This window comes from Panicum virgatum, chromosome 2N (genome assembly GCF_016808335.1).
Source record: "Panicum virgatum strain AP13 chromosome 2N, P.virgatum_v5, whole genome shotgun sequence".
NCBI lineage: Eukaryota > Viridiplantae > Streptophyta > Magnoliopsida > Poales > Poaceae > Panicum > Panicum virgatum.
In genome coordinates, this window is record NC_053146.1 from 28382252 (window position 1) to 28526430 (window position 144179).

Sequence of the window (144179 nt, forward strand, 5' to 3'; positions counted from 1 at the left end):
TGATAGTTTATCAATCCATGCTTAGATCGTTCATAAGTTATGCTACGGTCTTGGTTAGGCCAGATGATCCGGGTACGGATAGAGGTTCGTTGTGTTTTCGGGCTTGCTCTAGCGTTTTACTTGTCCATCCGAAGGGTGGGAGACCTGGGGGCACTAGAGTAGTGACTTCATACACGAGCGTGGTGCTCGGGTATGCGGGATCCTTCGAATATGACCGTGCTCCACGGTGTTTCTGGGGTAGACGGTAGGTGGTGACAGCCCTATCCGTCCGGCGTAACAGCGGTGTTGCAATTAGCGTACTCCCCGACGTTCGGGTTCGGTGTAGGAGTTCATGCAAAGAGGTAACGGGACTGGATGTACTCCTGTGCGGGACCTTCTCCCGCTATCCTATTTTTCTAGCACCTGCAGTCCTAACCATGATCTAACATGACCCCAGCTTTGGATAGAAGCACTAGGACACCTAACCTAGCCTAAGCTCCAGCTGACTTGACGTAGGATAGAGTAGTTCTTTATTTTATAGTTTCTGCCCTTTATTCCTTCCTCTTGGAGTGTGGATGTGTGATGTGTCACATTACCCTTGCTTATTCTTTATCTGTACTTACCCCTGTTAGAGTATTGCCTATTGCTTGGGACACAATGTCATGGTTAATGTTGAGTACAATACCTTTGCCGCTGCCGTCCTTTGGGACACAAATAAATGACGATAACCTTACTCTCCGGGTGAAATGCTACAACGGTATATCCGTGCGCTTGCAGATCCATCTGTAATCGTATTGATTATACCACGAGAGTGGCACCCCTTGGGTGCAGTTGCTAGGATGGGTTCGGCGCCCTCATTTCTAGTGATTGCACTAAGGACTGCCAACAGGCATTTCTGGCGCTGTTGCTAAGGATTAACCATTCCTAGTGATTGCGCTAAGAAATGTCAACAGTGTACGGCCAAAAGCAAATCAACGATAACATTAGTACGAAATTCCTTGCTAATGACAAGATTCTAGAATCTATGGCCTTCACAACTAGAGGGATTTAATTCTGTTATTAAAAATCAACTAAGCTTTAATAAAATGATTGAAACCCAAGTAGCTCAGCTTGCATCTTTGTGTCCTAACGTTAATGCGGGAAAACTACTCGGGCAACCGGAAGTACCCTCGAAGGAAAATGTTAGTGCGGTGACCACGCGTGGTGGTAAGACCACGCAAGAGCCACCTTTCCCAAAGGATGCAGGAAAGCAGCGGAAGACCGTAACCGCTAGCAGTACCGAAGTTGAAGATGAAGAGCAGGAGGAGGCCATCGACTCCAACACACCTGCTACTCAGGAAGACCCCGTGGAACCCCCGAGAACTTCACGGGACTATCATGACACAAATGCTTTACCGTTTCTGGAGCGGATAAGGAAGCTAGTGGCCGACGAACAATTCGGCAAATTCATCGAGGTAATCAAGAACTTACATGTGAATATACCACTTCTTGACGCTATGCAGGTACCCACGTATGCCAAGTATATCAAGGATATTCTTGGAAACAAGCGGACACTGCCCACCACTGAGGTCGTGCAGTTAATGGAAGAGTGTAGCGCTGCTATACTCGGTCCTCTCCTGGTGAAGAAGAAAGACCCAGGCTGCCCCATCATCACTTGCTCGATCGGGGCTCAACATTTCTCTAACGCCCTCTGCGACCTGGGAGCAAGCGTCAGTATCATGCCCAAGGTAGTTTATGATAAATCTACCAACATGCACTTGCCCCTACTGCCATGTGTTTGCAGCTAGCGGATCAAACAGTCCGCTATCCCTCGGGAATAGCAAAAAATATCCCGGTGAAAATCTGGAATTTCTTTATTCCCGTTGACTTCGTCGTACTCGACATGAAAGTCAACACCAAGATGCTGCTCATCCTAGGCAGGCCATTCTTGAGCACAACAAACGCCCACATTGATGTCGGGGCCAGACAAATCCAGCTCAACATCAATGGCCAGCAGGAGAAGTTCGCCTTCAAACCGAAGGTTAAACAATGCAACCAAGTTAAAGAGGTCCGTCGCAAGAAGAAACCCGAGAAAGAGACGAAGAAACCGTCGTTTCCGAACATTGAAGCCCTCATCGTATTCGTGGAAAATGTGCGGATCTAGGAGGAGTTAAGAATTCAAGAGGAAGCGAAGCAGATCAAGCTTCACAATCAGAGGATTGCCAAACATCAAATCCAGCATAAGAAATTTCTGAAATCACAGGAAGTGAAGGTCGAAACACAACCCACACCCAAGAAGGTGTGGTGGAAGAAAGTGTCATCCCCCAAGACTCCATCTGGCAACGACAATCGAACTGAAGGAATGGAGAGTCCGGCTCCGGACTCAAAACCCGAGCCCTCGCCATGAGGTACGTGGCACATATCCATCACTTGCATTGCATATAGGATAGTTTACATTTTTCCATGCATAATTTTCTTTCCATCCTGCATAATCATGTTTGAATTTCAACTAACCCATGTTTAAAATTTAAAAGTTAGGCATCAATAGAACTTCACAAAAAATTTCGAAAAAATTTGGCCGAGATCTAGGCCGGCCGGCCCCACCTTTTCTCCTCTCGCAGGGGACAATCAGGAGTGGGATCAAGGAGTAAAGAAGAAGCAATGGGCAAAGGGGGGAGCACGGGAACGTGCAGAGTCACGCCGAGCGGCCTCATCAGGGCCGGCCGGCCTCTGCCATCTACCCATGTCCTATCACCACCGACAGGAATCCATCTACCTGCATGCCAAAGCACTAGGGCCTCGACGTGGATCACTCGGCGCCGCTCAGGGGGCCGAACGGCCTGCCTGGCCTCTGCACTCGACTATAAAAGCCAGCCAGGGCGACGTTCATCGGTGCACCAGACGCTCAGGTACACATGTCCCAGCCCGAGCTCCTTAATCTCTTCTCCCTTTCTTGAGTTTCTTTGCCTAATTAAGCTCTTCCAAGTTGATTAAGAGAAGATCTCAAGTGCCAGCTCGCCTAAAAACAAAATTTGAGTAGTAATGTGTGAAGTTCATAAACTAGAAAACACAAAAATATTTACTTTCTTAATAAATTCATGGCACGCTGAACGTTGAATGTTTGTGGTGGTTTAACGCCCCTCAAGAACGACTAACACTAACCCTCCTCTTAACTTCTTGTTTCCTTCAGGTATTGCTCGTGCTAACCTTTTGCAGGCACCATGATAACTCGAGCAAAAAAGAAGGTCAAGAAGGAATTATCGAGAAGGTCGAAAAGCTTGCGGAGTTCCTCTTCTTCTCGGGATAACATGTCGGTCGACTCCAGTCACCGCTCCCATGCATCCCAGGAAGAAGAAGAAATTCCCACAGTCCCAAGAAGCCGCTTCCGCATCAAGATCTTGACGATGGTCGAGCAGATCATCTACAAGAACAACTACGAGCGGCAAGCACTCGACTTGCTGAAGAGGCAAACCTATGCCCATGCCAAGAGGTTCGAAACCTGCTTCCTCATCACGATGGGACTCCTTCAAGACATGAACCAAGCCTTCACTGCCATCGGATGGGAGAACTTCACCGACATCGTTGTGCCAGGTTCGCATCTCTTGACCATGGAGTTTCTTATGTCTCTTAATATTGAAGAAACCAGCATTGAAACTAAATTTTACTTTCGGTTCTTTAACGAACAATTTGAAATGACTCTCCAACAATTTAGTGTTGCTTTGGGATTTAATAGAAGGTGCATCTTAGACCCCAACACACTTGTTGAGTGTTATCAGTATGACCGTAGCTCTTGGTGGAGTGAAATTTATAATGAACCCGTGAGTAGTATGAACAGCATAGTTTCAATTCATAATCCTACTATGAGGTTTCTCGCCAAGTGGCTCACCATGGTTGTGCATTCTCGCACAAACCTTCGCCTCTGCAGCTTGCCTGAGCTGCAGTGTCTGTACGCTCTGGCAAACAAGATTCGATTTTCGCCCGTCCGGAGCATGCTTGCTCATTGGCAGAAGATGATTACGGCCAAAATCCCCATCGACATAACCCCACTGGTCACCCGTGTGGTGAGGTATGTCAAAGCGATGGAAGGCACCGAAGTCACCTTCTTGCCTGAGACGGAGGCGTACAGATACGAGGTCAGTCTTGAGCATTTTGTGCAAGGGCACATGATGCGGGAAGGGCCAGGAAATTCTATCTTTATGTGTTACCCCGGGTACGATAAGGAGATCGAGCTTCCATGCCCGAGACTCTCTCTCTACTCGGTGAAAAGTCTAACATTGCAGATGGAGAAAAGAGAACCCGCACGACAGAGTGTTGCTGGTCCACAGACGAGGAGCAGGACATAGCGCGGACAAGCCGAAGTAGGTCCTTCACGACGGACACCCCTAGTTCATGCTTCGGCACAGCCGGGACCGTCCACGGAGAACATGAGCTTCGAGGAGGCGTACGGGCATTACAACTATGACCCGTACCAGGCCGGCAGGAGTGGATTCGCCGGTGGACAAGGACCGTACTACCCCGCAGGTATGCATTCGTCTTATGGTCCACAGGTCAGTCCCTCATCGTCAGCACGCTTCAACTATGAGGACCCGATCCTTCGGAGCATCGCGGACCTTTCGAACCGCATCAGCACACTTGGGACACAGCAGCAAGAGATGCAGGACACAATGGCACACAACACCCAGCTCACCCAGGAGAGCTGGGGGTTGACCTCTGCTTTGTATTATGACGTCTCGAACGTCTTCATCCACCTTGGGCTGGACTATCAGCAGTCCCAGCTGTACCAACCGTACCAGCCGCCCGAACAGGAGAACGACGATGACAAGGAGGAGAACAACAATAACGATGAGGAGGACCCCGACAAGGGAGAGCAGGACTCCGATGAGGAGGACTGAGCTTCATCGAAGCTTAGGGGGAGTCACACCGACAGGTAAGTCATTGCACCTATTCTTTCTATTCAGTAGCCATGCCAGAAAAAACAACAACAAAAATAATGATACTAGTAATGAATAAATAATCTCTTAAAAAATATTTACATGCTTTGAATTACATGCTTTGAATAAAATGTATATAAGTGGAAATCCGTGTAAGCTCTCACTTTGGAAATGATGAATAGTTGCTCTGTTTAAACTCTGTATGTGCCTCGTTTACAGCTTTTTACTCTCCTAGTACCTAAACTAGTTGGCACATAGTAGTTCCACTGAAAATTTGGTTGTGTGGAGGCATGAGTTTAATTTCTGAAGTCTAAGTTGTTGCAGGATTCGAGATAGCCCAAACCAGAATTTAAACTGCTTGCTCTAGTAGGGAACCCATCGGAATTCCTTTAAAACTAAAAAAAATTTTGGTGAAGGTTTCCCATGGTTAAAAATGACCCATCCAAGAGCCTTATATTACATAAACCGTTTTGAGCTATCTGAAGTTACTTTGAGCTTTGTCGAATGGTGCATCCACTTCGGGAATGGTACTTTCCACCTACAGGTCTTTTCACCATTTGCTAGCCCAAACATAGCTGGCCTGTCATTCACCCACTCTGGGTATTGACATCCACTCTTGCCAGCTAAGCTTCCCCGCAATCACCATCTCAAAAACCACAGTTCATTCTACAAAGCTTCCATTCAAAACTCCAAAAAAATTCAAGATATTCCAGCAAAGGAGAGTGGAGTTATCTTTCTTTAAAAAAAAGAAAAAGAGAAGCCCACTCTCCATTCCAAGTTGCAAATTATGGAGTTTAAATAAATTCAAATGGGAAGCCATCCACTCCATCCACTTCATACCCTCCAAATACCCCATGTCCCATGAGACCTGAATTTGGCTAAGTACCGACCCTGTCTTGGATTACCCTTCGACTAAGCAATACTGGTTACCAAGGTATGCATACATCTTTCTACCCATAAACTCCACATATCAGCTGTAGAGATAGGAAGAACATGGTCAGACATCTCGACCATAGGTGAGGATCATACACTTTGAGCGACTCGAGAGTACCATTGGGAAACTGTTGACGACCATTATTTCCATTTTGACCGTCAACTTCTCAGGAATAAAATGAGTTTTACATCATGTTCCATACATATTTTGCTTATTTCTAACAAGTGCAACAAGTTTTGGATGAGTTGTGGTCGCAGGAACAAGTGTACCAAAAATCAGAAAAATGGACAAAATACTAGGCCGACTGGCCTGGCACCTCAACATACCATGCCACGAAACTTTTCCAGAGAGATCATGAGCACAAATCCAAGCCAATCCAATTTTGTTTCGTCCAAATTCACAAACAAAGACCGAAAGGCTTGAGCAATGGAAGGTTGGGTCCATTTTCAGGGTCCAAACGCAGTTTCAAGACGTAAACAGCCTTGAGCAAGAATGTGCAACCATTGATTGATGCGTCAGTGGAACGGAGGGCCGAGAGGAGCCAAACCTAGGGCGGCCGGCCTAACAATCACGTGTTTTGAACCCAATCCTCTTCCACCGACTTCTAGAGAGACAATCCAAGCCGTCCACAAAAAGTCAGTGGCCAGATGGTGGGATCCCCACTTTGCAGCGGCTCGTGCTCAACTTTGCGTGGAAGTTACATCAATCGACCTAGTTGCTTACAACACACGCGCCCACCTCGTACCGACCTTGGAGCACTATAAATAGAGAGCAACACCCTCACTCTCAAGACACACACCAAAGGAACTCTCTTCTTTCATTCTTATTTTCTAGAGAAGGTTAGGTAGTCTGGGAGTTAGAGTCGAGTCGATCTTGTCTCGGGATTCCGGAGTCGTCATCGGAAGTCGATATAAGCTCTTGTATCTTTTCCTTTGACATTTATCAATATAAGAAATCTTCTTTATCTTTTTGAGTCAGCTTTACTTTCCGCATTTATTTACCTTTCCAAGTTATCTTACTTGTGTGCGGAAGTAGTTCTCTAGCTTAGGCTTTGTACCTATCTTGTTTATCGGAATCTTATCTTACGGGTTTTCTCGCCCGGACTAGGGAGGCTCAAGTTAGTTCCCTAGGTTGAGGGGGATTTCTCTTGAACACGTCAAGAGAAATCCTAACACCGAGTACGGACGTGGTGTCTGGGCTTAGTGTTAGCTAGAGAGTGTGTTCCACCCCACGGAACCGTTGTGGTAGTCGGTAGGTGGTGACAGCCATATCTGTCCTTTGTAGTCCACCACGTTCGGGTGTTTTCATAGCAGTAGTTGCAGGTTGCCGTTGGACTCCCCTCTCATCCCTTTCTGAAGTTCTTCCTCTTCCAGCCGCCGAAGTAAGATCTAGGTTCCCGATAACTAGTTAGAAGCAAGGTTTAGTCTAGAGAGGCTAGCTCGATAGTTTAGAAGTGTTTTAGGAGTCTTTCGCTCATTGTCTTCCCAGCTGCTTAGCTCTCTAAGGATTAGAGTCTCCTGTGTCAGAAGGTCATCGTGTTCATTATCTTATCTATCATATCAGGCTTACCCCCACTAAGTTAGTCCGTTGATATCATTAGTAAAGTTTGTCATTCGATTCTTCGATACTCTTTATCCATAGTACTTCCCTGAGGAAATATACGATACCCTGGAATACTTCAAGGTGAAGTGCTACAGCGGTGATTCTGTGCACTTGCGGAATCCATATTCTATTGAGTGTAAGAAACGCCAACAAGCATTTCTGGCGCCGTTGCCGGGGAAGCAATTGGCTAAAGGTTTCGTTGAATAGTTTGATAAAATTTACTAGTTTGTCACCGCTAATTTTAGCGGCATTACCATTGCTCCCGGTATCTTTGTGATTTCTGCAGAGTAGTGCAGGACCATATTCGATCTACCATATCACTTCAACTCAGATCCAGAAAGAATTGGGTGAAATTTTTTCTACCAGAAGAAATTTTCTTAGGATCAAGGTTTGACAACACCAACTTCAATACCCATGGCTCAGAAGACACTCCGTCAATTCTCAGCCCCGTCCAATAGCCATATCCCTACTGGACTGAACAATTACCAAGGCACTGATGGATTTGAGATAAAGGCTGGGCTTGTCAACATGGTTCAAACAAGTCCCTTTTGCGGAAAGGCATCAGAGGATGCCCACGCTCATCTACAGAATTTTCTTGAAGTGAGCAGCTTAATCAAGCCAAGAGGCACTACAATGGATAATGTCCATCTTCGACTGTTCCCATTCTCTTTGCTTGGGAAAGCAAAGACGTAGTTCTACACCTACAAGGAAGCATTCGACACTTGAGATGCGTGTTCCAATGCTTTTCTGGTCAAGTACTTTCCGGTGGGCAAAACCAATGCCCTTCGGAACAGGATTTTTAGTTTTGAACAACTCCAGGACGAGACAGTCCCGGAAGCCTGGGAACGTCTTCAGGAATGCATTGCCGCATGCCCACACCACAGCATGGAAGAATGGCTTATCATTCAGAACTTCTTCCATGGCCTAAACCAGCGATCGCAAAATCACATGGATGCGGCAGCGGGAGGAGCGTTCCTCTCTCTCGATGTTGCAGGAGCTAAAGTGCTCATCGACAAGATTGCTTCCAACCAGAGTTGGAAGGAAGATAGGCAGCCAGCCCATGCAAAAGGAATACATGAAATCGACAGTGTCAATATGCTGGCAGCCAAGATGGATCTTCTCATGAAAAAGCTGCAATCTCCACACCAGGAGGTTAACCAGAATACGGAGTCTCAGATGATATGTGAGAAATGTGGCAATACTGGACACTCGGGCAAATCTTGCCCATTCACTCAAGAGGACGAAAACTCCACTGGGAACAACACTCCCAATGAATCAGGCTGCTGTCCTCAGCAAGGTTGGAATTCTCAGCCCGACCTCCCCTTCAGCCAATAGCAAGGTATCAATTTTAATAATAGTTTTCAGCCCTCGCTTAAAGACTTCATGAATGGCCAAAAACAAATGAATGACAACATTGTTGACGGGCGTCATTGTTTCACTCCCAATGAAGCGTCCGTGCTACGCCAAGTTCATGGCAATCCCCAACTACACCTACCTCAAGATGAAGATGCCGGGTCCGAAGGGCGTCATTGTTGATGGCCATAAATTCACATTCTATGTCGTCAACTTCTCGGAAATAACATGAGTTTTACACTATATTCCATTAATATTCTATTTATTTCTAATGAGTTCCACAAGTTTTGGATGAGTTCTGATTGCAGGAACAGGTGTACCAAAAATGAGCATAAATGGGCAAAATCCCAGGCCGACCGGCCTCTCCTAGGCCGGCCGGCCTAGCACCTTCAGAAGCACGGCCCCGGCTCTGGTTCAATTGGATACACCGAAAGACTTCAACATTCATCCAAAGATCCACAAGACAGCCCAAGATCAAATATATTTCGACAACCCACTTCCCTGGAGAAGGCACAAGAGCAGAGCAGAGCAGAGTCTCGGCAAACCTAGAGGCCGAGATGGGCCACAGGAGGCCGGCCGGCCTCCCCTAGGCCAGCCGGCCTGGCACATGCAACTGCCAACCGACTCCAGGAGATAATCAGAGCCACTGTCCGAAAGGCATTGGACACGTGGTGGCATCCCCAGGCCGGCCGGCCTAGGGGAGGCCGGCCGGCCCCACATGGAAGCCTCTCAAGCTGAGGTTTGGCGTGGAAGTTAAGCACAACGGTATTACCTGCTTTCAACCGACACTACTGTTGACGGTCCTTACAATTTTCGACCGTCAACTCTTGCAATTTTTTACCGGAAATAATCACCAAACGTAGATATAGGGCTTACAACTAACCATTTCCACGAGTTTTGGTGAATTGTCATCTGCAGGCATCCACATCTGTAAAAGAGGGAAAACACAAGTGAACATGAGGAGAAATGCACAAAAGATCCACACTGAAACGTGTCACTTACAAGGAGGGCCCACATGTCAGAGCAAACGGGGGAACCAAGGCAAATGCACCACGGGACCTTGACATGGGCCCATAGATCAGACTCCCCGAGGAAGATAAGGACGAGAGGCGACAAGGTGGGGCCGACCGATCCCCTGGGTTGGCCGAACCTAGCCGGCCTACCGTCCAGATGCACTTCAACGTGGCGTGCCCCTACTCCTCCTAATCACCTTCCATATATGCTTTTGGCGGGAACCGACCCTGAAGACTATAAAAGGGGGCTCCCTCCACCTCTCACACACACACCATTTCATATGTGAAAGGAGAAGAGTAGAGAGGCTCCACCTCATTGTATCATTAGCCTAGGAAGTGTGTGAGGAAGGAGTTTGGAGAAGAGCCGGACTTGTCGGCGTCTCTTCGGCTTTGTACCTCTACGGATACGGTACATTTGGAGTACATATTCGGGTTCTTCTATTTGGTGAGTTCTAGTAAAGTTATTCTTTTGTTCTCATTCGTTCACGGGTTCATCGTCCGTTCTCGTAGCGGATACTCTAGAAGAGGGCCCCTGATAAAGACGGGATAACCCTACGCAACTCTAGAGTAGTAGTCGAAGGCATAGGCATGGTGTCTAGGCCTTAGATTACCTTTGTTTGTCTTGTACTCAGCTAGTATTGTGGGGTAGACGGCAGGTGGTGACAGCCCTGTCCGTCCGCTATGGAGACAGTCTGCGTGGTTAGTGGCACTCCCCCCCCCCCCGCCTGGGTACGACATAGAGCGATACTGGAGGTCCCTGGCAGACCAGGGTCAGACTGGTGCCTGAAGTGAGCGAGTGAAAACAATAGTGTATCTTCCCTTGAACCCATCCTTAGATCAGAACCACACTACCCTAAGGTCTCTCTATCTCTTATCCTCTTCGGGGTAATCTAGTTAGAAGACAATTACACACCCGTTCCTCGTGGAAAATACGACACCCTGAATACTCCCGGGGTGAAGTGCTACAACGGTATTTCCGTGCGCTTGCGGACTTCTCTGTAAGAGTTAAGAAATACCAACAAGCATTTCTGACGCTGTTACCGGGGAACGGTTGCCGTAGTTGTCTTCGAACCTAGTTGCTCGTGTGTCTTTTCTTTCATCCTTTCTAAAATGGTTGCCCCTGATGTACTCTTCTGCAAAGGATTGCCATCAATGAAGAAAGTGATAATGACCATTCAGCCAGACTTACTTCAGTCGGCTTTCAAATGAAGACAAGCTTCTGCAATTGTTGCCCCCTGAGTCTTAACCAAGAAAAGGAAGGTGATCACGAGGCGCGTTATCAAGATACCAGCACCAGCTTCCCCGAGTCCATCAGAGTCCAACACCAACCAGGTAATTCATCTTTCTAAAACTTCTTCTTTATTGCATACGCACATACTCTGGTTGACTGTAATTCTATTTTCAGGACGCAACTGAAGACATCCTTGAAAATGACACTTCAAATGCTCTGACAGATGTACATGATGAACAGGCTAACACAGTCGAAGCCCCTGTTGTCACCTCCAATCCAACCGGATCAGCTACACCAGAGCCGATCATCACTTCCTGTTCAGAACAGGTAACATCACAAGAACCAATTCTGAACCAACCGATAGCTTCATAAATGCATCTTGCTATTAACTTCAGATATGTCCACAGGGCTTTGACATTTCAAGTTTGCTTTCCTTTGACCCGATATCAATGGGTCTGACTGCCCCTAGAGCAAAAACACCACCTTTGCAGCAATCGGCTAATTTGGTACATCAGCTTCATCTCATCAAGGATCTACTATCTGCTCCACTCACTGCTCTAGTCGGTGATTCCAGCGAGATAAAGAACATTTTCGAGCAAATAGAATCCCAACTCCCAGAGCCATTGCAAATCAAGCTTTGGCCAGCCAGCAATCTTCCATTCTTCCGGGTAGAAGTGAATAAAGCACAATAAAGAATAGAAGCACGTTGCTCTCAAGCTTCTCTGAAAACTGACATTGCTCAAAAGTGCATGGCCCTCAACCAGAAGAAGGCAACTCTAGATATCAAAGCTGACGTGTCTGCCAACATGAACCGACTCGACCTCCTGAAGAAAGAACTAGTGGAGCTCGAAGAAAAGGTCCGCACCACCAAGAAACTCATCCAGGCCGAGGAAACTTCCATTGCAAACTCCAAACAAGAAACCCGGGAAATAACCGACCAAATACAAGCAGAGTTTGCAGAGATAAGCACCTTGAGTCGGCAGATAGTAACAGGCGATGACAAGGATGACGAAGCAATCATAGCACGAGTAGACGCCGCCCGCACAAAAGCCATCCACGCCATAGAAGAATTCCTGAACCAATAGATAGGCTCCAGAAACAATTAGTACTGCCTGTTAATCCTTGAAACTTGTAACTATTTAAAACATCTTAAGTCGATGGTCGCACATCGGCTGTCTCACTTATATTATCTCTTTTTTTTACTGGCCAACTCAACGTGTTGGCCTTTAGTTTTTTTTACCGGCCAACTCAACGTGTTGGCCTTTCTATTTATTTTTTTATATTTACTGACCAACTCAACGTGTTGGCCTTTTGTTTTTTTTACCGGCCAACTCAATGTGTTGGCCTTTCATCATCATTTTTTTTACCGGCCAACTCAACGTGTTGGCCCTTTCTTTACAGCCAGATGGGTCTCATCGGCTCTTGTTACTCGCTTTCAGTTAGATGGGTCTCATCGGCTCTTGTTACTCGCTTTCCCACATGCTCGGGAAATACTTCTTGAGGTGTTGACCATTGACAGCAACAGGAAACTTGACACCGTCCAGGTCCTCAAGCATGTATGCATTCCCAGACAAAACCTGATCAACCTTGTACGGCCCGTGCCAAGTTGGAGACCACTTGCCATAATTTTTCTCTTTAGTTCCCAATGGCAATACTGCCTCCGAAACCAAATCTCCAACCTGGAAATTCTTTGGCTTGACCCTCTTGTTGTACGCATGAGCAACTTTAGCCTTATTTTCCTTGATCTTCTCCAGCGACCAAAGCCTTAGCTCTGTCAGATCCTCCACATTATCGTTCATCAAGGCTGCATACTGTTCAGTAGAAAGATCATTCTGAAACTCAACACGCCTTGATCCGGCCGTGATTTCCCATGGTAACACAGCATCTTGGCCGTAGACTAAATGGTACGGCGATGTCTTTGGTGGACCCATGACATGAAATACGATACGCCCACAAAGCTTCTGACAACACCTCATGCCAGCGCCTAGGATATTCATCGATCTTTCTCTTTATGAGCTTGATGAGGCTCTGGTTGGATGCTTTAGCCTGTCCATTAGCTTGGGCATAATATGGAGATGATCTGATCAGCTTAATCCCCATGTCATCGGCAAACTTCCTGAATTCCTCTGATATAAAGACCGATCCTCCATCGGTCGTAATGGTCTGAGGGATCCCAAATCTGTGAATGATGTGCTATTTGACAAAGCTGATCACATCTCTTGACGCTACTGATCTCATGGGCACTGCTTCTACCCACTTTGTGAAATAATCTATAGCAGCTAAGACCCATTGGTGACCCTTGCTAGACGACGGGTTGATCTGACCAATCATGTCCATGGCCCAACCTCTGAATGGCCATGGTTTGATGATAGGATTCATTACTGATGCTGGCACTATTTGAATTTTGCCAAACCTCTAACATGCCTGACATCCTTTGTAATATTTGAAGCAATCTTCAAGCATAGTGGGCCAGTAATAACCCGATCGCCTAATCAACCACTTCATCTTATGAGCCGATTGATGAGTACCGAAGCTCCTTCATGAATCTCATGCAAGAGCCGATTTGACTCTGAAGGTCCCAGACATTTAAGCAGTAGTCCTTCCAAGGTCCTGTAGAACATGTCATCCCCTATCAGAACATACTTCATGGCCTTGAGTCTTATCCTTCTGGGTGCCCCCCGAGCCGAATCCTTCAAGTAATTGAAGATATCGGCTCTCCAGTCTCCGGGTTCTAGAAACTGAACCTCTACACCGACTCCATCGGCTGTTTCCTTGTACCCAGAAGCCATCTGTGCTAAATCATTAGCTTCATTGTTCAGAGTTTTTCGTATCCAGTGGAAATTTATGTACCTGAATCATGACATCAACTCACGGCACTGCATCCATATCGGAAAAAGAGCCTCGCTCTCACATCTATATTCCTCCGTGAGCTGAGAAATCACCAGCTTCGAATCTCCAAATATTTCCACCGCTTCTGCACCAGCTTCGAGGAGTAGTTCCATCCCTTTGTGAACGGCTTCATATTCCACCAAATTATTGGTGCATGGGGCAGTCATTCTGATGGAAAAAAGAGTAAGTCACCCCTCGAGGTGACACCAACAGAATTCCCACACCGCATCCATCATCACAAGCCGATCCATCAAAAAACATAGCCCAAGCACAAATAAATAGTGCAGTAATATCAGTGCTGATCCTGTCTGCAACAAGATCCGCCAGTGCCTGTCCTTTGACTGCTTTCGCAGGCTGGTATCGAATATCGAACTCCGACAATGCAAACATCCATTTTCCAAGCCGGCCTTTCAGGACAGGAGCCGACAGCATATGCTTTATGACATCCGATTTGCATATGACAATTGTTTCCACCGAGAGCAAAATATGACGAAGATTTGTACACGTAAAGAATAAGCAAAGGCAAACCTTCTCGATTTCAGGGTACCTGGTCTCGCCGTCTAACATGTGCCTGCTGAGGTAGAAAACCACCCTCTCCTGGCCGTCGTGCTTCTGGATTAACACCGAAGCAATGGAAGTGTCACCCACGAATAGGTACACATAGAACGGCCTATCTTGCTGAGGAGGAACCAACACCGGAGGCTTTGATAAATATTCTTTAATTTCATCGAAAGCTTGCTGCTGTTCTGCCCCCCAGCGAAACTCATCATCATATTTGATCTTCACTAAACCCATGAACGGTTCGATGCGCTCAGACAGATTAGAAATAAATCGTCTAACAAAGTTAATTTTACCGATGAGCTTCTGCAACTCTTTCTTTGTGGTAGGTGGCTTCATCGTCTTCACAGCTTCTTGACTCTTCAGGCCGATCTCGATTCCCCGTTCATGCACCAGGAATCCCAAAAATTGACCAGCCGATATGCCAAAAGCACACTTCTTCGGGTTCATTTTGAGCCCAAACCTTCGAGTCCGCTCCAAAACTTGACGCAGATCTCTTAGATGCCCCCCAGCTGATTTGGACTTGACCACAACATCATCGATATAAATTTCTACCAGTATAAATTTCTACCAGTTTGCCGATGAGATCATGAAAAATGTAATTCATGGCATGTTGGTACGTTGCACCGGCATTTTTCAGTCCAAAGGTCATAAACAAATATTCGAACAAGCCGACTGCGCCTGGTACTCTGAACGCGGTCTTGTTCACATCTTCCGGGGCCATGAAGATCTGGTTGTAGCTGGCATTACCGTCCATAAAACTCATCATTTTGTGGCCGGCAGCTGCATTGATCAATGTCTCTGCAACAGGCATCGGGTATTCGTCCTTTGGCGTCGCCCTGTTGAGATCTCTAAAATCGACGCAGACACGCCATCGGCCATCCTTCTTTTGCACCGGTACCATGCTGGAGATCCATTCTGCATACCGGCATGGCCTGATGAACCCGGCATCCAACATCTTCTCCACCCCTTTCTTGACTTCTTCTAGGACTTCGGCCGTCATCTGACGTGCTCGTTGCTGAAACGGCCGAAACCCTTTCTTGAGCGGGAGCCGATGCTCGACGATGCTTCTGTCTAGATCGGGCATCTCAGTGTAGTCCCATGCAAAACAATCCCGGTACTCTTTGAGCAGTGCAATCATCTCCTTACGCAAGACTGGATCCAACTTCTTGCTGATAAATGTCGGCCGTGGCTTATACCCAAGACCGATGTCAACCTCTTCCAAATCATCAGCTGACATGAACCCGTATCCTAGCTTGCCGTCATCTGAAAAACCAGCTGCGAACGCAGGTGAGTCCTCGTTATCCTCAAGATCAGCGGCAAACACAGGGAGATGACAAGAAAATTTATTTGGCCAACCGCATGGGCTGGCCGTTTCTATACTCCCATCATCATTCAAAACCAAATAGTCAATGAGTGGCCAACTGCTGGAGCAGGCCATCGTATGTACATGATGTAACAATTCCGACCCCAAACAGGATTTTTCTATTTTTTGGGGCCGATCGCTGGGACCGGCCTCTCTATCTCTATTACACCCCATAGCATGCCAGGATGCGTTTACTCTGTGAGGCCAGTGGATAAGACCAGCCTCAGTCTGTTTTTTGTCGCTTCGATCTGATCACAATCTTTCAGGGCGATCCCTGAGATCGGCTCTTGTCCTTCTGCGTCCTAGGCATTCATATCTGCAAGCGAGACTTCACTGGAGTCCTCCGCAGGGACCACTTCCACTTCATCGCCATCCCATTGGACGAGATACTGATGCATTGTGTAAGGGATACAATAGTTGGCGTGAATCCAATCCCTCCCAAGCAGTACCGTTGTAACACCCGGTTTATAAAAGGACATAAACCGAGCAATCATATACGTGCCAGGATCAAGTCACATGTATATACAATAGAATGAATAGTATATCACAGCACATATCACGTAAAAGATATAATAAAGTGAATACGAATGTTATTTATTACATTAATGACAAAAATGTCTGATACAGCGGGAGCGAAGTACAAATACGATAAAACTCTCCGAAGCTGAGCAGGGCGCCACAGGGACGTCGACTGGGAGACAAAATGCCTAGAAGTCCTCGTAGTCCTGGTAGCGCTGAACGAACTCCCTCGTGTCGGCAGGAACTGAGCAGCAGTAGCGTATCCAAGAGGAAAAAGTATAGAAGAGGCAAGAGTGAGTACACAACTTGTACTCAACAAGTATAACACAAACTATGAGGCTCTAAGTTTGGCTGACTCAACTGCATAAGCTTTTAAGTGTTGACAAAGTTTTATTAAGACTAATTACTACAAGTTGATGAATTACCATTAACCCAGTTACATAGTAATTAGTCAAATTTAATCATGATACTACTGAGAACCAAACCGAACCAAGCCACCCGGGGAAACCTGCCTCGTCAGAGGAAGATAACCCCACTAATCAAAAGGAGGATCTGGGCTACTCATGACCGTGAGCACGGCTAGTATACCAGTTTTACACTCTGCAGAGGTTGCACATCTTTACCCACAAGTCGTGAGCTACGCCAATTGTTCATCACACTTCCTTAGGTGAGATGACTAGCAAACTCACTACAAGGCCTTTACAAAGAATCTCGTTGGTAGGGAGTAACCGCGAGGGTGGATCGGCGACTATGGAGCAGGTCTAGTGGGCGTCAAGACACGAAGCACAGACGAGGCCACTCAGCACGAAGGCCATAGAAGCTTACCGCCCCTGCCCAGTAGGTAAGTTACTCCAAACCAAAAAGACCTAATTATTACGCCAAGACCGTCCCATTCTAGTCTTGTGGTAGCGCTGTTGTCCCAGGTTGTCGCTCTATGAACCGGTCCTTATGGAGAGTGGCCAACCAAGCACTAAGCACCGTGCTGGCCCCCTAATCCAAGTTTCTAACAAAACATATTTTAACGAGACGTGAGCCACCCAAGCACGAAGCACAGAGGGCCACTCCCAGAATTAAGTTGCATATACCATTAATCAAATTAATTAAAAAGGACCATTATGTGTTATAGCGCGGCACCTATCACAACTAACCAAAATGCAACCCAAGGATATATATAAAGGATATAAAGTGGCTAGGAAATCCTTATAGGCATACAGTATTAAAATGCAGTATGAAATTGTATTTAAAAGTGATAGGTTGTTCATGTTACACTTGCCTTCCTCGTACTGCTCCTGCTGCTGCTCAAAGTGGTCAGAAGACGGCTGCTCCGGGTACTGGTACTGGGGCTCCTCAACTGGATCAGCGTCTACTCATGAACACATGGCCAAAACAATGCACAACAATAAGCATACAAGCAAGCACCAACAAAAGCTAAGAAACAGTACATCAATATATAAAAACAGCACACTAAACTAGTCTAAAACTATTCTACGCGTTACAATGATCGCGTGGACATAAAGAACGCTTAAAACGGAGTTAAAACGCATAATCTAGGCTAAAAACAAGTTCCAGGGGCTTATCTGCGAGAAAAACTAAGTTCCAGGGGGTTTTCTGCAAAAACCGAGGGCCTAAACATAATTAATAGTTAAATCTAAGGGCTAGCGTGCAAAAACACAGGGCCTGGACTGCGGGTACTATTTCTAAAGAGCTCAGGGGGTTATGTGTTAAAAATAGGCCTAAACTGTAATTAGTTTTGTATACAGATGGATCGCAGGTTAATTTCAAGAAAGCCGAGGGGCTCTTTAGCAAAACGTGCAAGGCTACCCGGTATCTTTAGATCGGGATCGTCGGATCTCAATCCGATGGCTCAGGGCGGCTCGGTCCCAGTTCTAATCTGGGCCGCGTGTCTCGGATCGAACGGTCAGGGAGGTTTGGGCACTCGGGACGCGGCGGAGCCGTCGCCGGAGCTCTGCTCCGCGGCGGAGGGTCGCCAGGATTAGCGAAACCGGCGTTCCAGGGGCGGATTAGAGCGGGGCTGGGGTATAGGGGCATCTAGGAGGCATGCGCAAGCCACCTGAGGGGTTAACGGGGTTCGGGGAGGGCCGGAGCGGCGGGTTCGACTTTGGCGGCGGGTCTGTGCGGCGGCGCTCGCCGGCGTGCGGCGTGCAGGCCATTCTGAGGCTCAGATTTGGCACGAAGAGATCACGCGGGACACGGGTAAACTAATTAGGAACTTGGCGTGAGGCTTCTGCATGGAGAAAAGGGGTACACCACAACGTGGCGGACTGGCGGCGCTCCGGAGAACCGTCTAGGACGGCACCGCGGGGTATAGCGGCCTACACGCGCCCAAAACTAGCGCATAAGGAAGAGGGGGACACGACGAAGCTCACCAGGGGCTCGGGATGGACGGTGGTGTGGCGCAGCGGCGGAATTCCGGCGGCGCAGGCGCGGCTCGACGGAGCTTGTGCCCGGGATTCCTTGTGCGCGCGGGGCTGACGTCGTGGAAGGAGGGCTCGACGAAGGTCCCGGACCCGAGGCGGAGCGGCGGCGTCGGTTCGCAGTGGCGGAGATGCTGTGGAACGGCCGGACCGCGGCGGCGCAGAGGCTCTGCGAGGCAGAGCTGTGCAGGCGAGGCGAGCTAGGGTTGGTGGCGGCGACTGCAGAATGGGGGAGGAGCCGGGGATCGCGGGCGCGGTTGGGGAAAGGAATCCCCGGTGGTTTCGCCGGAGATCTCGGCGGGTCGTTCCGCGGGGAAGACGACCCTGCCAGGCGGGCCCGGCTGGTCAGCGAGACGGGGAGAGGGTCGCGGGCGAGCGCGCTGTCGCGGCAGCGGGTGCTGACGTGCGGGGCCGCGGCGTCAGCGAGAGGAGAGCGGACTGGCGTGCGGGGCCGATGCGTCTCTGGGCTGAGCGGGACTGGCACTGAGCACAGGGAGAAGCTGGGCCGGGCGCGGGGGAAAGGCTGCTGGGCTGCCGGTTTGAGAACGGGCCGCGGGGGGGGGGGGGGGGGGGGGGGAGGAGCAGACCGGGCTGGGTAGGCTGTTGGGCTGGGTTTTGGGTTTCCTTCTATTTCTCCTTTTCAATTCTCTATTCTATTTCTAATTCAAACCACTCAAAATTCTAATTGAATTCAAATTCCAATTTGAATTCAAACCTAGCACTCAAACAAAAATAACAATGCACCAGCATGAATGCAACAACAAATTTTTAAACTTAGACAAATTTTAATTGCTGGTGAAACAAAATTAGATTAAATGCAAGGCTAAACATAATAAACCTTAGAAAATTAAATAAAGCCAATTAAATTTATTATTAAAAGCTGGAATTTAAATTAGGGTGTTACAACCGTGTATGTACTCTTGCTGTTGACGATGAAGAACGAAGTTGGGATCATCTTGCGACCCACTGTCAGCTCCACATTAAGAACCCCCATTGCCTCTGATGGTTGTCCGTTGAAGTCATTGAGAATCACATTGGTCTTGATTAGGTCGGCAGAAGAACGCTCCAACCGGCGCAGCACTGAATATGGCATCAGGTTGACTGCAGCACCGGTGTCAACCAACATCCTATTAACGGGTTTACCGTTGATGAAGCCCTTGAGATACAGCCCCTTCAAATGTTTGTAGCTTTTTTCCTTTGGCTTCTCAAAGATGATCGGCTGGGGGCCAAGATCCAACTGTGCAATAGGCAAATCCTCCGGCTGGGGTGCCCGGAACTCTAATGGGAGCACGAACACCATGTTCACATCAGCCGATGGCTTCTCATCGGCTTTTGTTTGCTTGGGGCGCCACTCTTTTCTTGGAGGGCGCCTTTCCACCCTCCTCGGGTGTTTGACTTGTTCCGCGAGATCCGGACGTGCCTTCCTCAGCACGTCAAGGTACTTTGCTTTTGCTTCTTCTAGATTGTGCAAGCGCTGCACTCTGCGCTTCTGTGAGCGATTAAGCCCGTCAGGACACCACCTTGGGCGATGGTACCTATCTTCTTCTTCTGGCTCGGAATCACCCTTGGTCGGCCGCTCAACATGATCATCGTGACGCACTTTGGGACCCAAGCACCGGAACACCAAAGTATTGCCTGACTGGCGTGTCTGAGGCCTGCACTCCAGACAATCATCTATAGTGGGAAATCGGCTCATGCTGGAATTCCAACAGTACCTGAAGAACAGGCAATGCCAGTGGTCGCGTACAGCCTGGCGCCTTCCCAGCGTCCTGCCTGTGCGGTACTCGTACTCCTCTTCTTCCGATTGATATCGGCGACGCAGCTTGTGCTAATATTCATACTTTTCTAGAAGTCGATCGGAAGCAGGAAGCTGATTACGAATGTGACGCACTTGCTCTTCAGTAATATGCTGTCGCCCTGGCTCATTTTGATCTTGGTGCCGTTTGCCAGAAATGGCCTCCCTCCTTTGCTCGTCAGGACGACGTACAGGCCTCGCCATGTTGATCTGGAATGAAAAATTCTGGCCCGTAGGAGTGAAGTCTGACAACTCTACCACGTTGGCTTGCGGGAAGGGCTTCGTGTCAACCTTCATCGTGTGTTGAGCCAATATTATTCGGCCTTGCTCGATAGCTGATTGAATCTGACGACGGAGCTCCTTGCATTCACCCATGGCATGAGTGAACGAATGATGCCATTTACAGTATAGCCTCCCCTGCAGCTCTTGTGTGGTTGGCAGCTTGTGATTCTCTGGGAGCTTCAGCTGTTTTTCTTTGAGCAACAGATCAAATATTTGTTCTGCTTTGGTTACGTCGAAGTCAAAGCCCTTCATGAGCCCTTGTTGTTTGATCCATTTGCACGGGACGGGGTTTGCCCCCCCCCCCGAGTCCACTCTGCCATGGCCACTTCTTGTTCCTCGCCAGAGTCATCAGATTCATCTCCTTGGGCCATGTTCACATGGCGCTTGAACTTGTCCTGGTACAGCTCAGGATGATAAAGCTCATATGCCGTAAGCTTCTGCACCAGGTGCGCCAGAGATGTGAATTCCAACTGAAAAGCCAGATCCTTGATCGGCTTAGCGAGTCCTAGAACAGCCAAATCGACTGCCTCCTTCTCTGTGATGCGCGATGAGTAGCATCAGTTCTTCACTTCTCTGAAGCGCTGTTTGTATTCTGACACAGTCTCTCCTCGCTTCTACCTGACTTGGGCGAGGTCGGCAATCCCAGCTTCAGTAGCCTCTGAGTGATACTGGGTATGGAACTGGTCTTCCAGCTGCCTCCAAGTCCGAATCGAATCTGGAGCCAATGACGCGTACCATCCAAAAGCTGGGCCTGTAAAAGACTGGCCGAAGAACCGGATCCTCAACGGATCCGATACTGAGATCATCCCAAGCTGCGTTAAGTATCGGCTTACATGCTCAATGGAGCTGGCTCCTTCTGACCCGTTGAACTTGGTGAACTCAGGGAGCCGATACTTGGGTGGCAATGGGATCAAGTCGTAGTCACTCAAATACGGGTTGGAATAGCCGATCGCTTTTCTCTTGGGTAGGATGCCAAACTTGTCTCTCAGTATTGCACTGACCTGCTCCACACTAAGAACTCCTGGGGCCGATGGCTCAGCAGTCGGCCTAGTAGCGTACTTTGCCAGCCACGCTTGTTTCTCTGCGTCTGCTCCAGAAGCTCCTTGGTTCACCAACTGTACGGAGCGTGTTGGATTGACGCTGTCTGGGATGTATGCGCACGTGTAGCCGTGCGGGATCTCCTTGGGTGGCTCGGTGAGGAACTGGCCTTCTCCAGGATCACCGCCGATCTTGTGGACGACGTAGATCGGCGAATTCTGCTGTATTGCTGCCGCGAGCGAGTAGGACACTGGCGGCTTGGTTTGCAATGCAGCTTCACCTCTATGACTTCCCAGAGTTGGTCCCGATGGGGAGTACTGGTTCTTGATTACCTACTGGACAACACGATGTGCCACGCGCTCAAGCTCGTTCACCAGGCTTTCTGAGTGCCGATGGAGCGTGTGAGCCACCATGTAGTTCATCTCCTAGCGTAGAGCCCTGGTACGCTCCTCTGACGGCACAGACAGAGCAACGTTGTCGAGAGCGCCTTCTGGTGAGAACCCCTTCCACCTGATGCCATGGTTGCGGGTCCTCTCAAAAGAGTCGATGAGATCGGCTTCGAACAGAGCTTTGACCTCATCATACTTTAGCTTGTGTTCTGGAGTCAACTCTTCATACGTGATGGGCTTGGGAGCGGGTTCTTGATCTTGAGCTCCTGCCATCTCTGCGGTGGGCGTTGTTGTTGATGAATGTCCCACCGGGTGTGCCAGAATGTGTTGTCGGTCGAAACCCACCGGCGAGCAGCGACAGGAAACACGAAGAGCCGGGAGGTTGCCGGGGCGCTGGCAGGCACTGCTCCCTCGTCGACGGCCCGCAATGCCAGCACACGCCGCGGCTTGTGAAGACGCAGGGCGTGCCACCTGACCTATACCCGATCAGGAAGGTGCGAACGTGCTTGCAATGATTTGCCTGCATACACAAACACGTGGAAACATAAGTCCGAGCCGTGGTCGGCTCCCCGGGACGACTCTTGCATCGGCTTTAAAGAGCCGATCGAGTCCCGGTATCAGATTGGATCTGCATCTATCCGGATATCGATAAATAAAGCAAATGAGTGTAAAGCTGCTTCAATTAAATGTAATTAATCTAATCCATGACGGTAAAAGCTTCACGGCTAGATCGGAACATCCTACACGTGCTTGGACCTAATAAACGTAACAGATAACTAAACCATAACCAAAACAGAGGCCTAAGAACTAGCAAGAGCCGATTCTCGGATCAATTCCCTGTTAAGACTAGAGCAAAGCATCTAACACGCCACCGGATCATCCAACCCGTTTGCAAGGCCTAACCTAGCAGATATTACGCCAACTCTTAAGAAAAAAAGCAAACCATAACAGATTAGATCTCCAGACGTAAAAGAAGCAGGGTGTTGCCTTTACGCAGCTAACTCTATGCAACAAGAGCTAGTATAAGATGATGACATGATTGCATAAAGGTAACATGATGTTCGTAGATGATAAGCAACAAAGCACAATAGATCTATTAAAAGCCATGCTACGGACATCAAGATAACTAGTACTACTCGCCATAAAAAACGCTTCAGTACGAGTAATACCAAGGTAAAGGTAAGAACAACGCTGCCCTGATCGCGAGAAGCGATCAGGGCAGCATGGCGCTTACTTGGATGAAACCCTAAGATTAGGGATGGCGATGCGCCGAGAGTTGTTGTTTGTGAGACGTCATGATGTTCCTTCCTTCCTGAATAACAAAGGGTACATATTTATAGTCCGGAGACTTGGGAAACAATCTAAACTAATCTTGTCCCGATCAGACTCTATCTCTAATCTTGAACTAAATCTAAAGATACATGGCCCATGTAGCCCAAACACTCACGCAGGAGCCGATTTACAAGCCTTCTTCAATCTCCTGCTTCAAGCCCATCTTGCTTTCGGCCCATAAATTAATCCTATTAATTTATGGCGATAACAGTAAAGAAATCCTCGACTTTCGTCAGGATGAGAAGGAGACCCTTGGGACAGCCTGGGCTAGATTCTCACAACTCACACATGCCGGCCCAGACTTGTCCATTCCCGACCATGTGCTGCTTCAGCACTTCTGGTTGGGGCTGAACAATGACACAGTCCAACAGCTTGATATCACCGTTGGGGGATCTTTCGCCTATAAAACCACTTCCTAAGGGGTGAAACTCTTGGATCGTATTCTGGAGAACACCTCCTTCACAGAACTCCTCCTAGTAATAAAAATTTCAAGCTAAGAGGAAGTTTCGATAGCCGAGCCCGTTCACTCCTTAGTAACCCATGACGAATCGCCGGCCGAGCCTTCCCCTGAACCAGAAGACCCGGAGGAGGAAGAAATCCTACCTCCAGAATTCCCGTTTAATATTGAGAAGGATATATTCTATGACTATGGAAATACCACATTATATCCCTTCCAAAAAAGGCCTCCAGTCCCTTTAGACCCTCCAAGCAGTCTCAATAAGGCTTCCCTTAAAGAGAACGTAAAAAGGGTAGCTGCTATCATGAATAGCGAATGGATACAAGAAGGGGAGACATCAATTGAAATAATTCAATTTCATGCCCCCTCCTTGACCATTCTATGCTTCGTAAAAGGGGCTGCAGTCACAGCCTTTTATAATCCCACAGTTGGAGTAAACATCATTTCAGCCTCGTTCGCTTCCGATTACTCGGGCGAAAAGCACGTTACTCCAACCACAAAGTCCCTTAGAATTGGACTGAACTCCATTATAAAAGGGATTGGGATTATGCAAGATGTGCCAGTCTGGCACATGAAAGCGGAGATCACTCTAGACTTTTATATCTTCGAAGTCCAAGACTTCGACATCTTGATAGGGCATCCCGTAGAAAAACTTTTCCTAGATGTTTCTACTCTAGGAAGGTTAGACGTGTCTCTTGGGGGAAAAGCCTACTCCTTACCTATCGACCCAGCCAAGATCTCCATGGCTGAATCTATTCCCCAAGAAGAACCAATTAAGGAAGTGTTGGCAGTCATGCCAGAAGATGACTCTAAGCCCTCCTCAGAACGAGATGCTGAACTCTTCATCCAAGAAGACGACGACTTAGAGGAAAAACTCGAACTGCCCATTCATGAGAAGCCGACACAACCTCCAATAGAACTGAAAGTTCTTCCCGACGGTCTCCGCTATGCTTTCCTCAGTGGTGACACAAAAACTCCAGTCATCAATAGTAGTCACCTTTCCGATGAGGAGGCGGCTAAACTCTTAGCTGTATTAGAAAAGCATAGATCCGTCTTTGGCTATTCACTCGAGGACCTAAAAGGGATCAATCCTACCCTCTGCACTCATCGTATCCCTATTGACTCTACCTGCACACCTTCTAGAGAGCCTCAGCGTAGGCTAAACAACACGATGAGAGATGTCGTTAAGAAAGAGGTCCTTAAGCTCTTGCACACCGGGATCATTTATCACGTGCCACATAGCGAGTGGGTAAGCCCGGTACAAGTTGTACCAAAGAAGGGAGGTATGATGATCATTCAGAACAGCAAGAACGAACTCATACCTCAAAGACCTGTCACGGGGTGGAGGATGCGCATAGACTATCGGAAACTTAACTCGGCCACGAAGAAAGATCACTTTCCGCTGCCCTTCATTAACGAAATGTTAGAGCGGTTGGCCAAGCATTCTTTCTTCTGTTTCCTTGATGGGTATTCCGGTTATCACCAAATTCCCATCCACCCTGATGATCAAAGTAAGACCACGTTTACTTGCCCATACGGAACCTATGCTTATCGCAGGATGTCTTTCGGGCTTTGTAATTATGGCAGAACCACCTGAATTATTACGGCTCAAGTGCGCTGGCCATCACCATAAAGGCAACACCGGCTCGAACACACTTCAAACGGAACAATTCTTGGTCTGTCGGGTAACGTCCCGATACAACCACCAGATCTCAGATCGAACAAGCATACCCCGCACGAAAGCGAGTCCAGAGATATTACAACCATATATTTTACAACACAGGCATAGTAGTTATTACAACAAGTTCAAAGTATTATTACAGGTCCAAACTCAGCAAAATGTTATACAAGACATAAGTTTAAAGTTCAGAGTTAAAGCAGCGGAAAGATAACACGACGGCTACAACACATCGCAAAAGGATACCCAGCTAGCCCAAGCAAGGTATTACTCATCGGGGTCATTGCCGGCCGGGGACGGATCCCACTCCACGGACCAGCCAGGAGGCAAAGAGCAGGGCCAAGTCAGACTAGTGGTCTGGTCCTCAAAACTCATACCTGAAACAGGATTCAACAACAAGACTGAGTATACTAATACTCAGCAAGACTTAACCGTCAACAGATATACTTAGTCCACTTAACTAGACTATGAAGGGTTCTGTAAGGCTCTGGTTTTCCCTTTTGCTGAAAAGCAACAAAGAGTAGGTCCTTAATTTCACATTTTAGCTATCAATATTCTAGTTGATTAACCATTCTATGTAAGCAACTAATTCTAATCAACCATGGTAGAACTTTAGACAAACATCAAGATTGATCTTAATAACATTACTCTTATTACTCTGTGTGGCAAAGGGAACAAGTAGTCTCAATATCCGTGAGAAACGGACAATTCGAATCGGATTTCCAACCTTGCAAGGTAAACCTAACACACACGTTTGGAACACCGTCGGGTCATTCCTAAACAACCATTGACCTTTCATTTAGGCTTGTGGATAGGGTCACTCTCCCCGACTACAGGGCACCAACTTCCTCCCTGCACCCGTGGTGTTGCGCAACATAACCATAAATAAAAACCTATCTCTAAGAGAGAGTGAAAGGTATATCCACTCACCGGGCCGATCAGCTACTAAGCTTACCGCGTATCATATTTACGGCATGTGGCTAGTATGTTCAAACACTTAACCACCGCTACCACACACTGCGGCCTTATCAAGTTCATCAACACAGACGGACTTCAACAAATCCGCCCATGATACTTATAGTGATTGCAGGAAGTAAACAATCAACTCCTATAAGCTCGCGAGTGACAGGCAATCACTCGACTTTTACCGGTCCTATTAGCATAACATCTAACTCGGACTCAAATCTAGTGTTCAATCAGTAGGAACCTAGAATTATGCAACTAGGGTTTTCAATCAATTCCAATAACTTAAATGCACAAGTAAATAATAACGATAAGTTGTATAATTTGAAATACTGGGTTTATGTCCAGGGCTTGAATTCGCGGTAGTCACTAGCTAATTCAGCATTGGGCTCTTCCGGTCTTTGGCCCGTGTCTTCAGTCAGTGTAGCGGCGTTCACCTGGGCTTCTTGATCACCTCCTTCGGACTCCGGAATCAGCTCGTACGTCTCGTCAGCTAGAACAGTCGTATCTATATGTGATGCAAGAAGCAGTATTACAATCATACACACTTCGCGATAAAGTTGTAGTCTAAAAATTAGCAAACATAAATTATCATATGGGAAATTGTTTATAGAGTAGTTCTAATCTTAATTTTACCTCATAAAATGAACTGGGTGGCAGTTTTTAAAAGCGAATTAAAATGCATGAAGTAATTTGACTATTTTAATTCATAAAGTTCTATAGTGTTTCTGGATCTCAAATTTTACAGACATGAATATATGACCAAAATATAGTTCCACAAATATTCTCAGATTTTTCTAAGCAAGGAAACTATTTACCATAATTAAAGCCTACTTAACAAGCATTAAATCAAAGATATAGTTAAACAGATCTAAAATTTACCAAACTTTCGCAATAGCAAGCTTTTAGTGACATGCATGCTTGGAAAAAGTTTCAAACACATAACTTTAATATTTCTACCAGCATAAATACATTAGCAAAACTAGTAGATCTAGGAATCTTGAAACTTTGACCTAGTTAATCATGTCAAAAGGTGTTCAAATTTTTATCATGTACTAGTAACACTGCAAGACATATTCTAGCCAAAAATCACATGAAGTTACTGACTACAACTCCTAGAACAATTTCTCTCCATTTATTCTTTCATTTATCCTAGAGAATAAAATATCCAGAATTTGTCCAAGGTCTGTGGACAAACTTGTAGATCCTATCACAAGGATTCCAAAACATTTTGATTTATATTTTCTATGAAGTTTTAGGTATTTTTGAAGTTCACTGGTTTGAATGCTATTGTTCATGTACATTTTTCGATCTAGCCCCTAGAACTTTCTTTTCTTTTCAATGGAGGTCCCTGCCCGGAGCAGGGGAGGCACGGCGCTGCTAATCCCAGCAAGGATGGTCGTCGGAGGTGGGGGCTAGGTAGGGGAATAGCTAGAGGACGTCGACGCGCACCTTTTGGTGCCTGAGATTGAAGCCGGGGTGGTCGGGAAGGTGGTCTCCGTCGTGGATTGCGGCGGTTCGGCGTAGGTCGTTGGCGGTGAGGTTGGTCCGGCGATCGGGGGTGGGAGAGGAGTGGCCGGTGAGCTGTGTGAGAGCGAGGTGGAGCTGGGGGTGGGGTCTGCGCAGATGAAACAGTCGTGGAGGAGCGGGGCGACGGTGAGCTCAAGCTCGCCGGCGTTCGCGCAGCCGGTGGTGGCGTTCTAGAGGTTCGGGGCGGGGAACTTGCGAGGGAATGAGGGTAAAGGGATGTGGGGTTCCCCTGGTGCTGAAGAGCACGAGAGGAAGGGAGCCGGAGCTCTTGCCCGAGCTTGCCACAGCGGCAGCGATGTGGCGGCCGCGCAGACGGCCGGGGCAGCGTGGCGAGGGAAAGAGGGCTCCAGCGCGGGTGGGAGTGGGGGCAGGGGGTTGCGGGGGTGCTGCGTGTGGTGGTGGAGCAGTAGGAGATGGCCTCTCGGCCTTCCTGAGTGGCGGCGGCGCCATTCTGCGCCGGCGACAGAGGAAACAGAGAGAAAGAGAGGAGGAAGACGACAGGCTGGACTTTTTTGCAAATTCAAAAAAGTTTAGGGGTCCTACTGTAAAACAAAAATAACTCCTAAACTAGGGCTCAAATGAAAAAGTGCCCAACATGAAAGTTGTTTATCTTTTCAAGATCTACAACTTTGATGTTGTGCAAAACTTTATTTGACCAAAGGTTGAAAAGTTATTTTGAAAACATAGAAAGGATTTTGAATTTAATGGACTTTCATCTTTTCCAAAACGAATTCATCTTAATTTTAGACTGAAAAGTAAAATTTCCGGCCATGTAATGATTACACTGAATTTTACAAAGAAACCCTCCACAAAAGCAACATTCACCCATCTTATTCAAATTAAATTATAGGAAGGACCTTGCATCAAATCATATTTACACAATTAACCTTATATTTTTAAAATAAGACCCTTGTTCAAGTAATTTAAGCACATGATGTATAAAATAATTACAGTTCTACTGTGCAGACACCTAGGGTGTCACAGCCTTCCCGCTAAAAGGAATCTCGCCCTGAGATTACAGGAAGAATAAGGACGGAAAGATTTGGTACCTGGATTGGTTCCAAGAAAGTCAGAAAAATTTCTTTGGAGATAAGTTTCAGTCTCCCAAGTGGCTTCTTCCTCAGTATGGTGATTCCACTGGTTTTTGTACATCTTAACCTTCTCCCTTCTGGTACTTCTTTCTTTGGTGTCAAGAACTCTAATTGGATACTCAGCATAAGATAGATCGGGTTCAATTTCGATATCTTGTGGTTTAATGATCTCAGTGGGCACTTTGATGCACTTCTTGAGTTGAGAGATATAGAAGACATCATGAATGACGGCCAACTGAGAAGGAAGACGTATTCGGTAGGCAACTAGACCACAAGCTTTGATGATTTCAAATGGTCCAACATATCGGGGTGCTAATTTCCCTTTTATGCCGGAGCGTTGCACACCTCTAGTAGGAGATACTCGCAGATATACGAAATCCCCTACATTGAACTGTAAAGGCTTTCCTCTTTTGTCTGCATAACTTTTCTGTCTTGATTGGGCTGCTTTAAGATTAGTCCAGATAACTTTGACTTTCTCTTCTGCCTCAGTGACTAGATCTGGCCCAAAGACTTTGCATTCTCCAGTTTGTGACCAACTCAAAGGAGTTCGACACCTACGACCGTATAACGCTTCAAATGGTGCCATTTGCAAGATGGATTGATAACTGTTATTATATGAGAACTCTGCCAGTGCTAGGCACTTGTCCCAGTTCTTGCCATATTGAATAGCACATGCCCTCAACATATCTTCAAGGATTTGATTGATTCGTTTGGTTTGCCCATCTGTTTGTGGATGATAAGCTGAACTACGAATCAATTTGGTTCCAAGGGATTCTTGCAAATTGCTCCCAGAAACGTGCAATGAACTGCGCCCCACAATCAGAAATGATCCACAAGGAAACACTTGTATTTTGCTTCTCTCTGGGATAGCTTTTCCTTGATGATTTTGATACCTTCATCATATAATTGTGCCATGATGATGCTATCATGAAGTGTAGGTTCGACAGCTATATGGTTCAGACTTCCTTGAGGTACCATTTCTAGGTTTAGTTTCATCATTTCCTGGCATAAAGTTTCATTGAATGGATCTACAGATAGACAATGGCATTGTGACTTGCGGCTGAGTGCATCCGCCACCACATTAGCCTTTCCTGGATGATAATGCACTTCTAGATCATAGTCCTTTATCAATTCTAGCCAGCGTCTCTGTCTCATATTGAGATCAGCTTGGGTGAAGATATACTTGAGGCTCTTATGGTCATTGTAAAATATTACAATGAGTTCCCATAAGATGATGTCTCCAGAGCTTAAAGCAAGTATGACAGCTGCTAACTCCAGATCATGTGTTGGATAATTCTTCTCATGATTCCGGAGAGCTCTTGATGCATAAGCGATCACCCGGTTGTCTTGCATAAGTACACAACCAAGTCCCGTACTAGAAGCATCACAATAGACATCAAAAGGTTTGGTACTGTCCGGTGTAGCCAGCACTGGAGCAGTAGTCAGTCGCGCTTTGAGAGTTTGAAAGGCCTCTTCACATTTATCATCCCAAACAAATTTTACTCCTTTCTTTAATAACTCCATCATAGGCTTGGCTATTCTGGAGAAATCAGAAATGAATTGACGATAGTATCCAGCTAAACCGAGAAAACTGTGAATCTGATGGACTGAAGTAGGAGGTTTCCAATCCATCACTTCTTGCACTTTAGCTGGATCAATAGATATACCTTCACTGGAGATAGTATGGCCCAAAAATTTCACACTATCTAGCCGGAATTCACACTTAGAGAATTTGGCATAAAGGTGATGATCTCGTAATCGCTGAAGAACGATGCGTAAATATTGAGCATGATCTTCTTCATTCTTGGAGTAGATCAAAATGTCGTCGATGAACACCACGATGAATTTATCAAGCTCCGGCATGAAGACTGAATTCATCAGGTACATAAAGTATGCCGGGGCATTGGTAAGACCAAAAGACATAACCAGATACTCATAGAGTCCATATCTGGTCGAGAAAGCTGTTTTCGGAATTTCACAGGGCTTGATCTTTATTTGATGATAGCCAGAATGAAGATCGATCTTAGAGAAAACCTTGGCTCCAGTTAACTGATCAAACATGATATCAATGCGGGGAAGAGGATACTTGTTTTTAATAGTGACCGCATTGAGTGGTCGATAGTCAACACATAGCCTTAAACTGTTGTCCTTCTTCTTCACAAACAGGGTTGGGCATCCCCATGGTGAAGCACTTGGGCGAATAAAACCCTTGTCAAGAAGATCTTGAAGTTGGATTTTCAATTCTGCCAATTCATTTGGAGGCATTCGGTACGGCCTCTTAGAAATAGGGGCGGTACCGGGTTGAAGCTCGATAATGAATTCGATATCTCTATCAGGGGGCATTCCAGGCAAGTCATCTGGAAATACATCCGCATACTCACACACAATAGGAATATCTTCAATTTTAATTTCTTTTATGGCATAAGCGCAAGAGTTGAAGCACTCTCGTTGTGGCAGATAGAGTATGGTGGCTTCTTGATAAGGTGAATCTATCTCAATAGCTCGGGAAGAGATATCTAATAGTACTTTATGTCTAGTCATCCAATCCATGCCCAAAATAACATCCATGCCTTCTACGTTCAACAATATCAAATCTGTCTTTATCAATTTGCTACCCAACTTAATTGGCACATGTCTAATGATTTGATTGGAAGCTATCTTCCCACCAGGGGTTGCTATCATGTAAGATCTCTTGGTATGACAAAAATCCAATCCTACCCTTGCTCCAAACTTGGCACTTATAAAACTATGAGTTGCACCAGAATCAAATAATATGACTGCGGGTTTATTGTGGATAGAGAAAGTACCCGACATGACTGGTGCTCCTTCGGGAAGCTTTGCAAGAGTAGTGAAATTAACTCGCCCCTGTCGGACTTGCACCATTTGTTTCTTGCCCTTGCCCTTGTTGTTTTGGTTGGAGTTCTGCCCGGGATAAGATTTCTTGTGTTGCGGGCAATTCTTGGCGAAATGGGAAGTACTGCCGCAATTGAAATATCGATTGTCGCTGTTCCCGCGATTGAACTATGGGGCATTTGGCCTTGGGCCAAACTGCTGCTACTGCTGAATGTAGATGCACCGCCTAAATTAAACCGGCTTAAATGCACTAACCATCATCTTAATACTTAATCAAGTTACAGTGCACTTAAAATGGTGTAATCTGACAGGCTGTCGGGTAAATCCCGATTAAACTACTGTACTCCAGGATCACAATTGCACTAGTAGACCTGTACGAAGATGAGCACAGGTGATACAAGCATACAAAAATACTCAAATAATTTACAATACAGGTTTTACCTAAAAGGTTTGGAAACAAACTATAGAGTTTAAATACACAGCGGAAGTTTTAAAAAAAATTGAGTTCGAAATACACTACGATAACCACGACGACGATACAAGGTGAGCGCCACATCCTGCCCACCGATGTGATGCCGATCTACCCGACCTTCACGGAGAAGATAGGACCCACTTGACAGTCCACCCAGGAGGAAGTGGTTGTCCAACCCAGGACGCACAGACCTCCTAGAAGTCAGCGGAGACACAACCTGATCAAAGGGGTTACAACAACAACCCTGAGTATACAAATACTCAGCAAGTCTTACCTGACTATGGTATATACTTAGCTGACTCCTAGACATTCAAAGCTGTTTGGCTCTGGAGTTATTTTGCTGAAAAGCTACTAATAGTGGATCCTTACTTTTAGTATTTTAGCTCAAGTTTATTATACAAATACCGACTAGATTTGCCTGTACATCTAGAGCACGCATGGTTAATCACATTATCTTTTCAGAGTACCACAGCCATACCTCATAATCTCAACTTTCCATTTCCAATTCCATCATTTACTACGATGTGACAAAGAGATCAAGGTTCTCATATCCGTGAGTCACGGCGAATCAATTCGATTTAACCTTGCAAGGTAGACCTAACCAACACGACACATGTACACCCCATCGGGCCACACGCATCAACTGTTTCAATCGTTACCATGACATTTGAATCGCGCCTGCTAAAACCCAGGTGTTGGGCCCCTCACGGCAAACTCCCAAAGAACCTGAAGGTGGCATCCATCCAACACCCGCCAACTCCCACGCCCAGCGTAGCAGGTAGGGATTCAAAGTATCGTTGTAAAGCGGTACACAGCTTACCGGTTTCGACTACCTCCTATTTCTGGCATGTGGTTAGTACTGTTCAATCCTCGATCAGTAGTGCCAACAATGGTACGGTCCTCAATCGACACAGGCGGAGATTCACTTTCCACCTTCCATATCCATAACCAAATTCATCTCCGCCCGGTCTCCATTTTTCCTTTCTTTCCTAAAGATTCATTCTTTAGCAACCCTTTCATAAGTAACAAGGACCTATATCTCGCGAGTGACAGGAATCACTCGACTTCTACCGAATCCTGATTAAGCATTGCAGTACTAACGACCTGTACACTAGTAGAGACTCATAGGTACCTAGGGAGAGACATGCATACAAGGGTTTCATTCAATTCCTAGAAAACCTAATGCACAATACTTAAATAATAACATTGAATACTGAAAGTAGGGGTTATGCTCCGGGGCTTGCCTTGCAGGTCAGCAGGATTAGTGACTTCTTCGGGATCTTGATCAACGACTTCTCCTGGTTGCGGTTCTCCTGCGTAAGGCTCCTGGACTGGCTCGGCAATCAGCTCGTAGGCGACTTCGGTTTCAGCGTCTATACGAATAAAAATATGCCATGCATGAGACTCATGAAATGATACAATGCACTACACACAATGAAAGGCATGGACCAAACTCCAAAAGCGTCTACGGAGCAACCTCACAACTAGGGTTACGACGGAAATGGTTTAGAACTGAGGTACAGGCTTTGGTTCTAATGCCTTTTAGCCTGAAGTGTTTCCTATCAAGCAAAAGTTACTAAACTCGCTTCAAAGGATTAACTACAACCCTAGAACAACATGGATCAAATTAACCAAGGGTTTGTTTTGTTGCAAAAACACATGCATGAAAGAATTAAATACAACAAATATAAAAGAAAAGAGCCTAGCTAGGAACAAATTAAAAGCAAGTACCCAACTTGCAGATATGATCAAGCCACATGAATTTATCAGAAAAACATGATTTTGATAAAGCATGCCACACAATTTTTCCAACATTTATTGCTGACCGAAAACATTTATTTTAACTCTAGCAAGTTAAACTAAACATAAATAGATTTACCCAAAAGTGCACAGCACCAGCACATGAAATTTTTACAGTGGATTACACATACAAAGATTAGGCTACTGCATAAATTTCATGATTTTTAGAACAACGAAACAGCAGGAATAAATTAATTAAGATTAGACACAAGGCAATTTATAGCACAAATACAACTGATGTAGCACAAGCAAGGATAATTTTCCTCTGAAGTTTGGAATTTACCTAAGCCAACAAAATTGAGTTTGCATTTTTAGCATTTTTTTACACTTTTCTACGATTTTTGGAAGATTTCAGCCGAAATAAACAATAAAGAAAAACATTAAAAAGGGGGGAGGCTGACAGCCGGGCCCCACATGCCAGTGGGCGCCGGCCCAGCTCCCGTTTCCCTCCCCTCCCCTGTTTTCGCACGTGCCAGGGCCATGGCCGTGGCCACGGCGGCGGCGGCCGACCGGCAGCTCTCCGGCGGCGCGGCCTGGCCCACCCGCAGCCGGGACAGCCCGGCGGGGCCGGCAAAGGGCGGAGCAGGGGCGGTCGCGGGGAGGCGCAGAGAGGGGTGGGGAGCGCGCGGCGGCCCACAGCGGTGCAAGGCAGGGCGCACGGCGGCCCGCAGCATTCCGGCCCGGCCACGGCCGGCCGGCGGCGAAGGCATGGTGCACCGCGGCCAGGGGGCCCAGGCCGCCCTGGGGCAGCGCGTTCCCGGTGGCGGTGGCGCAAGAAAAAGAGGAGGAAGGGATCGGGGATGATGAGTAGGGTATAGAGAAGCTCGTAGCTACCTTCAATCGGCTCGAGGAGAGGCGGAGGTGGTTCGTCGGCGAGAGGGCGAAGCTCCGGCGGTCGGCTTTTGGGTGGTCTGCGGCGGCAGCTTCGATTCCGGCCGAGTAACGGCCCAATCGAGGTTGGGGCGGTGCTGTAGGGGTGCGGGGTGAGGTGGAGTGGCTCGAGGGTACGAAGGACGGCGGCGTGATAGGAGAGGATGGCCAGTGTAGAGGGTAACGGGGCTAGTGTTCGCTCGGTCCGCTTGCAGCGCGAGGAAGGGGAAGGGAATGAGGAGGAATGGAGGATGGGCGTCGCGAATGGATAAGGAGGCATCTACGCGGCGTGCGAGGATTGCCAACGACCGACGCGTGGAGGAGGCGCCGACGGCCACAGTCGCCGTCATGGGCGCCAGGCGACACCGTGGCGAACACAGGAGCAAATAGTGTTTGATTTTGACCATTTTTGACTCGTGTTTGACCATCCAAAACTCAAATTTTGATATAGGAACTTGAAATTTGGCCAAAATAAAAGTTGTAGAGCAAAAGAAGAGCTACAACTTTCATTTTGGGCGAAAGTTGATTTGAGACTCGGATCAAGGAGAAAAACACAGTCGAACACGGCTAAAACGAAAGTTACTATGCGAACTCGATTAGCACTAATGACAGTGATTAACCTTAATTGGCGATTAAGCACGCTATTAGCGTTAAAATTAACACCGGGGTGTTACATCCTTCCCTCCTTAAAAGAATCTCGTACCGAGATTCAGGCACGAGAGAATACAAATAGGTGAGAAGGTTCAAAGATGAAGTACCTGGATGAGCGTTTAAAAAGTCCGGATACTTGGATTTCAGAAATTCCTCTTTCTCCCAAGTAGCTTCATCTTTGGAGTGATTGCTCCATTGCACTTTGTACAATCGGTTGGTTGTGCGACGAGTAACTCGATCCTTGCAATCAATAATCTTGATAGGATGCTCAGGATAAGTGAGATCAGACTCGAGTTGAATTGAGTCGCTTTCAATAGCTTCAGTCGGAACTCTAAGGCACTTTCGGAGTTGTGATACATGAAAGATGTCATGAATTGCAGAAAGATTCGCTGGCAGATCCAAGCGGTAAGCCACAGGACCGCATTTTTCCACAATTGGATATGGACCAATGTAGCGGGGAGCTAACTTTCCTTTTATTCCAAACCTTTGCACGCCTTTCCAAGGTGATACTTTTAAATAGACATGGTCACCGGCTTCAAAGGCGAGTGGACTACTCCTTTTATCCGCGTAGCTCTTCTGCCGAGACTGCGCGATCTTCAAGTTCTCTTGGATAAGACGGACTTGTTCTTCGGCTTCTTGAACTATGTCAGGTCCAAAGATAGTTCTTTCACCCGCTTCAGACCAATTCAGAGGTGTTCGACATCGACGACCATATAGTGCTTCAAATGGTGCCATTTTGATGCTTTCTTGATAACTATTGTTATAAGAAAATTCAGCTGATGGCAAGCATTCATCCCATTTCTGTGGGTATGCTAAGACACAGGCACGGAGCATATCTTCTACAATCTGATTTACTCTCTCCGTTTGGCCATCTGTTTGAGGATGATAGGCTGAACTGCGAATAAGATGGGTCCCCAAACAAGCATGCAGTTGCTCCCAAAAGTGAGCAATGAACTGGGTCCCTCGATCTGATATGATGGTCTTTGGCACACCATGTAAACACAGTATGCGATCCATGTACAACTCAGCATACTTCTTTGCTTGATAGATAGTTTTAACTGGAAGAAAATGTGCTGATTTGGTAAGGCAGTCTACTATGACCCAGATCGAATCATAACCCTTTTGAGTTCGAGGTAAACCGAATATGAAATCCATGCTGATATCTTCCCATTTCCATTCACGTATACTTAAAGGCTGTAGAGTTCCAGCCGGCCTGAGATGACTAGCTTTGACTCTCCGGCATATGTCGCATTCAAACACATATTTGGCTATTTCCCTTTTCATCCGGGTCCACCAAAATTGTTGCTTCAGGTCTTGATACATTTTGTTGCTACCAGGATGGATGGATAGTCGTGAGGTATGAGCTTCATCAAGAATCTGCTTTTTGAGCTCAAAATCTTTAGGCACCACTAATCGGCTCTTAAACCATAGTACATTCTCACTATCTTGGTGGAAACAATTTACCTTCGGATCTCCTTCTGAAATTCTTCTCTGAATTTCCTTTACTCCTTTATCTTTCTTTTGTGCTTCGATGATCAGATCATGAAGAGTAGGAGTGAGTTCTAGATGGGCCAATGTGCCATGTGGTACAATGCTCAAGTGCAACTTTTCCATTTCAAAACAGAGAGACTCACTTAATGGTATAGCCGAAAGACAATGACAGTGAGCCTTGCGACTTAGTGCATCCGCAACTACATTTGCCTTGCCAGGATGATAATGTACTTCGAGTTCATAATCTTTAATCAACTCTAGCCATCGTCTTTGACGCATGTTCAGGTCTGCTTGAGTGAAAAGATATTTGAGGCTCTTGTGATCTGTATAGATATTGCAGAGTGTACCGATAAGATAATGTCGCCAGATCTTCAGAGCATGGACTACAGCTGCTAATTCAAGATCATGTGTAGGATAATTTTCTTCATGACGCTTGAGTGATCTAGAAGCATAAGCAATCACCCAATTTTCCTGCATCAGAACACAGCCAAGTCCTGTGCCTGAGGCATCACAGTAGACATCAAATGTCTTGGCAGTATCAGGTTGGGCCAAGATTGGAGCCGAAGTGAGAAGTGTTTTCAATTTCTGAAAGGCTTACTCACATTGATTACTCCAATTGAACTTGACACCCTTTTTCAGAAGCTCAGTCATAGGTTTAGCTATTCTGGAGAATTCCAGAATGAACCAAAGATAATAACTAGCTAAACCCAGGAAACTGCGGATTTGAGGAACTGAAGTTGGAGCTTCCCAATCCAGTACATCTTGTACTTTGCTGGGATCAATAGAAATACCTTCAGCGGATATGACATGACCTAGAAATGGAACTTCTTTCAGCCAAAAATCACACTTGCTGAATTTGGCATATAGCTGATGCTCTCTGAGATGCTGAAGTACAATATGAAGGTGTTGAGCATGTTCTTCCTCATTCTTGGAGTAGATTAAAATATCATCAATGAATACCACGACGAACTTGTCTAACTCCGGCACGAATACCGAATTCATGAGGTACATGAAGTAAGCTGGAGCATTGGTTAATCCAAAAGACATAACCAAATACTCATATAGACCATAACGAGTGGAGAAAGCTGTTTTTGGTATATCTGCCAGTCTAATTTTGATTTGATGATAGCCAGATCGGAGATCTATTTTTGAGAATACTTTAGCTCCAGCTAACTGATCAAAGAGAAGGTCAATACGGGGGAGTGGGTATTTGTTCTTGATGGTGACCGCATTCAGGGGTCGATAATCCATACATTACCTCAACCCTTGGTCCTTCTTCTTGACGAATAGAGCTGGGCATCCCCAAGGTGATGTACTCGGTCGAATGAAACCTTTATTGAGTAAATCTTGTAACTGAAACTTTAATTCAGCTAACTCACTCTGAGTCATTCCGTAGGGCCTTCGAGATATTGGTGCGGTACTAGGTTGTAATTCAATAACGAACTCAACATCTCGATCTGGAGGCATGCCTGGCAATTCTGTGGCAGAACCACCTGAATTATCCCGGCTCAAGTGCGCAGGCCATCACCATAAAGGCAACACCGGCTCAAACGCACTTCAAACGGAACAATCCTTGGTCTGTCGGGTAACGTCCCGATACAACCACCGGTTCTCGGATCGAACAAGCATACCCCGCACGAAGGCGAGTCCAGAGATATTACAACCACAAGTTTTACATCACAGGTATAAAAGTTATTACAAACCAGTTCTAAAGTATTATTACAAGACCAACCTTAGTAAACAGTTATACAAGCCATAACTTAAATTCAGAGTTTAGACAGCGGAAGATAAAACACGACGGCTACAACACGTCGCAAAAGGATACCAGGCTAGCCCAAGCATGGTATCACTCGCCATAGTCATTGCCGGTCGAAGACGTGTCCCACTCTACGGACCAGCCAGGAGGCAACGAGCAAGGGTAGGTCAAGCTAGCGATTTGCTCCTCAAAACTCATACCTGAAAAGGTTTTCAACAGCAAGACTGAGTATTCTAATACTCAGCAAGACTTAACCGTCAACGGGCCTAAGTAGCCCACTATAGCTAGACTATGCAGGGTTTGTGAGGCTCTGGTTTTCCTTTTTGCTGAAAAGCAATAAAGAGTAGGTCCTTACTTTCAAGTTTTAGCTTTCAAGATTCTAGTTGGTTTAACCATTCTATGTAAGCAACTACTATCCAAACATGGTAGAAAACTAAGCAAACAACAAGATTGATAAATAATATTGTTGCTCTTATTACTCTGTGTGCCAAAGGGATCAAGCAGTCTCATATCATCGTGAGAGGCGGACGATTCTGAATCGAAATTCAACCTTGCAAGGATAAACCTAGCACACACGTCTGGAACACCATCGGGTCGTTCCCAAACAACCGTTGACCTTTCTTTCTGGCTTGTGGATAGTGCCACTCTCCCCGACTACAGGGCTCCAAGGTCCACCCTTCTACGAGGTCCACCCTTGTCCCTTGAAGTCGCAGTGTTGCGCAACATAAACATAAAACCTATCCCTAAGAGAGAGTGGGAGGTATATCCACTCCCCGGTCCAATCGGCTACTAGGCTTGCCGCGTACCATATTTACGGCATGTGGCTAGTACTTTCAAAAACTTAACCACCACTACCACACACCGCGACCTTAACAAGTTCATCAATACAGACGGGGTCTCACCAAAGGTCATGATATCGAACACGACCCCGTCCGTCGTCCTTATATTGATAACAGAAAGTAAACAAGTAATTCCTATAAAGCCCGCGAGTGACAGGCAATCACTCGACTTTTACCGGTCCTATAAGCTTAGCAAGTAGTCGAACTCAAGTCTAGTGTTCAGTACATAGGTTCCTAGGATCATGCATCTAGGGTTTCAATTCAAATCCTAAGAACTGTAAATGCACAAGTAAGTAATACAGTAAATGATATTAATTTGAAGTATAGGTTATGTCCGGGGCTTGCCTTCTCGGTAGTCGCTAGCTAACACAGCCTGGGGTTCTTCCGAACTTTGGTTCGGGGCTTCAGTTAGTTCAGCTACGTTCACCTGGACTTCTGGATCACCTCCGTCAGACTCCGGGATCAACTCGTACGTCCCGTCTGTCAACGTAGTCGTATCTATATGAAATGCAAAAGGTGACATAATTAAGAACATACCCCTGTCATGGTAAAGTTGTAGGCTAACAACTGGCAAACAAGCATAACACATGGGCAATCATTTATAGAGTAGTTAACTAACAAACCTAACTACACAAGGCATCATGATCAACCATACAAATGATGTTGACTACTCCATAAACAAGTGGGGGTGGTTTTCTATAACAAACAAAACATGGTTTGCTAATAAACTAAACACTCAGAGCATAACCAGTAATAAATTCTACCAAAATTTCACTAAACAGAACATGAACAAATTAATCTACCCTGTAAAAATGATGCCATAACATCTAACCATTTAATCAGAACAAATCAATCATTCAGACAGCACATAGAACAAACTTGAATTATACAGGTCAACCTAGAACAAAGAAGAAGCTCAAAATTTAACAGGAGATCTACACAGAAATGAACTAGCTACTGTGAATTTTTCATGATTTTATCTACACAAAAATAATTATGAGAAAATAAACAAAACAGAACAACAGATTAGCAAGATTCATTTTTAGATCCTGTTCTTGTCATGAACTGAGGCTCAAACTTCCTGCACAAGCTAAGCTACTCTAGAATAACATGCAGAAATATTTTCATGATTTATTACGAAAAGAAACTATTTACCATAATTAAAGTCTATTAAACAAGGATTAAATCAAATAAATAGCTATACATGAGAACTGAGCACGAAATTTTTATAGCAACACTATATACATATGAGTAAATCACCATAACAATTTCATTGCAAGATCAGGCTTCAAACAGTAGATAAGAAAAAGATAAAAACAACTAATATATATGCACTAGTAACACAAATCAAAATTTTCAGCAAAAACTTGCAACTAAAGCCTAACATATTATGGTTCTACTTCATAGAGCTCTTCAAGAGGATTCCAAAACATCTAGATTTTCTATTTTATGAATTTTCCACGAATTGATATTGAATTTCAAAGTTCACTGAAAATCATCACAAAGAAGTCCCTAGAGCACTATTCATCTGTGTCTTGAGCTATTCAAATAACCCCCTGGCCTTTCTCGAATTTAAACCCGAGGGTCCTTGGCTGAGTCAGAGAGGGGAGGCGACGGTTGACCGGCCAAATCCCGGCGAGGGGCTCACCGGCGGCGAGGGGTAGGTTGGGGAAAACGGAGAGGAAGTCGAGGCGATTCTCTGGATGCCCTTGGGTCGCGAAATGAGGGCGGGAGGAGGTCGGTCCACGGTGAGCGGCGGCTAGTGGAGCTCGGAGCACGGCAGCGGGGTGGCTCCGGTGGGGTTCGGGCGAGGGGAAGTGGCCTGGGAGTTGCGCGAGGACGAGGCAGTGCTTGCTAGGTGGTCAGAGCGGGCGGAGGAGCGGCGGTGAGGCGGCTCCGCGGCGGGGGTGAGCTCGTCGGAGTTCAAGCGGGGCGGCGGCGCTGTTCTGGGGCGTGGGAGCATGGAGAAGGCAAAAGGAGGAGAGGAATAGGATGCTGGGGTATTTGTAGTGCCTGTGCGCACGTGAAGAGAGGGCGGCGGCCTCAGCCTTGGCCGGGCCACGGCGACGGCGAGGTGGCGACCATGCGGCGGCTCTGGGCGGCATGGCAAGGCAAGGGAAGCTCCAGCGCGCAGCCAAGGGCGGTGGAGGAGCAGCAGCTCGACGCGTGGGCGCCAGCGCAATGCAGAACGTGGCCGGGCAGGCTCTCCCCTGCGCCGGCGACGACGCTGCACAGCGGCGGCGGGGGAAAAACAGAGCAGGGAGCGGGAGGTGGAAGAAAGGGTTGTTTTGCAATTTCCAAAAATTCCAGGGACCCCACTGTAAAACCGCGATAACTTTTAAAATTAGGCTCAAATGAAAAAGTGCCCAACATGAAAGTTGTTCAGTTTTTCAAGATCTACAACTTTGATGTTGTGCAAAAATTTATTTGATCAAAGGATAGAGAGCTAAATTTGAAAACATAGAAGGGAATTTGAATTTAAAGGAATTTGTCTTTTTCAATGAAATTTCATTTCAATCTTGGGCTGATTTGAAAAGTTCCCTGCCATGTAATGATTACACCACATTTTGCAAAAACACCCTCCACAAAAGTTATAATTGCACACCCAATTCAAATATAACTGCAGAAAGTACCTTGCATAAAATCATAATTACACATATACCCTTTTATAATTACAAAAAGATCCCTTTTCAAGTAAACTAAGCACAAGATGCATACAATGAGTGCAATTTGATTGTGCAAACACCTAGGGTGTTACAGCCTTCCCCCCTAAAAAGGAATCTCGCCCCGAGATTACAGGAAGACTAAGAATGGAAAGGTTTGATACCTGGATTTGTTCTAAGAAAGTCGGGAAAGTTTCTTTGGAGAAAATTTTCAGTCTCCCAAGTAGCTTCTTCCTCGGTATGATGATTCCACTGAATCTTGTACATTTTAACTTTCTCCCTTCTAGTACTTCTTTCTTTGGTGTCAAGAATCTTGATTGGATACTCCGTATAAGATAGATCGGATTCAATCTCGATATCTTGTGGTTCAAGGATCTCAGTAGGTACCCTGGTGCACTTCCGGAGTTGTGATACATGGAAGACATCATGAATGACGGCCAACTGAGAAGGAAGACGAAGTCGGTAGGCAACTGGTCCACAAGTTTCGATAATTTCAAATGGTCCGTTGTATCGGGGTGCTAGTTTCCCTTTTACGCCAAAGCGTTGAACACCTCTAGTAGGAGACACTCGCAAATATACGAAATCCCCTACCTCGAATTGTAAAGGATCTCTTCTTTTGTCTGCATAACTTTTCTGTCTTGATTGGGCTGCTTTGAGATTAGTCTGGATAACTTTGACTTTCTCCTCTGCCTCAGAGACTAGATCTGGCCCAAAGATTTTGCGTTCTCCAGCTTGTGACCAACTCAAAGGAGTTCGACACCTTCGTCCGTATAACGCTTCAAATGGTGCCATTTGCAAGCTGGATTGATAACTGTTATTATACGAGAATTCTGCCAGTTCTAGGCATTTGTCCCTGTTCTTGCCATATTGAATAGCACATGCCCTCAACATGTCTTCAAGGATTTGATTGATTCGCTCCGTTTTCCCATCAGTTTGTGGATGATAAGCTGAACTACGAATCAATTTTGTTCCAAGAGATTCTTGCAATTGCTCCCAGAAACGTGCAATAAACTGAGCCCCACGATCAGAAATGATCGTCTTTGGAACTCCATGCAAACGAACAATTTGATTGAGATAAATCTCTGCATACCTCTTGGCAGAATAAGTTGTATGCACTGGAATAAAATGAGCGGTCTTGGTGAGTCTATCAACGACTACCCAAATAGAATCATGCTTCTGAGAAGTGTTGGGTAAACCGACAATAAAATCCATACTAATGTCCTCCCATTTCCAAGATGGAATGGGTAAAGGTTGGAGAGTACCAGCTACTTTCAAGTGACTAGCCTTAACTCTTTGACAGACATCACACTCAAAAACATATCTGGCGATCTCTCTTTTCATTCGAGTCCACCAGAAATTTTGTTTAAGGTCTTGGTACATCTTTGTACTACCCGGATGAATCGAAAACTTCGATAGATGAGCTTCGTCAAGAATTTGCTTTCTAAGTTGATGATCCTTGGGTACAACAAGTCGAGATTCAAACCATAAAACTCCTCGATGATCCACTCGGAAACATTTGTACTTTGCTTCACCTTGGGATAACTTTTCTTTGATAACCTTGATACCCTCATCATGTAATTGTGCCATGATGATGCTATCATGAAGTGTAGGCTGAATAGATATATGGTTCAAACTTCCTTGAGGTACCATTTCTAGGTTCAACTTCATCATTTCTTGGCATAGAGTTTCATTGAATGGCTCTACAGATAGACAATGGCATTGTGACTTGCAGGCTGAGTGCATCCGCAACCACATTAGCTTTTCCTGGATGATAGTGCACTTCTAGATCATAATCCTTTATCAACTCTAGCCAACGCCTCTGTCTCATGTTGAGATCAGCTCGGGTGAAGATATATTTGAGACTCTTATGGTCAGTGTAAATATTACAATGAGTTCCCATAAGATGATGTCTCCAAAGCTTGAGGGCGTGTATAACAGCTGCTAACTCTAGATCATGTGTTGGATAATTCTCCTCATGATTCCGGAGAGCTCTTGATGCATAAGCAATAACTCGGTTTTCTTGCATAAGCACACAACCAAGTCCCGTACCAGAAGCATCGCAATAGACATCAAAAGGTTTGGTACTGTCCCGTGTAGCCAATACTGGAGCAGTAGTGAGTCGAGCTTTGAGAGTTTGAAAGGCTTCTTCACATTTGTCACTCCAAACAAACTTCACTCCCTTCTTAAATAACTCCGTCATAGGCTTGGCTATTCTGGAGAAATCAGGGATGAATCGACGATAGTATCCAGCTAAACCTAGAAAACTGCGAATTTGATGAACTGAAGTTGGAGATTCCCAATCCATCACTTCTTGTACTTTAGTTGAATCAACAGATATACCATCACTGGAGATAGTGTGGCCTAAGAATTTCACACTGTCCAACCAAAATTCACACTTGGAGAATTTGGCATAAAGATGATGATCTCGTAATCGTTGAAGAACGATACGCAAATGCTCAGCATGATCTTCTTCGTTCTTGGAGTAGATCAAAATATCGTCAATGAATACTACGACGAATTTATCCAGCTCCGGCATAAAGACTGAATTCATCAAGTACATGAAATATGCTGGGGCGTTGGTAAGACCAAAAGACATAACCAGATATTCATAAAGTCCATATCTGGTCGAGAAAGCAGTCTTTGGAATATCACAAGGCCTGATCTTTATTTGGTGGTAGCCAGAACGAAGATCGATCTTAGAGAAAACCTTGGCTCCAGCTAACTGATCAAATAGGATATCAATGCGGGGAAGAGGATACTTATTTTTAATAGTGACCGCATTGAGTGGTCGATAATCAACGCATAGCCTCAAGCTGTTGTCTTTCTTCTTCACAAATAGGGCTGGACATCCCCAGGGTGAAGAACTTGGACGTATAAAGCCCTTGTCAAGAAGGTCTTGGAGTTGGACTTTCAATTCTGCTAACTCATTTGGAGGCATTCGATACGACCTCTTAGAAATAGGGGCGGTACCGGGTTGAAGTTCAATAACAAACTCGATATCCCTATCAGGAGGCATTCCAGGCAAATCATCTGGAAATACATCCGCATACTCCCACACAACAAGGATATCTTCAAGTTTAATTTCTTTTGTAGCATAAGCACAAGAGTTGAAGCACTCTCGTTGTGGTAGATAGAGTATGGTGGCTCCTTGATGTGGTGAATCTATCTCGACAGCTCGGGAAGAGATATCTAACAGTACTTTATGTGTAGTCATCCAATTCATGCCTAAAATAACATCCATGCCTTCTAAGTTCAACATGATCAAATCTGTCTTTATCAATTTGCTTCCCAGCTTAATTGGCACATATCTAGTGATTTGATTGGAAGCTATCTTTCCACCAGGGGTTGTTATCATAAAAGACCCCTTAGTATGACAAAAATCCAATTCTAATCTTGCTCCAAATTTGGCACTTATAAAACTATGCGTTGCACCAGAATCAAATAATATGACTGCGGGTTTATTGTGGATAGAGAAAGTACCCGTCATAACTGGTGCTCCTTCTGGAAGGTCTGCGAGAGTGGTGAAATTAACTCGCCCTTGTCGAACTTGCACCATTTGCCTCTTGCCCTTGCCCTTATTGTTGTTCTGGTTGGAGTTTTGCCCTGGATTATTCCTTCTGGGTTGCGGACAATTCTTGGCAAAGTGAGATGTACTGCCGCAGTTGAAGCATCGATTATTACCATTCCCACTATTGAACTGTGGGGCATTCGGCCTTGGGCTAGATTGTTGCTGCTGCTACTGTTGCTGTTGCTGCTGCTGAGGCACTGGAGGTCTGAATCCTCCCTGCTGTTGGGGCGGCCTAAAGACAAGCCTGCCCACTGGGGCATTTCCCTGTGGAGGTCTGGGTGGAGTATTTTGCACCAGACGATACCTCGGTGGCTGGGCACTCGAGGGTCCTATGGGTGCCTTCCGCTTCTTCTCAGCACGATGGGCAGTGATGCAGTCCTCTTGAGTAATTGATAGGTTGACCAGCTCATTATAGGTGTTGGGCTGAACAAGGTTCAGGCGTTCCTTGAGCTTGGTAGTGAGGCCACGACTAAAACGATCACGTTTCTTGGCATCCGTATCAGCATGATGGCCCGCATATTGGCACAGATGATTGAAGGTCTGTGCATATTGTAGAACAGTGCGGGTTCCTTGATTTAGAGCCAAGAACTCATTCAGCTTTCTCTCTATCAGTCCTTCAGGAATATGATGTGATCTGAAGGCAGTTCGGAATTCCTCCCAAGAGATGACATGTTCAGCAGGCTGCATCTCACAATAATGATCCCACCATATGCGTGCAGGACCACGAAGTTGTTGGGCGGCAAAGTGGGCCTTGTTGGCATCAGCACACGGTACCGCTAACAGAGCAAACTTGGAATTGATAGTACGAAGCCAAGCATCAGCATCTAGTGGGTCATCAGCTCGGCTGAAGAGTGGAGGTTGGGTACCAAAGAACTCATGGTAACCCGCGGGTTGAGCATCCCGACCTCCATGATATTGGCGGGGCTGATTTTGTTGCCCTTGGACCAATTGACGAAGCAGCTCAGTCTGCATGGCCATCAACTCATGCAGATTCGACGGTGGTGGCGGTGGCTGCTGAGATCCACTGCCACTTCTCACGGCCGAAGCCTTCAGGCGTTCCACGAGTTTGACCAACCATCTGTAATTATGGAAGACATCCATTAGATACATTTCTCTTGCTCCCAAAATCAATGGTAAATGCAGTGATCAAACATTGGATATCAAAATAGAATCAGCAGAATTTAACTAAATGCGGTGTAGCATAATATGCACAACACATATTTGTACAACCCATAAAACTCAGAATTGGTCAACTGTTAGATGGCTTCATGCTCCATCGTATTGATACTCAATGCTGAGAGTAAAAGGGTAAAGAAGCTAATCCAGCAATTCATTCTTCGCCGTTCTGCGCTACGCGGCTAACCAACGGAGATCATAGAAGTGATTGGACTAAACTATAGTCTCATAGATTCCTAGGCTAAAATTTGATGAGCACACATGCCACAAAATTTGCAACATCTTAGTATTCATCAAACAGCGTGGAAATGCACAAATGAAGAGATTTGGCAAGTAGGAAGATCATGATTTTCAAACTGGTAGTCGCTACTTATATTACATCCAAAGTAGCCTTTCTCATACAACCTAGCATCATACATCCTTACCACATATAATACAACAAGTGGTACTCCTCCCTAGGGCTATTATACATCATCTTCTCTATGTACAAATGCTACAATAAGAGAAAACACAACTATCTAGGACAAGTCTAAGACGCCTAGAAGTCATCGAGGTTGCCCACAGAAGAGGCACTGCCGGAAGAAGAGTCGTCCGGCTGAGGGTTAGGCTCAGCAAGTGCGTGCTCCGAATCCAAGTCAGAAACTCCCTCAATCTCCTCTGGGTCCTCTTCTGCTGCTGCAGGCTCGGCTAGGAACATCTAGTTGCTCCTGGAGCGCACCAATATGGGCTAAAGCGTCAGCCCAATCTGCTTGAAGCTCATTCACCTGCCCCTGAAGAAAACCAATAACCGTGTTGCGCTGCTCTATCTCAGCACCATGTTCTAAAGCCTGATGCTCAAACTGTGCAATGGCCTGATCCCTACCAGCAACGGCATCCTGAAGTCCCTGGATCTGAGTATCTCTCAAACGAAGACCTCGCTGGAAGGACTGGGCTAGTCTAGCACCTGCTCCATATGTCACTGCTGAAGTATCTGGTAGTGAGACTGCGCATTCATATATCTGACTACTGCCTGAATAGTCTCCACAGCTACATCTCCAATTAAGTGCCCAAAGTGTGTGGCCCTAAAGAGCCACTCTGCATTACCAGCACTGACCGCTCGAAACAAACCAATCGGATACGCAGCTACCTCCTCAGGATGGTGCTCACAAAAAGTAGTAATAGCTCTGAGGGCTGCCGTCTCAAAAGCATCAACCAAACGATATCCCACCACCTCAATATCAATAGGTGGCCAATCCAAGGTGGGGTGCTGAGGAATGGTCATGGTAACTCTGTTCTTCTGAATCCCATCCTCAGAAAACTGGCGTCCCGTGTACTGGGGTGGATCTGGGTAGTGAAAGATACAAAGTGAATCCCAAAGAATCCTCGGAAAACCCTCCTAGTACAGACAGTCGGTATGAGCATTTCCCTCCTCATCCCAACACATCTAGGGACAAGCTGCCATCTGAATCAAAAAGGATTCAAATGTGAGTAATGTGATTATCTCAAGACTTCTCAAATAAAGCTTTAAGAAGACTGTGGAAAAGCAAATATGATTCTAAATCAAAAGATAATATGGTTCCAAACTCAGAAAATAATAAACCACAATCGGTACTGGTTCATCATTTGAGATTCTAAGGTATGAAAAGATCCTTATAACAACAAGATGGGGCTTAGGATGAAGGCATGACTCAAAACCCTATTTTTCATCCAAGGAAACCTAAGCATTTAACAAGCATGCTACTAAAATCAAAATTCAACTCACTCATGATTTAAGCACACTAACACTTATCTATGAGAATTCATACTAGAAATTCCTTACAAAGCTTAGGTAACAACTTCAAACACTAAGAACCAATTCAAACATCAACTAGATATGCATGCACGTCCTGACCGTCCTCACAAGATAAACAATTGCCAACTATCGTTGGGCTTACGTGGTTAGCACGGTGGCATACATAAATACGGCTCTCCCTATATAGCTAGTCGATACATTCTAACCGTTCTTAACTTATCGAATCGCGGTTAGTGTACCTGCAGAAGATTGACAGAACAAATATATATATCCAATGAACCTTTCATGCCAGCACTCATGAAAGCATCCCCAAACATTACCGCTCACTATAGAAGCGGCAGCCATACAATTTCCACCGTATGGCCAACGTTAACATACGCTACTCAGAAGCGCATTCACAAGTTCCTTTACTCCCAATATAGTCGACCAAGATCGATATATTGGCAGCAGCTCAAGTAGGCCACTGCTTGAGCGCAGCGTTCGGTTCGCATCGCCGACGGGAAGGTCAGACTCCCTCAGCTGACTGAGCACATTTTACTTCCAATATAGTCAACTATTAGTCGGTATATTGGAAGCACCTCAAGTAAGCCACTGCTTGAGGGCAGCGTTCGGCTCGCATCACCGACGGGAAGGTCAGACTCCCTCAGCTGACTGAGGATCCTTACCTTCTTACCTCAACGTAGGTGCGTCGTTACAAGAATTAAGAGTTGCTTGTGAGTATGGTTTGACAAAATGTAAAGTGCTGGAAGTCAGATACATAAACCATACATAAATAACCACCTAGTAATTCCCGTAAATTCCCTAGGACTTTACGTTCTATGCACAACCCTTAACGAATCCAACGTAGCTTTCCGAAATTCTTTGTTGTTCCAATTTTATACGGAAAACGATTTTTAAGGTTCCAACACCTCTGGTGTACACTTGTAGCTCGGATACCAGCTGTGGCAGAACCACCTGAATTATCCCGGCTCAGGTGCGCAGGCTATCACCATAAAGGAAACACCGGCTCAAACGCACTTCAAACGGAACAATCCTTGGTATGTCGGGTAACGTCCCGATACAACCACCGGTTCTCGGATCGAACAAGCATACCCTGCACGAAGGCGAGTCCAGAGATATTACAACCACAAGTTTTACATCACAGGCATAAAAGTTATTACAAACCAGTTCTAAAGTATTATTACAAGACCAACCTTAGTAAACAGTTATACAAGCCATAACTTAAATTCAGAGTTTAGACAGCGGAAGATAAAACACGACGGCTACAACACGTCGCAAAAGGATACCAGGCTAGCCCAAGCATGGTATCACTCGCCATAGTCATTGCCGGTCGAAGATGTGTCCCACTCTACGGACCAGCCAGGAGGACAACGAGCAAGGGTAGGTCAAGCTAGCGATTTGCTCCTCAAAACTCATACCTGAAAAGGTTTTCAACAGCAAGACTGAGTATTCTAATACTCAGCAAGACTTAACCGTCAACGGGCCTAAGTAGCCCACTATAGCTAGACTATGCAGGGTTTGTGAGGCTCTGGTTTTCCTTTTTGCTGAAAAGCAATAAAGAGTAGGTCCTTACTTTCAAGTTTTAGCTTTCAAGATTCTAGTTGGTTTAACCATTCTATGTAAGCAACTACTATCCAAACATGGTAGAAAACTAAGCAAACAACAAGATTGATAAATAATATTGTTGCTCTTATTACTCTGTGTGCCAAAGGGATCAAGCAGTCTCATATCATCGTGAGAGGCGGATGATTCTGAATCGAAATTCAACCTTGCAAGGATAAACCTAGCACACACGTCTGGAACACCGTCGGTTCGTTCCCAAACAACCGTTGACCTTTCTTTCCGGCTTGTGGATAGTGCCACTCTCCCCGACTACAGGGCTCCAAGGTCCACCCTTCTACGAGGTCCACCCTTGTCCCTTGAAGTCGCAGTGTTGCGCAACATAAACATAAAACCTATCCCTAAGAGGGAGTGGGAGGTATATCCACTCCCTGGTCCAATCGGCTATTAGGCTTGCCGCGTACCATATTTACGGCATGTGGCTAGTACTTTCAAAAACTTTACCACCGCTACCACACACCGCGACCTTAACAAGTTCATCAATACAGACGGGGTCTCACCAAAGGTCATGATATCGAACACGACCCCGTCCGTCGTCCTTATATTGATAACAGAAAGTAAACAAGTAATTCCTATAAAGCTCGCGAGTGACAGGCAATCACTCGACTTTTACCGGTCCTATAAGCTTAGCAAGTAGTCGAACTCAAAGTAGAAGCTCAAAATTTAACAGGAGATCTACACAGAAATGAACTAGCTACTGTGAATTTTTCATGATTTTATCTACACAGAAATAATTATGAGAAAATAAACAAAACAGAACAATAGATTAGCAAGATTCATTTTTAGATCCTGTTCTATTCATGATCTGAGGCTCAAACTTCCTGGACAAGCTAAGCTACTCAAGAAGAACATGTAGAAATATTTTTATGATTTATTACGAAAAGAAACTATTTACCATAATTAAAGTCTATTAAACAAGGATTAAATCAAATAAATAGCTATACATGAGAACTGAGCACGAATTGTTTATAGAAACACTATATACATATGAGTAAATCACCATAAAAATTTCATTGCAAGATCAGGCTTCAAACAGTAGATAAGAAAAAGATAAAAACAACTAATATATATGCACTAGTAACACAAATCAAATTTTTCAGCAAAAACTTGCAACTAAAGCCTAACATATTATGGTTCTACTTCATAGAGCTCTTCAAGAGGATTCCAAAACATCTAGATTTTCTATTTTACGAATTTTCCACGAATTGATATTGAATTTCAAAGTTCACTGAAAATCATCACAAAGAAGTCCCTAGAGCACTATTCATCTGTGTCTTGAGCTATTCAAATAACCCCCTGGCCTTTCTCGAATTTAAACCCGAGGGTCCTTGGCTGAGTCAGAGAGGGGAGGCGACGGTTGACCGGCCAAATCCCGGCGAGGGGCTCACCGGCGGCGAGGGGTAGGTTGGGGAAAACGGAGAGGAAGTCGAGGCGATTCTCTGGATGCCCTTGGGTCGCGAAATGAGGGCGGGAGGAGGTCGGTCCACGGTGAGCGGCGGCCGGTGGAGCTCAGAGCACGGCGGCGGGGTGGCTCCGGTGGGGTTCGGGCGAGGGGAAGTGGCCTGGGAGTTGCGCGAGGGCGAGGCAGTGCTTGCTAGGTGGTCAGAGCGGGCGGAGGAGCGGCGGTGAGGCGGCTCCGTGGCGGGGGTGAGCTCGTCGGAGTTCAAGCGGGGCGGCGGCGCTGTTCTGGGGCGTGGGAGCACGGAGAAGGCAAAAGGAGGAGAGGAATAGGATGCTGGGGTATTTGTAGTGCCTGTGCGCACGTGAAGAGAGGGCGGCGGCCTCAGCCTTGGCCGGGCCACGGCGACGGCGAGGTGGCGACCATGCGGCGGCTCTGGGCGGCGTGGCAAGGCAAGGGAAGCTCCAGCGCGCAGCCAAGGGCGGTGGAGGAGCAGCAGCTCGACGCGTGGGCACCAGCGCAACGCAGAACGTGGCCGGGCAGGCTCTCCCCTGCGCCGGCGACGGCGCTGCACAGCGGCGGCGGGGGAAAAACAGAGCAGGGAGCTGGAGGTGGAAGAAAGGGTTGTTTTGCAATTTCCAAAAATTCCAGGGACCTCACTGTAAAACAGCGATAACTTTTAAAAAGGCTCAAATGAAAAAATGCCCAACATGAAAGTTGTTCAGTTTTTCAAGATCTACAACTTTGATGTTGTGCAAAAATTTATTTGATCAAAGGATAGAGAGCTAAATTTGAAAACATAGAAGGGAATTTGAATTTAAAGGAATTTGTCTTTTTCAATGAAATTTCATTTCAATCTTGGGCTGATTTGAAAAGTTCCCTGCCATGTAATGATTACACTACATTTTGCAAAAACACCCTCCACAAAAGTTATAATTGCACACCCAATTCAAATATAACTGCAGAAAGTACCTTGCCTAAAATCATAATTACACATATACCCTTTTATAATTACAAAAAGATCCCTTTTCAAGTAAACTAAGCACAAGATGCATACAATGAGTGCAATTTGATTGTGCAAACACCTAGGGTGTTACAAATTCCTCCGGAAACACATCGGAGTATTCACAAACCACAAGAATTCCTTCTAAATGTTTCCCTTCCACATGATAGACTGTACTTTCTGGGATCTCGTGACGAGAAAGATGAACATCCATAGGACCATATGTCGAAGGGTTTAACTGAATGACGCGAGAAATGGTATTAATGATAGCAGCGTGCTTTTTCATCCAACTCATTCCAAGTATGACATCTATCCCTTGACTTGGAAGGACAATGGGAGTGATCGGGAAATTTTTCCCACCCAAGTTAAGAGTCACATTCCGAACTACCCTGCCGGTAGTTAACCGTGTGCCCGGTGTCTGAATAATGTAGGGTCTTTCTAAGTATGTTACTCGTAATTGATGTCGAGCAACACATGCTTCACTGATAAAGGTATGGGACGCTCTAGAATCAAATAACACAGTAGCAGGGCAGTGATCAATGGAAAACATAGCCGCCATCACTTGAGTACCCTCAGGAACATCCTCCAGTGTTGTAACACCCTGATTTAATTTTCAGATTTTAATAATAAATTTAATTGACTTTATTTAATTTTCTAGGATTTTATTTGCTCAGTCTTGCATTTAATCTAATTTTGTTCCTCAAGTAATTAAAATTTTGTCTAAGGTTAAATTTTGTTGTTGCATTCATGCTGGTGCATGGTTTTATTTTTGCTTGATTGCATAGGAGTTTGAATTCAAATTCATTTGAATTCAAATAGATTTGTTTTGTTTGGAAATAGAATAGAAAAGGGGAAGAGAATAGGAAAACCCAAAACCCAGTAAACCCACTACCTCTTTCCCTGCGGCCCGTTTTCCTTTTTTTTTCCCGGCCCAAGCTGGGCCAGCCCAGTCCATCGACCCCTCTTCCCTTCTCCCGCAGCTCAGCGGCCTGCGTTTCTTCCGCGCGGACGCGCAGCGCCGTTCCCGCACCTGGGCCCGCACACCAGCGAGCATGCGCTCGCCCCGCTGACGCCTGCTTCACGGCCCAGCACCGGCCCGCTTCCACCCGCGTCGCCCCGTCGCTCTGCGACTGACACTCCGGGCCCAGCTGTCGGTTTCGTCTCCCCCGCGCCACGCGTTCGCAACCGAACGCCGCGATCCCCGCCCGAGATGCTCGCCGGCCTTCCTTATCGGGCGCGCACACCGAGATCTCGGCGCCCCCTCTTTAAACCACCCCGCTGCCCCCTCTGGAAACCCACCTCGCCACCACATCAAACCCCGAACCCTAGCCGCCTTTGCTCCGCCACGCACAGCCCCAGCGCCGCCGTGGACTAATCACTCCACCCCGCCACAGCCCCGGAAAGACCCCGTCGAAGCTCCGCCTCAGCACCAGGGAGCTCCCCGAAGCCACCATCCCCGAGCTCTACCCGCACAACGCCGGAATCGTGCCGGATTTCAAGTCAGGTGAGAACGGGCCGCCGTCGAATTTTTCTCGCCACTAGTGGTCCTCGGCCCTCCTTGACCCCTTGCTCGACTTCGCAGCGCAACCACTCGTCGACCCGTGCAGCCCAGGAGCCCGGAGGAGCCAGCACCACCCGGACCGCGAGCTCCGCCCCATCGCCGCCGCCCGACCTCGACGTGGATCATCGTGCGCCGCACCTCCGTCCGTTGCCAAGCCTTGGTGAGCACCGCTGGAACCTCCCCGTCCTCTTGCTCTAGTTATTTTAGGCCGTGGCGCACCCCAACTGCCCAGACACCCCACGCCGGCGTCACACCGTCGTGCGCGCCGTGGATCCGCCATGGCGGACCCGCTGCAGAGCACCCCAGCCTTGCGCGACCCTTGTTTTGGGTTCGCGTTAACACCACACACACTCACGGACCCCTTTCACTCGGATTCAAGCCCAGCATAGTGCAAACGTGCCCACGCCGGCGGGCGCCGCCGCGCAGGTCCGCCTCTTGCCGTGGCGAGCCCCGTCCGAGCCCCGAACCGCCTCCCTGTTGCCACAAGTGCGTTACGCATGCTGTGTGGATGTTCCCCAGCCAAACCGCGGCTCGAATAACCCCCTGGAACACCGATTTGGCCTTCTCCGGCGAGTCACTGCCGCGGCAGCGCAGAGCCGCCGCTCGCCGTCGCGTCAGCGCCGCCGCCCGCATGCCCAAATACTCTGAGCCACCCGATCAGAACCCAACGGGCTAGATTAGATCAGATCCGGATTTAATCTGGACCGTCAGATCCAAAACCGTCTGCGCAGATTAGAAGATACCCCTTCGCGTTGCCACTTTTGCTAAAGAGCCCCCGAACTCTTTTGAAATCAACCCGCAGTCCACCTCTAGTCAAAAGTATTCGCAGTTTAGTCCAGAAATTAGCGCCCAGCCCCCTGAACTCTTTAGAATTTGAACCCGCTGTCCTTGGCTGCTGTTTTTGCAAGTTAGACCCCAGAGTTGTTGTTTAATTATGTTTTAGTCCTCGGTTTTGCCCAGAAAACCCCTGGAACTCCAGTTTTCTTAAAAATAGGTCCCTGGATCTTGTTTTTGGCCTAGATTTTGCGTTTTAGCTCAATTTTAGGCATTCTTTATATCGACAGGATCGTTGTGATGCGTAGAATTGTTTTAGACTAGTTTAGTGTGCTGTTTTTATGTATTGATGTACTGTTTCTTAGCTTTTGTTAGTGTTTGCTTGTATGCTTATTGTTGTACATTGTTTTTGGCCATGTGTTCGTGAGTAGACGTTGATCCATCTGAGGAGCCCCAGTACCAGTACCCAGAGCAGCCATCTTCCGACCAGTTTGAGCAGCAGCAGGAGCAGTATGAGAAAGGCAAGTATAACATGAACAACCTATCACTTTTAAATACATTTTCATACTGCATTTTAATACTGTATGCCTATAAGGATTTCCTAGTCACTTTATATATATCCCTTGGGTTGCATTTTGGTTAGTTGTGCTAGGTGCCACGCTATAACACACTTGGTCCTTTTTAATTAATTTGATTAATGGTTTATGCAACTTAATTCTGGGAGTGGCCCTCTGTGCTTCGTGCTTGGGTGGCTCACGTCTCGTTAAAATATGTTTTGTTAGAAACTTGGTTTAGGGGGCCAGCACAGTGCTTGGTTGGCCACTCTCCATAAGGACCGGTTCATAGAGCGACAACCTGGGACAACAGCGCTACCACAAGACTGGAATGGGACGGTCTTGGCGTAATAATTAGGTCTTTTTGGTTTGGAGTAACTTACCTGCGGGGCAGGGGCGGTAAGCTTCTATGGCCTCGTGCTGAGTGGCCTCGTCTGTGCTTCGTGTCTTGATGCCCACTAGACCTGCTCCATAGTCGCCGATCCACCCTCGCGGTTACTCCTTACCAACGAGATTCTTTGTAAAGGCCTCATAGTGAGTTTGCTAGTCATCTCACCTAAGGAAGTGTGATGAACAACTAGCGTAGCTCATGACTTGTGGGTAAAAATGTGCAACCTCTGCAGAGTGTAAAACTGGTATACTAGCCGTGCTCACGGTCATGAGCGGCCCAGATCCTCATTTTGATTAGTGGGGTTATCTTCCTTTGATGAGGCAGGTTTTGTAACACCCTAATTTAAATTCCAGCTTTTATAATAAATTTAATTGGCTTTATTTAATTTTCTAGGATTTATTTTGCTTAGTCTGGCATTTAATCTAATTTTTGGTTTCACAAGTAATTAAAAAATTTATCTAAATTTAAATTTTGGTGTTGCATTCATGCTGGTGCATACTTTTAATTGATTGAGTGTGGTTTGAAATCAAATTGGTATTTGAATTCAACCTTTGTTTGAATTAGAATTGAAATGAGAGAGTAAATAGAAATAGAAAAGGAAAAACCCAAAGGAAACCCAGCCCAGCTTGAAACCCGGCCCGACCCAGCGCTTCACCTTTTCCCACGCGGGCCCAGCCCGCGATCCACCCAGCTCTCCCTCTCTTTCCCTCAGCCCGGCCCAGTGCGGTCCACTCCCTTCCTTCCCTGGCGGCTCAGCCCAGCGCCCTCTCCCCGCTCGGCCCTTGACGCGTGCCGAAGCCCAGCGTGCACCCGCCGCGTCGCGCTCGCCTCTCCTACCGCTTGGCGCATGGACCCCGACCGTTCTTGGCCCACCTGGCAGCCGCAGTGAGCTGCCCTCCCGCACAGCGCGCTGGCCTGCGCCCCCCTCTCTCCCTGCACCCCCGGGCCCATCGGTCGGCGCTGCTCGCCCACACAGCGTTCGCCTGCTCCGCCACTGACCGAGCGGCCCCACCCGTCAGCGCCCCTTCCTCCACCTTCCTTCTTCCACCTCGCGCCCGAGTCCCTCTGCTCCGCGTTGCTCGCTGCCCGTGGCCCCGCTCCGCCTGTGCGCGCGCCCGAGGCCCACTGGCCGGCCATCCAGAGCTCCTCCTCCTTCTAGAAGCCTCGCCCCTAGAATCGGATCAGGCCAAGCCATTGGGGCGATCCGCTTTCCCCGCAGAGCAACGCCCGGCCGCAATCACCGCGGCGTCCCCGCCGGGCACGCCTTCCCAAGATCCCCGCGGGTCTTTAATTAGCATCCCACGGCCCCCTGCGCCTCCCATTCCGCAGCCGAGATCTAGAGAAGCCCGCGCCGCTCACCCCCGCCGTGCCGCGCCTCTGCCCCGCCACACCGAGCCCCTGCGCCGCCGTAGGCTAGCCACCTCGGTGCCTCCTAGCCCCGGCCCAGGACCTCAGCATCTCTGCTTTGGGCTCCGGAAGCTCCTCGAGTCCTCTGCCCCCGACTCCGGACCTCGCCATCGACGAATCGCGTTCCATCCACCCGCAAGTGAGCAAGCACCGCCGCCAAATTTCCTCGCCGCCGGCGACTCTGGAGCCCCCCTGACCCCCGTAGTCTTTCCACAGGGCCGCGTCGACCTTCCCCGAGGGTCAGAAGTACCGGAGCACTACCTGCAGCGCCATCTCCCCGCGCTCCGCACCATCGCCGCCGCCTACCTCACCAGTGACTCCCCTCGGTGCCACATCCCCGGCTGTTTCCAAGCCCGGTGAGCATCGCCTGGACCTCCTCTCTCTTGTGATCTTGTTGTCTTGGATCCTAGGCGGTAGCACCCCTTTAGGTGGCTGCGCACTCCACGCCGGCGACCAGGGCCGCCTCTCTTCACGGCGAGCCACAACTGAGCCTCGGTTAGCCACCAGTGCACTCTAGTGGATTACTCATGTCGTGCTCCTCCTTTTGCACCAAACCGCAGGCCAAAAGACCCTCGGTAGCACCCAATCCCCCTACTCCGGCGAGCCTTCGCGCAACGCCGCCGCGCGCCGCCGGTTGCATCGCCGCCCAGCGCGCCCAATCCCCTCGATCCGTTCGATCCAGGACGAACGGCCCTGATTAGAACGGTGCCCCCTTTGATCCTAGCCACCAAATCTGGATCTGACGGTCCAGATCTGAACGTACCGCTTCGCCCTGGCCACTTTGTTAAAGAGACCCTCGGTTTATTAGATTTCAACCCGCGGTCCACCTGAGTTCAAAAATAATTAGATTTAAGTCCTGGTTTTAACGCGTAGCCCCCTGAGCTTCTTTAAAATTGAACCCGCCGTCCAGGACATGATCTTTTGCACGCTAGCCCTTAGATTTAATGGTTAATTATGTCTAGGCCCTCGGTTTTAGCAGAAAAGTCCCTGAGACCCTGTTTTTATTACAAATAAGCCCCTGAACCTTGTTTTTAGCCTAGAATATGCGTTTTAGCTCCGTTTTAGGCGTTCTTTATGTCCACGCGATCGTTGAAATGTGTAGAACAGTTTAGGCTTAGTTTTCTTGCTGTTTTTATGTATTGATGTACTATTCCTTAGTTTTTGTTAGTGTCTGCTTGTATGCTTATTATTGTGCTTTGTTTTGGCCATGTGTTCGTGAGTAGACGCTGATCCATCTGAGGAGCCCCAGTACCAGTACCAGGAGCAGCCATCTTCCGAGCACTTTGAGCAGCAGCAGGAGCAGTACGAGGAAGGCAAGTGTAACATGAACAACCTATCACTTTAAATACACTTTCATACTGCATTTTAATATTGTATGCCTATAAGGACTTTCCTAGCCACTTCATATCCTTTACATATATCCTTTGGGTTGCATTTTGGTTAGTTGTGCTAGGTGCCGCGCTATAACACATAATGGTCCTTTTTAAATTAACTTGATTAATGGTTTACTTAAATTTAATTCTGAGAGTGGCCCTCTGTGCTTCGTGCTTGGGTGGCTCATGTCTCGTTAAAATATGGTTTTTTGTAGAAACATGGTTTAGGGGGCCAGCACGGTGCTTAGTGCTTGGTTGGCCACTCTCCATAAGGACCGGTTCATAGAGCGACAACCTGGGACAACAGTGCTACCACAAGGCTAGAATGGGATAGACTTGGCGTAATAATTAGATCTTTTTGGTTTGGAGTAACTTACCTGCGGGGCAGGGGCGGTAAGCTTCTATGGCCCTCGTGCTGAGTGGCCTCATCTATGCTTCGTGTCTTGACGCCCACTAGACCTGCTCCATAGTCGCCGATCCACCCTCGCGGTTACTCCCTACCAACGAGATTCTTTGTAAAGGCCTCGTAGTGAGTCGCTAGTCATCTCACCTAAGGAAGTGTGATGAACCTCTAGCGTAGCTCACGACTTGTGGGTAAAGATGTGCAACCTCTGCAGAGTGTAAAACTGGTATACTGGCCATGCTCACGGTCATGAGCGGCCCAGATCCTCCTTTTGATTAGTGGGGTTGTCTCCTTCCGACGAGGGAGGTGCCTCTCGGGGTTACCTTGGTTTGGTTTGGTATGGTTCTCAGTAGTATCATGATTAAATTTGACTAATTACTATGTAACTGGGTTAATGGTAATTCATCAACTTGTAGTAAATAGCTTTAATAAAATTTTGCCAAGATTAAAAGCTAATGCAGTTGAGTCAGCCAACCTTAGAGCCTCATAGTTTGTGTTATACTTGTTGAGTACAAGTTGTGTACTCACTCTTGCCTCTTCTCTACTTTTTCCTCTTGGCTACGCTACTGCTGCTCAGTTCCTGCCGACATGAGGGAGTTCGCTCAGCGCTACCAGGACTACGAGGACTTCTAGGTGTTTGTCTCCCAGTCGACGTCCCTGTGGCGCCCTGTTCAGCTTCGGAGAGTTCTTTTATCGTATTTGTACTTCGCTTCCGCTGTATCAGACATTTTTGTCATTAATGTAATAAATAACATTCGTATTTCGATTTATTATGTCTTATTCGTGATATGTGCTGTGATATACTATTCATTCTGTTGTATATACGTGTGACTTGATCCTGGCACGTATATGATTGCTCGGTTTATGTCCTTTTATAAACCGGGTGTTACAGGTTTCCCCGGGTGGCTTGGTTCGGTTTGGTTCTCAGTAGTTCTTAAATAATTTTGATTAATTACTATGTAACTGGGTTTATGGTAATTCATCAACTTGTAGTAATTAGCTTTAATAAAATTTTGCCAAGACTTAAAAGCTAATGCAGTTGAGTCAACCAGCCTTAGAGCCTTATAGTTTGTGTTATACTTGTTGAGTACAAGTTGTGTACTCACTCTTGCCTACTCTACTCTTTTTCCTCTTGGGGACACTCTACTGATGCTCAGTTCCTGCCGACGCGAGGGAGTTCGCTCAGCGCTACCAGGAGTACGAGGACTTCTAGGCGTTCGTCTCCCAGTCGACGTCCCTGTGGCGCCCTGCTCAGCATCCGACGAGAGTTATCGTTTATGTATTACGCTTCCGCATACTCTGTACCAGACTTTTGTCATTATTGTAATAAATAACATTCGTACTCGCTTTATTATATCTTTTTATGTGATATACTGTTCATTCTGTTGTATATACGTGTGACTTGGTCCTGGCACGTATATGATTGCTCGGTTTATGTCCTTTTATAAACCGGGTGTTACAAGTGTGGTGTAGTTCACACGTCCGGTTTTAGTAGGTACGATCTTTTTCTTATGATTTTGTTGACTGGAACCTTGACCCAATGCGGAAGTCTTGTAGTTATTCTGCCTAGGTGGCATAGGGCAATCACGTGCGAAGTGCTCCAGATTACCACAGTTGTAACAGGGGTAGTTGTTGGGGCATGTAACTTGTGGCACTAGAGGCCGCTGCCCTGCTGCGGTGGTAGAAGACGTGGTGCCCACTGCTGCTATTGCTGTGGTGGCCTAACGACCCAGTGATCTTGCTGCGGAGGGCAGTTTGGAGCCTGCTGAATCCCTATCTGAACTAGCTTGTACCTCTGGGGTGCATTGCTAGAGGACCCCACAGGTGCTTTTCTTTTCTTGTCAGCCTTGTGTGCTAGCATGGCATCTTCCTGAATGATGGCCTTATTAACTAGTTCAGTAAAATTGTCACAAGTAGTGAGAGCTAGCTTATCCTGAAATTTTGTATTAAGTCCCCTCCTGAAGCAATCTTGCTTCTTTTCATCAGTATCCACATGATAACCTCCATATTGAGCTAACTGATTGAAAGTTTGGGCGTATTGAAGAACAGTTTGACTTCCCTACTTCAGTGCTAGGAATTATGCCATCTTTCTTCTAATCAAGCTAGTAGGGATATGGTGGGCTTTAAAAGCTGCCACGAACTCATTCCAGGTGAGACGCGTACCAGCGGGAAGTAGAGCCTGGTGATTAACCCACCATATCTTCGCTGGGCCTCTCAGTTGTTGCGCTGCAAAGGCGGCCTTGTCTACTTCTGTGCAGTTGAGGATACTAAACTTGTCCTCAATGGTACGAATCCAGACATCGGCTTAAAGGGGATCATCTACCTTGTGGAACAGAGGTGGTTGGGTGGCTAGAAAACCGACGTAGTCAGTTTCTGCTGGTGGTGCTTGTCGGCCTCTGTCAGCATTGCTTTGCACCAGTCGCCTCAACAATTCGGTATGCTCATTGCGGTCGGTGATAAGGGCCGCAATAGCCTGAGCCAAGGAGGGAGGTGGCGGTGGCTGTGCTCCTTGACCCCCATTTCCACGGTTAGCAGCGTTGTTATTGCCCATCTGCAAAAGCACCATCTCTTGGTTAGCCATTCCGCTATCGGGACTAATCCATGCAAATAAAGAATGTGCATAATTAATATGAACACACAGCATGAATCGTTCCCTTCGCGATATGGTTCACCAAAAGAACAAAATGGCTTGCTCCAATTGGAAACCGTATCTATTCGGATTTGAACAGCAGGTTGGTAACTCAGCTAGCCACAAAGTTATAGTCCTAAGGTTGCACAACCATTAACTATGAAGCGACCAACCAACTCAAATATGCAAGATGCATGCACGTTCTATCGTTCCTCACCCAAACAAGTACCAAAATATGGTATATGAGGACAATCGGTGGCAAAATTACGTACTCTCCCTATATAAACTAGTCGTTCCTACGATCAAGGATTTCATAACGCTCTTAACATGGTTAGTTACCTGCACAGGAACACAGAGTATAAATAACCACTTCTGGACTCACGAACGGCCCCCATGTGTCCTACGCCACACGGGTAACGCATATGCAGTTTCCCACATATTCACACATACATTACCATCCACTACAGAGATGGCACCCAAATGTTCGACGCTGATTGGGCAGCGCTGCATACATCATAATAACGTATTCACTTCCCGTACACTCGCCTTACGGGACATCCAAGGGTAGACGTGTCCCAAGGGTCACGGTCATGGCCAACCGCATGACAGGTTTACATCTCGTAACATTGCCTTACGAGATGGCCGTGATCCCAATCACACGGTAGGAAATCCGCACTCCATATCAGGTGGCAGATAGCGACAGGCTCGTTTGAATTGAGCCTTATCACCTCCTCGTATGCTCATCATACGGGACCCGCGCACGTATGAAACACGTGGGCTATTTTAAGGACTACCAGAATGCTTACCTTGCTTACCTCAGCGTAGGTGCGTCGTTACAGAATAGTAGTTGTGCACAAAAGTAAGGTTTAACGGAAAGTAATGCTGGAAGTGCTGGAATAAAATAGATACTTAGATGCCACCTAACTTGTAACACATAATTAGGGCATACGAACTATCTATCCTATTCCTTAGCGCATCTAGCGTCAACTTTTCGATAAACCCGAAAGTTTTGCAAAACAAGAGTTGCTTAATTTAATTAAGCACGCAAGTAATCACCCCCAGTGCAATTTAGCTCTGATGCTAGCTGTAGCAGCACCGCCTAAATTAAACTGTCTTAAATGCACTAACCATCATCTTAATACTTAATCAAGTTACAATGCACATAAAACGGTGTAATCTGACAAGCTGTCGGGTAAATCCTGATTAAACTACTGTACTCCAGGATCACAATTGCACTAGTAGACCCGTACGAAGATGAGCACAGGTGATACAAGCATACAGAAATACTCAAATAATTTACAATACAGGTTTTACCTAAAAGGTTTGAAAACAAACTACAGAGTTTAAATACACAGCGGAAGTTTAAAAAAAAACTAAGTTCGAAATACATTACGATAACCACCACGACGATACAAGGTGAGCGCCACATGCTGCCCACCGATGTGATGCCGATCTGCCCGACCTTCACGGAGAAGACGGGACCCACTCGACAGTCCACCCAGGAGGAAGTGGTTGTCCAACCCAGGACGCACAGACCTCCTCGAAGTCAGCAGAGACACAACATGCTCAAAGGGGTTACAACAACAACCCTGAGTATACTAATACTCAGCAAGTCTTACCCGACTATAGTATATACTTAGCCGACTCCTAGACATGCAAAGCTGTTTGGCTCTGGAGTTATTTTGCTGAAAAGCTACTAATAGTGGATCCTTACTTTCAGTATTTTAGCTCAAGTTTATTATACAAATACCGACTAGATTTGCCTGTACATCTAGAGCACGCATGGTTAATCACATTATCTTTTCAGAGTACCACATCCATACCTCATAATCTCAACTTTCCATTTCCAATTCCATCATTTACTACGATGTGACAGAGAGATCAAGGTTCTCATATCCGTGAGTCATGGCGAATCGATTCGATTTAACCTTGCAAGGTAGACCTAACCAACACGACACATGTACACCCCGTCAGGCCACACGCATCAACTGTTTCCATCATTACCACGACATCTGAATTGCGCCTGCTAAAACCTAGGTGTTGGGCCCCTCACGGCGAACTCCTAGAGAACCCGAAGGTGGCATCCATCCAACACCCGCCAACTCCCACGCCCAGCGTAGCAGGTAGGGATTCAAAGTATCGTTGTAAAGCGGTACACAGCTTACCGGTTTCGACTACCTCCTACTTCCGGCATGTGGTTAGTACTGTTCAATCCTCGATCAGTAGTGCCAACAACGGTACGGTCCTCAATTGACACATGCGGAGATTCACTTTCCACCTTACATATCCATAACCAAATTCATCTCCGCCCAGTCTCCATTTTTCCTTTCTTTCCCAAAGATTCATTCTTTAGCAACCCTTTCATAAGTAACAAGGACCTATATCTCGCGAGTGACAGGAATCACTCGACTTCTACCGAATCCTGATTAAGCATTGCAGTACTAACGACCTGTACACTAGTAGAGACTCATAGGTACCTAGGGAGAGACATGCATACTAGGGTTTCATTCAATTCCTAGAAAACCTAATGCACAATACTTAAATAATAACATTGAATACTGAAAGTAGGGGTTATGCTCCGGGGCTTGCCTTGCAGGTCAGCAGGGTTAGTGACTGCTTCGGGAGCTTGATCAACGACTTCTCCTGGCTGTGGTTCTCTTGCGGAAGGCTCCTGGACCGGCTCGGCAATCAGCTCGTAGGTGACTTCGGTTTAAGCGTCTATACGAATAAGAATATGCCATGCATGAGACTCATGAAATGATACAATGCACTACACACAATGAAAGGCATGGACCAAACTCCAAAAGCGTCTACGGAGCAACCTCACAACTAGGGTTACGACGGAAATGGTTTAGAACTGAGGTACAGGCTTTGGTTCTAATGCCTTTTAGCCTGAAGTGTTTCCTATCAAGCAAAAGTTACTAAACTCGCTTCAAAGGATTCACTACAACCCTATAACAACATGGATCAAATTAACCAAGGGCTTGTTTTGTTGCAAAAACACATGCATGAAAGAATTAAATACAACAAATATAAAAGAAAAGAGCCTAGCTAGGAACAAATTAAAAGCAAGTACCCAACTTGCAGATATGATCAAGCCACAAGAATTTATCAGAAAAACACGATTTTGATAAAGCATGCCACACAATTTTTCCAACATTTATTGCTGATCGAAAACATTTATTTTAACTCTAGCAAGTTAAACTAAACATAAATAGATTTACCAAAAAGTGCACAGCACCAGCACATGAAATTTTTACAGTGGATTACACATACAAAGATTAGGCTACTGCATAAATTTCATGATTTTTAGAACAACGAAACAGTAGGAATAAATTAATTAAGATTAAACACAAGGCAATTTATAGCACAAATACAACTGATGTATCACAAGCAAGGATAATTTTCCTCTGAAGTTTGGAATTTAACTAAGCCAACAAAATTGAGGTTGCATTTTTAGCATTTTTCTACACTTTTCTACGATTTTTGGAATATTTCAGCCAAAATAAACAATAAAGAAAAACATTAAAATGGGGGGAGGTGTTGTCGGTCGAAACCCACCGGCGAGCAGCGACAGGCAACACGAAGAGCCGGGAGGTTGCCGGGGCGCTGGCAGGCACTGCTCCCTCGTCGACGGCCCACAATTCTAGCACACGCCGCGGCTTGTGAAGACGCAGGGCGTGCCACCTGACCTATACCCGATCAGGAAGTTGCGAACGTGCTTGCAATGATTTGCCTGCATACACAAACACGTGGAAACATAAGTCCTGAGCCGTGGTCGGCTCCCCGGGACGACTCTTGCATCGGCTTTAAAGAGCCGATCGAGTCCCGGTGTCAGATGGGATCTGTTTGCATCCGGATATTGATGATTAAATCGAATAACTGTAAAGCTACTTTAATTTAATCTAATTAATCTAATCCATGACAGTAAAAGCTTCACCGCTAAATCAGAACATCCTACACATGATTGGGCCTAATAAACATAACAGATAACTAAACCATAACCCAAAACAGAGGCCTAAGAACAAGCGAGAGCCGATTCCCGGAACAATCCCTATTAAGGCTAAGATAGAGCATCTAGTACACCACCGGATCATCCAACCCATTTGCAAGGCCTAATCTAGCAGATATTACGCCAACTCTTAAGAATAAGAGCAAACCATAACAGATCAGATCTACTAGACATAAAAGAAGCAGGGTGTTGCCTTTACACGACTAACTCTATGCAACAAGAGCTAGTATAAGATGATGACATGATCGTGTAAAGACAACATGATATTCGTAGATGATAAGCAACAAAGCACAACAGATCTACTAAAAGCCATGCTATGAACATCAGGATAACTAGCATTACTCGCCATCAAAAATGCTTCATTACGAGTAATACCAAGGTAAAAGTAAGAACAACACTGCCCTGATCGCGAGAAGCGATCAGGGCAGCATAGCGCTTACTTGGATGAAACCCTAGGATTAGGGGTGGCGATGCGCCGAGATTGTTGTTTGTGAGACGTGATGACATTCTTTTTTCATGAATAACATAGGGTACATATTTATAGTCCGGAGACTTGGGAAACAATCTAAACTAATCTTGTCCCAATCGGACTCTATCTCTAATCTTGAACTAAATCTAAAGATACATGGCCCATGTGGCCCAAACGCTCACGCAGGAGCCGATTTATAAGCCTTCTTCAATCTCCTGCTTCAAGCCCATCTTGCTTTCGGCCCATAAATTAATCCTGTTAATTTATGGCGATAACACATGCCCCCCGGTTTTGGCAATGATAGTTGCAAAACCACTCCATCGCTTCATCTTCCTGTTAATGCTCATTAAACACACTGCAACCACCAAGGAAGACGCAACGTCTCTGCAACTGGCTCTTCGTAGGATGTGAAACTGTCGATCCATCTTCTATCTTTTTACTATTTAACCTCACCCCGAATCGGCTTTTCTTCACAGCAAACTCCTTCTTTCCAGAGCCAAATAGCGTAGATAACCCCACTCCTCTGCCAGCCATGGCGATCTCTTCTTCCTCTGGCTCCAACTCCTTCGGAGATTCCTCTTCCTCCTCTTCTCCCTCTTCTTCTTCTTCCCTTTCCGCCTCCTCCATCGACTCCATCCCAGAGAGTCGGGAGCCGACGCCGGAGTGGGACCCAACTGCAGCGTATGAAGCACTGGCTCCTCTGCACTGGGATGTAGAAGAGTTCGACTTCGGGACCGTCTCCGAGGAGGATGAGCCCAAGACTGAGGGAGAAGACCTCCGGCTCCTGTTCCAGGAGGAGTCGGAGAACAGCGACGAGGAAGACCCCTCTTCGGACGGAGTCGACTCCTCCTCGAAAGAGAAGATCGACTCCTCCTCCGACGACGATGATGAGCCGATGGGCGGAAAGCCCTTTCGGTTCCTCGGGTCCTCCGAGGAGGACAGCGAGGAAGAGAACAGCGATGGCGGCGATGGCTGGAGCGACTTCGGGTCCGAGGGCGACAGCAGCGCCTTTGGCAGCGACGACGACGACGACGGCAGCGGGAACGCGCTGGCCCGAAGCCCCAAGCGCCGTAGGTACTAGGTACCTATGAGCCGTAGAAGTAGTACTGTAGCATCGTAGGGGTAGGATCACAAAGACGAAAGGATTAATTCCTTTGTAACAATCGGCTTTTCCTTGTAATGACCTTTCCATTAATGAAATCGATTTCCTTCAATTCTGTGTGTCTGATGATTACTTTCCAAAAAGCCGATGGCAATGTATCAGGCTTCTATAAATATCCAAAAGCTGACGAAATTCAAACTAGAAGCAACCCGCATAAGAGTAGAGTATCACTTCCACCTTGAACCAAACTTGAAACAAGCTCTCAAATCCGAGCGTAATTCGAAAACCCAGCTCTACAAATTCGAGCAAGAACTCTCCAAGCATCTGGAATTCAAATCAGAGCCCACAGCAACCAAACCCCAAGTCAACGGATCTAAGCCATGGTAGACTCTGCAGCTCGGACAACAAATCCTACTGTTGATGATGCAACCGGTGATGCGGCAATCTGCGGCCTAAAGGTAATATTCGGCCTAATCCTTTAGTTTCCCTCAACTTATTAAGCCTCTAAAACACTAAACTCTGAAACATGACACCATATGCATACTTCTGAATTTCTGAACTTCAGGTGTCAGACATCCTTCTGCCGCATCGCTCCAATCCAAAATCTTTATGTCTTGGCCCACGAACCAATGAAAATCCCATAGATTTGATCTCTTGTGAAGTAAATAGGATCCCTTTCGTGAGTCAAAACATCGATTTGAACCTCTGGGCCGACTGCTTAAAAGCCTGGCCCAACCCTCCTGAGAGCTGGATTACATGGTACAATAGAGTAGCAAATGCTTATTTGCCCTTGTGGCAGGATTTGAACATAGCCGATGCACTTAGCTTATCATTATCACCCCTTGGCAAAGATGAAAATCTTCTGAAAACCATCGGCTATTTCTGGTCCGATGCTCTGAACTGTTTCTTCTTTGGTCATGGACCCATGACTCCCACTCTGCTAGATGTCACCATGATCACTGGCCTAGACATTGGATCTCCTAATCCAGCTGCCCACAAAATGGCAGAAGTCCCCTTCAAACTTTCTTCCAAGGCAAACTGCACAAACTGGGGCACTTACATGAATCAGCACATGAAAACAAAAGGCCCAGTGACTGAGAAGGAACACACAGCCTTCTTAAATCTTTGGCTAGATCACTTCATCTTCTGTGGCCCTTCTTTAGCTCCAACTAAAAACTATCTTCCCTTGGCCTATCACCTGGCCCATGGCAATCACATCGGCCTAGGCAAACTTTTTCTTGGAGAAACCTACAGATATCTCCATTTGATGACATCTAACCTGCTTAACCAAAAGAAACTGAGAACTGGAGGCCCTTGGTGGTTTATTCAGTTGTGGGCACAACTATACTTTCAGCACCAGATTCCGAACTTCTAAGGCCTAACCAAGAACTCTTTTCCTGATGAGAGTGGCAAACCAATTAGATGTACTAGCTACGACCAAGCTTTATTTAGTCTTCCTAGCAGTAAACTGGATTCAGCAGATGCAGCAAACTGGTTCAAAATCTTCTATAAAGGCTTAGAGAATCCCCTTCACTTCCCATTCCCCTTCCTTTGAGAACCCAACTGCCTTTAGACTAGATAATTTTGCCGATGACGACAGCACTCAGCATCTATACTCTTTAATGATCCGACCTGGTTTCGTTCCTGTTGGCATTAGCATCTCTAATAGAATTATCAAGCCAGGTTATGAATCTTACCAACCAGTCATAGCAGCTCGGCAATTTGGCCTAGGACAGGTCTCTCCCCACTTCCATATTCACCACTTGGTGGAGAGTAGAGCCGATCTGCCTGATGGTCTCACCAGCTCAAGATGCTACAGCATGTTCGATGACCTCCACATTCTAATACCAGCCGATCTATCCTTTGATCCTTCATCGATCGATTTTAGCACATGGTGGGGAATGTGGAAAACACATGTATTCAGGAAAGCTCTAGGTCCTCGACTGCAGCAAATTGATCCTGAATATGTAATCCCCGAGGAAGAGGTACCGAATCTATGCACTTTTTAAGTCCTTCATTCCTTTACTTGACTAATCCTGCTCACCCTGTTTGCAGCAACAAGATGGTCCAGAACCTATGACTAGCAACGGGGAGCCATTCCACTTTCTTCCAACTGCCCCTGATGTACTCTTCTGCAAAGGATTGCCATCAATGAAGAAAGTGATAATGACCATTCAGCCAGACTTACTTCAGTCGGCTTCCAAACGAAGACAAGCTTCTGCAATTGTTGCCCCCCGAGTCTTAACCAAGAAAAGGAAGATGATCACGAGGCGCGTTATCAAGAAACCAGCACCAGCTTCCCCGAGTCCATCAGAGTCCAACACCAACCAGGCAACTCATCTTTCTAAAACTTCTTCTTTATTGCATACACACATACTCTGGTTGACTGTAATTCTATTTTCAGGACGCAACTGAAGACATCCTTGAAACTGACACTTCAAATGCTCTGACGGATGTACATGACGAACAGGCTAACACAGTCAAAGCCTCTGTTGCCACCTCCAATCCATCCGGATCAGCTACACCAGAGCCGATCATCACTTCCTGTTCAGAACAGGTAACATTACAAGAACCAATTCTGAACCAGCCGATAGCTCCATAAATGCATATTGCTATTAACTTCAGATATGTCCACAGGGCTTTGACATTTCAAGTTTGCTTTCCTTTGCAGCAAAAACACCATGTTTGCAGCAATCGGCTAATTTGGCACATCAGCTTCATCTCATCAAGGATCTACTATTTTCTCCACTCACTGCTCTAGTTGGCGATTCCAGTGAAATAAAGAACATCTTCGAGCAAATAGAATCCCAACTCCTGGAGCCATTGCAAATCAAGCTTTGGCCAGCCAGCAATCTTCCATTCTTCCGAGTAGAAGTGAATAAAGCACAACAAAAAATAGAAGCACGTCGCTTTCAAGCTTCTCTAAAAGCTGATATCACTCAAAAGTGCAAGGCCCTCAACCAGAAGAAGGCAACTCTAGATATCAAAGCTGACGTGTCTGCCAACATGAATTGACTCGACCTCCTGAAGAAAGAACTGGTGGAGCTCGAAGAAAAGGTCCGCACCACCAAGAAACTCATCCAGGCCGAGGAAGCTTCCATTGCAAACTCCAAACAAGAAACCCAGGAAATAGCCGAGCAGATACAAGCAGAGTTTGTAGAGATAAGCACCTTGAGTCGGCAGATAGTAACAGGCGATGACAAGGATGATGAAGCAATCATAGCACAAACAGAAGCCATCCACGCCATAGAAGAATTCCTGAACCAATAGATAGGCTCCAGAAACAATTAGTACTGCATGTTAATCCTTGAAACTTGTAACTATTTAAAACATCTTAAGTCGATGGTCGCACATCGGCTGTCTCACTTCTCATATATTATCTCTCTTTTTTTACTGGCCAACTCAACGTGTTGGCCTCTTTTTTTACCGGCCAACTCAACGTGTTGGCCCTTTTTTTTTACCGGCCAACTCAACGTGTTGGCCCTTTACGCTACAGCCAGATGGGTCTCATCGGCTCTTGTTACTCGCTTTCCCACATGCTCGGGAAATACTTCTTGAGGTGTTGACCATTGACAGCAACAGGAAACTTGACACCGTCCAGCTCCTCAAGTATGTATGCATTCCCAGACAAAACCTGATCAACCTTGTACGGCCCGTGCCAAGTTGGCGACCACTTGCCATACTTTTTCTCTTTAGTTCCCAATGGTAATACTGCCTCCGAAACCAAATATCCAACCTGGAAATTCTTTGGCTTGACCTTCTTGTTGTACGCACGAGCAACTTTAGCCTTATTTTCCTTAATCTTCTCCAGCGACCAAAGCCTTAGCTCTGTCAGGTCCTCCACATTATCGTTCATCAAGGCTGCATACTGTTCAGCAGATAGATCATTCTGAAACTCAACACGCCTTGATCCGGCCGTGATTTCCCATGGTAACACAGCGTCTTGGCCATAGACTAAATGGTACGGCGATGTCTTGGTGGACCCGTGACATGAAATACGATACGCCCACAGAGCTTCCGACAACACCTCATGCCAGTGCCTAGGATATTCATCGATCTTTCTCTTTATGAGCTTGATGAGGCTCTGGTTGGATGCTTCAGCCTATCCATTAGCTTAGGCATAATATGGAGATGATCTGACCAGCTTAATCCCCATGTCATCGGCAAACTTCCTGAATTCCTCTGATATAAAGACCGATCCTCCATCGGTCGTAATGGTCTGAGGGATCCCAAATCTGTGAAACATGTGCTCTTTGACAAAGCTGATCACATCTCTTGACGCTACTGATCTCATGGGCACTGCTTCTACCCACTTTGTGAAATAATCTGTAGCAGCTAAGACCCATTGGTGACCCTTGCTAGACGACGGGTTGATCTGACCAATCATGTCCATGGCCCAACCTCTGAATGGCCACAGTTTGATGATAGGATTCATTACTGATGCTGGCACTATCTGAATTTTGCCAAACCTCTGACATGCCTGACAGCCTTTGTAATATTTGAAGCAATCTTCAAGCATAGTGGGGCCAGTAATAACCCGATCGCCTAATCCGCCACTTCATCTTATGAGCCGATTGATGAGTACCGTAGGCTCCTTCATGAACCTCATGCAAGAGCCGATTTGACTCTGAAGGTCCCAGACATTTAAGCAGTAGTCCTTCCAAGGTCCTGTAGAACATGTCATCCCTAATCAGAACATACTTCATGGCCTTAAGTCTTATCCTTCTGGGTGCCCCCCGAGCCGAATCCTTCAAGTAATTGAAGATATCGGCTCTCCAGTCTCCGGGTTCTAGAAACTGAACTTCTACATCGACTCCATCGGCTGTTTCCTTGTACCCAGAAGCCATCTGTGCTAAATCATTAGCTTCATTGTTCAGAGTTTTTCGTATCCAGTGGAAATTGATGTACCTGAATCGTGACATCAACTCACGGCACAGCATCCATATCGGAAAAAGAGCCTCGCTCTCACATCTATATTCTTTCGTGAGCTGAGAAATCACCAGCTTCGAATCTCCAAATATTTCCACCGCTTCTGCACCAGCTTCGAGGAGTAGTTCCATCCCTTTGCGAATGGCTTCATATTCCACCAAATTATTGGTGCATGGGGCAGTCATCCTGATGAAAAAAGAGTAAGTCGCACCTCGAGGCGACACCAACAGAATTCCCACACCGCACCCATCATCACAAGCCGATCCGTCAAAAAACATAGCCCAAGCACGAATAAATAGTGCAGCAATATCAGTGCTGATACTGTCAGCAACAAGATCCGCCAGTGCCTATCCTTTGACTGCCTTCGCAGGTTAATATCGGATATCGAACTCTGACAATGCAAACATCCACTTTCCAAGCCGGCCTTTCAGAACAGGAGCCGACAGCATATGCTTTATGACATCCGATTTGCATATGACAATTGTTTCCGCCGAGAGCAAAATATGACGGAGCTTTGTACATGTAAAGAATAAGCAAAGGCAAAGCTTCTCGATTTCAGGGTACCTGGTTTCAGCGTCTAACATGCGCCTGCTAGGTAGAAAACCACCCTGTCCTGGCCGTCGTGCTTCTGGATTAATACCGAAGCAATGGAAGTGTCACCCATAGATAGGTACACATAGAACGGCCTATCTTGCTGAGGAGGAACCAACACTGGAGGCTTTGATAAATATTCTTTAATTTCATCGAAAGCTTGCTGTTGTTCTGCCCCACAGCGAAACTCATCATCGGTTTTAATCTTCACTAAACCCATGAACGGTTCGATGCGCCCAGACAGATTAGAAATAAATCGTCTGACAAAGTTAATTTTACCAATGAGCTTTTGCAACTCTTTCTTTGTGGTAGGTGGCTTCATCGTCTTCACAGCTTCTTGACTCTTCAGGCCGATCTCGATTCCTCGTTCATGCACCAGGAAACCCAAAAATTGACCGGCCGATACTCCAAAGGCACATTTCTTTGGGTTCATTTTGAGCTCAAACCTTCGAGCCTGCTCCAAGACTTGACGCAGATCTTCTAGGTGCCCCCCAGCTGATTTGGACTTGACCACAACATCATCAATATAAATTTCTACCAGTTTGCCGATGAGATCATGAAAAATGTAATTCATGGCACGCTGGTACGTTGCACCGGCATTTTTCAGTCCAAATGTCATAACCAAGTACTCGAACAAGCCGACCGCATGGGAGATGAGCGGCTAGCCATATTTTTCAGTCCAATGGTACGCAGGCGAGTCCTCATTATCCACAAGATCAGCGGCAAACACAGGGAGATGACAAGAAAAATTATTTGGCCAACTGCATGGGCTGGCCGTTTCTATTCTCCCATCATCATTCAAAACCAAATAGTCAATGAGTGGCCAACTGCTGGAGCAGGCCATCGTATGTACATGATGTAACAATTCCGACCCCAAATAGGATTTTTCTATTTTTCGAGGCCGGTCGCTGGGACCACCCTCTCTATCTCTATTACACCCTGTAGCATGCCAGGATGCGTTTACTCTGTAAGGCCAGTGGATAAGACCAGCCTCAGTCCGTTTTTTGTCGCTTCGATCCGATCACAATCTTCCAGGGCGATCCCTGAGATCGGCTCTTGTCCTTCTGCGTCCCAGGCATTCATATCTGCAAGTGAGACTTCGCTGGAATCGTCCGCAGGGACCTCTTCCACTTCATCGCCATGCCATTGGACTAGGTACTGATGCATTGTGGAAGGGATACAACAGTTGGCGTGAATCCAATCCCTCCCAAGCAGTACCGTGTATGTACTCTTGCTGTTGACGATGAAGAACGAAGTCAGGATCGTCTTGCGACCCACTGTCAGCTCCACATTAAGAACCGCCATTGCGTCTGATGGTTGTCCGTTGAAGTCATTGAGCATCACATTGGTCTTGATTAGGTCGGCAGAAGAATGCCCCAACCGGCGCAGCACTAAATATGGCATCAGGTTGACTGCAGCACCGGTGTCAACCAGCATCCTGTTAACGGGTTTACCGTTGATGGGGCCCTTGAGATACAGCCCCTTCAAATGTTTGTAGCTTTTTAACTTTGGCTTCTCAAAGATGATCGGCTGGGGACCAAGATCCAACTATGCAATCGGCAAATCCTCCGGCTGGGGTGCCCGGAACTCTGATGGGAGCACGAACACCATGTTCACATCAACCGATGGCTTCTCATCGGCTTTTGCCTGCTTGAGGCGCCACTCTTTCCTTGGAGGGTGCCTTTCCACCCTTCGCGGGTGCCTGACCTGTTCCACGAGATCCGGACGTGCCTTCCTCAGCATGTCGAGGTACCTTGCTTCTGCCTCTTCTAGATTATGCAAGCGCTGCACTCTACGCTTCTGCGAGCGATTAAGCCCGTTAGGGCACCACCGTGGGCGATGGTACCTGTATTCTTCTTCTGGCTCTGAATCACCCTTGGTCGGCCGCTCAACATGATCGTCGTGACGCACTTTGGGACCCAAGCACCGGAACACCGAAGTATCGCCTGACTGGCGTGTCCGAGGCCTGCACTCCAAACAATCATCTATAGTGGGCAATCGGCTCATGCCAGAATTCCAGCAGTACCTGAAGAACGGGCAATGCCAGTGGTCGCGTACAGCCTGGCGCCTTCCCAGCGTCCTCCCTGTGCGGTACTCGTACTCCTCTTCTTCCGATTGATATCGGCGACGCAGCTTGTGCTGATATTCATACTTTTCCAGAAGCCGATCGGAAGTAGGAAGCTAATTATGGATGTGACGCACTTGCTCTTCAGTAATATGCTGTCGCCCTGGCTCATTTTGATCTTGGGGCCGTTTGCCAGAAACAGCCTCTCTCCTTTGCTCGTCACGACGACGTACAGGCCCCGCCATGTTGATCTGGAATGAAAAATTCTGGCTCGTAGGAGTGAAGTCTGACAACTATACCACGTTGGCTTGTGGGAAGGGCTTCGTGTTGACCTTCATCGTATGTTGAGCCAGAATTAATCGGCCTTGCTCGATAGTTGATTGGATCTGACGACGCAGCTCCTTGCATTCACCCATGGCATGAGTGAACAAATGATGCCATTTACAGTATAGCCTCCCCTGCAGCTCTTGTGCGGTTGGCATCTTGTGATTCTCTGGGAGCTTCAGCAATTTTTCTTTGAGCAGCAGATCAAATATATGCTCTGCTTTGGCTACGTCGAAGTCGAAGCCCTTCACAAGCCCCTGCTGTTTGATCCATTTGCATGGGACGGGGTTTGCCCCCCCCCCCCGAGTCCACTCTGCCACGGCCACTTCTTGCTCCTCGCCAGAGTCATCAGATTCATCTGCCTGGGCCATGTTTACATGGCGCTTGAAATTGTCCTGGTATAGCTTAGGATGGTAAAGCTCATATGCCGTAAGCTTCTGCACCATGTGTGCTAGAGAAGTGAATTCCAACTGAAAAGCCAGATCCCTGATCGGCTTAGCGAGTCCCAGAACTGCCAGATCGACTGCCTCCTTCTCTGTGATGCATGATGATTAGCATCGATTCTTGACCTCTCTAAAGCGATGTTTGTATTCCGACACAGTCTCTCCTCGCTTCTGCCTGACTTGGGCGAGGTCGGCAATCCCAGCTTCAGCAGCCTCTGAGTGATACTGGGTATGGAACTAATCCTCCAGCTGCCTCCAAGTTCGAATAGAATCTGGAGCCAATGACGCGTACCATCCAAAAGCTGGGCCTGTGAGGGATTGACCGAAGAACCGGACCCTCAACGGATCTGATACTGAGATCATCCCAAGCTGCGTTAAGTATCAGCTCACATGCTCAATGGAGCTGGCTCCTTCCGACCCATTGAACTTAGTGAACTCAGGGAGCCGATACTTGGGTGGCAATGGGATCAAGTCGTAGTCACTTGGATACGGCTTGGAATAGCCGATCGCTTTTCTCTTGGGCAGGATGCCAAAGTGATCTCTCAGTATTGCACTGGCCTGCTCCACACTAAGAACTCCTAGGGCCGATGGCTCAGCACTCAGCCCGGTAGCGTACTTTGCCAGCCACGCTTGTTTCTCCGCGTCTGCTCCAGAAGCTCCTGGGTTTACCAACTGCACCGAGCATGTTGGATTGACGCTGTCAGGGATGTATGCGCATGGGTAGCCGTGCGGGATCTCCTTGGGTGGCTCAGTCAAGAACTAGCCTTCTCCAGGATCATCACCGATCTTGTGGATGATGTAGATCGGCGAATTCTGCTGTATTACTACCGCGAGCGAGTAGGACACTGGTAGCTTGGTTTGCAATGCAGCTTCCCCCCTGTGACTCCCCAGAGTTGGTCCCGATGGGGAGTACTGGTTCTTGATTACCTCCTGGACAACGGGATGTGCCACGCGCTCAAGCTCGTTCACCAGGCTTTCTGAGTGCTGATGGAGCGTGTGAGCCACCATGTAGTTCATCTCCTGGCGTAGGGCCCTGGTGCATTCCTCTGAAGGCACGGACAGATCAACGTTGTCGAGAGCGCCTTCTGTTGAGAACCCCTTCCACCTGATGCCATGGTTGCGGGTCCTCTCAAAAGAGCCGATGAGGTCGGCTTCGAATTGAGCTTTGATCTCATCATATTTTAGCTTGTGTTCTGGAGTCAGCTCTTCATACGTGATGGGCTTGGGAGCGGGTTCTTGATCTTGAGCTCCTGCCATCTCTACGGTGGGCGTTGTTGACGAAGGTCTCACCGGGCATGCCAGAATGTGTTGTCGGTCGAAACCCACCGGCGAGCAGCGACAGGCAACACGAAGAGTCGGGAGGTTGCCGGGGCACTGGCAGGCACTGCTCCCTCGTCGACGGCCCGCAATTCTAGCACATGCCGCGGCTTGTGAAGACGCAGGGCGTGCCACCTGACCTATACCCGATCAGGAAGGTGCGGACGTGCTTGTAATGATTTGCCTGCATACACAAACACGTGGAAACATAAGTCCGAGCCGTGGTCGTCTCCCCGGGACGACTCTTGCATCGGCTTTAAAGAGCCGATCGAGTCCCGGTGTCAGATGGGATCTGTTTGCATCCGAATATTGATGATTAAAGCGAATAACTGTAAAGCTGCTTTAATTAAATCTAATTAATCTAATCCATGACGGTAAAAGCTTCACCGCTAAATCGGAACATCCTACACATGATTGGGCCTAATAAACGTAACAGATAACTAAACCATAACCCAAAACAGAGGCCTAAGAACAAGCAAGAGCCGATTCCCGGAACAATCCCTATTAAGGCTAAGATAGAGCATCTAGTACACCACCGGATCATCCAACCCATTTGCAAGGCCTAATCTAGCAGATATTACTGCCAACTCTTAAGAATAAGAGCAAACCATAACAGATCAGATCTACTAGACATAAAAGAAGCAGGGTGTTGCCTTTACACGACTAACTCTATGCAACAAGAGCTAGTATAAGATGATGACATGATCATGTAAAGACAACATGATATTCGTAGATGATAAGCAACAAAGCACAACAGATCTACTAAAAGCCATGCTACGAACATCAGGATAACTAGCATTACTCGCCATAAAAAACGCTTCAGTACGAGTAATACCAAGGTAAAAGCAAGAACAACGCTGCCCTGATCGCGAGAAGCGATCAGGGCAGCATAGCGCTTACTTGGATGAAACCCTAGGATTAGGGGTGGCGATGCGCCGAGATTGTTGTTTGTGAGACGTGATGACGTTCTTTTTTTCATGAATAACATAGGGTACATATTTATAGTCCGGAGACTTGGGAAACAATCTAAACTAATCTTGTCCTGATTGGACTCTATCTCTAATCTTGAACTAAATCTAAAGATACATGGCCCATTTGGCCCAAACGCTCACGCAGGAGCCGATTTACAAGCCTTCTTCAATCTTCTGATTCAAGCCCATCTTGCTTTCGGCCCATAAATTAATCCTGTTAATTTATGGCGATAACAGGAGGCTGACAGCCGGGCCCACATGCCAGTGGGCGCCGGCCCATCTCCCGTTTCCCTCCCCTCCCCTGTTTTCGCCCGTGCCGGGGCCATGGCCGTGGTCACGGCGGCGGCGGCTCGCCGGTGGCGCGGCCTGGCCCACCTACAGCCGGGGCAGCCCGGCGGGGCCGGCAAAGGGTGGAATAGGGGCGGTCATGGGGAGGAGCAGAGATGGGGGGCGCGGCAGCCCGCGGCGGCTCAAGGCAGTGCGCGCGGTGGCCCGCGGCGTTCCGGCCCGGCCATGGCCGGCGGAGGAGGCGTGGTGCACCGCGGCCAGGGGGCCCAGGTGGCCCTGGGGCGTGCGACGGTGCAGCTGGAGCCCACGCGGAGGCAGCCCGCGGCGGGCGCAGCAGCGACGCACGGGCGTCCGCGGCGGCGTAGCACGTTCCCGGCGGCGGTGGCACAAGAAAAAGAGGAGGAAGGACTCGGGGATGACGAGTAGGGTATAGGGAAGCTCGTAGCTACCTTCAATCGGCTCGAGGAGAGGCGGAGGTGGTTCGTCGGCGAGAGGGCGAAGCTCCGGCGGTCGGCTTTCGGGTGGTATGTGGCGGCGGCTTTGATTCCGGCCGTGTAACGGCCCAATCAAGGTCGGGGCGGTGCTGTAGGGGTGCGCGGTGAGGTGGAGTGGCTCGAGGGTACGAAGGACGGCGGTGTGACAGCGAAGGATGGCCAGCGCAGAGGGTAATGGGGCTAGGGTTCGCTCGGTCCGCTCGCGGTACGAGGAAGGGGAAGGGAATGAGGAGGAATGGATGATGGGCGTCGCGAACGGATAAGGAGGCGTCCGCGTAGCGTGCGAGGATCGCCGACGGCCGACGCGTGGAGGAGGCGCCGACGGCCACAGTCGCCGGCATGGGCGCCGGGTGACACCGTGGCGAGCACAGGAGCAAACAGTGTTTGATTTTGACCATTTTTGTCTCGTGTTTGACCATCCAAAACTCAAATTTTGATATAGGAACTTGAAATTTGGCCAAAATAAAAGTTGTAGAGCAAAAGAAGAGCTACAACTTTCGTTTTGGGCGAAAGTTGATTCGAGACTCGGATCAAGGAGAAAAACACAGTCGAACACGGCTAAAACGAAAGTTACTATGCAAACTCGATTAGCGCTAATGACGGTGATTAACCTTAATTTGCGATTAAGCATGCTATTAGCATTAAAATTAACACCGGGGTATTACACTGAAGGACTGGGGGTCTGAATCCTCCCTGTTGCTGAGGCGGCTAAAAAACAAACCTGCCCGTTGGGGCATTTCTTTATGGAGCTCTTGGGGGAGTATTCTGCACCAGACGATACCTCGGTGGCTAAGCACTCGAGGGTCCCGTTGGTGCCTTTCGCTTCTTCTCGGCGCGGTGCGCGGCGATGCAATCTTCTTGAGTAATGGCCATGTTGACCAGCTCATTATAAGTATCTGCCTGAACAAGGTTCAGGCGTTCTTTGAGTTTGGTGTTGAGGCCACGAAGAAAACTGTAACACCCGGTTTATAAAAGGACATAAACCGAGCAATCATATACGTGCCAGGATCAAGTCACACATATATACAACAGAATGAACAGTATATCACAGCACATATCACGTAAAAGATATAATAAAGTGAATACGAAAGTTATTTATTACATTAATGACAAAAGTCTGGTATAGAGTATGCGGAAACGTAATACATAAATGATAACTCTCGTCGGAAGCTGAGCAGGGTGCCACAGGGACGTCGACTGGGAGACGAACGCCTAGAAGTCCTCGTAGTCCTGGTAGCGCTGAGCGAACTCCCTCGCGTCGGCAGGAATTGAGCAGCAGTAGAGTATCCCCAAGAGGAAAAAGAGTAGAGTAGGCAAGAGTGAGTACACAACTTGTACTCAACAAGTATAACACAAACTATGAGGCTCTAAGGTTGGCTGACTAACTGCATTAGCTTTTAAGTCTTGGCAAAATTTTATTAAAGCTATTTACTACAAGTTGATGAATTACCATAAACCCAGTTACATAGTAATTAATCAAATTTAAACATGTTACTACTGAGAACCAAACCACAACCAAGGCAAGGTAACCCCGAGAGGCACCCCCCTCGTCGGAAGGAGGTAACCCCACTAATCAAAAGGAGGATCTAGGCCGCTCATGACCGTGAGTACGGCTAGTATACCAGTTTTTACACTCTGCAGAGGTTGCACATCTTTACCCACAAGTCATGAGCTACGCTAGTTGTTCATCACACTTCCTTAGGTGAGATGACTAGCAAACTCACTACGAGGCCATTACAAAGGACACGTTGGTAAGGTGTAACCGCTAAGGAATCAGGCTCTGCAACGATGGTAACCACCTCGAGGGGTACGCAGACCAAGCCTAGTAGCCTGGCCACCATTGAAGCTCACCACCCCCCATGCCCCGTCGGTAAGTTACTCCCGAACCAAAATGACCTAGTTAGTAAGCCAAGACCGTCCCATTCCAGTCTTGTGGTAGCGCTGTTGTCCCAGGTTGTCGCTCTATGAACCGGTCCTTATGGAGAGTGGCCAACCAGGCAGTAAGCACCGTGCTGGCCCCCCTAAACCATGTTTCTAACAAAACCAATTTTAACGAGACGTGAGCCACTCAAGCCACACAGAGGGCCACTCTCAGAATTAAGTTGCATATACCATTAATCAAATTAATTAAAAAGGACCATTATGTGTTATAGCGCGGCACCTAGCACAACTAACCAAAATGCAACCCAAGGATATATATAAGGGATATAAAGTGGCTAGGAAAGTCCTTATAGGCATACAATATTAAAATGCAGTTTGAAAATGTATTTAAAAGTGATAGGTTGTTCATGTTATACTTGCCTTCCTCGTACTGCTCCTGCTGCTGCTCAAACTGGTTGGAAGACGGCTACTCCGGGTACGGTACTGGGGCTCCTCAGATGGATCAACGTCTACTCACGAACACATGGCCAAAAACAATACACAACATAAACATACATGCAAACAATAGCAAAAACTAAGAAACAGTACATCAATACATAAAAACAGCACACTAAACTAGTCTAAAACTATTGTACGTGTTACAACAATCGCGTGGGCATAAAGAACGCCTAAAACGGAGCTAAAACGCAAAATCTTGGCCTAAAACAAGTTCCAGGGGCTTATTTGTAAGAAAACTAGAGTTTCAGGGGGTTTCTGGGCAAAACCGAGGACTAAAAAGTAATTAACGGGTAGCTCTAGGGTCTAACTCGCAAAACTGCAGGGCTTGGACCTCGGGTTCTAAAACTGGAAAGCGCGGGGGTCTAAATGTTAAAAACAGGGTCAAACTGTAATTATTTTTGACCTGGCTGGGACGGAGGGTTGATATTGCAAAAGCCCGAGGGCTTTTTCGCAAAGTGGCCAGGGCAAAGTGGTATGGGTGACTCTCGGCCGTTGGATCGTGATCTGAGGGCTCCGAATCGATGGGATCTAAATCTAATCTTGTGCATCCATTGTGCATCGGGTGGCCAGGACCTATTTGGGCGTGAGATCGGCGGCGCTGGTCGTCGGAAGCAGGGCTCCGCGGCGAGACCTCACCGGAGGCTCGCCGGAGTTCACGTTTCTGGCGCTCCGGGGGCTAAAACAACTCGTGTTTGGATCTAGAGGGTACTACGCATCACGCGTAATCCACCAGAGGGTTGAGCCAGGTTCGATGAGGCTCGGAGCGGTGGGTTCGACGGCGGTGGCGGCTTTGCGCGGTGGCGCTCGCCGGAGCGCACGTGCTTGGCGGTTTTGGGGCTCAAATCCGGGTGCTGGGGGTTCCGCGTGTGTGCGCAGAGCCAAAGCACACCTAGGCAGGGTTCGTGCATGGCTGGGCTGCACTGCAGAGGGCTCGCCACGGCGAGGGGTGGCGCTGGGAGGTGGTGCTCGCCAGCGTGCGGGTCCGGGCACCTAGGGTGCGCTATGGGCGAAGATAACTGGTGCAGACGTGACAGGGCGGTGCAAGCGGTGCTCACTGAGGTTCGAATCGAGCAGCGCCGGCGTGACGCGTAGAGTCGTCGACGGCGAGGTCCGGCGGCGGCACACAGGCGGAGCTCGTGGAGGTAGGTGCTGCAGCGACGCTCCAGGCTTCTGGATCCCACGGCTCGGCGCGCAGGTGAGCTGTGAACGAGGATCTGGGATCAGGGAGGCTCGGAGATGGCCAGCGGTGAGAAATTTCACGGGCGGAGCACTCACCGGTGGCGGCGTTCGGGTGGAACTCCGATGGCGGACGCGCGGCTAGGATTAGGGCTGGGGGCTGTGGTGGATCCAGGGGTTTAGGGGGTGTGCAAACTGCGCTCAAATAGGGCCGGGAGCGATCCTCGGCGTGCGGGCCAGCGGAAATTACGGCACGGCCGTTGCGCGCGTGATTTTGTCCCGCTCTTGATCCGAAATCAGCGCGGAGCCGCTCGGAGTCCAGGATGCGCACGCGAGGAGCAGTGAGGGGGGTCCTGCAGGTGGGCTCGTGGCGGTCGGGCTCGGGCGGGATGGCCCACAGCGCGGCGAGGCGCTAGAGCGGAGCGAAACAGAGAGGAAAAGGTGAGCGGGAGGAAAGGGAAGGCGCGGACGCGCGGGCCCCGTGTGGTAGAGAAATAGAGGGAGGGAGCGCGGGCGTGGGCTGGAGCAGGCCAGGGAGGGAGCCGGGCCGCGCGCTGAGCGGGGAGTGTGAAGTGCTGGCCTATGCGGGAAAACGGGAGGTGGGCCGGACGTGTGGGAGCGGCCCAGGGAAAAGAGGACACGCGCCCGAGTGTGCTCAGAGAGCCGCTGACAAGTGGGCCCGGGGTGAGCGCGGGAGGAGGGCGTGGAGGCATTTGTGACATGCGCAACTGCGATTGGGCTCTATGCCGGCTGACGGGTGGGCCAGCCCTATCAGCCGCACTAGCATGTGAGGCGGGCCGCGCTGCTGACTGCGGATTGGGAGCAGACCGTGCGCGGGAAAAGGGAAACGGGCGAGCGGGCCGGGAAGGAGGAAGCGGTGGGCTGCTGGGTTGGGCTGGTAACCGGGTTTTGGGTTTCTGGTTTCCTTCTCCTATTTCTTTTCTCTTTTCCTTTTCCCTCTCAACTTAAAACTATTTGTATTCAAATTCAAATTTGAATTCAAAACCCTAGCACTCAACCAAATAAAACAATGCACCAGCATGAATGCACATACAAGTTACACCTAAAATAAATTTTAATTACTTATGGAACAAAAATTAGATTAAAAGCAAGACTAAACAAATTAAAAGCCAATTAAAATTATTATTAAAAACTGAAATTTGAATTAGGGTGTTACAAAAACGGTCACGCTTCTTGGCGTCAGTATCCGCATGATGGCCCGCGTACTGGCACAGGTGATTGAAGGCCTGTGTATACTGAAGAACAGTGCAGGTCCCTTGATTCAAAGCCAAGAATTCATTCAACTTCCTCTCAATCAGTCCCTCGGGGATATGATGTGTCCTAAAGGCATTCCGGAATTCCTCCCAAGAGATAACATTTCCAGCAGGCTGCATAGCACAATAGTTATCCCACCAAATGCAAGCGGTTCCACGAAGCTGCTGGGCGGCGAACTGAGCCTTGTTCGCATCAGCACAAGGTACTGCTAGCAAGGCAAACTTGTACTCAATAGTACGGAGCCAAGCATCAGCGTCCAATGGTTCATCAGTCCGGCTAAACAGCGGGGGATGGGTACCAAAGAATTCCCGGTAACCCGCTGGTTGCTCATCACGTCCTCCACACTTCTGCTGGTGTGGCGGATTCTGATGCCCTTGCACCAGCTGACGAAGCAATTCGATTTGCATGGCCATTAGCTCGGCCAGATTCGGCGGTGGTGGCGGTGGCTGCTGAGATCCACTGCCAATTTCACGGCCAAAGCCTTCAGGCAATCCACGGGTATGACCAACCATCTGTAATTATGGAAGACATCCATTAGATACATTATCCTTGCTCCCAAAGTCAGTGGTATGTGCAATGATCATACATTGGACAGCAAAACAAAATCAGCAGAATTCAACAAAATGCGGTGTAACACAATATGCATAACACACATTTTGCTCAACCAACACAACTCGAAGTTTGTTAGTTGCTAACATATTTCAATCTTTAGCAAAACAAAATGCTGTTGATTACAAAAACATGCATATCTCACATTCTGTTCAACCAAAATAGCTCAAAATTGGTCAGCTGTTAGATAACTTCATGCTCTACCATTTCGGTATTCAACACCAGAAGCAAAACATTAAGGAAGGTAACCTAAAAATTCACTTTTTGTCGTTCTGTGCTATGCTGCTTTTCAACAAGAATCATGGTAGTGTTTTGACTATAAATATAGCTACACAGATCCAAATAGGCTAAAATTTGTTGAGCACCCAGTTTACAAAATTTGCAACAACTTTGGTATTTATCAAACAGCCTAAAAATGCACAGATGAAGAGATAAAAAAATTCGGCAAACAGAAAGGTCGTGATTTCCAAACTGGTAGTCACTACTTATATTACATCCAAGGTAGTCTTTATATTACAAACCTAGCATCACACTTCCTTACCACATATGCTACAACAAGTGGTACTCCTTCCTAGGGCTATTTTACAACATTTCATTTTCCTATTTACATATACTACAACAAGGAAGATCACATGCTATCTAGGACAATCCTAAGATGCCTAGAAGTCATCGAGATTGCCCACAAAGGAAGCACTGCCGGAGGAAGAGTCATCCGGCTGAGGGTTAGGCTTAGCAGGCACGTGCTCGGAATCTATCTCTGAGACTCCCTCAATCTCCTCTGGGTCTTCTTCTGCTGCAGGCTCGGCTGGGACAGCTGGGGGCATTGGCTGCTCATGGAGAAAACCAATATGCTCTATAGCATCACCCAGCTCCATTTGGATCTCGTGAACCTGCTCCTGAAGAAAAGCAATCACCGTGCTGGGGGCATTGGCTGCTCATGGAGCATACCAATATGCTCTATAGCATCACCCAGCTCCATTTGGAGCTCGTGAACCTGCTCCTGAAGAAAAGCAATCACCGTGTTGTGCTGCACTATTTCAGTACCATGCTCTAGAACCTGAAGCTCGTACTGTGCAATGGCGTTGTCTCTCCCAGCAACAGCCTCATTAAGCCCCTGAATCTGAGTGTCTCTCAGGCTAAGACTTCGCTGAAAGGTTTGGGCCAAGTCCATCACCTGATTCATGTGCCTCTACTGAAGGGCCTGATAGCGGTACTGGGCATTCATGTACCTAATCACCGCTTGGATAGTCTCATCAGCCACATCTCCAGATAAGTGACCAAAGTGGGTGGTCCTGAAGAGCCACTCTGCGTGCCAGCATTGACTGCCGGAAACAAGCCAATAGGATAAGCGGCCACTTCATTCGGATGGTGCTCACAGAAGGTGGTAATAGCTTTGAGGGCTGCTGTCTCGAAAGCGTCCACAAGGCAATATCCAACTACCTCAATCTCAATAGGCGGCCAAGCCAAAGTGGGGTGCTGAGGAATGGTCATGGTGGCACTGCACTTCTGAACTCCATCCTCAGAAAACTGTCATCCCTTGTACCGAGGTGGTTCTGGGTAGTGGAAAATATGAAGCGTATCCCACAAAATCCTAGGAAAGCCCTCCCAGTACAGGCAATCAGTATGAGCATATCCATCATCATCCCAGAAGATACTCGGAAGGTCCGCCATCTGAATCAAAAGGATTCAAATGTGAGTTATATGATTATCTCAAGACTTCTCAAATAAAGCTTTTAAGAAGACTGCGGAAAAATGTGATTCTGATTCAAAAGATTATATGGTTTCACAAGACTCAGGAAGTAAACAAACCACAATTGGTACTAGTTCATTTGTGGAGATTCTATGGAACGAAAAGATCATTATGACACCAAGATGGGGCTAAGGATGAAGGCATGACTCAATTCCATCTGTTACATCCAAGAAAGTCTAAGTGTTTCAACATACATGCTCATAATATCAAGTTTTAATTCAACTTATTATTTAATCATACTAAGACATATTCATGATGATCCACGCTAGAAATTCCTTAAAAAGACTCATGTAACAAATTCAAATCCTAGGAATCAAATCAAACATCATCAAACTATGCATGCACGTTCTATTCGCCCTCACAAGATAAACAATTACCAACTATTGTTGGGCTTACGCAGTTAGTACGGTGGCATAACATAGATACGTCTCTCCCTATAATATCTAGTCGATAAATTCTAACCGTTCTTAACTTATCGAATCGTGGTTAGTGTACCTACAGAAGTTTGACATAACATATATATGCATTGAACCTTTCATGCCAGCACTCATGAAAGCGCTCCCATACATTACCGCTCACTATAGAAGCGGCATCTATGCGTCCAACACTGCATGGACAGTGCTCATACGCTACCGAGGCAACGTATTTACGGGGTAATTTTACTCCCAATATAATCGACCGATGGTCGGTATATTGGCAGCAGCTCAAGTAGGCCACTGCTTGAGCGCAGCGTTCGGTTCGCATCACCGACGGGAAGGTCAGACTCCCTCAGCTGACTGAGTACTTTACTCCCAATATAGTCAACTAATAGTTGGTATATTGGCAGCTCCTCAAGTAAGCCACTGCTTGAGGGCAGCGTTTGGCTCGCATCACCGACGGGAAGGTCAAGCACTCTCAGATGACTGAGGATTCTTACCATCTTACCTTCGCATAGGTGCGTCATTAAAGAATGTAAATTACTGAAAGAAAAGTGCTGGAAGTCAGTTATAAATAAACCATAAGTTAGATAGCCACCTAGTAACTCCCATAAATTTCCCTAGGGCTTTACATTCTAAGCACAATCCTTAACGAAACCAATGTAGTTTTATAAATACTTTTGTTGGTCCAATTTTATACGAAAATCAATTTTTAAGGTTCCAACACCTCTGGTGTACACTTGCAGCTCTGATACCAGCTGTGGTAGAACCACCTAAATTATTCTGGCTCAAGTGCGCTGGCCATCACTATAAAGGCAACACCGGCTCGAACGCACTTCAAACGGAACAATTCTTGGTCTGTCGGGTAACGTCCCGATACAACCACCAGATCTCGGATCGAACAAGCATACCCCGCACAAAGGCGAGTCCAAAGATATTACAACCATATATTTTACAACACAGGCATAGTAGTTATTACAACAAGTTCAAAGTATTATTACAGGTCCAAACTCAGCAAAACATTATACAAGACATAAGTTTAAAGTTCAGAGTTAAAGCAGCGGAAAGATAACACGACGGCTACAACACGTCGCAAAAGGATACCCAGCTAGCCCAAGCAAGGTATCACTCGTCGGGGTCATTGTCGGCCGGGGACGGATCCCACTCCACGGACCAGCTAGGAGGCAAAGAGCAGGGCCAAGTCAGACTAGCGGTCTGCTCCTCAAAACTCATACCTGAAACAGGATTCAACAGCAAGACTGAGTATACTAATACTCAGCAAGACTTAACCATCAACAGATATACTTAGTCCACTTAACTAGACTATGAAGGGTTCTGTAAGGCTCTGGTTTTCCCTTTTGCTGAAAAGCAACAAAGAGTAGGTCCTTAATTTCACATTTTAGCTATCAATATTCTAGTTGATTAACCATTCTATGTAAGCAACTAATTCTAATCAACCATGGTAGAACTTTAGTCAAACATCAAGATTGATCATAATAACATTACTCTTATTACTCTGTGTGGCAAAGGGATCAAGTAGTCTCAATATCCGTGAGAAACGGACGATTCGAATCGGATTTCCATCCTTGCAAGGTAAACCTAACACACACGTTTGGAACACTGTCGGGTCGTTCCCAAACAACCATTGACCTTTCATTCAGGCTTGTGGATAGGGTCACTCTCCCCGACTACAGGGCACCAACTTCCTCCCTGCATCCGTGGTGTTGCGCAACATAACCATAAATAAAAACCTATCTATAAGAGAGAGTGAAAGGTATATCCACTCACCGGGCCGATCAGCTGCTAGGCTTACCGCGTACCATATTTACGGCATGTGGCTAGTACGTTCAAACACTTAACCACCGCTACCACACACTGCGGCCTTATCAAGTTCATCAACACAGACGGACTTCAACAAATCCGCCCATGATCCTTATAGTGATTGCAGGAAGTAAACAATCAACTCCTATAAGCTCGCGAGTGACAGGTAATCACTCGACTTTTACCGGTCCTATTAGCATAACATCTAACTCGGACTCAAATCTAGTGTTCAATCAGTAGGAACCTAGAATTATGCAACTAGGGTTTTCAATCAAATCCAATAACTTAAATGCACAAGTAAATAATAACGATAAGTTGCATAATTTTAAATACTGGGTTTATGTCCAGGGCTTGCCTTCGCGGTAGTCACTAGCTAATTCAGCCTTGGGCTCTTCCGGTCTTTGGCCCGGGTCTTCAGTCAGTGTAGCGGCGTTCACCTGGGCTTCTTGATTACCTCCTTCAAACTCCGGAATCAGCTCGTACGTCCGTCAGCTAGAACAGTCGTATCTATATGTGATGCAAGAAACGGTATTACAATCATACACACTTCACGGTAAAGTTGTAGTCTAAAAATTAGCAAACATAAATTATCATATGGGTAATTGTTTATAGAGTAGTTCTAATCTTAACTTTACTTCATAAAATGAACTGGGTGGCAGTTTTAAAAAGCGAATTAAAATGCATGAAGTAATTTGACTATTTTAATTCATAAAGTTCTATAGTGTTTCTGGATCTCAAATTTTACAGACATGAATATATGACCAAAATATAGTTCCACAAATATTCTCAGATTTTTCTAAGCAAGGAAACTATTTACCATAATTAAAGCCTACTTAACAAGCATTAATTCAAATATATAGTTAAACAGATCTAAAATTTACCAAACTTTCACAATAGCAAGGATTTAGTGACATGCATGCATGAAAAAAGTTTCAAACACATAACTTTAATATTTCTTCCAGCATAAATACATTAGCAAAACCAGTAGATCTAGGAATCTTGAAACTTTGACCTAGTTAATCGTGTCAAAAGGTGTTCAAATTTTTATCATGTACTAGTAACACTGCAAGATATATTCTAGCCAAAAATCACATGAAGTTACTGAGTACAACTCCTAGAACAATTTCTCTCCATTTATTCTTCCATTTATCCTAGAGAATAAAATATCCAGAATTTGTCCAGGGGTCTGTGGACAAATTTGTAGATCTTTCCACAAGGATTCCAAAACATTTTGATTTAAATTTTTCTGATTTTTCTACGATTTTTAGGTATTTTTGAAGTTCACTGGTTTGAATGCTATTGTTCATGTACATTTTTCGATCTAGCCCCTGGAACTTTCTTTTCATTTCAATGGAGGTCCTTGGCCGGAGCAGGGGAGGCACAACGCTGCTAATCCCGGCGAGGATGGTCATCGGAGGTGGGGGCTAGGTAGGGGAATTGCTAGAGGACGTCGACGCGCACCTTTTGGTGCCCGAGATTGAAGCCAGGGTGGTCGGGAAGGTGGTCGCCGGCGTGGATTGTGGCGGTTCGGCCTAGGTCGTCGGCGGCGAGGTTGGTCCTGCGATTGGCGGTGGGAGAGGAGTGGCCGGTGAGCTGCGCGAGAGCGAGGTGGAGCTGAGGGTGGGGTCTGTGCGGGCAGAGCGGTCGTGGAGGAGCGGGGAGACGGTGAGCTCAAGCTCGCCGGCGTTCGGGCAGGCTGTGGTGGCATTCTGGATGTTCGGGGCCGGGAACTGGCGAGGGAATGAGGGGAAAGGGATGTGGGGGTTCCCCTGGTGCTGAAGCGCATGAGAGGAAGGGAGCCGGGGCTCTTCCCCGAGCTTGCCACGGCGGTGGCGATGTGGCGGCCGCGTAGACGGCCGGTGCAGCGTGGCGAGGGAAAGAGGGCTCCAGCGCGGGTGGGAGTGGGGCCAGGGGGTTGCGGGGGTGCTGCGTGTGGTGGTGGAGCAGCAGGAGGTGGCCTCCTGGCCTTCCTGAGCGGCGGAGGCGCCGCTCTGCGCCAGCGATAGAGGATACAGAGAGAAAGAGAGGAGGAAGAAGACAGGCTGGACTTGTTTGCAAATTCAAAAAAGTTTAGGGGTCCTACTGTAAAACAAAAATAACTCCTAAACTAGGGCTCAAATGAAAAAAGTTCCCGACATGAATGTTGTTCAACTTTTCAAGATCTACAACTTTGATTTTGTGCAAAACTTGATTTGACCAAAGGTTGAAAAGTTATTTTGAAAACATAGAAAGTATTTTGAATTTAATGTACTTTCATCTTTTCCAAAACGAATTCACCTTAATTTTAGACTGAAAAGTAAAATTTCCTGCCATGTATTGATTACACGGAATTTTACAAAGAAACCCTCCACAAAAGCAACATTCACCCATCTTATTCAAATTAAATTATACGAAGAACCTTGCATCAAATCATATTTACACAATTAACCTTATATTTTTAAAATAAGACCCTTTTTCAAGCAATTTAAGCACATGATGTATAAAATAATTGTAGTTCTACTGTGCAGACACCTAGGGTGTCACAATTACGCTCCCGCATCATTTCAGCGATGCATGATGTCTATCTTTTCAGATATGATCGAGGAAATCATGGAAGTTTTCATGGACGACTTCTCCGTCTATGGGAAAACTTTTGATCGTTGTCTTGAAAATTTAGATAGGGTCTTGCAGTGATGCCAAGAAAAGGACCTGGTGTTGAATTGGGAAAAATGTCATTTCATGGTCCGCGAAGGCATCGTCCTTGGACACCTTGTGTCCGAGAGGGGAATTGAGGTGGACAAAGCAAAAATCGACATTATAGAATGTCTCCCACCTCCAGTTAACGTCAAGGGGATTCGTAGCTTCCTAGGTCATGCGGGGTTCTATCGCCGTTTTATTAAAGACTTGTCTCAGATCGCTAGACCCCTTACAAACCTCTTAGCTAAGGATGCGCCATTCGAATTCACGGATGAGTGCCTTCGCGCCTTTGAAATCCTAAAAAAGGCACTCATCTCGGCTCCAATCATCCAACCCCCAGATTGGAGCCTCCCGTTCGAAATAATGTGTGTTGCTAGCGACTATGCTGTTGGTGCAGTCTTAGGCCAAACCAAAGATAAGAAGCATCATGCAATTGCCTATGCTAGCAAAACTTTGATAGGAGCGCAATTAAATTATGCCACTACTAAAAAAGAGCTCCTTGCAGTTGTTTTTGCTATTGATAAGTTTAGATCTTACTTGGTTGGAGCAAAAGTTATTGTTTATACTGACCATGCAGCTTTGAAATATTTGCTCACCAAGAAAGGTGCTAAGCCCCATTTGATTCGGTGGATTCTCTTAGTCCAAGAATTTGACCTTGAAATAAAAGATAAAAAGGGAGTAGAAAATACTGTAGTCGATCATTTGTCGTGTATGCAAGTTACTAACCTGCAAGAACCACCAATCAATGACTTCCTACGCGACGACATGCTGCTCAAGGTGACGGACTCCAACCCATGGTACGCAAGCATTGTGAATTTCGTGGTTGCAGGTTATGTACCATCTGGGTAAACAAGAAAAAACTAATCTTCGAGAGCAGACGTCACCTTTGGGATCCACCGTACCTGTATAGGGTGTGTACGGATGGAATATTGAGGAGATGTGTCCCTACAGCAGAAGGGGTACAGATCATAGAGAAATGCCATACTGCAGCGTATGGAGGCCACGTTGGAGCTTTCAGAACACAAGCAAAAATTTGGCAAAGTGGTTTCTTCTGGCCCACAATGTATGAAGACACCAGAGAATTTATTCGAAGGTGCCGAAGATGCCAGTTGCAGGGAGGCATCACTGCTCGCAATGCAATGCCCCTCACATACAATCTCCAAGTCGAACTGTTCGATGTCTGGGGTATTGACTTCATGGGGCCATTCCTAAAGTCCCATGATTGTGTGTACATCCTGGTTGCTGTGGACTACGTCTCCAAATGGGTGGTTGCATTACCCTGTCAAGCTGTAGATGCCAAGCATGCGAGGAAGATGTTTCATGAAATGATCTTCCCTCATTTCGGAACACCAAGGATGGTTATAAGTGATGGGTCCCATTTCGTTGACAAGACCTTCCGACGCTTCCTAAAAGAACTCGGCGCAAGACACAACATCGCTACACCCTACCACCCTCAGACCAGTGGACAGGCAGAAACTTCTAACAAGCAAATTAAGAGTATTCTGCAGAAAACAGTGAATGAGATGGGTAAAGGATGGAAGAATATGCTACCTGATGCTCTTTGGGCATACAGAACAACATATAAGACCCCCATCGGCAGGTCACCATATCAACTAGTCTACGGGAAGACGTGTCATCTCCCAGTTGAGCTTGAGCACAGGGCCCACTGGGCCATTAAGAAATGGAATATGGACTACAAACTCGCTGGGAGGAATAGACAAATGCAGCTGGCAGAGCTAGAGAAATGGAGAGAGAAGGCGTACCATAGTGCTAAGATATACAAGGACTATACCAAAAGATGGCACGACAAGAGGATCAAGACCAAGGAGTTCAAGCCAGGTGACAAGGTATTAATGTTTAATTCCATTGTAAAACTCTTTGGAGAAGGAAAACTTCGCAGCAAATGGAAGGGCCCGTACACCTTCGTCAACACATCTTCTCACAGGGCAATCACACTACATGATGATGACGGTGAGTACTTCAAGGTAAATGGCCATCGGCTTAAACTTTTCCATGAACCCTTTCGGCTCGGTGAAGTTTTCGATGAAATTAAGTTAGTAGATTTCGATTCTACACATCTTCTCCATAGAAAAAAGCCCATGCACACCCTGATCACCTAGCCCATGACCTTAGAAGCCCACACAAAGAAACTAAGGCCCAGTTGAGCCCAGAGGGGGTGGCCGAACCTAGGGGTCGGTCGGCCCCACCTCGTGGCCGTTGGTGCTGAATCTTTGAATTTGAACTCTCCAACGTCCCTTTTCGTGTTTCCTTGTGTGGAGACCCCAAACTTTGGAAGGTTTGGCACCATTTTGATCCTTTCTTCCCTTTAAATTCATCTCCTCTCCTCTCCTTCTCCTCAATCACCCAAGATCCAAGCACTCCACCTTTCCTCAGCCTCTTCCCACCTGCAAAGCACCATCTCCATTGTCGGAAAGTCGATCGTCCCGTTCGTTGGGTCCGAGTCCACGTACGGACTCAACGGCACGCAGTCTCCCGCCAACCAAGCTTTAGCGAACCCTGCAGTGGAAGAAGAGGCAATGCACATTGCCACGACACCGCTGGCGATCATGTCAGCATCTGGGAGGAAGATAACGCCGAGGGCCCCGAGGAGGGGGCGGCCGACCCCCTGGTTTGTCCGAACAAGGGAGGAGGGCACTCGGCCTCCCCTTCGGCATGGCGCATCGTCAAGAGGGCTACTGCCCAGAGGGGCAGGGGAAGGTGCCCAGGGACTACGCCGAGGCCAACGACAGGCGAACTTCGACCAAAGGATGTCGTCGTTCACCTCTTCGCTGACCCAATGCCTCCGATGCCCATGGAAGAGGGAATGCAACATGCTTACACCGTGAGGAACAAAAGCGGCGACATAGTTAGCCACCATTACACCACCTCTCTCACCCCCGTTAGCGACAATTCTCCAAAGCGTTTTAGAGTCGTAGGAGTCCGGACTCCCGGAGGAGGGTACGATAAGGGCCTCTTTCCCGCGCTCTCCCCCAAGGAGAATGGAGAGGCAGAATCTATTGCGTCCACCCCTAAAAAGGTGAAGAGGCACCTAACTCCTCCTCGCATCACACGTCCTGGGGGGCAGTATGAGAGTGAGGATGAGAAGGTCCTAAAGGGGGCCCAAGGTCGTCCAGCTTCTGAGGACTATAGTTGCGTTAAAGAAGGAGAATCAGAAGTAGGGCGACCAACTGGCGGAGTTGTCCTTAGAGCTGAAATCGGTCAAAGACGACCTCGATACCCTCTGCCGTGGCCTCAGCTCCAGGATGTCATGCCTGGAGAAGGGTAAGGACATCGCTTAGGTGTGCGCCTCCACCAAGCGACAGGGCGCATTTACTTTTCATGTTTTGTTCTTGAGTTTTCCTTTGCATCATGTAATAAGCGCCCTTTCCATTTCAATATAATAAAGTTTGAGCTCCCCGGATTCCAATCCGGCAGAGTTCCATTTTTATTTGTCCATATTTTGTCTTGAGATTTTGTACAGGCACAGAAATAAGTGTGGGGGGGGGGATGCACCTCACAAAAATGCGACACAAAACTAACACGACTAGCATGCAAAAGTGGAGGGCGAGAGGGCCTACCTCAGGGGCGGCCGAACCCATGGGTTGGCCGGCCCCTGGTGAAGCCCACTCGACTCCATCCAGCTCCAGATCGTTGGTTTGCGTCCCCAAAACCTTAAACCTCCCTACATTCATTTAAATTCAATGAATTTCTTCGCAGAAAAGTTAAAAAAAACTCCTTACGCTTCCAAAGAATAAAACTTTGCATGCATTTTATTCTTAGCTTTCTTTTTAACTTTGTGAATAAATTCCTATAGGGGCCCCATGCGTTCTAAGTAATTGACCATTGAGATATGACTTGGTTTGATGGCGCTATGCTCTTCCTTGCAAAAGCACTTGCTTTCCTTTAAAAAAAATAAAAATAAAATAAATATAGCTTGACTCCTCAAATTATCATAAATTCCTACCAAAGCCAAAGACAAGTTTTCATGCCCAACTTTCAAATGTTGTTTACCTCTGCTTTGAGCTTTGTCAAATTCTTCGACCCTTGTTAGAAACTTGTCATGCTCTCTTGATCAAGATCACGTACACATACTATACTTCCACACTCGGAGATAGTCGTCACATCCATCCACAAAAATAAGAACTCTATGACCTTGCTCTCCAAAACGACTTGGGCTATGCAAAAAGAAAATAAAAGATGTCTACCCAAAGAAGGTAGACCACATGCTCAATGAGTATGTTAAAAAAAAGAGAAAGAAAGAAAAGATGCATACCCAAAGAAGGTATGCCACATGCTTGCAAAGGCATGTCAAAAAAAAGTTGATAGCCCGTATTGGAAATAACAAAAGAAAGAGAGTCATGCAAAAGAGTTCATCCTCAAATCACCAGAAATAGTCCAAACACTTGCACATCTTGATCAAACTGTATGACTCGTTTATGCTCAGATCTTGTTTTTGACTCAGCAATACAAGCAAGGCAAACATGCCCCTCCATTCCTACCCTGAGCCCCACATAAGCCTGAATAAATGGTAGGAGAAGGATGGCAGCTTCTTTGCCTTGGTGAGGATATAAAACAAAAAGAGTGATCCAGAGAATAATTTGAGGAGCAAGGCTATCTCTTTGTTTTAAAGTAAAACATCCAGGTGCTAAGCAGGAAGAGTCAGGAGCCTGAATTCTGAGTCGTTCCTTTGTTCAATCACCCAAGACTACATGGTAGCAAGACAAAAATTCACAAGGGTGAGAAGAAGCTTGGAATAACTTGTATGCAGGTTGAATTCAAGGAGTAGCATCCACCTTGGTCCTTCAAACTTTACTCGAGGACGAGCAAAGGACTAAGTGTGGGGGTGTTGTTGACGGTCCTTAAGTGTCATTTTCGACCGTCAACTCTTGCAGTTTTTTACCGAAAATAATCACCAAACGTAGATATAGGGCTTACAACTAACCATTTCCATGAGTTTTGGTGAATTGTCATCTGCAGGCACCCACATCTGTAAAAGAGGGAAAACACAATTGAACACGAGGAAAATGCACAAAAGATCCACACTGAAACGTGTCACTTACAAGGAGGGCCCACATGTCAGAGCAAACGGGGGAACCAAGGCAAATGCACCATGGGATCTTGACATGGGCCCACAGATCAGACTCCCCAAAGGAAGATAAGGACGAGAAGCGACCAGGTGGGGCCGGCCGACCTCCCGTCTAGGTGCATTCGACGTGGAGGGCCCCTACTCCTCCTGATCACCTTCCATATAAGCTTTTGGCGGGAACCGACCTTGAAGACTATAAAAGGGGGCTCCCTCCACCTCTCACACACACACACACCATTTCATATGTGAAGGAGAAGAGAAGAGAGGCTCCACCTCTTTGTATCATTAGCCTAGGAAGTGTGTGAGGAAGGAGCTCCGAGAAGAGCCGGACTTGTCGGCGTCTCTTCGGCTTTGTACCTCTACGAATACGGTACATTTGGAGTATATATCCGGGTTCTTCTATTCGGTGAGTTCTAGTAAAGTTATTCTTTTGTTCTCATTCGTTTGTGGGTTCATCATCCGTTCTCGTAGCAGATACTCTAGAAGATGGCCCCTGATAAAGACGGGATAACCCTGCGCAACTCTAGAGTAGTAGTCGAAGGCATAGGCGTGGTGTCTGGGCCTTAGATTACCTTTGTTTGTCTTGTACTCAGCTGGTATTGTGGGGTAGACGGCAGGTGGTGACAGCCCTGTCCGTCCGCTACGGAGACAGTCTGGGTGGTTAGTTCACTCCCCCCTGCCTGGGTATGACATAGAGCGATACTGGAGGTCCCTGGCAGACCAGGGTCAGACCGGTGCCTGAAGTGAGCGAGTGAAAACATTAGTGTATTTTCCCTTGAACCCATCCTTAGATCAGAACCACACTACCCTAAGGTCTCTCTATCTCTTATCCTCTTCGGGGTAATCTAGTTAGAAGACAGTTACACACCCTTCCTCGTGGAAAATACGATACCTGAATACTCTCGGGTGAAGTGCTATAACAGTATTTTCGTGCGTTTGCAGACTTCTCTGTAAGAGTTAAGAAATACCAACAGCTACCTGCAGTAACCGCCAGAACCGATCTTGGGAGGGCTATAAATAGAGGCACCATCCATCACTCAACACACACCATTGGAGCTCTTCTCTTCTACTTGTACTTTCTAGAGTAGGTTAGTAGCTTGGGAGTTAGAGTCGGGTCGAGCTTGCTCGGGACTCCAGAGTCGTTGGAAGTCTGGTATAGCTCTTGTATCTTTCTTTTGACTTTATTAATATAAGTTATCTTCTTTACTTTTCTGAGTCAGCTCTACTTTCCATAGTCTTTCATTTACTCAAGTCTGAGTTTCAGCTTGAGCACGAAAGTTTTCCTTTGGCTTAGGCTAAATTATCTCTCTTAGTGATCGGGAACTTATCTTACGGGTTTTCTCGCCCTGACTAGAGTATCTCAAGTTAGTGCGCTAGGTTGAGGGGGATTTCTCTCGAAGGCCTCGAGAGAGATCCTAACACCGAGTGCAGATGTGGTGTCTGACCTTAGTGTTAGCTAGAAAGTGTGTTCCACCCCACGGAACCGTTGTGGTAGTTGGTAGGTGGTGACAGCCCTATCGGTCCTTTGTAGTCCACCACGTTCGGGTGTTTTCATAGCAGTAGTGCAGGTTGCCGTCGGACTCCCCTCTCATCCCTTTCTAAAGTCCTTCCTCTTCCAGCCGCCGAAGTAAGCTCTATTTTCTCGAGAACTAGTTAGGTGTTTAGTCTAATCTAGAGAGGCTAGCTCGATAGTTCAGAAGTGTATCAGGTGTCTTTTCTCGCTCATTGTCCTCCCAGCTGCTACCTCTCTAAGGACTAGAATCTCTGTGTGTCACTCGGTCATTGCCTGGCCACTTATCTTATCTCACTACCTATCTGGCTTACCCCCGTCTAGTCAGTCGGTTGATCAAGCTAGTACGGATATCATTCGATTTACGATACTCTTTTACCATAGTGCTTCCATGAGGAAAAATACGATACCCTGGAATACTCCAAGGTGAAGTGCTACAGCAGTGATTCTATGCGCTTGCAGAATATCTATTCTAATCAGGCATAAGAAATGCAAACAGTCATCACCGTCAGTCCCTTGGTCGAGCACGCCTACGAGTGCGACGTCGAGTGCGTCGAGCATAACGAGGCTCTGGCTGTGGACAAGGCCCTTGCTGCTGGCTTAGAGAAGATGGCGAACGAGGCCATGGACTCCACACAATGATAAGAGGGCAGCTTCGAGCCTGCCAAGGGTGCCAAGGACATACCCCTCAATCCGAACTCCCCCGACGGCAAGGTGCTGAAGATCAGCGCTACCCTCGTTAGCAAATAGGAAGTGGTGCTCGTCGACTTTCTCCGTGCCAACGCAGACATCTTCATGTGGAGCCCCCCAGACATGCCTAGCATACTGAGGGAGGTCGTCGAGCACTCCCTTGACATCCAGCCCAACTCCAAGCCGGTGAAACAGCGCCTGCGACTCTTCGATGAGCTCAAGCACCGGCTGATCGGCGAGGAGGTGCACATGCTTTTGGTGGCCAGATTCATCAAGGAGGTATTCCATCCCGAATGGCTAGCTAATCCTATATTAGTTAAGAAAAAGAATGGGAAATGGAGGATGTATGTAGATTATACTAGTTTAAATAAAGCATGTCTGAAAGTTCCCTTTCCTTTGCCACGTATTGATCAAATAGTTGATTCAACTGTGGGATGCGAACTTTTATCCTTTCTTGATGCTTATTCCGGTTACCATCAAATAAAGATGAAATAGTCCGACCAGCTCGCGACTTCTTTTATCACTCCTTTTGGCATGTACTACTACGTCATGATGCCCTTTGGCCTTAGAAATGCCGGAGCTACATACCAGCGATGTATGCTCCATGTGTTTAGAGACCATATTGGGTGAACCGTAGAGGCATATGTCGACGATATCGTTGTGAAATCCAGGAAGGCTGACGACCTGGTAACCGATCTCAGGATCGCGTTCGATTGCCTTAGGGCCAAGGGGGTAAGGCTTATCTTGAGAAGTGTGTGTTCGGTGTGCCTCTAGGCATTGTCTTGGGCATCATCATCTCCCAGCGAGGCATTGAACCCAACACTGAGAAATTCTCGGCCATCACTCGGATGGGACCGATCCGAGACCTAAAGGTGGTATAGAAGGTCATGGGTTGCCTGGCAGCCCTCAGCCGCATCATCTCATGCCTCGGTGAGAAAGGCTTACCTCTGTATCGGCTCTTGATGAAAACCGTCCGCTTGTCGTGGACCCCCGAGGCTCAGGAAGCCCTTGACAAGCTCAAGGCATCGCTCACTCATGCACCAATAGACAACGAGCCCCTCTACCTATACGTAGCAGCAACAACCCAGGTGGTCAACGTAGCTATCATTGTGGAAAGACAAGAGGAGGGACATGCTTTGCCCGTACAGAGGCTGGGGTACTTCATCAGTGAAGTACTATCTGAAACCAAGACACGATACCCATAGATCCAGAAGCTACTTTACGCAGTGGTCCTGGGTCGGCGCAAGCTACGCCACTACTTCGAGGCTCACCCCATAACTGTGGTCTCGTCCTTCCCTTTGGAGGAGATAGTCCACAACCGGGAAGTCACGGGTAGGATAGCCAAGTGGTCCGTGGAACTGATGGGAGAAGCTCTTACTTATGCGCCTCGTAAGGCGATCAAATCCCAAGTCTTGGCGGATTTCATTGTTGAGTGGACTGACACTCAGCTGCCCCCACCCCAGATCCAAGCAAAATGTTGGATCATGTACTTCGATGGGTCGGTGATGAAGACTGGTGCAGGCACGGGCCTTCTTTTCTTCTCACCCCTTGGAGTACACATGCGCTAGGTGGTGCGCCTGCACTTCCTGACGTCCAACAACATGGCGGAGTACGAGGCCCTCCTCAGCGGCCTTCGTATTGCCATCGAGCTAGGCATCAAGCGCCTCAACGTCCGGGGAGACTGTCAACTCATCATCGACTAGGTGATGAAGGAGTCCAGCTGCCACGACGCAAAGTTGGAGGCATACTACAACACCGTACGTCGCATGGAAAACAAGTTCGACGGGCTCGAGCTTAACCACATCACGCGCAAGTACAACGTGGAAGCAGACGAACTGGCCAAGATCGCGTTTGGGCGGACCACTATTCCCCCGAACGTCTTCGCCCGTGAACTCGCTATGCCATCCATCGATTTGAAGAATCCAGCGGAAGCCACCGATGCAACCCCAGAACCCTCGGGGGCAGCAACTGCTGAGCCCTCAGCCGAAAACCCCTCGGTGGAGGAGTCCGAGGCCATGGAAACAGAAACCGAGATCTCCTCGGCGGACGAGGCTGAAGCGATGCAGATTGATGAGGCCCCACCTTTGCGAGACTGGCGCGCCCAGTACCTCGACTGGATGAACCGAGGGGTCATACCCTCAGATCGCGTGCAGGCACGGCGCATCGTCAGGTGGGCCAAGTCTTTCGTCTTGATCGACAACGAGCTGTACAAGCGCAGCCCCTCGGGAGTCATGCAGCGCTGCAACCCCATTCCCGAGGGAAGGGAGCTACTCTGGGACATCCACATCGGAATCTGTGGTCACCACACGGCACCGCGCACCCTCGTGGGCAATGCGTTCATGCAGGGCTTTTACTGGCACACGGCAGTTGCCGATGCCACCGAGATCGTGCGGACCTGTGAGGGTGGCCAATTCTACACCCGTAAGACACACCTTCCGACTCACGCCCTGCAAACTATCCCCATCACATGGCCTTTCGCCGTGTCGGGATTGGATCTCGTCGGGCCATTGCAGAAAGCGCCCAGGGGCTTCACCCACCTGTTGGTAGCGATCGACAAGTTCTCCAAGTGGATCGAGGCTCGACCCATCGACAAGATCAAATCCGAGCAAGCCGTACTGTTCTTCACCGACATAGTCTACATGTTTGGGGTCCTGAACTCGATCATCACCGACAATGGCACCCAGATCACAGGCAAGAAGTTCTTGGCATTCTGCGACGAATACCACATACACGTGGACTGGTCAGCTATGTCGAGAATCTTCAACAAGCTGAACAAGTTTGGCCGAAGGTGGTGTTGGTATTTTGTAACATCACGAATAAAATCCGCAAGCGCACGGATACAGCTGTAGCTTTCACCCAAGAGTATTCCAGGGTATCGTATCCACTAGGGAACGTGAGTACACTACCTATGGGTTTAGACTGTCCAAGGACACACACACTGGTGTAGGAGGATAGAAAAGAGAGGACTTTCTAAGATCTAGAATCTATGCTTAGAAGAAGAGATCACGTCACCGTTATACTCCGAGCTAAAGGTATCGACCGGCTTATACAAGCCGATAGTTCCAATATGTGCTCTATTTCATATCTGAACGTGGATGATTACTAAAAGGCTCGAACAGGGTTGTCACCACCTGCCGGCTACCTCAACAAACCATGGGACTATCAGACAACTGAGTGGTATAGTCCAGCGTAGACACCACGTCTACGCCTTTCCCTACTAACTCTAGAGGCGTACAGGGTTATTCTTTTCTATCCGGAGTCCAACTCTAGAGTCAAATGCTACTCGCTGGCATACACATCAACTAATATAAGGCAGAGATGATAACTTGCAATCTAAACTCTAATTCTAAATAAGCAAGGAAAGTCTCGAACACTTATAACCGAATAAGCATCCGTCGAGGTACAAGCGGAGAAGAGCGCCGACAAGCCCGGCACATCCCCCGACTATCTCCCTCACTCTCGTAGAGGTACAATTTGGAGAAGAGCGTCGTTGCCGGCGCCTCTCCTGAGTACCTCTACTCCTAAACTCCCTAAGACAACTCTCACTCAAGTGAGAACTCAAGAGAAGAGATGGTGTGGTGTGTGGTGTGTTGTGTTCTCACCCCCTCCCCTTGTATTTATAGGAGGGAGCCACCAGCCTCTTGCCCGAGAAATGAGCCAAACCGCCATTGGGGACCGACCACACCTTGCCACGTGTCATCTGAGAGGCGGTGAGGCCCGTGGGCCGTCACCACTGGGCTGGCCGACCTAGCAGGTCGGCCGACCGTGGGCTGGCTCCGTTTGCCCCGGTCTTTTGTCAGAATACTATTAGGTGGGCCCCCATGTCATGTATATGGGTAAGGGCCTGTCTTGAGTCAGTTTTGGTGCTCTGGTGGGCCCGTAGATTTGTCAAGAAGTTGTTGCCTCAGATCCATGACGTGTCACCTTGCTCATGGGCTGCATTCTCTTCTCATTTCCAAGCATAAGCAACCTGCACATAAATATACACCAACACTCTATGGAATTTGTTAGTAATAACTCCTACCACTAGTGTTGACGCTCGTCCTTTATACGCTCATGCAGGAGCTTATAGCCTGCTCTGATGGGCGGGTTTGTATTTTGACGCTTGAAGCCTGTTTTACCTGCATTTCTGGCCAAATTCCAATGTAGCAATATTTCTAAGAGGAAACGTGGAATTGGCTCTTTCTGGATAACATATGTAGGTATGAGACTTTATTCTCATGATTTCAGGCTCCAAGTGAACCCTGAAATGAGATGTTAGTGAGCATCAACAGGTGGCTCACAGAGCTACCCTCGGTCATCTGGAGCCTAAGGACGACCTCGAGCAGAGCCACGGGCTTCAGCCCATTCTTCCTTGTCTACGGCATCGAGGCCATCCTCCCCACTGACTTGGAGTATGGGTCGCCGAGGCTCAAGGCTTACCAAGAGCAGGAGAACCAGCAAGCCCGTGAAGACTCTCTGGATCAGGTGGACGAGGCTCGAGACGTGGCACTTCTACACTCAGCATGGTACCAGCAATCCCTACGACGATATCAAGCACAAAGGGTATGACGCCGAGACCTCAACAAGGGGGACTTGGTGCTGAGGCTTCGGTAAGACAACCGAGGGCGCCACAAGCTCACACCACCATGGGAAGGCCTGTACATCGTTGCGGAATTCCTCAAGCCTGGCACGTACAAGCTAGCAAACGAGAAGGGTGAAGTCTTCACCAATGCATGGAACATTCAGCAGCTACATCACTTCTATCCTTGAAATTCCAAGCTCTTTGTACTTGTATTTCAAACTTCCCGAGATAATAAAGAGTATGCTTTACTTACAATTTTTCGGGAATTATCTGAATCCTCGGGGACTCAGACGCGCACGTAACACTGAGGTAGCCTCAGTTTTGCCCTCGTCAAAGCCAAGCCTCCCTCGGAGGCTATAATAGGGGGGGACCCCCCAAACATCCCCAAAACACCACTGTTTTTTCGAAAAATTTTTGTATCTAAGTTTCTTGTATACTTAGAAAAATGGACGTAAGGCGTAAGCAACTACGGGATAGGGCTGGCCGAGCCGCGGGACCGCCTACACCTTCGGGATATGGCATCCCCACTCACCTCCCTACGCCTAAGTTGCTTATGAGCGCTAAATTCCTCACAGAAATTTATCTAAGTTGCATACGAGAACACGAAAACTTAGTAAAGAAAATGATGGCACAAATTCACAAGGCCTCGAGCGGCCACACCGTTAAGATTACATTCTTGTTTTCCTTACACAAAAGGATAGTCAAAACAAAATGCTAATCCATTTACATGGGCTCCACGGCCCAAGCTTTCTACATATTACTCTCCCCGTTGCGTGGACCCCCGGCGGTGTCGTCTTCAGCATCGGGGAAGAGGTCGCCCTCGAAGAGCACGGACAAAAGATGGAGGTGGCACCTCGGCAACTGCATTGGCCTGCTCCATAACAACGATCACGGCATCTTCATCGTCGGCGGCAATGACGTAGCCTGTGGCCAGATGCTGGAAGTTGATGATGTAGTGCGTCGAGATGACGCAGAGCGCCTTCTGGATACCAAGGTGGAGAGCACCCTTGAGACGCTCGGTCACCCGGCCGCCCAAGGACTGCAGGCGACTGGCCACCGATCTCCCAGATGGGCTGCCCTCCCCCTCGTGTTCTTGGCACGTGGCCACGGCGGCTCCCTCCAGGTCTTCGAAATCCTTTTGCGCTGATGTGTACGGAATCTGGAGGGCGTCCTTCGCCGTTGTCTCGTCCGCCACTGCCTTCCGCAGCGCTAAGCAAGAAAACGAAGATAAGATCTGGCAAATTAAAACAACTTAAGCGAATTATGTATTTGGCACTTACCCTCGGTACGCTCCCTCTCCTTCTCCAGCCGTGCCCGCGCGGCATCCACCTGCTGCTATAGCACGGACAGAGCGGCCCCCTGCGTCTCGAGGGTGACGTCCTTCTGCACCAGGTCTTCAGTGAGCGTCATAATGGCCGTCTCCTTGAGCCGGAGCTCGGCCGCCCTCGCCTCGAACGCCTCGTCTTTCTGCTGCAGCGTGGAAGTTTGCAGCTCAACCTCCTAGGCCTTTTGCTCAGCCACGGCTCTCTGTGCATCACGATCACCGTGGGCTCGGGCCAGCTCCTCCTCCAGCGCATGGTTCCGCGCCCCAGGTCGGACACTAGGGTGTTGGCATTGCCCAGCCGCGCGACCAAGCTAGCATTGTACCTCTCGAGCCAGTGCACCCTGGAGTATTGCTGGGCTAGCTCGACGCTCTTGTCACGCGACATTTGCATCAGCTGCTGCGAACACAAAAGCGTGAGCGGATACCATATAAATGTGATCAGAAGTGGATGAGTCACGAGACAGGCACTTACATTGCTGATGTTGAAGTTCCTCCCCCTGTGAAGCTACAAGACACGAGTGATGTCGGCCTCGATCTGAGCGCCGACATCGTACGGTGCCTGCTAGACGTCATCTTCCTCCCGCTCATTGCGGGCAAAGTCCGAAGGGACACTAGGCTGGATGATCGCCCATTCGACCCCGTAATCGGGCCCCTCGGACGGTCCGGCACCGAGGCCACCCTCGGAGGTGGAGGCGATGTCGGCGAACGCGCCGACAGCACCGGGTGCAATGTTTGGGGCGACCTCCCTTAGGTCCTCGAGCCACCTTGACGCCCCCATCTTCGGTATCTCCTTGTCCGGCACCAGATACGCCGACACTATCTACGCCGCCGCCGCCGCGGCCTCCTCGTCCCCAGCCCTAGTAGGCTCTAGGGCGATGACCTCTCCTTCCACCTGGCCGGCAGGGAGCTCTGATGCATCCCCGCCGGTCTCCCCACCTTCTTCGGTGCCCGGCCGGGCAGCATCCTCCGTGCCGCCCCGGCCGGCGTCGTCTCCGGCATCCGGCCAGGAGGCATGCTCTGCACCTCCCTGGCCGGCATCTTCTCCGACAGCCGGCCGGGCAGCATCCTCTATGCTGCCTCGGGCGGCCTCTCCCCCGGCACCCAGCCGAGCAGCGGTCTCTGTGATGCTCCGAACGGTGTCGCCTGCGTCCACCTGCGCCCGGGCCCTCTCGGCTCCCCAGGCCATCGCCTCCCGATACCGCGCGATGGTCTCCTTTGCCGTTTGAGACCCTCCAGTCGGGGACTGCGCCACTGTGTGCGGCGTGGAGCTTGCCCCGACTTGAGGGCCTTGATTGGCGCCAGCGGAGGAGCAGCCGGGGCAACCCTTCGGCTGAATCAAGCGGGGGAGAGAATCGGGGTCAGCAAGGACTAGGGAATCGAACAAAAAGCGCAAAGAATGAACCGAGAATTACTTACCCTGAGATATTGCTCATCTTGCGCTTCTTCATCAAGCTCCTCGGGGCTCGCGCCACCCCTCCTGCTCCCGCCAATAGGCCGAGGTGCGGCGCCCTGTTGACGGTCATTAACGACCAATTTTGACCGTCAACACCTGCACAAAAGGGATCCACAAAGTGGAATAAATGCTAGCATAGGGTTTATTTATTAACAAATTCCACATATGGTCCTTGAGAATGTGTGCAGGTGGTTTTGAACTAATTTCGCAGGTTTCAAGTACACTTTGGCCCGACATAAATCGCAGAAATTATCAGAGCACCGATTTAGGCTCAAATGGACCAAGAGTAGCCCAAGAACCCAGTTCAGACCAAGCCCAACTGGGTTAAGACAAGGAGGCCCAGGACAGCCTGCAGGACGAACCTGGGGGTGGTTGGCCCCTGGCAGGCCGACCGACCTACTGGTCGGCCGACCAGGCCCATGGGCCCCACCACCTCAGCTTCGACACGTGGCGCCTCCCTGCTGGTTGCTTAAGTCAGTTCCAGGTGCTTCAGCCCGTGGCTCCCTCCTATAAATACAAGGGGAGGGGGTAGAGGAATGGACACACACACACACATCACGCCCTGTCAACTCACCTTTCTCCCTTGGAGCTTGAGGCCTTCATCCTAGATGCTTAGGTAGACCAGGAGGTGTAGAACAAGAGGAGGACAGTGAGGAGGAGTCGGGGGAAGTGCCGGGACTGTCGGCACTCTTCTCCGCTTGTACCTCGACCGGTGCTTATTCGGTTGTAAGTGTTCGAGACTTTCTTTGTTTGTTTATTTGGAATTAGAGTTTAGATTGCAAGTTATCATCTCTGCCTTATATTAGCTGATATGTATACTAGCGAGTAGCATTTGATCTTAGCTTAAGACCCCGGATAGAAAAGGGTAGTCTTGGCTAGGGCTAAGGTTAGTAGGGAAAGGCGTAGACGTGGTGTCTAGGCTGGACTATACCACTCAGTTGTCTGATAGTCCCATGGTTTGTAGAGGTACCCGGCAGGTGGTGACAGCCCTGTTCGAGCCTTTTAGTAATCCTCCATGTTCGGATATCAGATAGAGCACATATTGGAACTACCGGTTTGCATAAGTCGGTCGATACCTTTAGCTCGAAGTATAACGGCGACGTGATCTCTTCTTCTAGGCATAGATTCTAGATATAGAAAGTCCTCTCTTCTGTCTTCTCCACACCGGCGCGTGTGTCCTTGGATGAGTTTGAACATGTAGATAGCGTACACATGTTCCTCAGTGGATACGATACCCTGGAATACTCTTGGGTGAAACCTATAGCGGTATCCGTGCGCTTGTGGATTTTATTCGTGACATTACAAAATACCAACAAGCTTTCTGGCGCCGTTGCCGGGGAACGGTAGCTACATTATCTACGGACTCAGTCGTCCTCGTATCTTTTTTTTCTTTTTCCTTTATTCTACCTCAACTCCCGCTACCCATGGAGCAGCTATCCCTTTTACAGCTCCCTTCACCCAAGAGAGAGTTCTACGAGCCAGCACCCTCTGCTGACTCAATTCTTTCTACTAGCTATGAACTCGACTCAGGCTACATAGCCTTTGTTCAGGAAAATTCCTTTTTCAAGAAGGGATTGTGAAAATCCCTACCGTCATCTGCGCGAGTTCGAGCAAGTATGTTCATGCAAGAAAATTTCGGGCATGACACACAAAACTCTTAAATGGAAATTGTTTCCTTTTTCCCTTTCGGGAGAAGCGAAGCAATGGTACATTCGTGTCGTAGGCGGTGTGAATGGAAGTTGGATTGAACTTCGGGACATATTCTGTTCTGCATTCTTTCCGCTTTCACAAATATGCACCTTACGAACGAAAATTTTAACTTTCTGTCAGAATGATAAGAAATCAATCGGTGTAGCTTGGGCTAGATTTACCTTATTGGTAAAATCAGGCCCAGACTTGTCATTACCCGAGCATTTATTACTCCAGCATTTTTATACTAGTCTTGACAAGGAGTCTGCACACCATCTCGATCTTACCTCTGGAGGATCTTTCGCTCATCTTACACCAACCGGAAGGTTGGAAGTCCTTGACAAAATCTTGGACAGAACCTCTTTTGTTTGTATCCACGAGCCAGTCCCCACGGAGCCCGAGATGCGTCAAGCAGAGCCTTCAGAAATCGAATCGGAATCCCCTGAAAGCCAAACAGTAGATTCGATCTATGAGACCGCCCCTGAACATAAATCAGAAACATCGGAAGAAGAAGACCCTCTACCTCTAGAATTTCTCCGAAGTATTGAGCCAGATGTCTTTGAAGATTTCGGCAACACCTCAAGATACTTCTGCCAGAAGCGACCACCAAGCCCTGTCACTCCTACAGATCCCTTAGAGGAGAATTTTCTTCGAGATACAGTTCAAGAGTTGACAACATTGATCAGCAATGAATGGCTGCAGGAAGGAGAGTCATCCGTATCTCAAATTTATCTAAACTCTCCCTCCACATCATTCCGTTGCCGTCTCCAAAATCAAAATGTGGACGCTCTCTATAGTCCCGCTGTCGGAGCTAATCTCATGTCAGATGAGTTTGCCTTAGCTTTTCTAGGCAATTACAAACTCACTCCGACAGACAAACAACTCAAGAGACCTTCAGGTTCTCTTACGAGCAGCTACGGGATAATCATCGATGTGCCATTATGGCACAATGATGTTAAAATCCGTCTGAACTTCCATATCTTCGAAGGTCTCAACTTCGACTTCTTGATAGGACATCCCCTTAAGCTCTCTTTTCGGATGTTCCTAAGGACAGATGTTTAAACATCAAGTTAGAGAAGGACACGTTCCACATCTCCGTGGATCGAGCATTGACATGCTCAGTGGAAGATCTCCCTATTCCAGAGCCAATCGAGGAAATAATGGCCACTTCCACCTTCGAGTTTGTTGACTTGGGCCTCGAGGAGGATATCGAGGAAATGCCGGAAGAAGTCAGCGATGCAGAAGAAGAATCCGGTGAAACTTCTAAACTGCTCGCGACTGAGAAGCCATCACGACCTCCGATTGAGCTAAAGCCTTTACCCTCAGGGCTTGGATATGCCTTTCTGAATAGCGATGTAGAGTCTCCCATGATCATCAGCGACAAACTCTCAGAAGAGGAGACGAATAAGCTCATCGCTGTTTTAGAGAAGCATCGATCGGCCTTAGGCTATACCCTACAAGACCTCAAGGGCATCAGTCATGCCCTCTGCACCCACCGAATCCCATTGGATCCCGCAATAGCACCTTCTAGGGAACCCCAAAGAAGGTTGAGCAATGCTATGAGGGAGGTGGTAAAGAAAGAGGTTCTTAAACTCCTAGATACCGGAATTATCTATCATGTTCCGCATAGTGAGTGGGTAAGCCCAGTCCAAGTTGTGCCCAAGAAAGGAGGCATGACAGTGGTGGACAATAGCAAGAACGAGCTAATTCCCCAACGAACCGTCACGGGATGGAGGATGTGTATAGATTACAGAAAACTCAATAAGGCCACTAAGAAGGATCACTTCCCACTACCTTTCATCGATGATATGTTGGAGCGGTTGGCGAAGCACTCCTACTTCTGTTTCCTTGATGGTTATTCTGGTTACCATCAAATACCATCCATCCCGAAGATCAGAGCAAGACCACGTTCACATGCCCCTATGGAACATATGCCTACCGACGAATGTCGTTTGGGTTATGTAATGTACCCGCGTCATTCCAAAGATGCATGATGTTCATTTTCTCCGACATGATCGAAGAAATTATGGAAGTTTTCATGGACGACTTCTCGGTCTATGGGACGACCTTCAATCATTATCTAGAAAATTTAGACAGAGTCTTGCAGAGATGCCAAGAGAAGGACCTGATCCTCAACTGGGAGAAATGTCAGTTCATGGTCTGTGAAGGCATCGTTTTAGGACACTTAGTGTCCGAAAGAGGGATAGAGGTGGATAAGGTGAAGATTGAAGTCATTGAACAACTTCCGCCTCCCATCAATGTGAAAGGAATCAGAAGCTTCCTTAGCCATGCCGGATTCTATCGAAGGTTCATCGCAATTTTCTCCCAGATTGCTAGACCCCTCACAAGTCTCTTAGCCAAGGATGCCCCTTTCCAATTCACAGATGAGTGCCATAAAGCCTTTGAGACACTAAAAAAGGCACTCATCTCGGCTTCAATCATTCAACCCCCAGATTGGAAGCTCCCGTTCGAGATCATGTTTGATGCTAGTGATTACGCGGTGGGGGTCGTACTTGGTCAAACCAAGGATAAGAAGCATCACGCGATCGCATACGCAAGCAAGACACTTGCTGGAGCTCAGCTCAATTATACCACAACAGAAAAAAGAGCTCCTAGCAGTTGTCTTCGCTATCGACAAGTTTAGATCCTATTTAGTGGGTACCCAGGTCATCGTCTATACAGACCATGCCGCACTCAAGTACCTCTTCACTAAAAAGGATGCTAAACCGAGGTTGATCAGATCGATTCTTCTACTCCAAGAGTTTGATTTGAATATTAAAGATAAGAAAGGAGTAGAGAATTCAGTGGCGGATCATTTATCGTGTATGACCAATACGAATACCCAAGACCCGCCGATAAATGACTTCCTACGGGATGATATGCTTCTCAAGGTAATAGCTTCGCACCCCTGGTATGCGAATATCGTAAATTTCATGGTTTCGGGGTATATACCCCCAGGGGAAAGCAAAAAGAAGTTAGTGCACGAGAGCAGACGCCACCTATGGGATGCACCATATCTGTACCGAGTCTGTGCAGATGGGTTACTCAGATGTTGTGTACCCACGGCAAAAGGACAAAAGATCATAGAGAAATGCCATGCGGCACCATATGGAGGTCACTATGGTGTATTTTGCACTCAAGCGAAAATCTGGCAGAGTTTCTATTGGCCATCTATGTATGACGATACAAAGAGCTTCATCCGCAGATGTCCAAACTGCCAGAGGCATGGAGGGATCACAGCTCGCGATTCAATGCCCCTGAACTACAATCTTCAGGTCGAACTTTTTGATGTCTGGGGTATTGATTACATGGGACCTTTTGTAAGATCCCAAGGATGCGAGTATATTCTGGTCGCCATAGATTACGTCTCCAAATGGGTCGAAGCCATGCCATGTAGAGCCGCTGATGCAAAGCATGCCCATAAGATGTTCCATGAGATTATCTTTCCAAGGTTTGGCACACCACGGATGGTAATCAGTGACGGAGGGTCACACTTCATTGACTCAGCCTTCTGGAACTTTCTCAAGGAACTAGGGACGAGGCACAACATCGCGACTCCGTATCACCCTTAGACCAGCGGTCAAGCAGAAACATCTTACAAGCAAATCAAGAATATTCTGCAGAAGACCGTGAATGAGATGGGGAGAGGATGGAAGCTGAAATTACCGGATGCACTGTGGGCATACCGTACAGCATACAAGACACCCAATGGAATGTCACCCTATCAGCTTGTCTATGGGAAAACTTGCCACTTACCCGTAGAGCTGGAGCACAGAGCGCATTAAGCTATCCGGAAGTGGAACATGGATCTTAAAATAGCCGGAGAATACCGAAAGCGTCAAATCTCGGAATTGAAAGAATAGAGAGACAAAGCTTATCATAGTGCCTCGATTTACAAAGAAAGAACCAAGTGATGGCACGATAAGCGGTTGAAGCCTAAGAACTTCAATCCCGGAGACAAGGTATTGCTCTTTAATTCTAGGGTCAAGTTATTTGGTCATGGGAAACTACGAAGCAAATGGCAAGGACCGTATCACGTCATCGACACATCACCACATAGAGCCATCACGATACAAGATGACGATGGTAACGCCTATAAGGTAAACGGTCAATGACTCAAGCTTTTCCTAGACCATAATAAAGCTCTTGATGAGGAGATAGACATGATTGACTTAGTTGATCCCGTACTTACATTCAAAAAGAGCCATATAGGCCAAAAGGGCAGGTGGGCCCATCCTATCTCTCAAACTTATAACCCCACCAGTTGACCCGTGCAAGCTAGGGCCCAGCCTGGGCCGGCCGACCTATAGGTCGACTGAATCTGGGCCAGCCCCAGTGAGGCCCAGCTTTGGGGCACAGCCACCTTGACCCACCAACCCTAAACTCCATACCTTGTTTCCATCTATTCCCCAAAATCTCCATTGGTTCCACCAGCATTCCATCACCATCAACCCATGGCCAGCAAGGGAGAATCCAAAACCGTATCCACCACACCGGCCATGACTCCTCCAACGACTCTTCCAGCAATCAACACCCCAATTCCTACAACTGAAGCATCGACGGAAGACGTGGCGACTTTTGCGCAGCCCCTGGCCATGATCCACGCCTGGAGAATAGGCGTCTCGAAAACCAGCTTGCGGAGAGGAAGATCGAGGTGGAAGAGCTTCAGGATGACTTACGTCTTCTGCGGAGAGGGTTGAGCACTAAGATGAAGCGCTTGTTTGAGGCTACAGGTCACAAGGACCTCTATTAGGAGTCACTTCCTAAGAAAGGTCGTTATCATAGGTTTAGTTGGGCGATAGTCTTAGTCGAGTCGTTTAGGTTTAGGTCAATCTAGTCGCGCCCGGTCTTTATTTCATCTAGATTTGTGAACTTTGGCTCCCCGGTGTTAATGCCGACAGAGCCCCATTATCTTTCATATTTGGTTTGTTTTGTCTATGATTGAAGAGCAGATCGAAAACAAGTGTGGGGGGAGATCCCATGACCCTACACATCTATGATCACATTCACACGTCACGTGCACCTCCCGCTCCGACTCATAAGTTTGCACTACCTCACTTGTTTCCTCCCTTTAGCGTTTCTAAACATGAGCATATCTTTTCAAATCCTTGAACCTGTTTAAGAAATTTGCTAATAAGAGCTCTTGATAGATGCCTTGCATAAATGTTTTTATACCGCGCTTAAGTTTGTAAACCATATTTTATAGGACCCATGATACTTAGTTGTTGACTAACGTGACATGTCTGGTTAAAGTTGTTCGTCTCTTTCATGTTGACCAGTCTCGGATTTTTAGTTAAAAAAAACGAAAACTAAGTTCTTGGTCTTATCTCTTTATCCACCATGCTACCAGAGCCATATAAAAATCCCATGCTATGTCTCTCGGCTACATGATTGAGCTTGATCAAATTTTGTGACCCATCATGGTTCTGCTCTGTTTATGCACTTGATTTAAGGTTTTATATTCAGATGAATCTTGTGCTCCTTAAACACTGTCTGACAATGTTATCAAAAAAAAGAGAGAGATGAAAAGAAGGCATGCCAAAGAAGCATGACCCAAAAGAGAGAGAGAGAGAGAGAGAGAGAGAGAAAAGATGGCATGCCAAAGAAGCATGACCTAGCAAATAAAATTAGACATGAAAAGGAGCACATATTTATCTGTGCACTAACCTGATCAGTCGTAAATATGAGTATACACCTGTGGATCCAATCTTTGATCTTGCAATAGATTTGGGCCAAGCAGACGACATTCTACCTCATCCATCGAAACTCCATCTATACCATCAGAGCCGATGAGGTAAAATAAGGATAAATGCTGGTAAGAGGCTACGAGCGACTCTGAGAGACCCATGGAGGAGAGTAAGACCATTATAATTATATTTTCCAAAATCCCCAAAGTCTGGCAACATGACAGGATGACACTTGAAGCCAAGATCATTCTGTTCTTCAACAACTCAAGATATCATGATAGACACATTCAAGTTCACAAGCAAGAGCAAGGTATGAAATAACTTTTGTGCAAGATATTCTATCAGGAAGCTATCGGCTCACCTTAGCCCTGACCTTTACTCGGGATGAGCAAAGGACCAAGTATGGGGGATCTTGTTGACAATCATTAACGACCAATTTTGACCGTCAACTCCTACACAAAAGGGAACCACAAAGTGGAATAAATGCTAGCATAGGGTTTATTTATTAACAAATTCCACATATGGTGCTTGAGAATGTGTGCAGGTGGTTTTGACCTAATTTCGCAGGTTTCAAGTACACTTTGGCCCGACATAAATCGCAGAAATTATCAAAGCACCAATTCAGGCTCAAATGGACCAAGTGTAGCCCAAGAACCTAGTTCAGACCACTCAAGACAAGCTAAGCCCAACTGGGTTAAGACAAGGAGGCCCAGGACAGCTTGCTGGACGAAGCTAGGGGAGGTTGGCCCACCTGGCAGGCTGACCGACCTACTGGTCGGACGACCAAGCCCATGGGCCCCACCGCCTCAGCTTCGACACGTGGCACCTCCCTACTGGTTGCTTAAGTCAGTTCCAGGTGCTTCAGCCCGTGGTTCCCTCCTATAAATACAAGGGGAGGGGGTAGAGGAATGGACACACACACACACACACATCACACCCTCTCAACTCACCTTTCTCCCTTGGAGCTTGAGGCCTTCATCCTAGATGCTTAGGTAGACTAGGAGGTGTAGAAGAAGAGGAGGAGAGTGAGGAGGAGTCAAGGGAAGTGCCAGGTCTATCGACACTCTTCTCTGCTTGTACCTCGACGGATGCTTATTCGGTTATAAGTGTTCGAGACTTTCTTTGTTTGTTTATTTGGAATTAGAGTTTAGATCGCAAGTTATCATCTCTACCTTATATTAGTTGATGTGTATGCTAGCGAGTAGCATTTGATCTTAGCTTAAGACCCCGGATAGAAAAGGGTAGTCTTGGCCAGGGCTAAGGTTAGTAGGTAAAGGCGTAGACATGGTGTCTAGGCTGGACTATACAACTCATTTGTCTTATAGTCCGACGGTTTGTAGAGGTAGCCGGCAGGTGGTGACAGCCCTGTTCGAGCCTTTTAGTAATCCTCCACGTTCGAATATCAGATAGAGCACATATTGGAACTACCGGTTTGCATAAGTCGATCGATACCTTTAGCTCGAAGTATAATGACGACGTGATCTCTTCTTCTAGGCATCGATTCTAGGTATAGAAAGTCCTCCCTTCTGTCTTCTCTACACCGGCGCGTGTGTCCTTGGATGAGCCTGAACCTGTAGATAGCGTACTCACATTCCTCAGTGTATACGATACCTTGGAATACTCTTGAGTGAAAGCTACAGCGTTATCCATGCGCTTGCGGATTTTATTTGTGACATTACAAAATACCAACACGCCCCCAAACCAGCCTGCGCCCTCGGTGGCGGCGGCCGCCCGAGGGTCACCATGCCCGCCGCTAGCGCGGGCATCCTCTCGCCCGTCGCCGTCATGGGCGTCCTCTCACCCGCCGCCGTTGCAGGCACGGGCATCCGTTCGCACGACGTCATCGCGGACGCAGGCGTCTTCTCGCCCACCACCGGCGCGGGCGCCTTCTCGCCCGCCGCCGACATCGAAGCCTCGACACCGGTCCGTTGTTGGACTGGCGGTTGGCCTCCGACCACCCCCGTGTCGGGGCCCTCGAGCGATGGGGCGTCCATGTCGTCGGACGAGGAATCGTTGTCTGCCTCCGGTGTGGACTCGGGCGTGGGCAGCGGCAGGAGGCCCTCCTTCTCCCGCTTCCTGTTCGCCTTCTCATGCTCCTCCTTCCTCCTCTTCCTGTCACGTGTCTCCTTCTCTGCATCCTTCCACGCCTTTTCTTCCTCCGCGCGCCGGCGGTTTGCGGTGCGGGTCTCGGGGAGCGAGGGGTCTGAGACATACCTGCCCCGGGACAGCCCCTATGAGCATGATTAAGGTCAAAAGGGGAAAGGGGGGCAACACAAAACCATCGATAATTGAAAGCGATCCTTACCAGTTGGACGTACCCCACCTCGGGGCGCATCTTGATCACCCAGAGGTCCGTGGGGTTGGATGGGAACTGTGACACCGTGCGCTTTGCCCTTTGGGCGGTGACGTCGTGGGTGAGCAGCTCCGCCACCATCCGCGAACCCTCGGACGCGGCCTGGGGCATAAGCTGGTAGATCGCCAGCCTCCTCTCCATCAGAGGGAGCACCCTCTACCGGTGGAAGTTGGCGACTGTTGACGGTCCTTAAGTCAAAAATAAAGCCGTCAACTCCTGCATCTTTTCATGACTTTCGAACACCAAAAGTAGTTATAAGGCTTATTTCTAATCATTTCCATGAGTTTTCGTGATTCTTGGATTGCAGGCATGTAACATCCGGTTTATAAAAGGACATAAACCGAGCAATCATATACGTGCCAAGATCAAGTCACACGTATATACAACAGAATGAACAGTATATCACAGCACATATCACGTAAAAAGATATAATAAAGCGAATATGAATGTTATTTATTACATTAATGACAAAAGTCTGGTACAGAGTATGCGGAAACGTAATACATAAACAATAACTCTCGTCGGAAGCTGAGCAGGGCGCCACAGGGACGTCGACTGGGAGACAAACGCCTAGAAGTCCTCATAGTGCTGGTAGCGCTGAGCGAACTCCCTCGCGTCGGCAGGAACTGAGCAGCAGTAGAGTGTCCCCAAGAGGAAAAAGAGTAGAGTAGGCATGAGTGAGTACACAACTTGTACTCAACAATTATAACACAAACTATGAGGCTCTAGGGTTGGCTGACTCAACTGCATTAGCTTTTAAGTCTTGGCAAAATTTTATTAAAACTAATTACTACAAGTTGGTGAATTACCATAAACCCAGTTACATAGTAATTAATCAAAATTAAATCATGTTACTACTGAGAACCAAACTGAACCAAGCCACCCGGGGAAACCTGCCTCGTCAAAGGAAGATAACCCCACTAATCAAAAGGAGGATCTGGGCCGCTCATGACCGTGAGCACGGCTAGTATACAAGTTTTACACTCTGCTGAGGTTGCACAACCCACAAGTCGTGAGCTACGCTAGTTGTTCATCACACTTCCTTAGTTGAGATGACTAGCAAACTCACTACGAGGCCTTTACAAAGAATCTCGTTGGTAAGGAGTAACCATGAGGGTGGATCGGCGACTATGGAGCAGGTCTAGTGGGCGTCAAGACAAGGAGCACAGACGAGGCCACTCAGCATGAGGGCCATAGAAGCTTACCTCCCCTGCCCCGCAGGTAAGTTACTCCAAACCAAAAAGACCTAATTATTACGCCAAGACCGTCCCATTCCAGTCTTGTGGTAGCGCTATTGTCCCAGATTGTCGCTCAATGAACCGGTCCTTATGGAGATTGGCCAACCAAGCACTAAGCACCGCGCTGGCCCCCTAAACCAAGTTTCTAACAAAACATATTTTAACGAGACATGAGCCACCCAAGCACGAAGCACAGAGGGCCACTTCCAGAATTAAGTTGCATAAACCATTAATTAATTAATTAAAAAGGACCAAGTGTGTTATAGCGCGGCACCTAGCACAACTAACCAAAATACAACCCAATGGATATATAAAGGGTAAAAAGTGGCTAGGAAAGACCTTATAGGCATACAATATTAAAATGCAGTATGAAATTGTATTTAAAGTGATAGGTGGCGTTCATGTTATACTTGCCTTCCTCGTACTGCTCCTGCTGCTGCTCAAACTGGTCGGAAGACGGCTGCTCCGGGTACTGGTACTGGTGTATTTAAAGTGATAGGTGGTGTTCATGTTATACTTGCCTTCCTCGTACTGCTCCTGCTACTACTCAAACTGGTCGGAAGACAGCTGCTCCGGGTACTGGTACTGGGGCTCCTCAGATGGATCACCTGTCTACTCACGAACACATGGCCAAAAGCAAAGCACACAATAAGCATACAAGCAAGCACTAACAAAAGCTAAGAAATAGTACATCAATACATAAAAACAGCACACTAAACTAGTCTAAAACTATTCTACGTGTTACAACGATCCCGTGGACATAAAGAACGCCTAAAACGGAGCTAAAACGCAAAATCTAGGCCAAAAACAAGTTCCAGGGACCTATTTGTAAGAAAACTGGAGTTCCAGGGGGTTTCTGGGCAAAACCGAAGACTAAAATGTAATTAAACTTTAGATCCAGGGGTTAACATGCAAAATCTACCAGGCTGGATGGCGGGTTTTATTTTAAAGAAACTCAGGGGGGTCCATGTAAATATATGGGCCGATCTGTAAATATTTTTGAACATCTATATATGGGCCGATCTGTAAATATTTTTGAACATCTATGGACTGCGGGTTGATTACAAGGAAAAGGAGGGGCTCATATGCAAAACTGACAGCGCTGACCGGTATCCTATCTGTTTGACTTGGCTGACTTGATTTGGGATTGTTGGATCTAAATCGGGCGGCCCAGAGCGTTTGGGCGCGCGGGCGGCGGCGCCAACGGTCGTGCGCGGCGGCGCTCTGCGGCAGAGTCGCCGGAGTTCGGCAGATCGGCAACCCAGGGCCCTATTCGACTTGGGTTTGGATCCGGAGTGGTGCGCACAGCCTCGCAAACAATACTACGGGTTCGGCACAGGGGTGCAGCGCAGTGGAGCGGCCTGCGGCGGCAGAGCGGGGCATAGCTACTCCGGTGAGACATTAAGCGCGAAACAAGGGAAATGAAAGGGAGGGGAAAGGGTGCTGGAGCATTCCATACCATGGCGTGCAGACCAGGGTACGTGCAGGTGCAGGAGGGAGGCGGCGGAGCAGGGGTTCCACGGCGGCGTCCCGGTGGTTCCTGTCTTGGCAGATCGGTGGCGCACGGGGAGAGGCCTCGTGGACGGCTCCTTGAGCGTCTGCTCCGGTGGCAGCGACGCGGGGTCATCCTGCGAAATGACCAAGTGGATCAGGATGGCCGACACAGGGTTGATGGCGCGGAGCTTCGTCGAGGAGCTCAACGTGGGGCGTCCGGGTAGAGCTCCAACGGCGGGGCGGCGTTGGGCTAGGGTTTGGGGAAAATTGGGGTGGGGATAAGGTTCAGGGAGGTGTGGGGCGCGTTAAAAAGGCGGTGGGGGTGATCCTCGGCGTGCGGGCTACGGGAAACACGGCCGGTGCTGCTCTGTGGGGAAAACGGATCGTGCTAATGGCACTGCATGATCCCGGGGCTCGGCGCGTAGCTTCTAGAAGGCGGGGCGAGCACTGGGCGGCTGGTTGGTGGGCCCGCGGAGGTCGGACGGTCCACGGGGCAGCGGGTCGCGCGGCGCTGTGATTCAGCGGGCAGCGGAGCTTGGGGAGGAAGAAAGGAAAGGAGGGAGAGGGCTGACTAGTGGGGTCACGGCGTCAGAGAGAGGAGGGGAACGCGTGCGCTGGCGTGGACGCGTTCCGCGGGGAGACGGGCGAGCGTGGGGTTCTGCTGGGCCGAAACGGGGTGAGCGAGCGGGTGCGGCGAGCTGGGCCGGGAGGCTGCGCGAGCTGGGCCTTGCGCTTCGTGGGCTGAGAACGCTGGGCCGCGGCAACAGGTAAGCTGGGCCGGGGAAAAGAGGGGGAGCGGGGTGGGCTGCTGGCCTAGCGCGGGTTGGGCAGCGCGGGTAAGGGCTGGGTTTCTTGTTTTGGTTTTTCTTTCTATTTCTCTCTTTCTAATTCTAATTCAAACTCAAGCTAAAAGAATTCAAATAAATTTGAATTCAAACTCTAACCAAAACAACAAAAGAAAAGATGCTCCAGCATGAATGCAACAACAAAGTTTAACCTATGATAAATTTTTAATTACTTAGGGAGCAAAAATTAGATTAAATGTGAGTCTAAATACAATAAACCTTAGAAAATTAAACAAAGCCAATTAAATTTATTATAAAATGCTGGAATTTAAATTAGGGTGTTACAGACCCTACCCCCTTAAAGAAATCTCATCCCCGAGATTTAGCTGGGCTGGCTAGCAAAGAGATCTGGATAGGTCTTCCTCAGCTCATCTTCTCGCTCCCATGTAGACTCAGCTTCACTGTGGTGACTCCACTGAACTCTGCACATCTTGATGCGCTTGTTCCGAGTAACCCTTTCTGATGTCTCCAGAATCTTCACCGGATGCTCAGTATAAGTCAGATCTTCCTGCACATCTACTCCATCCAGTGGTGCCTGCTCCTCGGGTACTCGCAGGCACTTCTTCAGCTGTGATATATGGAAGACATCATGAACTCCGGAGAGGTTGGTAGGCAACTCCAGGCGATAAGCAACTTCGCCTTTCCTCTCTAGCACCTTGAATGGACCAACATACCGAGGTGCTAACTTCCCCTTGACATTAAACCTGCAGATTCCTCTCATCAGAGACACCTTCAGGTATACATGATCACCAACACTGAAAGTCAGGTCTCTCCGTTTGCCATCTGCATAGCTCTTTTGCCTACTCTGTGCAATCCTCAGATTCTCCCGCACAGCCTATACCATCTGCTCTGCATCTTCTATAATGTCAGGGCCAAAGAGCTGCTTCTCACCAATCTGATCCCAATAGAGAGGAGTCCTGCACTTTCTGCCATATAATACCTCAAAGGGGGACTTCTTCAGACTAGCCTGATAGCAGTTGTTGTATGAAAACTCAGCATACGACAGGCACTTATCCCAACTAGTACCATACTGAATAGCACAGGCTCGCAACATATCTTCCAACACTTGGTTGGTTCTCTCTGTCTGCCCATCTGTCTGAGGATGATAGGCGGTACTGAAACGCAGCTTCGTATCCAACAAATCATGGAGCTGGTCCCAGAACCATGAAGTGAACTGAGATCCTCTGTCGGATATAATCTTCTTGGGCACACCATGCAAGCAGACAATCCGAGAGATGTACAACTCTGCAAGTCTAGCACCGGAGTAAGTAGTGTTCACTGGAATGAAGTGAGCAACCTTCGTCAGACGATCCACTACTACCCATATGGAGTTGTACCCTTTCTGAGTACGAGGCAATCCAACAATGAAGTCCATAGTGATTTCCTCCCATTTCCACTCTGGAATCTTCAAAGGCTGTAACAGACCTGCTGGCCTCTGATGCTCAGCCTTGACACGCTAACAAGTGTCACAAATAGCCACGTACTCTACCACTAAACGCTTCATCCCATGCCACAAGAAACGTTCCTTGAGGTCATAATACATCTTCGTGCTGCCCGGATGAATGGAATAAGCTGTATCATGAGCCTCACTCAGAATCAACTTCTGGAGATCCTTCACATCTGGCACACAGATCCGGTTCTTGTACCACAAGGTACCCTGATCATCCTCTCTGAAATGGGGAGCCTTGCCCTTCTTGAGCAACTCACGGATCTCCTGCAGCTTCTCATCTTCTTTCTGATGCTGCCTTATTTCTGCCTCTATAGTGGGTACTGCCTCGAATGCTGCACTCGAAGTATGATGCAAGAAACCCAGACTCAACTGCTCAAACTCCTCGCGTAACTCTGGAGGCATCTGGAAAGCAACGGCCGTGTTGACATAGCTTCTTCTGCTCAGAGCATCTGCCACGACATTGGCTTTACCCGGATGATAGTGAATCTCCAGGTCATAATCCTTGAACAATTCTAACCATCTCCTCTGCCGCATGTTCAGCTCATTCTGCGTGAATATATACTTGAGGCTTTTGTGATCAATATAGATATCACACTGCTGCCCATATAAGTAATGCCTCCAAATCTTTAGAGCATGCACAACTGCGGCCAACTCAAGATCAAGAGTGGGATAGTTCAGCTTATGCTGACGTAACTGCCGTGAAGCATAAGCAATCACTCTGCCCTCCTTCATCAGAACACAACCAAGACCATCCTTCGAAGTATCACAATACACTGTGAACCTCTTGCTCTGGTCTGGCAGAGTAAGGACTGGCGTCGTAGTCAACCTCTTCTTCAGCTCATCAAAGGCCATCTGACGCTCATCAGTCCATATGAATGCCGCATTCTTCTCTAGCAAAGAAGTCAAAGGTTTCGCGATCTTGGAGAAATTCTCAATGAACCTCCTATAATATCCTGCTAAGCCCAAGAATGACCGGACTTCCTTCACCGTCTGCAGTGTCTCCCACTTGAGCACATCCTTCACCTTGCTCGGATCAACTGCAATACCTCCCTTGGAGATGATATGACCGAGGAATGGAACCTCGTCAATCCAGAACTCGCACTTGCTGAACTTAGCATACAGCTGATGCTCTCTCAATCTCTGCAACACGAGCCTCAGATGCTCTTCATGCTCTTCCTCTGTCTTGGAGAAGATCAGAATATCATCAATGAAGTTCACCACGAAGACATCCAGATAATCCATGAAAACCATGTTCATCAAGTGCATGAAGAAAGCCGGGGCATTAGTCAAGCCGAAGGACATGACCGTGTACTCATATATCCCGTACTTGCAAGTGAATGCCGTCTTCGGAATATCCCCAGGACAGATCCTCAGCTGAAAATAACCCGAACGCAGATCAATCTTTGAGAATATACGAGCACCTCGGAAGCAGATCAAAGAGATCCTCAATACGGGGCAGTGGGTGCTTGTTCTTGATAGTAACTGCGTTTAGCTCCCGATAATCAACACACATTCGCTTCGAGCCATCCTTCTTATCTACTAGCAACAATGGAAAAGTCCAAGGAGAGAAGCTGCGACAGATATAGCCCTTGGCTAGCAGCTCATCAATAGTCTTCTTGACTTCCTCATGCTCTATAGGTGCCATGAGGTAGGGCCGCTTTGCAATAGGAGCTGTGCCAGGCAAGAGATCAATAGAAAACTCGATGTCGCGTTCAGGCGGCATACCTGGCAAATCGTCTAGAAAGACATCCGGGAATTCAGACACCACGCGAATACCGTCTGTAGGTCTAGCCTCCATCTGATGAAGAAATCCCGAGGGCTCTGAGGCACTAACTGTCACCTCCTGGCCATCAGATGCTGACAAGTGAACTGTCCGCTAAGCACAATCAATACGGACTCCACATCTGGTAAGGGTCTCCATGCCCAAAATCACATCTATCCCTGAGGAATCAATGACGATCAAACCAGTGCGGAATTCTACCCCCCTTTATGACCATACTAACTCTGGAGCATATAGAACATGTATGTATCTGGCCCCAGGTGAGGTAACTACCATAGCTGTCCTCATACAAGAAACTGGTATACCATGCTTCTCGGCAAATGACTTGGAAATGAAAGAATGAGTAGCACCGGTATCGAAAAGCACTGTAGCGGGGTGACAGTTGACCATGAATGTACCAATAACCACGTTAGGAGCCTCGGCCGCTAACTCGGCCATCACGTGGTTCACCCGACCCTGTGCTGGCGCCCTGGGCTGAGCTGGACACCCCTGCTGTCCCGCCTGCGCCTTCCGGGGGCAAGAGTTGGCGTAGTGCCCCGGCTGGCCGCAGTGATAGCAGGTGCGAGGGGGTCCCTGAGCCTGCTATCCGGCAGGAGGAGCTGCCTGCCGTGGAGCCTGAGGTGCTGGCGGAGCGGGTGGAACAGTACGAGTCGGAGGTGCCGGTAACCTCGGGCCCTGACCTGCCTGCTGCTGCTGTCGAGGCGGGTACTGCTGCGGCCTCTACTGGTACTGCTGGGGAGGCCGGTACTGCTGCTGCTGGTACTGCTAGGGCGGCTGGAGGCGAGGACGAGTGTTGCTACCGGAAGCAACGGGGACAATCTTCCTCTTCTTGTCCTCCATCTCCAGGTGCTTGCGCTCCGTGTTGAGCGCGCTGTCAACCAGATGGTTGAAGTCATCGAAGCGGAGGTTGAGCAACGCGTACTGGAGGTAGTCCTCAAGACCCTCCATGAAGTGCTCCTGCTTCTTGCGGTCATCCGGAACTTCGGCAGGGGCGTAGCGAGCAAGCTACAGAAAACGATCACGATACTCCGTGACCGTCATAGTCCCCTGAAGTGAAAAAGACAGATATATATATCAAAGGATTAATTCATGCATCAGAAAGATAGAACAAGGGGGTATTAGCTCAAAAGGAAACGCTGAATGATTATTTCTGAGATTACCTGCTTCAGTGCAAGGAACTCCTTCTGCTTCATCTTCATAACGCCCGCGGGGACGTTGTGGCTGCGGAACCACTCCCCGAACTGGATCCAGGTGAAAGCCTCGCGGTCCTGAACTGGGTGAGACTCCCACCAGTCCAAAGCTGCCCCTCACAGCTGTCCTGCTGCGTACAAGACTCGCTCCCGATCATCACACTGGGCGATGACCAGCTGGCGCTCCACTGCACGGAGCCAGTCGTCAGCCTGAAGAGGGTCGGACGTGTGAGAGAACGTCGGCGGGTGACCCCTCAGGAACTCAGCACGCCTGTCGCGGGTCTGCGGTGGTGGAGGAGGTGGAGGCTGAGTGTGAGCCTGCTGAAGTGCCTGAACAGTGTTGTTCAGGGTAGCCATCATCTGCATCTGGAGCTGGAAGTACTGCTCCGGGGTCAGAGGCGGATGCATCGGGATCCCAGTACCCTGGTTGTTCTGCCCCTGCTGGTCACAACCACGCCTGGTGTTCACCATCTGATTTTGGACAAAAGATTTCATGAGTAAGGATATTGCAGAAATAAATTCAAATGGATACGATATTTTTGTGCAAGAAAGACTTAGACATGATAAAGTAGACAGGATAGAGTGGACGGTTTTACCCCCAACGATCTAACACGTTTTATTAATTAGTTAACTTTAACTTAAAACTGATTTTCATTAAACAAATTTAACTACTAAACTATGCAATCAACCAAAAATCCAAATCAAACATGTAGCATAATAACAAGCATACAAATTTCACAACTTAGCCGAGTTTAACACACGACTCGACTAACACAACACGTCGCAGAACGTACTATCGTATTATTATAAAGGGGTCATTTAGCTTATACCTATGATGGTCAGACTATTCTATAGAGAGAATTCAAGGTAAGACGAGTACGAATCTTGGAATTTCAAGGAATATAATAGCAAAATAGTTTCAGTAGACAAGGCTGAGAGAGAAGAAGACTTAAAACTCGACCAGTTCTATCTAGCCTTTCATCCTACAGTTGATACGGCTTTGATACCACTCTGTAACACCCGGTTTATAAAAGGACATAAACCGAGCAATCATATACGTGCCAGGATCAAGTCACACATATATACAAGAGAATGAACAGTATATCACAGCACATATCACGTAAAAAGATATAATAAAGCGAATACGAATGTTATTTATTACATTAATGACAAAAGTCTGGTACAGAGTATGTGGAAACGTAATACATAAACGATAACTCTCGTCGGAAGCTGAGCAGGGCGCCACAGGGACGTCGACTGGGAGACAAACGCCTAGAAGTCCTCATAGTCCTGGTAGCGCTGAGCGAACTCCCTCGCGTCGGCAGGAACTGAGCAGCAGTAGAGTGTCACCAAAGAGGAAAAAGAGTAGAGTAGGCAAGAGTGAGTACACAACTTGTACTCAACAAATATAACACAAACTATGAGGCTCTAAGGTTGGCTTACTCAACTGCATTAGCTTTTCAGTCTTGGCAAAATTTTATTAAAACCAATTACTACAAGTTGGTGAATTACCATAAACCTAGTTACATAGTAATTAATCAAAATTAAATCATGTTACTACTGAGAACCAAACCGAACCAAGCCACCCGGGGAAACCTGCCTCGTCCAAGGAAGATAACCCCACTAATCAAAAGGAGGATCTGGGCCGCTCATGACTGTGAGCACAGCTAGTATACCAGTTTTACACTCTGCAGAGGTTGCACATCTTTACCCACAAGTCGTGAGCTACGCTAGTTGTTCATCACACTTCCTTAGGTGAGACAACTAGCAAACTCACTATGAGGCCTTTACAAAGAATCTCGTTGGTAAGGAGTAACCGCGAGGGTGGATCGGCGACTATGGAGCAGGTCTAGTGGGCATCAAGACACGGAGCACAGACGAGGCCACTCAGCACGAGGGCCATAGAAGCTTACCGCCCCTGCCCCGCAGGTATGTTACTCCAAACCAAAAAGACCTAATTATTACGCCAAGACCGTCCCATTCCAGTCTTGTGGTAGCGCTGTTGTCCCAGGTTGTCGCTCTATGAACCGGTCCTTATGGAGAGTGGCCAACCAGGCAGTAAGCACCGTGCTGGCCCCCTAAACCATGTTTCTAACAAAAACCAATTTTAACGAGACGTGAGCCACTCAAGCCACACAGAGGGCCACTCTCAGAATTAAGTTGCATATACCATTAATCAAATTAATTTAAAAGGACCATTATGTGTTATAGCGCGGCACCTAGCACAACTAACCAAAATGCAACCCAAGGGATATATAAAGGGAATAAAGTGGCTAGGAAAGTCCTTATAGGCATACAGTATTAAAATGCAGTATGAAAATGTATTTAAAAGTGATAGGTTGTTCATGTTACACTTGCCTTCCTCAAACTGTTTCTGCTGCTCAAACTGCTCAGAAGATGGCTCCTGGTACTGGTACTGGGGCTCCTCAGGTAACTCAGCGTCTACTCACGAACACATGGCCAAAACAATGCACAACAGTAAACATACATGCAAACACTAGCAAAAACTAAGAAACAGTACAACAATACATGAAAACAGCGCACAAAACTACTCTAGAACTATTCTACGCATTACAATGATCGCATGGACATAAAGAACGCTTAAAACGGAGTTAAAAGACATATTCTAGGCTAAAAACAAGGTTCAGGGACTAAACTGCAAGAAATCTAAGGTTCCAGGGGCTTTTCTGCAAAAATCGAGGGCCTAAATGTAATTAAACATTAGATCTAAGGGCTAGCGTGCAAAAACGACAAGTCTGGACTGTGGGTTCTATTTTTGGAAAGGCTGGGGTCTAAAACGTTAAAAACAGGACCTAACCGTAATTTCTTTTGTACAGGCTAGGACCGCGGGATGATTAGCAAAGAGTTCAGGGACTCTTTAACAAAAGTACCACAACGAAATGGTATCTTTGGATCTAGGCCGTTGGATCGCGATCACGCGGCCCAGGGCGAGGCGGTACCCCCGATCTAATCGCGGTCGTTGATCTAAGATCGGACGGATCGGGTCGAAGGGGACGCGGGGGCGGCGGAGCTGGTCGCCGGAGTTCATCCTCCGCGGCGGCGAGGTCACCGGAGCAGGCCAAAACGGCGCTCCAGGGGTCAATCTGACCCGGATCTGGGTCTAGGATGGACTACGCTCCATGCAGTAGTCCACCTGGGGTCTTTACAGGCCTCGGGGTGGTCCGCGGAGGCGCGTGCCGCAACGGCGGCGGGTCAGTGTTCTGGGGTCTGGGGTGTTCCACTAATCCTAATAGCTAGCCCAGAAGGTAGAGGAGGCCGAGGGGTTGCTCACCGAGGGTCGTATCGGGCGGTGCGGCGATGCAGGGAGGCCGGCGTCGAGCTCGAGCGGCAGAGTGACGCCGGGCTTCGCGGGAAGAGGAGGTGGAGGCGGCTGCAGACGTCCAGACCCTGCGGCGGAGCTCCGGGCGAGATCTGTGAGCCTTCCTCGCGTAGGCCCGCGAGTGCGTGGGCGTCGCAGAGGGACAGCGGAGCCCCGGATACGGCGGCGCGGCGTCCTCTGCTCCAACTGCGGGAGTGCGGCTGGCACTGGGCTAGGGTTTAGGGGTAGCGGCGCTAGCGGGATAGGATGCGGGGGGTCCATGGGGTGCTATTTGTAGGGCGGCGGGATGACCGGGGCGTGCGAGCCGTGGGAATTGTGGCGCGGGCGCTGCTCTGCGGGGAAAGCGGATCGCGCTAACGGTGCCGCGTGATCCCGGGGCTCGGCGCGTAGCTTCTAGAAGGCGGGGCGAACACTGGGCGGCTGGTTGGTGGGCCAGCAGAGGTCCGGGATGACCCACGGGGCCGCGGGGCGCGGCGCGGGTGGAGCAGGGAGTCCGGCGACGATTTTGGGCGGAGGAAGGGGAAGGTCCTGCCAGCGGGCCCGGCTGGATAGAGAGACGGGGAGGGGTGCGGGCGACGCGGTGCGGGCGGCTGCAGGCGCTGGCGTGCGGGCCCGGGGAGCAGCGGCTGAGTTGAGCACGCGGCGAAACGGTCGAGCGCGAGCGGGCCTGGGAAGCAGCGGCTTGCTGGGCTGGCGCGCCGTGCGGGAGGGTGGGCCGAGCGGTGGAGGGTGGCCCGCGGGAAGAAGAAAACGGGCCGCACTTTGGGTGAGGGTGAGAATGGGTTGGGCCTGCGGAGAGGGTTGGGCCGCGGGTTCTGAGCTGGGTTTGGGTTGCTTTGGGCTGGTTTCAAGTTTGGGGTTTTGGGCCGGGTGGCAAGGGTTTGGGTTGGGCTCACATGCTTGAGTTGGGTCTTTCCTAATTTCAAACCAACACAAACTTAGATGAATTCAAATTCAAATTTGAATTCACAACTAGCACTTCAAACAACAAAAGCAATGCACCAGCATGTATGCAACAACACAATTAAACCTAAGGAAAATTTTAATTACTTATGCAACAAAATTAGATTAAATGTATTACTAGCACAATAAACCTTAGAAATTTGAATAAAGCCAATTAAATTTATTATTAAATACTGAAATTTGAATTAGGGTGTTACAAATCCTACCCCCCTTACAGGAATCTCGTCCCGAGATTCTAGGCTGGCTAGCAAAGAGACTAGGATATGTCTTCATCAACTCCTCTTCCTTCTTTTGGCAAGTCTTCCGGAAAGACGTCCGGGAATTCAGACACCACACGAATACCATCCGTGGTTCTAGCCTCCATCTGATAAAGAAAACCAGAAGGCTCTGTAGCACTGACTGTCACTTCTTGGCCATTAGATGCTAACAAGTGAACTGACCGCTGAGCACAATCAACTCTGACTCCCCACTTGGCAAGAGTATCCATTCCTAGAATCACATCGATACCCTTGGTGTCTAGCACCCTCAGAGCAGTACTGAACGTTGCCCCCCTTATGGCTATACTGACTCGAGGGCTAACAATATGGGATCTCAACTCCCCTCCTGGTGAAGAGACTAGCAGATACTTCTTTAATGGGGTGGTAAAGAAACTATGCTGCTCAACATATGACTTGGTGATGAATGAATGAGTAGCACCAGTATCAAAAAGCACTGTAGCTGGATGGGAGTTGACCATGAACGTACCAATAACCACGTTAGGAGCCTTGGCCGCTGACTCGGCCGTCACGTGGTTCACTCTGCCCTGTGCTGGCGTCCTGGGCTGAGCTGGGCGCCCCTGCTGTCCCGCCTGCCGTGGAGCCGGTGAAAGGCGCTTCTGTGGACAACCTTTGGCATAATGACCTTTTTGTCCGCATTTGTAGCACTTGCGGTGGAGTTGAATAACGCTACTTGGTTGACCTCCTTGTGAACTTAACATCACATCTTGCATTACTTCTGCTGCTTGCTTTTTGGGCTCCTTGCGGCCACGTGGCTGAATCACCTTCATAGTGATAGTCAACCCATCAACGTAATCATAGAGAGCTTGATTCTCGACCTGTGTATCTCTAGAGCACTCAGGATCCTTTCTCTTCTAGATGGTCTGTAGCTCATCGACCGATGGACTGTCGAGGAAAAGGGAATCATCTGCTAGCTGCTCTTGATAAGACCTCTTTCTCTTTGTACTAGAGAACAACCTCTGATTCCTTCTAGTTGTGGCTTCATCTTCAGTCACACTAGCTTGACGACAAGGAATGCCATAGAATTGGCAACACGGGCAAGCTTTCTCACCATCACCCATTGCACTGCCTCCAAGGTCTTTTTGTTCTGCCGACATCTGAGCTGGGGCAAAGAGGAAACACAGATTGGTAAGGTCAGGGAAGAGAGAAAAACTCCATTATTTAAGGTTCTATCCTATTTAGACAACACTGCACAGGCATTATTGCTGATAACTCCAGATAGGTGTTACATAAATCCGGGAACAAGGAACTAGAGCATAACTCTTCTGTTTCGTCTGAGAGATTTCTCAACTTCTCCAGTACTATCTGTAGGCCGGGGTGTCACATCCCTACCCCCTTACAGAATCCGACGTCCTCGTCGGTGAATCTCTGGATATCACCTTCTCTCCGCGCTATCCTTCTTCTCAACAAGACAGAAACCCAATGCATGATAGGGTAGAGAGGATAGAGTGGATGTTTTTACCCCCAACGATCTAACTCATTTTATTAATTAATTTACTTTAACTTAAAACTGATTTTCATTTGAACAAGTTCAACAGCTAAACTATGCAATCAACCAAAAATCCAAATCAAACATGTTGCATAAAGACAAGCATACATATTTATACTATAGCCGAGTTTAACACACAACTCGACTAACACAACGCGTCGCAGAACGTGCTATCGTATTATTATAAAAGGGTCACCTAGCTGATGCTTATGGTGGTCAGATGACTGATTCGGGCCAAAATCTACGAAAACTATTCTTTAGAGAGAGAAATCAAGACAAGACTGGTAAAAGTCATAGAATTCAAGGGGTATAATAGGAAAATAGTTTTAGCAGACAAGGATTGGAGAGAAGAAGTCCTAAAACTCGACCAGTTCTATCTAGGCTTCGTCCTACAGTCGATACGGCTTTGATACCACTCTGTAACACCCAGTTTATAAAAGGACATAAACCGAGCAATCATATACGTGCCAGGATCGAGTCACACGTATATACAACAGAATGAACAGTATATCACAGCACATATCACGTAAAAAGATATAATAAAGCGAATACGAATTTTATTTATTATTTTAATGACAAAATGTCTGATACAGCGGAAGCGAAGTACAAATACGAAGCCTCTCGGAAGCTGGGCACCACAGGGACGTCGACTGGGAGACGAACGCCTAGAAGTCCTCATAGTCCTGGTAGCTCTGAGTGAACTCCCTCGCGTCGGCAGGAACTGAGCAGTAGTAGCGTATCCCAAGAGGAAAAAGTAGAGAGGAGGCAAGAGTGAGTACACAACCGTACTCAACAAGTATAACACAAACTATGAGGCTCTAGGTTGGCTGACTGACTGCATTAGCTTTTAAGTCTTGGCAAAATTTTATTTAAGCTATTTACTACAAGTTGATGAATTACCATAAACCCAGTTACATAGTAATTAATAAAAATTAATCATGTTGCTACTGAGAACCAAACCACAACCACCAAGGAACCCCGAGAGGCACCCCCTCGTCGGAAGGAGCTAACCCCACTAATCAAAAGGAGGATCTGGGCCGCTCATAACCGTGAGCACAGCTAGAATACCAGTTTTACACTCTGCAGAGGTTGCACATCTTTACCCACAAGTCGTGAGCTACGCTAGTTGTTCATCACACTTCCTTAGGTGAGATGACTAGCAAACTCACTACGAGGCCTTTACAAAGAATCTCGTTGGTAAGGAGTAACCGCGAGGGTTGGATCGGCGACTATGGAGCAGGTCTAGTGGGCGTCATCGACGAGGCCACTCAGTACGAGGGACATAGAAGCTTACCACCCTTGCCCCGTCGGTAAGTTACTCCAAACCAAAAAGACCTAATTATTACGCCAAGACCGTCCCATTCCAGTCTTGTGGTAGCGCTGTTGTCCCAGGTTGTCGCTCTATGAACAAGTCCTTATGGAGAGTGGCCAACCAGGCAGTAAGCACCGTGCTGGCCCCCTAAACCATGTTTCTAACAAAAACCAATTTTAACGAGACGTGAGCCACTCAAGCCACACAGAGGGCCACTCTCAGAATTAAGTTGCATATACCATTAATCAAATTAATTTAAAAGGACCATTATGTGTTATAGCGCGGCACCTAGCACAACTAACCAAAATGCAACCCAAGGGATATATATAAAGGGAATAAAGTGGCTAGGAAAGTCCTTATAGGCATACAGTATTAAAATGCAGTATGAAAATGTATTTAAAAGTGATAGGTTGTTCATGTTACACTTGCCTTCCTCAAACTGTTTCTGCTGCTCAAACTGCTCAGAAGATGGCTCCTGGTACTGGTACTGGGGCTCCTCAGGTAACTCAGCGTCTACTCACGAACACATGGCCAAAACAATGCACAACAGTAAACATACATGCAAACACTAGCAAAAACTAAGAAACAGTACAACAATACATGAAAACAGCGCACAAAACTACTCTAGAACTATTCTACGCATTACAATGATCGCATGGACATAAAGAACGCTTAAAACGGAGTTAAAACACATATTCTAGGCTAAAAACAAGGTTCAGGGACTAAACTGCAAGAAATCTAAGGTTCCAGGGGCTTTTCTGCAAAAACCGAGGGCCTAAACGTAATTAAACATTAGATCTAAGGGCTAGCGTGCAAAAACGACAAGTCTGGACTGTGGGTTCTATTTTTGGAAAGGCTGGGGTCTAAAACGTTAAAAACAGGACCTAACCGTAATTTCTTTTGTACAGGCTAGGACCGCGGGATGATTAGCAAAGAGTTCAGGGACTCTTTAACAAAAGTACCACAACGAAATGGTATCTTTGGATCTAGGCCGTTGGATCGCGATCACGCGGCCCAGGGCGAGGCGGTACCCCGATCTAATCGCGGTCGTTGATCTAAGATCGGACGGATCGGGTCGAAGGGGACGCGGGGGCGGCGGAGCTGGTCGCCGGAGTTCATCCTCCGCGGCGGCGAGGTCACCGGAGCAGGCCAAAATGGCGCTCCAGGGGTCAATCTGACCCGGATCTGGGTCTAGGATGGACTACGCTCCATGCGTAGTCCACCTGGGGCCTTTACAGGCCTCGGGGTGGTCCGCGGAGGCGCGTGCCGCAACGGCGGCGGGTCAGTGTTCTGGGGTCTGGGGTGTTCCACTAATCCTAATAGCTAGCGCAGAAGGTAGAGGAGGCCGAGGGGTTGCTCACCGAGGGTCGTATCGGGCGGTGCGGCGATGCAGGGAGGCCGGCGTCGAGCTCGAGTGGCAGAGTGACGTCGGGCTTCGCGGGAAGAGGAGGTGGAGGCGGCTGCAGACGTCTAGACCCGGCGGTGGAGCTCCGGGCGAGATCTGTGAGCCTTCCTCGCGTAGGCCCGCGAGTGCGTGGGCGTCGCAGAGGGACAGCAGAGCCCCGGATACGGCGGCGCGGCGTCCTCTGCTCCAACTGCGGGAGTGCGGCTGGCGCTGGGCTAGGGTTTAGGGGTAGCGGCGCTAGCGGGATAGGATGCGGGGGGGTCCGTGGGGTGCTATTTGTAGGGCGGCGGGATGACCGGGGCGTGCGAGCCGCGGGAATTGCAGCGCGGGCGCTGCTCTGTGGGGAAAGCGGATCGCGCTAACGGCGCCGCGTGATCCCGGGGCTCGGCGCGTAGCTTCTAGAAGGCGGGGCGAACACTGGGCGGCTGGTTGGTGGGCCAGCAGAGGTCTGGGATGACCGACGGGGCAGCGGGGCGCGGCGCGGCGCGGGCGGAGCAGGGAGTCCGGCGACGATTTTGGGCGGACGAAAGGGAAGGTCCTGCCAGCAGGCCTAGCTGGACAGAGAGACGGGGAGGGGTGCGGGCGACGCGGTGCAGGCGGCTGCAGGCGCTGGCGTGCGGGCCCGGGGAGCAGCGGCTGAGTTGAGCACGCGGCGAAACGGCCGAGCGCGAGCGGGCCTGGGAAGCAGCGGCTTGCTGGGCTGGCGCGCCGTGCGGGAGGGTGGGCCGAGCGGTGGAGGGTGGCCCGCGGGAAGAAGAAAACGGGCCGCGCTTTGGGTGAGGGTGAGAGTGGGTTGGGCCTACGGAGAGGGTTGGGCCGCGGGTTCTGAGCTGGGTTTGGGTTGCTTTGGGCTGGTTTCAAGTTTGGTGTTTTGGGCCGGGTGGCAAGGGTTTGGGTTGGGCTCACATGCTTGAGTTGGGTCTTTCCTAATTTCAAACCAACACAAACTTAGATGAATTCAAATTCAAATTTGAATTCACAACTAGCACTTCAAACAACAAAAGCAATGCACCAGCATGTATGCAACAACACAATTAAACCTAAGGAAAATTTTAATTACTTATGCAACAAAATTAGATTAAATGTATTACTAGCACAATAAACCTTAGAAATTTGAATAAAGCCAATTAAATTTATTATTAAATACTGAAATTTGAATTGGGGTGTTACAAGAGGGCTGACTAGTGGTGTCACGGCGTCAGAGAGAGGAGGGGGACGCGTGCGCTGGCATGGACGCGTTCTGCGGGGAGACGGGCGAGCGTGGGGTCCTGCTGGGCCGAAACGGGGTGAGTGAGCGGGTGCGGCGAGCTGGGCCGGGAGGCTGCGCGAGCTGGGCCTTGCGCTTCGCGGGCTGAGAACGCTGGGCCGCGGCAACAGGTAAGCTGGGCCGGGGAAAAGAGGGGGAGCAGGGTGGGCTGCTGGACTAGCGCGGGTTGGGCCGCGCGGGGAAGGGCTGGGTTTGGTTGGGCTGGGTTTCTTGTTTTGGTTTTTCTTTCTATTTCTCTCTTTCTAATTCTAATTCAAACTCAAGCTAAAAGAATTCAAATAAATTTGAATTCAAACTCTAACCAAACAACAAAAGAAAAGATACTCCAGCATGAATGCAACAACAAAGTTTAACCTATGATAAAATTTTAATTACTTAGGGAGCAAAAATTAGATTAAATGTGAGTCTAAATACAATAAACCTTAGAAAATTAAACAAAGCCAATTAAATTTATTATAAAATGCTAGAATTTAAATTAGGGTGTTACAAGGCACCCATACCCGGAATAAGGAAAAAACATAGACAAGACGCAACACAAGTGCACAGAAAATCTAATCCTGCGTCACACTTATGAAGAGGGCCCAATTGTTAGAACAAAACCGACGTATCCAACCCCGGCATCAACATATCAGAGAAGAGGACCCACCTAGCAGTCACCCTGCAAAAGATGGTGGCCAAAGGTGGCAGAGGGTCTCGGCCGAACCCCAGGTTTCGCCAATCCTGGACTGGTTCCCGGCCCCCTCATCTTTGGAAGGAAGGTGTAGGATCAAGAACACCGACTAGAGGGGGGTGAATAGGCAGTTTAAAATCTAAAATCAACAACACTAGAGAAATTTAATTAGTAACAAAAGAAAGCCCTATGTCATGCTACTACTAACTCTAGTTGGGTTTGCAACCTAGGGTGACAAGTTACAAATCAAGCTCTAGTAAAGTAAATTTCTCAATGTAAATGAACTAAACAAGATGAGCAAGAGATGTAACCGAGATAGACACATGAATTTATCCCGTGGTGTCGATGACTTGCCGGTCACCCCTAAACCACGTTGAGGTGGATTCCAAGAGTCAACCGCTCCTCTATCAATAACTCTCTTGATCTTGAGCCGGCTTGAATCAAGGAACCACTCCACGCCTCAATTCCACTAGAGTTGCTCTTCACCACTCCGATGAGGTGAGCACAAGACCTCTCACAACCGAAATCGGGGCTCCTCAACAACCTCCTTGGAAGAGCTCCGCGAAATCCTCTTCTCCAAGCCGTCTAGAGAGCGGCAATTCCCAAGAGTAATAAGTCGATGACGCTTGCTTGAAGTTTCCCTAGTGCCACAAAGCTCAAACTCTTGATGCAATGCACTAGGAAGCCCTCACACTCTCAAGAATGCAATCTCTAAGAAAGTGTGTGTGAGAGAGGGATACCTTAGCTCTATATTGTCAAGTATGCAGTCCAAATAGCCAAGAGAGTGACCCAATGGCCGGGCATTAGATATATATAGACATCCCCTCAAAAACTAGCCGTTACACTCTTTTCTGCGAAGTCGCGGACCGTCCGCGGTTCAAAAACCGGACCGTCCGCCATTATAAACCAGTGTAACACCCGGTTTATAAAAGGACATAAACCGAGCAATCATATACGTGCCAGGATCAAGTCACACGTATATACAATAGAATGAACAGTATATCACAGCACATATCATGTAAAAAGACATAATAAAGCGAGTACGAATGTTATTTATTACATAAATGACATAATGTCTGGTAGAAATAAGCGGAAGCATAAAACAGTACGAAACTCCGAATCTGGGCGCCACAGGGACGTCGACTGGGAGACGACCGCCTAGAAGTCCTCGTACTCCTGGTAGCTCTGGGTGAACTCCTCCGCGTCGCCGGGAACTGAGCAGCAGTAGGGTATTCCCAAAGAGAACAAGAGGAAAAGAGTAGAGTAGGCAAGAGTGAGTACACAACTTGTACTCAACAAGTATAACACAAACTATGAGGCTCTAAGGTTGGCTTACTCAACTGCATTAGCTTTTAATCTTGGCAAAATTTTATTAGAACTAATTACTACAAGTTGATGAAATTACCATAACCCAGTTACATAGTAATTAATCAAAATTAAATTATGATACTACTGAGAACCAAACCGAACCAAACCAAACCACCCGGGGAACCCCCTTAATCAAAAGGAGATAACTCCACTAATCAAAAGGAGGATCTAGGCCACTCATGACCATGAGCACGGCTAGTATACCAGTTTTACACTCTGTAGAGGTTGCACATCTTTACCTACAAGTCGTGAGTTACACTAGTTGTTCATCACACTTCCTTACGTGAGATGACTAGCAAACACACTACGAGGCCGTTACAAAGAATCTCGTTGGTAAGGCGTAACCGCGAAGGGTTGGATCAGCGACGATGGGGCCCACCTCGTGGGGGTACAAGCACGTAGCACAGACCAAGCCGGAGGAGCAGGGACCATTGAAGCTTACCACCCTTGCCCCGCAGGTAAGTTACTCCAAACCAAAAAGACCTAATTAGTAAGCCAAGACCGTCCCATTCCAGTCTTGTGGTAGCGCTGTTGTCCCAGGTTGTCACTCTATGAACCGGTCCTTAGGGAGAGTGGCCAACCAAGCACTAGGCACCGTGCTAGCCCCCTAAACCATGTTTCTAGAAAAAACCAATTTTAACGAGACGTGAGCCACTCAAGCACAGAACACAGAGGACCACTCTCAGAATTAAGTTGCATAAGACCATTAACAATTTAATTAAAAAGGACCATGTGTGAGAGCGTAGCACCTAGGACAACTAACCAAAATGCAACCCAAGGGATATATATATAAAGGATATAAAGTGGCTAGGAAAGTCCTTATAGGCATACAGTATTAAAATGCAGTATGAAATTGTATTTAAAGGTGATAGGGATGTTCATGTTATACTTGCCTTCCTCAAACTGTCCTACTGCTCGAAGTGTCCCGCGGAAGGTGGCTCCTGGTACTCCTTTGACTGCTCAACGTCTACTCACGATCGCAACACCAAAACAAGTCCAGCACATACACACACAAGCAAAAAAAGGCAAAAACTAAGAAATAGTACAACATTACAATGAAACAGCACACAAAACTAGATTAAAACTGTTCTACGCATTACAAGGATCGCGTGAGCGTGAAAACCACTTAAAAAGGAGCTAAAACGTGCAAACTAGGCTTAAAACAAGGTCTAGGGACTAAACTGTGAGAAAAACTAACTTCTAGGGGTTAGCGCATAAAAACGCAGGGACCTAGACTGCGGGTTCTATTTTTATAAAGCTCTAGGGTCTAAGCGTTAAAAATAGGGCCTTTCTGTAATTACTTTTTAACTGAGATGGACCATGGGTTGATTTTGGAAAAGCCCGAGGGCTCTTTAGGAAAAGTGCCTGGCTGGATCACGATCCGGTGGCTCAGGACGAAGGGGTACGCTGATCTAATCGTGCGCGTTGATCGCGGATCGGATGGTTCGTGTGCGGCGCATGCGCGGGAGGGCGGCGCTGGTCGCCGGAGCTCTCGGTTCCGCGGCGGCGAGGCACGGGGCTCACCGGAGTTTGGCGTTTTAGGTGTTCCTGGGCTCAAGTCAACCAAGGGTTTGGTCGGGGATGATCAGCACGACATGGATAATCCACTTGGGCTCTTGGCGAGGCTCGGGGATGTTCGGAGCGGCGGGTTCGACGGCGATGGCGGCTCTGCACGACGGCGCTCGCCGGCGCGCAGGCGCTGGGTGGCTCTGGGGCTTGGATTTGGGTGCTGTGGCTTCTGTGTGCGTTCGTAGAACCAGTGCAAGCCAAGGCAAGACATGTGCAGGGCTAGGCTATGCTGCAGCGAGCTCGCCCGGGCGGGTGGTGACGGAGCATCGGTAAGCTGGCGTTCCAGCCTCGGTTATGTGCTATGGGCTAAGACAACCGGTGCAAAAGATAGTGGGGATCAAGGTGGTGCTCACCTAGGGCTCGGGTCGGGGTGATTCAGCGCACAGGGTCGACGGCTTCGATGGCAAGCGGCGGCGCATAGGCAGAGCTCAGGGTCCAGTCGATGGAGCGCTCCTCCGGCTTCTGCACACTACGACTCGACTCGTGGATGTCCTGCGGAGGTGCAACGGGGCTCAGGGAGGTCCGAGGACACGTCAGCGGTGAAGAATTGCTCGGGTCTGAGCATACCTACTATGGCGGCCCCAAGGGAAAATTCCTGGGTGTGGTGCGGTGTAGAGGGCTGAAGAGGTGGCCGGGGATGTTGCTGGCACTCCGGCGGAGCTTTGGCAGGGGTTAGCCGGGGCTCAGGTGCAGTGGGGTGGCGAGAGCACGGCGGCACAGGAGTTTTGCGCGGCGGAGCAGGGCGGGGCGTGGTGGCTATGGTGCCATGGCGGCGGTGGCGTGGTGAGAGGGGACGCAGGAGGCTGCGGCCGCCAATTAAAGGAGGCCTGGCATCTTGGCGCGCGTGCCCAGGGGAGCTGTGGCGGAGATCGCGGCCGGGCCGGTGTGGTGCGGGGAAAGCGGATCTTCTCGGTGTGATCCGAGCTCTGGGCGCGGCTTCTAGAAGGTCTCAGGCGTGCGGGGCGGGTGACTGGTGGGTCCTACAGGGCTGGGTTGGTCCACGGCGCAGAGACGGAGGAAGAGTGGAGCGGAGCTGCGCGAGCGAGAACGCGAGCGGGCATTACGACGGGGAAGAAGGGCCTGACCGGTGGGCCTGAGGTGGCAGCGGGAGGAACGGGCGAACGCGGTTGCGGCGAACGGCTCCGACATGTGGGACCGGGGTATGCGGCTGAGGGAGGAGCGCGCGCCACGGGAACGGGCGACATGGAAGAGCGGCTGACATGCGGGCCATCCCTGTCAGCGGCCAGCGAGCGAACGCGGAACGCGGGAGCGGGCTGAGGCGGGGGCACGGGGAAGGAGTTGGGCCGTGCGAGAGCATGGGCCGTGTGCGGGGAAGAGGAGGGAGAGGTCGCGGGTTGGGCTGGCTGACTGGGCTGCTGGGTTGGATTCCTGGGTTTGGTTTTCCTTTCCTTCTTCTTTTCCAAACACACTCAAACTAATTTGAATTCAAATCAGATTTGAATTCAAACCCAAGGCACTCAACCAAATAAAACTTTTGCACCAGCATGAATGCACAGACATGTTTAACCCTAGAAAATTTTTAATTCTTTATGAATAAAAATTAAGGTTAAATGCAAGACTAAGAAAATAAAACCTTAGAAACTTTATTAAAGTTAATTAAATTTATTATAAAATGCTGAAATTGAAAAACAGGGTGTTACAACCAGTGAGTCAGAGTGCATTTAATACGTGTCATAACTATCCGTGTCGGTACCTCTGGACTGGGGTACCCCCTCTTGCTATGTCAAGACTCACATAGTTATCTGTAACTACGCCCTAAAGAGCTAAATAGACGGACCCCCGGGGTTCGGCTCCATCTCACCGGACCAACGGTCCCGGACCCGCTTCCCGCTCGGGGTCAGATCTGGTGCCACCATATGTCCCAGAGAATGGAGCGCTCAGCCAAAACAGCCGGGGGTCCCGGACCTCCCACGGGGTCCCGGACCCCCATATACTGTCCGGACCCCTCAGCGGGGATGGAACAGACACCCCGCCTGGGGGTCCGGAGCCGCCACGTGTCCGCAGGCGCAGGCACGCGTGCGGCCGCAAAGCTTCCTTGGGAAGACTCGCCCACCTACCGCATTCAATGCGGAAGACGTTAAGTGCGCTCTGCTACAGCAGAACCCGAGGTGACTTTTGCTAGGCTGTGTTGTTGATCGCGCGTTACCAATGCGCACCGAGCAGTCACTGGCGCCGCCCACGCCACGAACGTCAGTCTGCTACGCCAGTTAGACACGATAGCTCGGCGACGGAGTATCATAACGCCTACGCGGTATACCCAACAGTCTACGCCGCAACCTACACTGCCTCAACGGGCACCTCGCCGACGAGACAGGTGAATCCACTCCTCGGTCAGAGAGTCCACAGGGCGATGAAGCATATCTGGCAAGAGATTCTCAATCACTGTAGACTATTAATGTCTTTTTGATAGTAAACTATACATCCTTGTTGGGCCCACCTGTCGGGGTCCAACGCCTGTGTACGCGTCCTCCTTGCACTATAAAAGGGGGACGCCCGCTAGAGAATGACTCAAGTCTCAAAAGGGGCTTAGAGGCAGAGGATAGGCTCATCCACAAACAGGAGAGCAATACATCTCCCAGTGGACGTAGGGTATTACGCTCCGGCGGCCCGAACCACTCTAAACCCTTGAGTGTTCTTGTGTTCTTGCCTCAGGTGTAGGTCTGAGGAATCGCTTGCACTTCCCCGAGTAACCACCCTCTGGGATTAGGCGGGTGCTCTACGCCACCAGGCTGTGGCCCTCCTCTTAGAGCCACGACAATCCGTTACAGCCCTGGCGGACCGTCCGCAGTTATGTGTTCCACACCACGAGAGATGAACATCGTCTCTAGTACAACTTTGAAATTAGCCGGCGGACCGTCCGCGCCCCAGGGGCGGACCGTCCGCCGTTCATCCTTGAAATCCACCAGAGACAACAATGTCTCTGGTACAAATTTGAGATAAGTCGGCGGACTGTCCGCGCCCCAGGGGCGAACCGTCCGCAGCACAGATCATAAACCCAACCAGAGAAAACACCCTCTCTGGTACATTTTGAGTTAGAGCGGCAGACCGTCCGCCCACTTGGGCCGGACTGTCCGCCAGTCACATCTAATTTCCACCAGAGCCAAACATGCTCTCTGGTACGTGTGCGGACCGTCCGCGCTCCAGGGAGCGGACTGTCCCTGCTTGTGCAGTCAGCTCTCAAACTTGTTCTTTTTCAAATCTTTTCAAAGCGTCATTAGCCCTCATGCATGCACCTAGACATTTTGAGCAAAATGGCACTAAAGAACCGTCAAGCACGAGTACACAACCCCTCTTGATAGTACGGCTATCTATCCAACAAATCCAGTCACTTTTCATCCACTAAACACCTTGTGACCGGTAAAATGCAAAAGCCCTAGTTTATACCTTTGCCTTGAGCCCAAACTTTGCGTATCATCTCCAAAGCTCCACACATTCACAACCAAATCCCTTTCATCCGTGGATCAACCTATGCTCATTATCTCAAATGAAATTGTTAATCCACAAACATTGTCATTAATTAACAAAACTTGAATTAGGGGCCTAGATGCTTTCAATCTCCCCCTTTTTGGTAATTGATGACAACACTAAATTTTGGAGTGATAAGAGTGTTCAAGTCAACTTTATACTCTAGGCATAAGGTGGACTTGGAATTGAACTTTGGAAGAACTTACCCATTTTACTTGAAAATTTTAGAATATGGTATGAATAAATTCACCAAGTTCGATGAGTATAGAGAACTCCCCCTTGATATGTGCATATAAAATTGAATGAATACCAAGAGCACATATATGTGAAATTTGAAAATTTTGACGGAGTTTCCCCTACAAGTGGAAATCGAGGCATATGAGATAAATATATTATATGAATTTTAGCTTGGTTAGCACAACCTCACAACCACAAGATGAACATAAGTAGATAAGAGTAACACAGACCAACATAGTTCATCACACATTACAAACCAAATGTTCAAATCCAACCACAAGTCACAAACCGAGTTCATGCAAGACACAAATCATAAACATGTAATGCAATAGAGTTCAACACAAATGGAATAAGAGTAGCAAGCGGAAGCCGAAAGCGAATGATCTCCATGTGAAGTCCATGAGCTCTCCCTAGATCCAAGCACTCCAAACCTCCTTCTCCCCCTTTGGCATCAATTGCCAAGAAAGTCAATCCATCGGCGGTGGAGGAGGTGGCGGTGGATAGAACGGCTGGTGCGGGTAGAACTCTGGAGGCAGCACTGGAGCCGGGAACACTGAGTAGAAGTGGTCAGAAAACCCGGTGAAGGCTGTGCTAAAAGTATCAAAGCGCTGCTCTAGATGTTGCTGCCTCTGCTCAAGCTGCTCAAACTACTCAGAAGAAGGCAAATCCTCAAAGCGTGAGTCAAGAGCTTCTATGTCTGAGTGTAAACTCTACTGAACCCCCTGCATCTGAGCCATCATGGGCTGGAACATCTGCTGCTGCATGTTCTGGAAGTTGAGGTTCATCTGATTCTATATCTGACTAGCCAACCCCGCAATCTGAGAGGACATGCTCTCGTGCATGGATGCAAAGTAAGGGTCAAAGTAGCCAGCTGGAGGAGCCCACTGCTGATGTATTGGAGGATGTGGTGGTGGCATGGCGTGCTAAGCTGTAGCTTCTCCTATGTGAGCATCATCATCACTATCATCATCACCATCCTGCCCCTGTGCTTCAGCATCCATATCATTTCTAGGGAAAGGAGTCAAAGGCCTTAAAAGAAAAGTATTGTCATTCTTGAATGGCCTGAAAGGAGTGTGCTTGCCCTCACGTATCCCTCTGAAGCTAGACTTGACCTTGATGATGGACATAATATATGGAGCAAAATATAAGTTCATCTCCATGATAAGCCTTAAATCTGCAAGCTGATCCATAATAAGAGCAATGACATTTATTCTATTTCCGTTCAAGATATGAGATATCACATTCCAATAGAGCCCTCTAATTTTGTCCTTGTTGCCACTCTTAGGCGTGAATGTGACTCTAACAATCTTATTAATCACAGTAGGATGATGCCTCAGACCCTGAATTCCCCCAAAGCTTCTAGCAATACCAAGATGTGTAGGCTCATAGTACATGGGGTAGTCATTCTCATCTAAAGGGTTTTCTAACACAACATTCATACTTTGCTCACTAGTGATGAAATCATAATCCAACTGATTAGCCTCAGCAAACTGTGCAAATGTAGCATAATAGGTTCTCTTGCCAGTTGTCCACCAAAATGTTTCTTCAACCATGTTGATCTCTAGGGTGGCATAGAACTGACATATGACTGTTTCATTCCTATCACACTTATGCTGCAGAAAATTTGCTAACCCCATTTGCTCAAATCTATCCACTAGATCAGACATGACTTGTTGTGATCTCATATAGCCTAGGTCAATGGTCTGATGTTTGAATACATTCTTCTTAATTAGATGACCAAAGTAAGCATCTTTTTGTACCTCAGTTTTGAAGAAGAGGATGTTGATGTCCCGCGGCAAGTTGAACTGATTCACTGATCTAGCATTGGCATAGCTCTCAGCAGTCCACTGTCGGCTAGGAAGATCTAGCCCCATCAAATCTGTAACATCATCCTCAACTTCCTCAGTCTCTTCCTCTGAAGATTCATCACCAACATCACCCACTGAAGATGCTGCAGCCATCTCACTGAGATTGGGAGCGTAGTCAACATCATTAGAGTCATCACTGTCTCTTTGTCTTTTGGAAGACACAGCCTTCTTGATTTTGGAAGTAGTGGCCTTGAGGGTCTTCCGGGGTGGCCTGAGATCAATAATCAATCATAAGATTCATATATTCAAGTATAATATCCAAGCCAAGCAAGATCATCACAAGAGAACAAGAATCAACCATTATGTGCATTGGCGGACCGTCCGCATAAAGGCCGCGGACTGTCCACGTCCATGTGCAAATTCTGCCTAACGGCGGATCGTCCGCCAGCCAGGCGCGAACCGTCCGCGATGCATCTATTCATGTGCAGAGAGCCCAAAATCACCCCAAACTTTGATTCATTCATATTATGAGTTCTAGATCAAATCCACCAACCAAAATTTAACCATAGTACCTCCTCATCACTAGGAACAAGATCCCCAAGTATTTTCAAGAATCCATGGCCCAAAAACAGATCAGAGCCCCTAACCCTAACTCTTTCCAATGATGAAATCCATGAACAAGAGTTAGAGATTTGACGAAATACCGAGAAGACATGGTGTAGAATGTCGCGGAGTGTCCGGGGATGTGCTCGGACCGTCCGGGAACCACGACAAAAGTCCTCCCCCTTGAGATCTTCTTCCACGTGCTTGAGAGAGAAAGCTATGGCATTTGGATGAGGTGTGTGCGGTTTGTGGGGGAAGTGAGAGGGACACCCATTATAAGTCAAGTCTGGCCGACCCCACCATTCTGTCCAGTCGCGGACTATCCGCGCTACCTTTGCAGACCGTCCGCCTTAGAAAAATTTGATCCAACAGCCGACTGGAACTGCCTCTGGTGAACTTTTCCCAACACATGCGGACTGTCCACGGACCTATGGCGGACCGTCCGTGCATTGCTCAGTAGCAAACCACCGGTGTATCCGAAGCTTGCTGGATGAACCGATGATAAGCGGACCGTCCGCGGTCCTTTGGCGGACCGTCCGCAGTGTAATTTTGCGGTTGA

General features: G+C 47.9%; 1 protein-coding gene, 1 non-coding gene and 1 pseudogene across 2 annotated transcripts; 2 read left to right on the forward strand and 1 right to left on the reverse strand.

Moving 5' to 3' along the window:
- Positions 1-8205: 8205 nt before the first annotated feature.
- On the reverse strand, positions 8206-8312 carry LOC120663135. Its single transcript, XR_005670358.1, has one exon. It is a non-coding gene; the product is annotated as a small nucleolar RNA R71 (small nucleolar RNA).
- A 10608-nt stretch (positions 8313-18920) lies between these two features.
- Positions 18921-98713, forward strand: LOC120662518 (annotated as a pseudogene).
- A 1754-nt stretch (positions 98714-100467) lies between these two features.
- Positions 100468-103002, forward strand: LOC120662519. Its single transcript, XM_039941652.1, has 2 exons — positions 100468-101182; positions 102992-103002. Exons 1-2 carry the CDS (start codon positions 100468-100470, stop codon positions 103000-103002), a joined length of 726 nt encoding a protein of 241 aa, XP_039797586.1.
- Positions 103003-144179: the final 41177 nt, after the last annotated feature.

Excerpts from the sequence above, each read along its gene's own strand:
- LOC120662519 (XM_039941652.1), top strand. The coding sequence starts at position 100,468 with ATGAAGGAGTCCAGCTGCCACGACGCAAAGTTGGAGGCATACTACAAC.